This window comes from Triturus cristatus, chromosome 5_1 (assembly GCF_964204655.1).
Source record: "Triturus cristatus chromosome 5_1, aTriCri1.1, whole genome shotgun sequence".
Lineage (NCBI taxonomy): Eukaryota > Metazoa > Chordata > Amphibia > Caudata > Salamandridae > Triturus > Triturus cristatus.
Window position 1 is genome coordinate 491,221,721 of NC_140587.1, and position 144,179 is coordinate 491,365,899.

A 144,179-nucleotide genomic window follows, 5' to 3' on the forward strand; every position below is an offset into this window, starting at 1 on the left:
ACCTGGTGTTTCTTGGTACCAAGATTCTTACACAGTGAAACAATCCACTCTGCTTGCGATCTACTGTATCAGGACAAAAGAACAATAGGTGTACCAATGTTTCAGTCCCCCACCCACATGTCGGGCATTAGTCATCACCACCCTCATTTATCATACAAGCATCAATAGTCGGATGATAACCCCTCTCGGCGATACAGGTCTCTCTATCCATGCGAAAGCTCAGGGACCAAGAATCTTGATTTAAAGTAGCTTTTAATTGCTGCGGTGATAGAGAAAAGATCAAAAGAAGATCTAGTTGCAATAACTCTACAACCACAGCAAGATTCCTATAGATAAATGAATTCTCTTTTGGGCCATCTAATATTTCTTTTCTTAACCAGAACCTGAGTGTGCTATGATCGCTCTTTGTAAGACTCCCACCCAACATACTGCTGCTGAAAGGTCTTGCAAAAAAGCACTTCTCAGTCTAAATTCTAAACTTAAAGCAGCCACAGACAAAGCTGGATTAACTGAGCTCAAACTTCTAAGGACCCAAATATTTTATTGTATTTAGAAAACCCAATTTCGAAACATCAATCAATTCTATTGTTATATAATAGGAAAGCCAGAATTTGTCCACGCTAGACCTCCAGTAAAGGTGCAAAATGCCTGTAGAGGGACACTGTTACAACTGGGGGTCTCTAGTTGGCTGAGGTAGGTACCTTAATCCAAATAGGGACCCTTGCTTCTAAGTCAGGGAAAGGAAGTACACCTTCTCAGATAGCCCCTACTCACCCCCTCAGTAGCTTGGCACGAGCAGCCAGGCTTATCTCCAAGGCAAATGTGTAAAGCATTTGCAACCACGCTCTCAGTAACCCAGTGATGACACCACAAATAGACTCCACACGAGTTTCATAAAAAATCAATTATACGTTTATTAAAAAAAAAGATATACGATGAGACCACACGATACCAATCCAACATATGCGTATTTGTAATATTTCACCTTGCCGGTTAGTAGGCCAGCAAGCCCTTATAGGTTCTTGCAGTATTAATGAGCAATTCTCAATGATCCAATGCAGTCCTAATGCAATGCTATGCAGTTCGTAATGCAAGAATCAGGCACTTCGTAATGTAAAAATAATGCAGGTCATAATGCAACAATCAGGCAGTTTGTAATGCCAAAATAATGCCATTCATAATGCAACAATCAGGCAGTCTGTAATGCAAAAATAATGCAATTCGTAATGCAACTTATCAGGCAGTTCGTAATGCAAATATAATGCAATTCTTAAAGCAACAATCAGGCAGTTCGTAATGCAAAAATAATGCAACTATCAGGCAGTTCATAATGCAAAGATAAGGCACTCTGTAATTCAACAATCAGGCAGTTCGTAATGCAAAAATAAGGCACTCCGTAATGCAACAGTAATGTACTCCAGCACCGATCACGGTGCTCTGGACGGTCTCTATGCCACTCGTACTGACTCGCAGTCAGCTGCTGCCAAAATATGCCCCCAACACTGTTATGATGGAAAACAAGGTGCAGCTCCACACTCTGGCCCCGGTACTGCCACTGCTCGGCAACTACGGGCCGCGATACGGGCTTGAGTGGAGGCTCGCGCTGCAAAGAGGAGAAAGGCCAAGAGCGTTTCTCTTGTAGCCCGCACCTCGCCCCAGGTGGCAACACATGCACGCTCGCGGAGCGTTACCTGGGGGGTACGTTCTTACTCCCCTCTCCTCCCCTCGCGACTTGGGCCTCCAATGCGACTTTGTAGATCTTGGACAGTGGAACTCGTACCCCCGACGGTGATGGTTCAAGGTCTCTCTTTGGCACAGGCAGGCTCGGGCCGGCGGCTGTGAATTCCCATAGACCCTCTGGGGATGCCGGTCGGGGACGATGGCAATGACGATCGCAGCACTTCTGGTCACACCGTCAATCGAAACAGAGAACAAGACTGCTCCGGGAAACACAGTCACGGGGCAATTTCTCACGGCGGTCTCAGGCTGCAACAGGGCACATGCACACAGCGTCACTGAGACTCAATTGAGCTCCGGGTGCACACGATCACAGGACAATCCTCCCGAAGGTCTCAGGCTGCACGAAGCACACGCACACAGGGCCGCTGAGACTCCCTTGGACTCCAGATGCACACAATCACAGAACATTCCTCACAAAGGTCTCATGCTGCACAAAGCATACGCACACAGCATCACTGAGACTCTCTTGGACTCCGGGTGTGCACGATCACTGGACAGTTCTTACAAAGGTCTCTGGCTGCAAAAAGCACATGCACACAGCGTCGCTGTGACACACTTGTAAACTTTTATGTTCCTGAGTTTCCACAACAGGGAGCCAGCTCTCCTCGGGCCCTTGGGGACAAATTACTTCTGGACACAGTACACAGCAAAGTCCTTTCAAGCAGGGAAACATAGCACACAGCAAAGTCCCTTAGCGTCTCCTTAGTTAGATCAGAAAACTGCAGGCCTGCCCCAGAACACACAGCAAGGGTCAGTCCTTCTCTTCAGTCTCTTCAGCTGTTCTTCCTTTGGCAGAGGTTCCTCTTGACCACGAAGTCGTTTTCAATCCTTTTCAGTCTTGATCAGTCCAACGTTCAGGGGTTTTAGCTCTCATAGTTATACCCCTAAATGTCTTTGAAGTCTTTGTGTTCAGGGGGGCACTGACCCCTGTCCAAACCAGTTCTGGGTGTCTCCCAGCCAGTGACATCTTCTTCCTTTGATTAGTGGGGGTATGTATCCTCAATCACTCAGCAGGAGATGGGGCCATTGTTTTATGGAAGCAGTCCAGGCCTCTTCACCTCCAGGGGCTACTCCTCCTCCTATACTCCATATGCAGGTCAACCTGTTGATGTCTCACCTCCTCCCCTGGGTCAAGACATTCCCCAGATCCTATCACATTCAAATCCAGACAGTCAATCCACAACCAGGCAGAGACACACAGAATTTGTTAGAACAAAGAAACAAGCCACTTCTAAAAGTGTGGTTTCTATACACACAATTCAAAAACCACCTTCACAAAAACATGGGTTATTAAATTGTGAGTTCAGGCACACTAAACTTCACCTCTCCATCTTCAGCCTATGGAAAGATAGGCTGGAAGCATATTACACAGCCTCCCCCATTCTGTCCTCTGGGCAAGATGGCCTTGCAACAGTGAAAAACGAATTTGGCAGTTTTTCCCTGTCAGGACATGGTACACACCTTAGTACATGTCCTACCTTTCACATACACTGCACCCTGCCCAGGGGGGGTACCTTAGGCCTACCATAGGGGTGTCCGATGTGCATAAAAAGGGAAGGGTAAGGCCTGGCAAGTGGGTGCACTTGTCAGGACAACAAGGCAGTTTAACAAACCGCACACAGGCACTGCAGTGGCAGGCCTGAGTTCTCTCTTTAGGGCTACTTGTGTGGGTGGCACAATTAGTGCTGCAAGCCCACTAATAGCATTTGCATTACCAGCCCTGGCACACATAGTGCACTTTACTAGGGACTGTACTAGTTAGACAAACATACCAATCATGGACAACCAATTACCATTACACTTTACACAGGGAGCACTTGCACTTTGACACTGATCAGCAGTGGCAAAGTGCCCAAAGCATCTAAGTTGGCAACACCATGTCAGAAAAAAGGTCCAGGGGGAAGGCAAGAAGTTTAGGGAACTTTAGCCAAAAAGGGCCAAGTCCAACAGACACCAAACATTTAGCCTGGGAAATAACTTTGGGCATATTAGGCTCCATATGGGCTTTTCGCTTAAATTTCCACATACAATTTTTCCCAAGAAGGGAAAAGATTTTACAGCTTCCAATTTTTGACCACCTAGATGCCATATGAAATTGACTTACTGTGTTTTTTTTTCCAAGAACACACATAACTTAACTTTTGGATACATTGATCTTTAAATGATGAGCCCCTACAAATTGTTGAAGAGCCTGCAGGTGGCTATTTAAACTGTTCGGGTAAGATCAAAAATTATTATGTCATCTACATAAAGTAAGCACACAATATGCTTTCCACCAACTGGCGGGGCAATACCCCCACTCCGGGGAAGAAAATCCAGGAGATCAGAAATGTACAGGGGAAAAAAGGAGAGGCACAACCATACACCCTTGTTATAACCCATTTAAAGTAGCTTGAGACAACCCCCTAGCACCACCCAGGAGAACTCTGCACCAAGTATCGCTAAGATGGGCCGGAGCTAAGTCCAGAAGGGAACCCGGCATATCCAACCTTAAAAACTTACTCCACAGCAAAGGATGGTCTACTTTGTCAAATACCATGGAGAAGTCAATAAAAGCCATATATACCATACCCCCTCTGACATGAACATATTTTTCATTTCTTACCTGAAGGGCAGTCATGTTAGCAAGCATACACCCTTGCTTGAGCCATTTAAAGTAGTGATCGCTTGAGATAAGCCCCTATCACCACCCAGGAGAACTCTGCACCAAGCATCGCTATGAAGGACCCGGGCTAAGTCTAAACGGGTACCTGGCATACCCAAACTTAAAGGCTTACTCCACAGTAAAGGATGTTCTACTTTGTCAAATGCAGTGGAGAAGACAATAAAAGCCATATATACCATGCCCCCACTAACATGAACATATTTTTCATTTATTACAAGAAGGGCAGTCATGTTATCAGTTGTTCCATGCTTGTTCATGAGCCCAGTTTGCTCCATTGGGATAATATTATGACCTTCCGCCCATTCATTAATCTTGTTCAGCAAGCATTTAGCAACAACTTTGCCCACTGAATCAAGAAGGTCAATCTGCAGATAACTTTCCGGTAAATTACGGTCTCCCTTCTAAGAAAATAGGACTATTACACTACCCTTGCAGGAGGGGGTGACTAACAAGCTTTAAAAACCGGGTATAAAATTATGTTCCAGAGGGATCCAGTTTGTATTAAAATTGTAATTGGAATTTCATCAGGACCCATCGCAGCAGAGGAACGCATTTTCCTTATTACAAGTTCTATCTCCTTTTCTGATGGGAGGGCCATATGAGGAAAAATCTTCCCTTACTATAAACTTCTTTACAACACCCTAGCTTGCCAAGTAGAGACTCTAAATAAAGTTAACCCATGTCGATTCTTCAATGGCCACAAGAAAGGCTCTGGCTCTAGTTCTGCAGCCCTCTGCAACCAATGCCCAGAAGGTCTTTGATTGGCCTTTAAAGACCAATTCCAATACCTATCCTCCTCCTTTTTTCTTAAACAAGTCTTTAGCTGGCTCCTCCTTCTCCTTAATATCAGTACCCTAGTGTATCTTTCCGGAGCGTACTCCAGATATTGCTTCCTGACAAGGGCATTTATTTCATAATTTAACAGGAGGCAGAATGGAGATGCCTCTCAAATGTTACACTGGATTCACTTGTTTTACTGCTTTAACTAACTGCTGTATAGAAGTATTAACATTTTCTATTTCTTTACTAGCCCAACCAGATAATTTAACTACAGTAGCCTTAAACGTGCCTTTGATAACTGAGATTGCTTTATAATCCCAATTGGCTCTCCCTGTTTTCCGATTGAACCTGGAATATTGACCATCAAACTTCCATGAATCAGTAGAAGTATTCAAATATACAGAGAAGGTCAAGAGATTATGATTGCTAAGAGGGGAATCTATATCCTTTAGATCTCCCAGTAGGAAAAAGGAAGCACAATCTACCAGCATATAATCCAAGATTGACGCTCCCCCAGGAGCTTTATGTGTATATGCTGCGAGGGACTCAGAAGGTAACCTCCCATTCGCTATAACACTATCAGCTTTTTTTCAGCTGACCCTTGAAAATTCTCACTCTTCTATTAGTTTTTATTTTTGGCAGAAAAATGGCTGGGGGTATCTGCATAGCTTCTTCTTTTTCATTCTCCTGCAGCTGTTATAGGGCAAAATAAGATATTTTGCAATTCAAATCCTCAAACAGAATTATATTTGGGGACCTCCTTAGCAGACAGTTTCCTAACATAAGAAAAGACCTTATATACTAGAGGGCATCATAAAAAGACTAAGGGGGAATGTCAATATTTTTCAGTATTTGCGGTGGAGTTCTCTGGGGACTGCCATATTCTACAAAGTTACAGATAAGAAATAGTTACTTCAGTCTTTATAACATTCATAATTCCACATGTCCCCGCCTTGAAGTTATTGCTTTACAATTTAAGGTGATATATTCAACGCAAACCCATTCCTCTACACACCAAGTCTCATGAAGACAAACCACATCTGTTTCAAATAAAATTAAATATTAGAATTTCTCCCTACCATTCTTAATTCCTGTGGCAATCCAGGATATCATTTTAACTCATTGCTAATAGATTGTGCATTGCAGATAACTACTCTGAGACACACTAGATAGAGTACTGGGTAACCAATCCCATTTAGAGGGCTCATCTTTAGAAATTCCTAGGGTTGGGTGATTGGAAGTTTCTCAAACAGATACTTATCTGCCATATTTATGAAGATGGATTTTAATCACCTTTACATCAGTCATAGACCACCGACCAGAAGAGGGAGGAGAGTGTGGTGGAAACTTTTTAACCACTGCACACGATCCCGCCTCTTCTAGAATTGGGATAACATTAATCCTCCTACTTTGCAGACCTTCAGACAAGCTTAATATTAAGTTTGCAGTGAGTTTAGAATAAAAGAATACCCTTGATTTAAAACCAACTTCAAAGGGTAGAAGGGTGACCAAATCAATATCACTACCTTGGATAAACTTCAGATTCTCAGTCTCAGGAAAACATTTAAGCAACTTACACTGAGGGGCCTCCCTTTATACCAATATTTTGGAAGGGCAGACCCATTGAGTTCAACAGTGAGGGAATAAAAGAAGAATGCACCCCTTGTTCTTCTACTGTACCTTCTGCAGGCCCCGCAGCCAGTACATTTACAGGTGCACTATCTGGGACCATAACTTCATGAGACACTTGCCGGGGTCGAGTTGTACCCTCTGCACTAGACATAATATCCACAAACTCTCTATAACGTAATCTCCTTTGACTCCTTTTAGCAAATCTATGGATAGTTATTTTCTTCTTCATTCCCCTTCTCTTTTCTTCCCTCTCTACTGCTTTTATTGGTGGAGCATTTAAGACAGCATTGTTTACTTCCTGCTTAGGCTGGGGTTTAAAGATTGGAAATACATCTTGTTCAACAACCTAAGAGTTCCCTTCACAATTCTTTGTGTTAGAAAAAATAAACTATATAGATTCAACTCGGCTCTCAGGGAATAGTAGCTTTTTAGTATCAACCATGTTCTGGTCATTCACCCGATTAGGCATCAAAACCTCTTTTCTTTCCACTGGAAATCCAAGGTCAATATCCTTTTCCTTAATAATTTTGTCACTGTGTCAAGGACACAATCAGGGTCACCCACAAATCTTTCTAACAGCTTTAGAATAGAGGATAATAACCTTTCTAAGCACACTAAGGAAGCTGATACTTCTACCTCTTCATTAGGACAATGACAATATTGAATACCACTTACATCTAGATCAGGGGGTACAGATAAATGAGATAACAAGGAGGAATTGTTTGAAGGAGTACTACTAAAGAGTTTCAGACTCATAGGACCCACCACAGAGGGAGTACATACAGACTCCACAATCTTGCTATTATCTTACAGGCCATATCTCCCATATAGGTCTATGTCCAAGTCCGATAAGGTAAAATCTAATTGCCCCTGTTGGAGAACTGTTTTTTTAGGGATTGCCTGGGGGTCATTAGCTACTGCCCCAGAAGCATATACAGGGGGACCTGAGGTGGTCATGCTGGGAGATACACCAGTGGGGATTAACTTTGATAAATCCTCAGAACACTGTTTAGTGTCCTTTGAAGTAAACAGCTCTTCCCCCCCTTAACATCAGAGACCCCAGGTCCAATAATATCCGGTTTTAGTAGTTACATTTCTCTCCCCAATCGGATCCATGTATGCAATCGGTTTTACCTTATCCCACAATCAGAAGATCTGGTTCTTTCCTTTCAGAATCGATACAGAAGCATCTTTGTTCCAAAGAGGATTTGATTTGATCTTTGCACAAGCCCTACCCTGAATTAGGCAGCCCGATCTCCACTTTTTTGCAGTCATTCATAACTGTGAAATCTTTCAGAGCTTCACAAACAAGGGGCTCTGCATTTTTCTTAGCAATGTCTCCTTACAATTTGATACTGGAATCCTCCAGGTGTGACTCAAGGTCGCTAACGAAGCGAGTACAAGTTATCTACTGGAAGTTCACTAGAACAAAGTGTTTTTGGGGATATTTTCTTGGCTACAAAACCAATTTTTTAGATGGTCCGTTATCCCAAATGCTAACCAGGACTGCATTTGGGTGAAAACGAGCCAGTCGCTCCAACACGCCCACAAGCCGTACCTGGACCTATCCAGGCTGTCTCTGCAGAGACAAGCTTCTCCCCCTTGCCGCAGCTCAGAAAACTGAGCACTCATCTAGCCCTTATTGCAACCCTAATTTTTGCATACAAAGTACAGCGAGCAGACTTTGTCCCCCACTGACCGCACCACTGCCACTTGCCTTTCGATATTATTTTTGTTGCTCCTCCTCCTACTGCAGGTGGCCAAATTTCATCAAACTGCCGGCGTCCAGCAGCTGAGACTACGACAGGCTTCACCTCCGTATATCAAACAAGGGGCATCTATGAGGTAGGGTGATCTTCAGAAGATGTTTTCAAAATACAAGAAGAGGGATATAGGGCCAAATATTAGTGAAGGGAGTCAAACTCCGTGGCCCAACATATGGTTGTCGCTACAAATGACCTCACTGCTTCGAAGCCAAACAAGCTGTGCTTCACACCCCTGCACACCAGCATGACAGCCGGTGACGGCCGGCGTTTAGTAAGCTGGGGGAGCACTTCACGTTTCTCTAAAACACGTCTCTCCACCAACCCCCTGTAAAAACAGGCCACAGCCGCAAAAGAGCCATTGCACACAGCCAGCAGCAGTGACTTCCTCCTCGCGGTCTCCTTCACCATCCACCCTCCTCATGTGGTGAGTGATGGTCTCCACTCTGCTCTACTGGCAGGCTTTCCTCTGGCAGGTAGACCCCCTCCGCCAGAGCAAACTTCCCCGCTGCCAAGCCTCCCATAGCACCGTGGCTCCAGAAACACCGTGGCCACAGCTTTGTTCAGCTTTACTCGCTCCGAGCTGCTTGAGCTGCTCCGATCGAGAATCTTAGGGCTTCAACTTTCCAGCATCAGCACGCAACAGGAACAGGAAACTATGGTCTACCTGTAAGGGACACATTTGCCACATAATACATTATTTGCAGCATAATCTGCAGATTTTTACATAAAGGATTTTGTTTCTAACTCAAACGGTTCAACAGTGACTAAAAATGCAGAGTGACATTTTGCCGGACAGTGGAAGGCCCTTTGCAAAGCTGGACTGGTCACCTTTCTGTTGTTTATTGCTATATTTGGGTGCTAAACCAGTACTAATGAGGTGCAGCCAATGCTGAGAAAGTATTACCAAGTTTGAAAATAACACAAAAATGAAGTAATACTATTACGAAATGTGCCGCATTATACTGCATTTTTTGCCTTTTCTTGCCGCATAAATTACTTAACCCTCCCACAGAATTCCAGTGGCCCTGGGCATAGTTGATCTCAGGTGCACAGGGAACAATTGCATCCATTGGGGCGAAATCACGATGAATGAGATTTATTTGAAGCGAATGACAGTAGGAAAAAGTATAGTTACCTCGTGAGAGTGTATGTCCTTTAGGGAAGCAGGCAGGTTTATTTGTTGCTTGCCTTGTATTATGATTTTGCTTAGAGAAGACGTGCTGGAGAAAATTGTAAAGGAGGGTGAGCTGCTACAGAAAGCGAGATTGACATCACAGTCGTGCTGTGATTTGCTGGTTTGTGTAAAGTTACGCTGGGATTGGTAGATAGTTTCATCAGAGTTGTGCTGTTATTGGTTGAAATAGCTGAAAAGGTCAATTGTGGGAGAACATAATTTCCTGGATCTGGCGAAGACATTAGTGAATACAGAATTGAATTAGATTGAATTTTTTTTAAAGCATTGCAGAGAATGGTAAAGAAAAACTGGACTATATCAGTTAGAGCAAAGGTAGAAGCATCACCTGAGAGTATGCCAGGACACGCTATCATGATGGTGGATTGAGTATTGGCACAAACTTACTGGAGAAGATGAGTGTTTACAGTTTACTCACTTTGGTACATTCAATTTGAGAATTATTAAGAATTTAAGGAGGAAAATGCACAAAATGAAACCACCTCCTAGACATACCTTATTTGAAGCATTTAATACATGGGAACACATGGCACATCAGAAAGAGAAAGAGAAGTTTCGAGGGAGATATAGGAGAACTATGGTTTAATATGCAGAATCTAGATGGGATGCACAACAGAAAAGGTGGCGAGCAGACACTGTACATGGTACAAGATTATATCTAGGCCTGGGCTGAGTAGTTTACATGTTTTAGACATGAGATTTCTAACATGATTCAACAGCAGTTGCTTTGTTGGAAAAGTAAACCATTATACGAGATTTTGCGTTCTGCAAAATATTGTGGGGGTGAGATTGAAATGGAATACAAGAAGCTTAAGGAAACTTTGATGGTTGCTCAGGTAAGAGCAATGCAGAAAGGTCATAATCAGATGAGTTTTGACAATATTTCTCTGGTACAGGGAGGCTATTACAGGGAAACAAGTTCCGATAATGCAGGGTGGTAATGGTTTACAACAACAGAATTTTCAGCCCTAAGGTCGTGGTAATCCAATAAATCCAAGAACTGGTGTTGATGTGTCGTTTTTGAAGAAATTGAATCCATGTAATGAATGCGGAAACTCTGGGCATTGGAAATTCAAGTGTAAGTCAAATGTGAATAATGTAGGGAATTAGAAGTAGACATGACACATACTCAACAGGTGCAAAATTCTAATTCATCTCAGTCAATGCAAATGCCCCAAGCTCCGATAGTTAAAGAGAATGTTCATGTGCAAAGGTATAATTCAGATCCGAATCAACAGTTGAACAGAATGTATCACAACAGTATTTGATTAAGTTAGACAGTTTTCATCACGACCCGTCAAGCCTTACGGTGCCTGAGGAGGAATGAGGACCGTGCACTTTGCAGAGCCTTAGAGGCAGACCAGAGTGGTCCCTATGTGGATGGAGAAGTGAATGGGAATCATGTGTCATTTCTTGTCGACACTGGTGCCACCTGATCTTCTGTGATAACAGCATAGGTTCCTAAGCTACCCCTCTCGGGCGAAAGCATTCAAGTTGTTAGAGTTACAAACAAAACGTTGTTCCCCCAATTTCAGAACCTGTTTCAGAGAAATTAGGGCCTTTGAAGATTGACATTGATTTGTGGTGTGTGATACACGTCCAGTGAATTTGCTTGGACGTGTCTTATTGTGTAAATTAAATTGTTCCATTTACTGCACATCAAGCGGTATTGAGTTTGACACTAATGATGATGTTATTTTTTAAATTGGCTCAACAGAAAACTGATTTGGGAATGTATGCTCTCCTGGCGAGTGAAGATTTGCCCATTGAACTGAGAGACACCATATTACCTGAAGTATGGGACTTTACAGGTAAAGATATCGGACTAATCAAAGGTGTTGAACCAGAATTTCCAAGAATACCACAATACAATTTAACTCCAGATACTATTGCTCGAACTCAATGATTGAGCACCAGATTTTAAAGGAGATAATGGAAAGTCCATGTAACTCTACTATTATGAGCTTACAGAAGCCAAAGGGCAAATATTGTATTGTGCAGCATTTGCACAGGTTTAATTAGGCAGTTTTCTCATGAATCCAGCTGTGTCATTGCTCCAAATCCCAAGTGAAGCTGAATGGTTTTCCGTTATCCACTTATATCAAGCATTTTTATCATTTCCTTTGCATGAAGATAGACAGTATATTTTTGCTTTTTGTTTCAGCAGTCATATGCTGAGCTCCACAATGGTATATGGAAGGCCCCTCAATCTCTAACCAGATACTTAAAAAAGAATCTAGAGTCTCCGGTAATGCCAAATCATTCAGTGTTAGTGCAGTACATTGACGACCTTCTGATGGTGTCAAATACAAAAGAAGCTTGCAAGAGTGATACTATTGCACTTTTGAACCACTTAGCAGAGAACAGACATAACGTATCCCTGAACAAGTTACAGTTTGCAAAAGAGAAGTCTTGTACTAAGGACATCACATTGAGAAAAGAGAGAGAAAAGTGCCACAGGAAAGGAATGCAGCGATTCTTAACATGAATCCACCAACTACCCAAAAGCAAGACCGCATGTTCTTAGGAATGATGGGCTACTGTCGGCAATGGATTCCAATTTTGTTTTTACAGCAAAACCTCTACAGAGGGTGACACACAGAAATGTGTCTGATCCCGTACCTTGGGATGCCAGTTGCATGCAAAATGCCTTTGTAGGACACCAGCATTGGAATGCCTGATTACAATAAATGCTTTGTTTTGTTCTGCAGTGAAAAAGAAGGCTGCACTATTTCAGTGTTGACATAGATTTATGAAAGCAATCGCAGACCGATTTCCTATTTTACGGCGACTCGACCCTATTGCAGCTGCAATGCCTTGATGCTTGAAAGCCATTGCACCTGCATGTGTGAGTCTTGAACAGTGCAAAAGTATAGTCATAGGACATCCTCTGACTGTATCTGTACCTCATTCAGTGGAGATACTGTTGAGACATACACATACACAGTATCTGGCTAACAGCTGTTTGACTAAGTATGAACAGATCTTGCTTGGTGCAAATAAAGTGATGCTTAAAAGATGCATGATTTTGAATCCAGCTACTTTGATACCATTACCTGGAAATGATAACTTAACTGATGAAGTTGAACCTGATTGCTTGGATGTGACTGAATTATGTACCAAATCACATCTGGATATTCTGGATGAACCATTGCCTGAATTTGATCATGTGTTGTTTGTTGATGGATCCTGTTTGTGAGACAATGAAGGAAATCTGAAAGTTGCTTATGTTGCATGGACAGTTGAAGGAGTTGTGAAGCATCATGGTTGCAAGGTGTGTATTCCGCCCAGGTTGCGGAACTTCTTGCCTTGACACAGGCTTGCAGCATTTCAGAGCACCTCGGAATTACAATTTACACTGATAGTATGTCTTTGGAGTCATACATGACTTTGGGCAATAACGGTCACAGCCTGGGTTCATGACATTCTCTGGTTCACCAATCCGAAATGGAGAGTGCATGAAAAACTTTTTGCATTCCCTACAATTGCCTTCCCAAATTGCAGTTGGGAAGTGTGTTGCTCGTAGGCAGGGCATTGACTATGTTACCACTGGAAATCAATATGGTGATGAAATGGCAAAGTATTGTGCAACTATTGCTGATGAAAGAGATGTATTTGTGAGTTCATTGGCCAAAAGATTGATGACACTTGCCCTTGATATATACACATAACCGCAATTCGCGAGCTGGGGGTATTGCGGCTGCGGTCAAATCCTGTTATACATGCTTATGGACGCCCTTGGATATAGTTGGCTGCGAATGTGCCTATTTCCGTATTTCTGTCAGTCCGCATTTTACCTTTTCTGGACTACTCATTTACCGGCCACCAGGGCCTGATGCGGCATTTAGATCTGCCTTGCCTGAAGCCGTTAGCGCTCTAGCTTTAAAGGCTGCTAATTTTAGCATCATTGGGGATTTAAATCTCCATTTTGATGCTTTGCACTCTCCTGCGGCAGATAGTATCCTTGCTGACTTGGAAGCCCTTCAGCTATCTCAGTTGGTCAAACACTGTACTCATACTGGTGGGCACATTTTAGACCCTTTTTTTCACTAATCTATTGATGGTGAAAGTGCTACCCCCAAGGCCTATGGCCTGGACTGACCATTATCTTATAGAATTACACCTTTGGATTGAGGATTCTCCTCTTAGAGCAGCTGCGCCTGCGTCTTTTAAACGCCCATGGAAAAAGCTAAAGCTAGCAGATTTTCACCGGCTTCTTAGCTCACATCCTTTGGGTTCTTTTACGGATGTTGAGGCGGGCTATGATCATTTCTGTAACTGGCTGACGGGAGCCCTAGACTGTCTGATTCCTATGACTGAGAGTAAGCACCGTCGCGCCGGACCCAATCCCTGGTATGATGACTCACTTCGGCTTTAAAGGAAATCCTGCAAACAAGCGGAAAGAGCCTGGCGTAAGTCATACCTGTCTGATAAAAAACTTCTGTATCTTGCCAGGATAAAAACTTATCATAAGGCGGTCTGTAAAGCTCGTGCTGCCTATTTTTCTCGTGAAATTAATATTAGCACTAATCCCACTAAACTAATATTTAAGGTGCTTAAGGATTTGACAGCCAGTAGAGCCCCAGTCGCTGACATTTGTTCGGCCACTCATTGTGAGGGCTTGGCAACCTTTTTTGTAGAAAAGGTTTAGGCCATTTACTGCTCGTTCCCTGTTTCATCTGTATCTCTGGAGAAACTGGATTCTGGCCTGAAAACTACTCTGTCCTTACGCTCCTTTCCTGAGCTCTCGATGGAGGAATTTAATAAAATCGCAATGAAAGTTAAATCAGGTTCTCCTATGGATCCTTTACGACCTGTCCAATTTAGAGAATCTGCAACATTTTGCTTTCCTCCGTTACATGATCTGGTCAATCTATCTTTGATGTCTGGCTCCGTTCCTGACAGTTGGAAACAAGCGCAGGTGATGCCTATTCTAAAAAAACCTGCTCTGGATCCTCTAAAATTTGGGAATTATCGCCCCATCTCTCTCCTTCCTTGGGTGGCAAAACTGACTGAGGCTCATGTCAACACTACTCTCTGTAACCACATCCATTCTGCTAATATTTTAGATCCTTGCCAGAATGGCTTTCGACCTGGCCATAGTACTGAGACCGCGCTTCTTTCTATGGTTGAGTACCTACGAACTTTGGTGGACTCTGGTCAAACGGCAGCCCTTGTGCTCTTAGTGCCGCGTTCGACACCGTTTCGCACGCAATTCTACTACAGCGTTTGGTTGAGGTTGGTGTTGATCACGTGGCACTTGAATGGTTTCGATCATTTTTATCTGGTCGTACCTTCAGGGTTGCTACCCCTCCTTATCAGTCTAAACCCTATTCTATCACACAGGGTGTTCCGCAGGGGTCGGCTCTTAGCCCCACACTTTTCAATATCTATGTCCAGCCGCTGGCTGCGGTCGTCAAGCGTTGTAATCTGACCATGGTGTCCTATGCTGACGACACTCAGCTGGCGGTTGCCATAAGTGGGGCTTCTGACATAGAGGCCACAAAGTTTCGTGAGGGAATCAGGTCAGTGGCCTGTTGGTTGACAGACAATTGTTTGCAACTGAATGCAAAAAAAACTGAGGTGCTTATTATCGTCAATCAGAGCCATCTGTGGGGTGATCACTGGTGGCCTTCTGAGCTTGGCCCTACCCCTCTTCCTGTTACCGAGGTAAAGAATCTAGGCATTTGGCTAGATTCCAAACTTAGTTTTGTTTCTCATACCAAGAAAATCGCTGCCATGTGCTTCGGTATTCTCCGTAGGCTCAGACCTATTTTTAAATTTTTTGATGCTCCAACCAGACAGCTCATCGTACAGGCTACTATTCTGTCTCGGTTGGATTATGCGAACTCTCTTTTACTTGGAGTTAATCAGGCCGAACTTTGTAGACTCCAGCGAGTTCAAAACGCTGCCGCCAGGGCTCTGGTTGGCCTGCCGCGATTTTGCTCGGCCAAAAAAACCATCAATGGACTCCACTGGCTTCCTGTATCCCAGAGGATCAAGTTTAAATCTCTTTGCCTATCGTTCAAAATTCTGAAACACTCTTCCCCTCAGATTTTGGAACATCTTATTTTGCCGTATGCACCTTCGCGTACCTTAAGATCTTCAGGGCTTCATCTGGTTTCAGTCCCACGCTTTAAAAAGGTTAGGGCCGGTGGCCGCTCTTTTAGTGTGCTTGCTGCCAAGCTCTGGAATTCACTTCCTGTCCACATCCGGGCCATTGATGATCTCCTGACTTTCAGGAGGGCCATTAAGACCTTCCTGTTTTCCCTGAATGCTTAGCACTGTCATCGCCTGTTCACTGGGTTGCTTGTGTGCCGATTTCTTGTTCAAAGCGCCGGGATGCCCCTTTGCTGGGGCAGCTGTGCGCTATACAAATCCGGCTAACATAACATAACATAATGCCAGCATATTCGGAGGCAAGGGTCCAATGGAGAGCCAGACTTACGGGTACATAGAGCTGAGAGGGAACTTTTGAAGGAAATGGGATCAAACTTAGAAAGAGTTGCAGGGGGCATGTTTCCAAACAAAGTATTTTCCAGCTCCATACTAACGAGGAGACTTGCCTGGATATTTATAATCTTATTCTAGATGCAGTGTGCCAGCTGTTCACACTACTCCACTGTAGGCTCCTGGCACCTAGAGCTAGCCTCAGGGGACATAAAGGTTTGCCTTATTTTGAAACTTTCTCTGGATCTGTTTACAGCCTTTGCAAATCTATCTTCCAAGAAGGCTTTTTTAGCAATTGTAACCTCTCTAGTATTTTTAAGGCATCCTTGTACTTAGCTTTAGCAGTAGGGATATATAGTAACCTCCACTGTCTTCCCAGGAGCTTAGCCTCTTTCTTCCCCTCTTTGAGGGTGTCTGTTTAAAAGTCCCTTAAAGGCTTAACTCTATGGTCCGATCTAACTGTCCAGGAGGCCGGCATCAGATTCCATGTTACCCCAGAGAAAGAGCGCACTCTCCTCTAATGCTCTAACAAAACACTCTGGTTAGATTTTATGAAGATCACGACATACGAGAAGTAAGCACACCCTGTGATAGAGCTTTTCCTATAGATGCCCATTTAAATTTAATCAAATGGTGGTCGGACCAGACTTGTGGAATGGGGGTATTTACTTCCTCTGCCGTGTTAGAGAATATATGGTCTGCCACATGGCCTGCTTGGTGCGTGGGATTGAACACAAATTGAGAGATTGCCAATGAAGAAATTCTCTCAAGTAAGGAGACCACTTCATTCTCCTCCTTATTACACATGCGGAGATTAAAATCTCCCAGAGGTACAAAATGAGTTTACCTCAAGGCCAGATCTGCCAGGGCATTTAATAAGGAGTTTAGGAAAGGGACTCCTGGGCCCAGTGATCTGTAGACTAAGGTTCCAGCCAAGGATTGATGTGGTGAGAGGTCGAAGCAGAGGTCAAGTACCTCAGCTCATTCCATACCTACCACTGGGAAAGGAACACAATCAAAATTGTCTCTGTAAATCACAGCTACTCCCCTTCTCTAACACTCAAACAGTTCTTGTTAAATATTTTGTAGCCTTTTGGAATTGCCGAGTTAACTGCAGGGTTAGAACATTCGGATAGCTAAGTTTCAGTCACAAACAGCGCATCCGGAGATTCATCACATAAAAAATCGCAGAGGTTACCAGCGTGCTTTGACAAAGACTGACATTAATCAAGGCAGCAGAAAATCCAGAATATTTGGTAGTCTTATACATAGTTAGAAAAGTGTGTTTATTGATATGGGGTGTGAGATTAACATAAAACCACACTTTGAACGGGAATAATCAAAGCAGTAGGTGATAACGGCTTAGCTATGCAATTCAGAGCAGGAGCTAAGCTAACCAATTCTTCAGGGCTAAAGCATTATCGAAAATTACTTGCTAGGGTGTCCTGAGCATAATGTCTGGCGCGGGCTGCTTCTGGGATGCTGATGGGCGCAGGCGGACTTCCCTGTGGTGCGCCTTCCGCATGTCTGTTGCACGTATCTGCTGCACATTTGCACCGCATGCTCTCTTACATGTATATAGCCCACAGGAAGCCAGAGCGTGCACTAGCCAAATTGGCGGCTCTAGCAGTCCCACAGTGTGCAAAAAAGGTTTTAGCTGCTCCCTCCTCCTTCGAGGTTAGCCCTGTGTGCAAATTCCCGCAACTGTATCATCAGCAATTTGCGAGGAAGGGTTTAATTCAGACATTCAAAAGCAACTATGAATTCGGTCTCATTCCACCATCTTTAAGAATTAACTCTGCAAAATGTGTTATTGACAAATTCAAATTAAAAGTAAGTTCGGAGTTTAGCTTTTTGTTCTGAATTTTATTTGGCAAAGGAGTTATGTTTGCGGAGACTTAGACAAAGTAGTAATCAATTGAACGTAGGTAGTTAATGTATTGTCATCTACTGTTTAGGTGATTTTATGTTATATCATGTGTGATGAACCATAATGCTTTTCTAAATGCAAATTGATATTGTACCTATAGCCTTTGGCTGCGTTTTAAAAACATAAAGCATTTGATTTTACTGTTCGTGTATTTTAATTTGTATTGCTACGATGTATTTCAGATAATAATTTTCACTCTGCAAATAGCTTGTGGTGTACAATTTAAACGGACATGTGTTTGTTTGATAAACTATTTTACAGTAACTGAAAAAGAGATAGACATTTTTCGGGATTCTGATAGTTGTATGAGAACCGTGCAATGTGGTATACAAGTATAAAAGCAATTTCTGAACACCAGAAAACTAATTTTAAATTGCAATGGACATTTGAAACATTTGTGTACTTGATCTATGAACTGTTTATGTGATGTTGCAAAGTTCCGATTCAGTTCTTTCCAATATCATATCGTGAAAACAACAACGGCAACAAGAGATTTATTTATTGCTATTTTATTAGGCATGTGTGTAAAACACATTGAAAATACACTCATAAATTAATCTGACGTTCATTAAATGTAATTTAAATTAGTTACCCTATTACACATACTTTATAGTGCAAACAAAATGTACAGACAACAAATAATTTAAGACTTTAAAATGTGCAGAGTTCGCGATCTTCCATTATAATATAAATTTGTTATTTAAAACTAAACTTTAACATATGTATATTCTAGTATCTTAAAATATATTATTTTTAATCAATCATACAGAATGCATCCTATGTTGATAGAACGTGATCATGCGGATGCCCTTCACATTTGTAGGTCATGAAGCTGCTTGCATTGAGAAAGAAAAGCTTTGAGGTTCTCAGGATCATAAAAAGGTAAGCACTAACTGCAACTGCTGATTTAAAATGGCCTTGTGAGACAATCTAAATTAACGCTTTACACTTAGTGCTAGAGGAGCTGATTATCATGCATCGAAAGGAAGAGATTGCATAATTTAATCATAGAAACTGAGAGGGAACATTCAGGGATCCACTGAATGAGCAACAGCCAAGGGAAACCTTTGCCATGTGCTAAATGGCAGGTCTACAGTGCTTAAAATCAGCAAATCCAATGAACATCCCTGAGGACCTTAATGGAAAGAGGCTCGAACTTGTCGACTTTTGAGAGGCTGTGGTGGGCGGAAATTGTTGACCATGTGACAAGGAGCTTCATTCTCATCGCTGAAGTAGAGACTTCGCAGCTTCTCTATCTAAAAAAGTAAAAAGTCACCAGTGTCAGTTTGAAAAGCAAGGGTTTACTTTGTTGCAAAACATCAGTCAACCAATATTGTTCAAAAAGGCAAAATACAAAAAAAATGTATAGGACCGATTCAACATTTTGCATTGTCATCTAATAGGACTATATCCAGTGAACTGGATTCCATCAATGTTTTCACATTCTACTGTCTCTTTTCCAGAAGTTCTACCATTTACAAATAATCTTGACCTCACACCAAAAGGACGAATTGGAAATGGTTAATTTCCCCCAATTCTTTTTCCTCTTGCTGACATGTATAATCTCTATACCCATGAGTATAGAGATTATCCAGCCATTGCTCTCTGATTCATATTGATGATTTTCTATCATCTTCATCTGGGCAAGGAGAATAAAGCACAGTCATCCTACACAGACAGTCACACACACACACACACATAACAAACTTACTACCTATTTGGTTAAAAAAAAACAAATATATATATATACATATATATATATATATATATATGTACATATATGCATATATGTATGTACAATATTTCATTAAGAAGCTTCTCTTTACATTTGCTGGATGAATATTAATGATGTGAATTCAGGATGTTTTAACCTGCCTTTATGACTATGAAAAATGTAAATAGTGTATCAGAACAACGGTTGAGGTGGAATCCCCATTACCATAATCTTATTCTTTCTGTGATATAGGTGGTAAATTCCCCTGTCTTTATGCACTGGGTAAAGACACAACAAATAATGATCCCATCATAACTAATCTCAGACTCATCAGGAAAAGTAGTCAACTAGCTGCAGAGCCGGACGGCACAGGTAAGCGTGGTGAGGCGGTGGAGCGGGGCAGGGTGCGGCAGGTGGGGGAGCCGACAGACAAAAAAATAAGTGCTATTTATTTATTTTTACCTATTCTGTTGCCTGACAACTTTCCCCCGCTCCCACACTGCCCGTCCCCATTAAGCTTACCTGTGCTGGCTAGCTGCCAGTAAAACAGGAATGCAACACATTTCAAAAGCAAGTCACTTATTTAAAGTGGATTAAATGGATTACCAGTTTCGGTTTCGAATCCTGCAGGGCCAATGAGTGAGTATACATGTGTTGAAAAATCATCATGGGTATGTATGGTAACTATTTCACAAAAGTATTTTTGTTTCACTGGTGGTATCTCATGTGCACAAGTCCACATTTCTAGCTTATTAATGTCAGTGTAACTGATCGAGAATTGCTCATAGTAGAAGTTCTGTTTTTTCTGATCGTGGGCAGTGTATGGGGAAGTGCATCACACTCCCTAAAGACTCCCAAACCACCGGTTTGTTTTGCCAGTCCACCTTCAGTCTCTGGCGGTAAACAGCATTTACAACGCATGCGTAACAACGCATGCCATAACAACGCGGTTGTTACAATGACCGTGTTGTTATTCCGCATACCGTTACATCGCAAGTCAGAACAACGACTTGCATTGGAGGGCAGAAGGTTGGATTTAAAATCCAACACCATCTCTAGTGTCCCCACAGACTGGAGTTGGAATAGTAAATTAAGCGCTACTACCTTACTCTTGAAACCACCTATCCTTAATAAAAAAGGAACCTCTAACAGAGCCTTCTCTGGCACGGCTCCAAAGATATGGAACTCTCTTCCTCCAGAAATACCCAGAATCACCAGAACAACGGTGTTCAAACTGGAAGTCAAAATATTCCTGTTGAATAAACTCCTTCAGTAATTGGACTAACCCACTGGCCCGTTGACATTGTTCCTACTTCCTTGTCGTCACACTGTACTGTGTTTAACATATCTTCCATGTTAAGTCTCGTGCACTTTATGATTCTTTTGTGTATTTTTACTTGTGATTATTACTCTATTAGCCTTAAAGTTCTAGTGTGATTGTTAAGCGCTCTGATATCCCTTGGGATCTTGTTCGCGCTATTTAAAACTTTATAAATAAAAAATAAAAGATCCAGCGCCCCCTAAAGCAAGTCGTTGTTACGACTTGGCGTTGTAATGGTATGCGAAATGACAACACGGTCGTTTTAACGACCGCGTTGTTATGGCATGCGTTATAAACGCATGTGAAAAAACAGCACATATTCGTCTCTGGCATTTGATCGCTGGGCCTTCATTTGATCATCAATTGTCTGTGTCTGGGGTACTTGACTACAATTACATTTTCAACTGAAGTATAGCTTATATTTTGCTGTCTGTGACATGTCATCTTGCTATATGTCCCTGTCTGTTTTCCTGTGGTTTACTTATCTGTGCTCAGTTTCCTTTGCTTGCAGGATCAGGTGTGATTCTTGGTGTCTCTTGTTTGGTTTAATATTGTTGCATATTGAGGAAATGACTACATTGGGCCTTCATGGATTAGAATTGTATCACTTTCAACCATGCCCATTTAGAGGTGTACCTACATACTGGGTTCACTTACACTGCATTTTCATTTCTGTACTAAGTAATGCTCGTGATGTTTGCTCCAAAGTAAAGCGTGCAATTTTAAAAGGGTGGAGATAGCTGCATATGCTCTGTCTACATAGTCATATAGAAAAACAAGCATTGGCATAGCCTTTGGGACTTTATGTGTTTAGACAGAACTTTTGGCTATGTTGTAGAGCATTGTGGCTGCTGTGCATTATGTTGAAAAGTTATATTAAAAAGTGTGAAGCATTTTTGTTACCTTTATATAAACGAAGACGACATTATATACAACTGAAAAACCTGACAAGAAAAAGATTTTAACATAAAAAATGTCTTCTACTTTTTTTGTACTTGCACTGCTGGCAACTTCTTCCTGCACTGAGTGGTATTGTGTGGAGTGTATGTTGCATTCAGTAGAGGGTAATTATGTGGCGTGTAATTATGTGGCACTGAGTGGTATTATTTGGAGTGTATGTTGCATTGAGTGCAGTGTGATTATGCAGCACATAATTATGTTGCACTGTGTGGTATTATGTGGAGTGTATGTTGCATTGAGTAGAGTGTAAGTATGAGGCGTGTAATTATATGGCACTGTGTGGTATTATGTGGAGTGTATTTATGTTGCACTGAGTAGAGTGTAAGTATGAGGCGTGTAATTATATGGCACTGAGTGGTATTATGTGGATTGTATTTATGATGCATTGAGTAGAGTGTAAGTATGTGGCGTGTAATTATGTGGTACTCAGTGGTATTATGGGGAGTGTATGTTGTATTCAGTAGAGTGTAATTATGTGGCGTGTAATTATGTGGCACAGAGTGGTAGTAGGAGTGTATGTTGCATTGAGTGCAATGTAAGGAGTTAGTTGTCCTTCCTGTTACCATGGTGGAAAAGTGGAGTGAACACTTCCACATTGAATGATAGTGTGGGGGAAGAGGTTTCATCAAAGTGAAAATAATTTCTTTGTGGAGGAGGTAGAAAAAGTGATCTAAACATATGCACATCACGGCATGACGTACTCAGGGGTACATTTTGAGAAGCGGGAATACCCTAGAAATCTACAACTGTTGAACATTTTCAAGGCTACTACTGGGACTGTTGGGGATCCCCCAAAATTTCTCCAAACAAAGGAAGAATCCTACAGGAGTACATTTCTGATTTTGAAAGTTTGGGTGTGTGAATCAGGCCGAAAGTGATTTCCCCACAAGGACAGCTAACATTACACCCCAGATCTTTCATTTAACAATAATTTTCTTGATATATGGAGATTCATTCTACCTTTTCATTGCTTTGAAGGGCAGTAATTATGAGGTGTGTTATTAAGTAATAACTGAGTAATAACTCAGTTCAATGGTAGTCTATTTTGCAACCTCGGAAGGATGGCGGTCGAGTGGGTCCCTGCCAAGATTCGAACTCCGGACCTGCAGATCACCTTTTAGAGGTGAGCGTTTAACTCCCGGAGCAATCCCCGTCAGTATGTGAATTAACAGTCAATAATATAGTCTTTGGACCACAGCTTCATCGACGATCACAACTGCCCGCAGGGAAGACGCAAGCACTCAAACTAATAGGTGGGTGAGTACAAAGCACAGGCACTAGAGAACGGCTTCAGGGAGCGGCAAGTGACCCCTATAATAGCTCCTTTGGAAGGGCCCACCGAGGCTGCTGAAATGGCGGAACAGTGACTCTGCAGTACTTCGTAAAGAGTGGGAAACTAAGAGCCCCTTTGCAAGCTTGTACAGCCAGTTTCCTGTTGATAAAACGGAATGACCATTTCCTTTCTTAGACTTCCTTCAGTGAAGAAAAAGAAACGAAGGAAGTATTCTTCTCTCAGAAAGGCAGGAAGTTCACCACATTTACAATGCCAAGCACGCCAAAAGCTGCAGGCACTCACAGCAGTTTACGTTTGACTTTGAACAACATTTTTCAGTTTTGAAAAAACGCTGACACGTTCCTTTAACGATGGTCAAATATGTAGTCTCACTTTAAAATTATAAACGTGCAGGGTTTTACATAGCGTTGGAGGAAGATGGAAAAACCACTCGCCCAGCATCTTACAATGCCACCATGCAGAGAATACAGGAGCTGTTGGGCCTGTTCGAGTCAGAATCTTAAACTCCAGATGACATCTCCAATTCTGCTCAGCAAAATCAAAAATGTCCAGCTTAAGGGCCACTGTATGGAATGCGATATGGGTGTTCATTATGCGATTCATAAATCTGTCACAATTTTACAAGTGGTTGATGCATCTGTTGCCATGGTTACGGTATTGCAGTGCAACACTGGGTGATGCATAGATTGGTTTACAATACACCTGGCAGGAAGGCGCCCGCCTACTCCTGTGTTTATGAATGTGAACCACTTGCACACACTGCTCCCAAGTTTATGAATGAAACACTGAATTAATTGATACTGGGCAAAAGGCTGCTAGCCCCAGAGCATGGTGGCTCACCCTTTTTCAAATGATTTTTCGTCTCCCGGTTAAGAGCATTGTTCTTCGGACGTAAACAAGTCACTTAGCTACTTTTTACAGCCGAGCTGCATTTGGTAATAAGGCACAAGCCTTCGGCCAAAAGTGAAAGCAGCTGCAGCGGGAGTGGTGCGCGCTTGCTCGGCTCGACCTAAAAAAGGTGAGCACCATCTGTTTCAAATTACCGCCAAAGCGATAATTGAAAACAGATGGGATTAAAGCTCACTCCCGCGGACCCTAGGCCATGGAGCAAACAAGGCAGGACAATCACCCACCTTGCATCAATTGCGTGCTGCGTTTTTAAAAAAGACACATGCACAGGCCAATTGAGGGCTATTAAAAAAAAAGCACACACACAAGCATGTGTTCAGTGCTCAAAAGCTCTTACTTAATGCCTTGCAGAGCAGCGCATGCACGCTGGCTCAGGCAAGACCTAAAAAGCCAGTGTCTTGTAAAGTAAGAAACATCCCACTTTCACTCTCTGAAAGGCATCCTGACCAGCCCACGAAACAAAGAGAAAAATGACAACGGGGGTTGACCCCTAATGCCTCTCTAGAGCCTGGGCTACCAGCAAAAAACACCAAGCTAGCTCTGGCAGGATAGATCCAAATAACATCAGTCAGCAGCACCATGGACTGTTCTGTACATAAATATGTCTGGGCTTCACATGTTCAGTTTTGGTTGAATGTCTAATGAATTGACAAGGGGGGTACAATGCTAAAACATGTTCCCATTGTGACTCCTTATCAAAGGGACATTCTTGTGTATCATATTTTTTAGGAATTGCCTTGGTTGACTGAAAGTTCTGTCCCCAGAGGTGCTGTGCAGATGCAAACACTTTCCATTTCATGCAGAATGTGTCAGTGTCCAAGGGACATTCTACCATTTGTATCAAAATCTGTCGCCTGGAAAAAAACAATGCATGCTGCACAGATATACGGCACTTTGAGTATACCACCACACTCAAGGGTGGATTTATCAAAATGTCATGCAACACAGCGCAGTACAGCAAGACACCTTGGCAGGGAGAGGGCAGGAATGAGCCATATTCAACATTATAGAGTGCATTCCTGTTCTCTTCATGGCTGGCACACTATGTGTTGCCTAGCGCCAACGCAGGCACCCTTGCACTATGGTTCAAGGGTGCCTGTATTGCTGGCAAGATTGTTTTTGTGCAGGAAGTGACAAGAACAATCCTCTGGGGCTTTTTCTTTTTTCTATGTGTGCTGCACAATGCAGCACGCATAGAAAGAGGAAAAAAGAGGAGAAATAAACATATTTCTCCTTGTTACACGTCCCCTGGGAAGGCGGAGCATTTGATGCATTCCTAGGTCTACCAGTCATGGTGAATCTGGAAACACCCACGCTCCACCCATCGAACACCTCCCTGGCGCAGAGCAATGCAAGGCAGCGACTGACGGTGCCTCGCGTTAATCCAGGTTTACCAAGCCACGCAGGGCCACGCAAGGAGGCCTTGTGTTGCTTGGTAAATCTCACAGCAGGTTTTATAACGCCCTGCGTCCCCTTGCATGGCACAAGGGCAACGCAAAACCTTCAATAAATCTGCCCCTTAGCATGATGTGTTCCAGTGTATGATATGAGCATGTGGCAGAGGAAACAGCATGGAAGTGGGTACTGTGCATGTGGCCTTCAGGTGTGGCAGTATATATTTAGCAAGCTTCCATTGCAATGTTGCACATACTCAATGCAAAAATACCTGCCTTTGGTTTTTAGGTGGGAAATTTTAAATGTATAACTGTTTTTAATATACCTGTTCCTCACTGACACATATTGGCTCCCTCAGGACATGCCACAGGACGCATTCCAGAAGGGGAGGTGTAGTCAGCGATCCCTCGTAGGTCCAGAAGTCCAGTGATGTCGGCAGCAGCCCCGAAGGATCAAAGTCAGTGAACGTCGCCTTTTTGCCCTGTAAATGACCGACAGCAGACCAAAAGTTAGGAGTCTGAAATGCGACCTGGGCAGGAGTACATGGGTGTTTTTGTGTGCCAAAATGGTTGCATCTTGAGCTCCTTTTACACTGCAACAGGTGTTAGACACATTGTGGAAGACCATCTTTGTGCAGCACTTCGTGAGACTTGTTAGTTTAGTTTGTAATTCTTATGAATAGATGTACTCTGGTATATGATTTGTTATTTGCATCCCAGGTACGGCTGTTTTCCAAATTACATATTGACAAATAATTCTTCAGCGAAAAAGGACACTTTTGACAAGCATCAGGTGCACACGATTGAATAGTAAATTCGAATCTGCTAAGGGTGCCTTCTGACTTATACAGGACAAAAGAAAGCAAAAGCAAGATGCAACCCTGGCGTGATTAAATGCTCCAAAGGCACCTCTCTCATTTACCCCCAGGATTTGGGATAAAATAATTCTGGTCGTAATTAGCAAAGTCCTCATTACATTGTTGTTTGTTTTCCTTGGGACGCACATGCAGCTCCGAGGAAACAAAAAAAAAGTCTGACTATTTTAATCGTGATAAACCACTTAAAAAGCAAAATAAATATTGATTCCTTGTATAGAAGATATTTGATCCTCAAAAGGGAAGCTGGCTGTGGCAGACTTTAAAAAGGGTGCATTCGTGAAGTCAGCGAGTATAGGCGCGACTGAGCACTCGTGCATCTCAGCCCTTCCACAGAACACTGCGCGGCCATCCTAACGGGATACTATTGATGGGAGGTTGTACACAATGAATTGTTACCTTGGTTGGAATGAGATCCAGTGCTTCAATAATCTTTTGCATGTCAGGGTTTGCATGTCCTATCTGCAGGAGACACAATGAGGAAAAGTGAAGTATTTCTTGCAAACAACTATGTGGTGTGCTAAACAATGAAAGAGCATGTTATTTTACATCATCATGGCACGATGCTTTAGAGCACAGTGGAATCTTCTTGTTTCTTATTGGGAAAGCGAGTTGCTTAGGAATCAACTTAATCAACCTGTAGCAGAACATGTAAAAAAGAGTCATCTTCAACGGCAACCCCTCCTTCGGACGCTACATTGCCAAGAAGGCCCAGAGAGTCAGTTATCAGTCGCCCCTCCTCCACACAAAAGGCTGTATCTTCTCCAAGCAGACTGCAGAGCCGCGCACACCCTGGTCTGCCCCCACCTTGACAGTGGCAACAATCCTGCCCGCTGACATCCCCAACCTTTCATTGGTTGTACTGAAGTGCATCTTTCACGCAGCCACCTGGCACAGCAAAGATCCAGGGAAGTGTGACCACATCACATCTTCTGTCACAGAACTACACTGCTCCAGACTCTACACACACATCATCTGTAACACTTACTGTAGCATCTCCAAAACAGTAACAACCAATGACACCACCATCTCATAAGGCCAACGCCACCCACAACACCTTTACATCTAGCGGTACAAAAAGGAAAAGGGCAGAGACAAGCCTGCGCCCAGGATCTTCATGTACATGCCATGGGTCAGACTCGCTCCTTCTCTTCTCTACCTCACACTGACATTGAATTCCATCTCTTCAAGGGACATCTGGTCTACCATTGTTAAGGAACTTCCGGCACCTCGTTTCGCCTCTCCTGAATGTGAAGTGACCCTCACCTATGCTTTGAGACAACCCCTATCGTTTTTTAGTGTTTTGTTTCTTTCCAAAGAGATTTGCACTCTAACTGTCCCTATATAAAGAGGCGCACATAAATAGCTTTGTGGTGTCTATGACGGGCTGACTTGAGCTCAGGAATGGGCAGTATTTAGCAATCGCTCTACTGTCATATAGAATGGAAATGCCACCCTGACCCACCGTTGCCTGTCCACTAAAACGGATCTCGAAATTTAACCTGAAGATTATTCTCGTGAATCACTGAACTCCCCAAACTCAACAATGGAAATAGATGTAACCTAAATTACTGCTAAGGCTGTATAGGAAAACCAGCTCTCATAAATAGCCATAGAGACAGGACATATAACGGGTAAGTGTAATACCTGACTATGCTGTTTGGTTGTCTGTAATAAAAAGAATAGTAAGGATAAATGGTTTAATGGCTCGTGACAGTAAGAATGGGCGCGGCCATCTTGCACGTTTTAAACGCTGGATGACCTAAGGCGGTGTGGAGGAAGGGGGTAAAGCACATAGCAAGGTCTAGTTTCTGCCCTTGATGTGGAACTGAATCTGTATGTGATACTGGAGAGGACCCTTGGTCCTGATATTTCACATACTGTTAGTGCTATAGCTCTGTCCTACTTTACACACACTGCTGGATCCCAGCGCTAGAGGTGGCTGGTTGTGAATGCACGAGTATGCCCTCTGAGTGCCTGTAGGTGGGCAGCTGTGTATCATCACCTTTCAAGACAGGATTCGTTTTCGCAAGGGCTGTGGTGGTATGGTGTCATGAGTGTGTCCCTTTTCGAGGAGAAGTAAGTGTGGACATTTATAATGGGTGCCCTAGTGGAGTGTGTTTTACACAATGGGAGTTGCACAAATGAAGGAAGCTGTTTTATCCAGGTTTGCACGCCTTGTGCTATGCATACAGTAGCTGGAAATGCACTGCTGCTTCCTGCACAAGGGCTTCATTTTTGTCTAGGACTTCTTGCGCCACATACCAGCAATGGCATTGTCTCACTCTATAGCAGTGATGCTCAATGGCAGCTGCCTCTGTACAGGGACGAGGGCAGAAGGCAGGATAGAAACATAAAAAAGTAACATACCTTGTTCCCCGCTGCTGCACGTCTCTCCCTTAATCTTTGCAGAGCACCGGAAGCACCCATTCTCCCGGACTTACCAGCCAATTACAACACTGCAGGAGCAGCATTGTGATTATTCTGCGATGGCCGAAACGGCCGCTCAGGCAGTAACTGGGAGGCTGGGCATGTTCTCCATTAGGCTGTGCAACACTGCCCAGTGGAGAACATGCCAAGTGTGCATGACTGTTTGGACGGCCCCAGAGGGCCGACCAAGCCATCATGCGCACTTAGGGAGGGGGTGTAAACCACTCCTGCTCCCTTTGAAGTGGAGAAATCCAGCCCTGCCCCACCCGACCAGGCTAGAGTTTGAGTCCCGCAAAGAAAAAGAGAATGATAATAAATTCTTCTTATTATAATTGTATTTTTATTTTGCACTGCTCAACGACCAGTGGGGCGACGCTCTTCCACCTTAGGGTAGTCACTGGTGATACTCAAAGTACGGCCTGGGGGCCGCATGCAGCCCTCCTTAATTTTACATGCGGCCCCCTGGTTCAAAAAAGCACTGGGTTGCTGTTTATTTGTCTCCACTAAATAAATGGGCAAGCATTTCTTTAAATGTTAATTGAATCTTGCAGCAAACGTGTAAAATATGAGAAAGTAAATTAAAAAGTGTATTTCATTAACCTTCAGAACTATTTCACCTTAGTACATCAGGTTATACCAGTGCATTGAGAAGTATTTTTGAAACCCACCCTGACAACAATGCCAGAAGTGAACTAAGAGGCAAGTCAGTTATGTGCACCCTTTGGGCAGCCTGGGTTGCTACTATACAGAAATAGTATAGTTTATTAAATCAAACACAAAAGGTTTTGTACAGCACAAATCCTGAAGTCTTGTATTTGGTTGTCCTCTTATATGTGACAATGAAGTAAAAAGAGGGAAAATGAAATATAACAATTGCCTACGATCACAAAATTTGATCAGATGGGGAAGCCAGGATTGGTCCAGATTTTCTGGTTTGTGCAGTTCAGCCACTAGATGTACATACCTTGCCTCCCCTACCTCACCTTATCTCTCCCTGCCCCCTAAACAGCCACCCTTCTGGCTTAAATGTGGCCCTCAGTCACATCACAGACCAAAGTTTTTGGCCCCTGGGAAAACGTTTGCGAGTACCCATGCTCTATAGTAAATAGAGTGTGGCAAGGCGCTTTTCAAGCTGCTGCAATCTCTGTCCTGAAGCGATTTATTAATGATATCTGTTGCTGTAGTATCAGTTAAGACCATACTTTTTTACTTGACTTGGCAAAACAGTCCATCAAGGTCATGTAGAGGTCAATATGCCCGAAGAAGTTAAAGAGAGGGACAGCCTGCCTGGCCCAGCCGTCTCTCCTCCCTGGTTCAGGCATCCAGCATTTTGAGAGAGGCAGTAGGTGTCAGAGACAGCAAGGGGCAGTGAACATAGCAGTAAGAGAAAGGAGGTTTGACAGTGAGGGGCAGGACGCATCAATAATAACGCTGGACTGAGTGCGGGTAACACTAAGAGGCAGGAGGTGTGAGTAGCAGGAGCTGAATACAACTGTGGTGCAGTAATTGCGTGACAGGATGTGAGTGAATGTGAGGGGGGCAGGTGTGAATGACCCTAGGTGGGGAGATTAATGGCCTGTCTGAGTGTAATGTCACAATGAATTGTGGCCCAACTCCTGGGGGCCCGCAGCGCTCAGAATTCCCCCCACACCCACAGACCATGCACACAACCTTGGCATCATAATGGACTACTCTCTCTCAATGAACCACCAAATCAATGCTGTCTCATCCCTTCTGCTTGCACACGCTCCACCTCCTTCGTTGATCTTCAAGTGGATCCCCACCGAGTCCAGGAAAACGGTCACCCATGCACTCGTCCTCAGCAGACTTGACTACGGCAATGCACTCTATGCCGGCACCACCCAGAAGCGGCCCAAAAAAACTGCAGACCGTCAAGAATGCCTCCGCCAGACTCATCCTGAACATCTCATGCCACAACCACATTACCGGCCACCTGAGAGACCTTCACTGGCTTCCGGTCAACAAGAGAATCACCTTCAAGCTTCTCACCCATGCCTATAAAGTCTTCCACAACACCGGACCTGTGTACCTCAACCTCCGCCTCGCCTTCTACACTCCCACCAGACATGTCCACTCTGCCAAACTGGCCATGGCCAACGTCCCAAGGATCCACAATACCACAGCCAGAGAAAGATCCTTCTACCTCACTGCAAAGACCTGGAACTCACTGCCTCTGCACCTTAGGCAATCCCCATTGCTGCCGCAAATCAGGAACGACCTCAAGACCTGGCTCTTTGACTGAACCGCAGAACAAGCCCTCCCCTCCGCCCAGAACCTTGGGACCCTCATAGGTGAGTAGTTGTGCTTTATAAGACTCTGATTGATTGATTGATTGATTGATTGATTGATTGATTGCATTGTAAGGCGTGGTACAGAGGCTGCAAAGGCAGCATAGGCATGGACAGTTTGGGCACATTCACAATGCAAAGTGGGGCAATTCTGTGATTCTTAATCCGCTCACCTGCAGAAAAACGCCAACAACAGCCAGACCATCACAATGCCTTACAGCCTCACCAAACGAGCTATACTTTGTGTTCCAGTGCACCAAATGAAGCTGTGAAAAAAGAAATGTGGTTTCATTACACTGAATTCGATAAATAAACTGCAACTGTTTACATTGATCAAATCCTATATGACAAACACTAACTGTAGGCCACTGCTCTAGTTTTAACGACCTCTCAAAGTGTAATTTGATCTAAGTGTGTAAATTAACCTACCTGTACCTACCACAAATGCATGTGCCTTTGTTTAATATAGCTGGTGCTTCAGGTCGAGTTTGCGCTATATAAAACTGAAAAAAACATTTGTTTTTAATCACCTTTTCTAAAAGGCAAGGTGGGTTTGTTTTCATCTTTCTCATCAGTTGGCACTTTCTAATCTAAAGAAGAACAAGACCTCTTGAGAGCAGTGAAGTAACTTCCACAAACCTATGTATGAAGCTCTTAGGGTTTCCCTTTCAGAAGGCTCAGCAGTCGCGGCACGTCTATCGGGGCTGAGGGGCCTTGCCTCCTCACCTTTTGCACCTCAAGATGAGTGCCCATCAGGCTGAGCAAAAGTCAGCCTGACAGACACTCTTCATTTTCAGGTCAGGCAGAAAGGAGCTAGACATGCACTAAATGTGCAGGCTCCTGGCTGCCTGAGCTGAACCTTGCTGATCTGAGGATGTCACAGATCCTGTGGGCGTGATCTCCTCAGCTCACCTAAGGTCCCAGAGGCCCTCCCCCTTGTGACGAAGGAAGCTTTAAGCCCTGAAGTGCCCAGGGCCGGGTGTCAGTCAGTGACACCTCGTCACAGAGTGGGGTGAGTCATCAGTCACACTGATTCCATCTCACTCTGTGACAAGATTGGAGCTGCTGCCTTTTTTACTCTCATTGGCTGGTTTTGGGGCAGACAATGAGGGAAGACAGCAGTACCAACCCTTCTAGGGCCTCGAAGGCTTGGAACTGCTGCCTTCCCTCACTGGCTTGCCTAAGGTCAACCACTGAGGAAAGGCAGCAGTTTCAACCCTCCTGGGACTTCCGAGGCAGAACTGCAATTAAGAGTGATTTTTATTTTAAGTAATGTTTAGTGCGTGCGTGTGTGCGTGCGTGCGTGGGTGCATGTATGTATGTTTGAATATTTGGTAATGAGTGTTGTGAATGGATCTGTGTGCGTGTGACTGTGTGTGAATGCATGAGTGTGGATTAATGTGTCTGTGTGCGTGCGTGTGTGCTCTGTCTGTCCCCCCCCTCCTAAAATTACTGGCCACCAATGAGAGGCTGACTGCAGCATGTAATTTGTGTGGATTCAGTCTTTGGTGTCATGCACTGTGTTATATGCAGTATCCACAAGCCAAGCTCACTGCAAGGCTTTTTCTAGAGCAGATTGTGATTGCATCACTATGCAATAACAGGGACATGACGTCAAGATTCGGTCTAGTTCCAAACGTGAGTTTGACAAAGTATCAGCTTGCAAGGGTTGGAGATAGACATCAAATCTATCACAGAGTTAACTGACATTTTCCGAATGCTGCTTCTTATGAGCTAATTCAATTTAGCAGTGAAATGTATTCACCAGAAGTTTTTGCAGGGCCCTGGGCGAAGGAGCAGATACTTCCCTCTCCACCCAGATATTTGGGAGGACGGAAGCATGGATGTAATGACGAGGTATCTGCACGGCCACAGTGCTTGTCACCATGACCTCTGTGGCAAGGATAAGTTGCTCCTAGCAAGTAGATGAAGATGAACGCATAGAACACGCCACCCACTGCAGATATTGAGACTGCCCTTGCAACTCTGAGGGCTGCTTGTAGATTACCCATGTTGGTGGAGGAGGTGACCAGCGAAGAAGTGAGGCTCCATGAAGCGGCCTCATGAGGGTGTCTGTGGCAATATTAGCCATCTATATGTCACTCAGATGAGGTAGATGTGCCTCAGAACTCCTATCAGAGATGTTTTAAGGCATGGGCAAAGTAGGCAATGGGAGCAGTCCAGCCCGAACTGCCAGGCCAGATCCTGCCTGGACTGGAAACAAGCATCCTGGGACCAGTTTCGGGGCATCACCCCTCATCAGCCAGGCTAGCTTGACTCCAGTAGCATGGAAAGCCCTGGGGTGGGATGGTGAGCAAAGAACGATGGATTTAACCCAGATCTCTAGACTGGGGGTGAATGTTTGATTTGCTCTGCATTCCGTCCATCATCTTTGTGTCTTTTGCTTTCTCGCCCTAAGTGTGCCGTGTATGCCCAGACGTGGGTGTCGGGCTCACTGTGCCACTGGATTCAAGCTAGCCTGGCTGATCAGAGGTGATGCCCCGAAACCGGTCCCAGGATGCTTGTTTCCAGTCCAAGGAGGATCTGGCTTGGCAGTTCGGGCTGGACTGTTACAATGAGGAACAGGGTCAAGACTGATTTGCATAATGCTGGGTCTAAACTGGGGTGGCATGGTGAGCAAAAGAACAATGGATTTAACCCAGATCTCTTGACTGGGGGTGAATGTTTGATTTGCTCTGCATTCCGTTTATCATCTGTGTGTCTTTTGTTATTGATTTGCGTAAAGGCACCTGTCCACTGTGATTGTATAGCGGATAGGCCAAGAGGCAGACACTCAGGTGGCGGGGGGCAGATGAAAGTTTCTGTTTTTCTTGTTGCCTGCAGACGCTGTTACCAAGTCAATTGGCTTCTTGCTGCATGTGCAACAGAGAGGTTGCGCTCTATGGTATCAATTAACAGAAGGGGATGCATAGTCCTGGGAGCCATGGTTGCCCCAAGCCACTATCTGTCCCACAATGTAACGATCACCACCGGATGATGAAAACACTGGAGGACCACTTTTGTGCCAAGAATTGACTCATCCAAACAGCGTAATGTGACCAGGACAACATAGTGACAGTGAAATTTGAGATGCTGGCCAGTGTGAGGAACCAGCCTCCTGCTGTGAAAGGATCACCGCCCAAGGGCAACGACAGACCTACTGGTTGGAATTTAGTGTAAAAAGAAGATAGAAAAATAAAGCATGCACCCTTTCTTTTACATTTTTATTTCTTTAAAGCCTAAGTTTCTCCTAGATGGTCTCAGTATTTAATCATATAAAGCAGAAAAGTCATCCCATGTTTGCTGAAAGGTTTGTGTATCATGCATTTTTAATGAATATGTCCAGTAAGGCATATTATTAATGCATAATTGTATTGTATTCTTAGAGGTGTTAAAATCTGGTTTGCGATGTCAACATAATCGGCGCCATCTTGTCCCCTCCCAGGCTCGCACGCTCCCTCAAGCAGTAGCCATTTTCGAAAGCGCCATGGCCCCTCTGCCCCTCCCCTCCCCCGCCGACCACCAACGCGTTCCCTAGGCGCTGCAAAACATCCCCCACGCGCCGGTCGCCCCCGCTCCCTCATACATAGGCCATGAACCCTCTCCTTCTGCGCGACCCTGCCATGAAACCACATCCCGCACCTGGCCAACACCTCCTTTTATCCCTTACATGGTCATACATCCTTTCGGTAACCCCTTCCTCCACGCCTGATCGTCCGAACTGATCCCAGGCCATCACCTAGCCCTGCGGACGCAGTTTTATTACCCCTACTGTAAAGGAAACACCCCACATCAAAGGGATTACAGTAGATCAAGGCCCCCCACCCCCTGAGACCCGACCAGTCGCACACACCCCCGGGAATTGGCGGAATGTCCAGCTGTGTGATAGCCATCTCCTACTGTGTGTGGGGTGGGGACTTCCACTGTAGATATGTGTGGGAACGAGCTTGAAGTGGGGATTCTGAGGATGTTCTTTCATGTATCAAAGCAATCTCAAGAATGTGCCATGTATGATAAACCTGCAATAAAGTCATAAACCTGTGTATAAGAGGCCAGGCCTCAGAGATGTGGTTAGAGCACCTCGTGACGATACCTTACTGTCTGATCTGATGTGTTCTCCTCCGGAGAGAATAAACCTTGGTTTCCTGCCTTCCAGTCTCCGGCGCCTGCCTCTTTGTTGGTTAATTATCGAATGGTATAAGAGGCGATTACCGCCGGGCAATACTCAAAAGGTTATCGACTGCAACTGCCGCTACCATTTAACAATTGGCGTCCCAAGCGTGGGGCCCATCAGTGACACGTGGATCCAGTGGGAGAGGTCCCGACGACAGAGTGAACGACTGCAACGATCGGAAAGAGCTCCTGCCCGATAGACCCTCGTCTGGCAGCCGATCATCCGAACTTCACTGGTTCCGAACCGACCTCTCTCGAGTGATCTACGGTCCTGACTGGGAACCATCAGGAGTGCCGCGGCAAATACGGAGAGTAGAGGACGATCGGGCGCTGGAGGCGGAAGACGAGAAACTGTCCATGCGGTCCGGGTAAGGTCGTGAAACACGACAAATTGCGAAACGATTGATTGATTGATTGAAAATACTAGTATTGCTTATTGATTGTTCTCTTTGAGATATTCGCTGTCTACAAACGGGGAGGAGTAGAAACACTCTCTCTTCCTTTGCAGATAGTGAAGGGTAGGTAACGCAGACTTTTGTCCCCATTGTAACCCGTCGTGCCTATTTTTATCTCCCCACTGATTGATTGTCCGAATATTGATTGTTTTGAAGAATAGTGCTCTTTGAGATATTCTCTGTTTGCAAATAACGTAGAATAGAAATATTCTGTCTAGTCTTTGCAAATAGTGAAGGATAGGTAACGCAGACTTTTGTCCCCATTGTAACCCGTCGTGCCTATCTCTTTCTCACCATTGATTGATTGATTGTCTGAACACTGGTTGTTCGATATTGGTTCTTTGGAGGTATTCTCTGCTTACAAATAACGTGGAACAGAGATATTCTGTCTAGTCTTTGCAAGCAGTGAAAAGATAGGTAGTGCAGACTTTTGTCCCCGTTGTAACCCGTCATGCCTGTCTTCTCCCCACTGATTGGTAGTTGGTTCTGCCCGGACCGCTTATTAGAGGTGAACCATCCGGCTCCACTGGAAGGCACCCCTAATAAGGACATATTTACTAAATATGGATCAGTCGCTGTAGCCTACAACAAACTAGGGCATAAAAATCGCTATAGAGAAACAAAAATAATCGAGCGAGACCAGTAGACCACTGATGGGATCCTTTTTGACCCTACAAAAATAAGAAACACTAGGAAATAGCCCTTTGCGAAAAATATGAAACTAGGGGAAGGAGCCAAGCTCACGGTTGAGATGGCCACGAGGTAGCTCGGCTCCATCGCTCTCGCTGCCTAAACATGTCTGCCCTACCACCCACCCCGCCCAGTAAACACGACAAAATCATGCACAAATGGAAGTCTGCTAATACCCACCATCGACGTTACCGAACTGGGTTAGATCGCGCACACTTGGGCTAGGTCGTTTTCCGATTACGCAGTAACATCCTTGTGCTCGTTGCCAGATTGCAAATATGTACAACACTCCAACAAAGTAGTATGATTAAAACATTTTTAATAACTTATAGGTATAACAACATTCCGACAGGGTGAACACGTTAAAACATGTTTTTTAACAACTATTTACATGACAGCCTGCCGCAACCTCTATCCCAAAGCATTCACATCCACGTGACACAGTCCTCACCCTCCTTCCTCGAAGTAGCAACATTGGCTTGTTTTGGGCGGTCCTTTTAGTCGGCTTTGGGCTATAAAAGACATGCAAAATCCATCGGCCTGTAGGGCGGCATCAGTGACGGACGGTTGTGCGAATAGGCCGGAGGCTACACGCAGCGCTGGGACCCTGGCGGCGCCGAGGAGGAGTCTAGCGGGTTTTTGTACTGGTCTTGCCATTCTCTTCTGCTGCACAGATCGACAACGAAGGGTGCCCTGGCGGGGGGGAAGCGACGCGAACGGGCCTCCCCCGCCTCCCCAGGTGGAGGCTCACCAGCTGAGAAGGCACCCCTGCCGTTTCACTCGCCGTCCAGCTGAGTAGCCGCCCCTGCACTCACCAGCCAGCTGCAGCAGGGGAGCCATTTACGTCTCGCCTGCCGGACGACCACCCAGGCGCGGGCTCCTTTCTGCACCAAGATTGCCATTAGCGTTCGACGCAAGAAGTGGGCCCCCGCAGCCAAGTGGTCGGGGGGACCCACCCCAGTGGCTGTAACGAAGAGCTGCTGCTGCTGCTGCCACTGGACTCTCGAAATGGCGGTCGGCTCTTCAGATTCAGGCCTGGTCCACTAAAAGATGGCTCTGGGCTACCTTGGAACTCGGAAGCTTGCCTGCTCGGGCATGGGCCACACCCTTGAAAACGCCCTCTCAGCTTTGCAGATTCTGTGGGAGTCATTGGCCTTCGACTCCCGTGGACTTCCGGTGGGGGCAACCGCCGCTATTGCTTGATCATTCCACATTAACTTGTCTTTTCCCCGGGCGGCAGCCATCTTGCCTCCTTTTGGTGCCCTGAGAGAGACTGATTCAAGGCGTCGGCAGCGAGACCCGCCTGCTGTCCCGCCCTGAGAATGGATCATGGCATTGCTGCGAGACCGTGGTGACGCCATGCTGACGCAAGCTTCTGTTTGAATTATCAGGAGACACTGTAGCCTAGCCGCTCGGATCAGTTCCGGTGGAACCTCAACATGACCCGGTAGGAACAAAAACTGTGCTTCCCCACCCCCGAATCACGATTCATGCTGTCTGTTCTTTCCGTTGGCTCTAACGAAAGTTCTCGAACTGCCGAAAGGGATTCTGGTCTGGCAGCTAGTTAGTGGAAGGACTTAGACTGTACGCTGGACCCGCCCGACCTCGCCCCAAAATGGCGCCGATGTAGGAGGGGCCTACAACTCCTTATGGCGTTTCGGTTACTTGACATTTATGTTAAAAGGATATGTATGCGATGTTTTCACACATGATGGGCGGAGGGACGGGGAGGGTACTGATCGGGCATACGAACAACCTTATTGATGCTGGCCTTCCCACTTTTATTATCATTTTTATTTTTTTCGTGTTAAGGTAGTGTTGCTCATGATACTCGACGCCTCTCACACCGTGGCCGGCCTGTACGGTTGTAGGCCCGTATTTGTATACTGACATTGTTTTCAATAAAGGGTTTTTGAGGGAATTACGGAATCAGCGTCATAACAAATCATCTAGGTTGGTAAAGGTTTTGAATAATGACTGTTACTCTCAAGCAATAGAAAGCAGATAATGCAGACCCTTTTCTTTTCTTGCCTGAATTTTAGATTGATGAAATTTGTACCCATCACACCTGTCCTTTTCCAGAGTTGTTAGAGAATGGTTGACTATAGCTTAAGGTATCTGCCGAACGCAAGGTACGGTACCTTGCCCCATAATATGCGACCGATTGAGAAACAAATGCACGACGAAGGAACCCGAATTTAGGAGACGAATAAAATGGAGCATCCTTGTATAATCGAGAGGAAGGATATAGTAGGTCTGTGGTATTACCCGCTCCTGCAGCTAGCCTGGTACGTGGTAAGTAGAACTTTTTCGTGTCAACGCGCGCTAACGTACTTTGAATGCTGCACACCGACCCCCTTTTCTTTTTTTCTCTATAGGTCACATCGGAGTTCCGACTGAAGAATGGAGTGGACATGGACCGCACCGTGCTGAATGTAGGGAAAAACATAGACAAACGTTGTGGGATGGTGCGTGAAGTGCAGACCACCACTGAGAACGTGAAAAACTGTATGGTATGACTGTGCGTATGTGCCCTTATTGTACGGTACGAATGTGTATGCATTACATATGCTTGGGTCGCTGGAAGAGAACGTCATCGTATGACTGAAGTGCTTGTCTATCGATCAAAGGGAGGGGAGTAAAAAGTCCGACACCCCCCCCAAAATGAATTACGGAAAATACTGAAAATACTCAGCATGCATAGGAAAGAGGACAGGAAAGGAGAGGTCCCCATACTCAACGAAGCTCTGTGTCTTCGTCTTAAGTTTCTGCGCTTGATGTATGTACTGTTACGCCCTATCCGGTATTTGTGTGTACGTGAACGCCGAATTTATGTTTCTCCCCCGCTTGTGTTTTCCTACGTAGAACTGACCGGTGCTACTCCATGTTGTGTGTACACCAAGTAGCCTATTATCGTACACATGTCTCTCTCTCTCTCTCTTTTTATGTCGTACGTATACGAAATAGCCTACTTGATGCGCACGTCTCTCTCTCTCTCTCTCACTCTCTCTCTCTCTCCCTCTCTCTCTCTCTCTCTCTCTCTCTCCCTCGCTGAAGGCTCTCTTGCCCTCTTTCTTTTTGAATAAATTAACGACACTATACCTCCTCAGTATGTGTATAATTGGCCTAAAACACGACAGTGACCGAACAAATTGACAGAAGCAAAACGACCGTAATTTTACCACATTACTACCTCTCCTTTCTGTAAAATGTTGAACCTAACTGGCTGAGAAAGAAAGGACAGGTAAGACGACTGATGTCTCCCAATCTGGCCCTCATCACGGGGACTATATGTCAGTGGTTTTCGTTTTAGAGCTCTAACGACACCACCTCCACCGCTCAGAATCGCCCCGCCCAATTGCTCAGAACTGGAACGTCTAAGCACCCCGTCCTCCCAAAATAGCCCCAGTTCTGTACTAGCCGTCCCAGGGTATTTTGAACAATACAGCTGATGACTTTATTTTCTGAAGATACATCGCCTAAACTGATGAGGGTTACCTATTGTCTCCAGCAAGAAAAATGTTTAGCTTGTGTCCCTCCCCGAAATAGATATTTGTGAACCCATAACAGTAGCACCTCGCACTTTTTCATAAACTTAGCAGTCCTCGGAGAAAAATATGAATTAACAGAGCTTGTGTTAGAAGAACGAGTCTCTACCGGAGAAGCCGGTTCGAATTTTGATAGACCAGAAAGTTGACAGATGTCAGGCCTCCTGCCACGATTATAAGGTACAGGAATCGACACCTAGCAGGCCAGACGATGGAAATTTGCAGGAACACCCACAAAGCCTGCACCACAGCAAATGATTAATAAATTAGTAACATACACCGACATAAGAGTTAATAGACATCCATCATAGAGCGACCGATAAAAACCTTTTCCCCGACTACTCGGTGGTTGGGAGAGAGAATGAAGTGTGTAAATGTCTCCCCTGCCAGCTCTCTAAGATTTTGTTTCTTGTACTCATTCAAAGATAACATGCGGTCATCAGAAGAGAGGGGTCGGACGTGACGCACAGCCTGGCTGCGGATCATGGAACATCTATGGCATCGACCAAGGGGGAGCCACGAAGCAAAAGGATGCGGGACGAGGCACCATTCTCAGCATGGAGAGCGATAGAACGAAGGGCTATCCCGAAGCCCCCTGCTCGCTGATCAGCTCGTGCCTGAAGTCCCAACCCGTCGAGCGCGATTGATGGGCCCAGTGCTGAAAGATTCTGCTCCCCTTGGCCCACTTTTGATCCGATCCCACTCCACCCCCTCTTCCCTCGGCCTCCCAAAGCACCCCCATTTTTGAACTTGACTTGACAAAGAAGAATGAGAAGCGGGTACTCCGTCTCAAGGTACCTATGATAAGACCAGTCAAGGGACAGGACAGAACAGGACTGTGATCCAAGAGCAAAGAATGGTCACACCCTACAACGCGAAAGCCTGGATTTGAGCTGGACCTTAGCTCCACCGCCGGTGCTCAACAGTGCCAACGAAAGAAGAAACCCCCCCCTCCCTGACTGTAACTCATGTTGAGTTGTATTCCTCTCCCAACCACTTTTGAATTGTCTATCTTCCAATCAAGTTTCCAAGGTCCTTTATCGGTCACTTCCAACTACACACTAATATCTAAGAAACATTAGCTTGGTATAAAATGACAATTGTATAGCATCGGCCGTACACATGACTATGCTGATTAGTTTGATCCACACAAAATTCTAGACCTTGAGTAATGTGCGTAATATTCCTTGTCTTGCCGGACCACCTCTTACGGTATCGAATTTGTGTTCAAGCGAGCTTCCCTCCACCTATCTCCAGGTCTGACATATGACGCAGCTGATGTAATTTTGTATACGCTACCTCCTCGCCTGTCACATCAACCACATGTAACTATGTACAATTGTGTCAGATTGTTCCTGTCTGTCCTAAAACTCTGTACTTTTAAAACAGGAACGCATGAAAGCATTTACGACATTATGGCTAAGAAGTTAACGAAGGTGAATGTCGGCTAGACAAGCTGGCTAGATATGTTGAAAAGGGAGGACTGTTAAAATCTGGTTTGCGATGTCAACATAATCGGCGCCATCTTGTCCCCTCCCAGGCTCGCACGCTCCCTCAAGCAGTAGCCATTTTCGAAAGCGCCATGGCCCCTCTGCCCCTCCCCTCCCCCGCCGACCACCAACGCGTTCCCTAGGCGCTGCAAAACATCCCCCACGCGCCGGTCGCCCCCGCTCCCTCATACATAGGCCATGAACCCTCTCCTTCTGCGCGACCCTGCCATGAAACCACATCCCGCACCTGGCCAACACCTCCTTTTATCCCTTACATGGTCATACATCCTTTCGGTAACCCCTTCCTCCACGCCTGATCGTCCGAACTGATCCCAGGCCATCACCTAGCCCTGCGGACGCAGTTTTATTACCCCTACTGTAAAGGAAACACCCCACATCAAAGGGATTACAGTAGATCAAGGCCCCCCACCCCCTGAGACCCGACCAGTCGCACACACCCCCGGGAATTGGCGGAATGTCCAGCTGTGTGATAGCCATCTCCTACTGTGTGTGGGGTGGGGACTTCCACTGTAGATATGTGTGGGAACGAGCTTGAAGTGGGGATTCTGAGGATGTTCTTTCATGTATCAAAGCAATCTCAAGAATGTGCCATGTATGATAAACCTGCAATAAAGTCATAAACCTGTGTATAAGAGGCCAGGCCTCAGAGATGTGGTTAGAGCACCTCGTGACGATACCTTACTGTCTGATCTGATGTGTTCTCCTCCGGAGAGAATAAACCTTGGTTTCCTGCCTTCCAGTCTCCGGCGCCTGCCTCTTTGTTGGTTAATTATCGAATGGTATAAGAGGTGATTACCGCCGGGCAATACTCAAAAGGTTATCGACTGCAACTGCCGCTACCATTTAACAGAGGGGTGGATGGATTTCAACTCTTAAGCAATATATCATTATGAATCATTAGTCCTCTAAAAATACACACTCTTTGATACTTGCTTCGTGAAGGCATCATTGAACAGGATGACTGACTTTGATGCACAAATATCATGGGATGCTGTTACGTTTATCCTCTGCAACCTCAGCACATCAGTCTGTGATTTTTTCACGGTCCACATACATGGAAATTGGATTTGCATTTGGGCATTTACATCTCCAGCTTGACATTTCTGTGGTAGGATCTTGTTTTATCCTGTTTTATTCCTTTACAGGTTGCAGCAATTGTATTGTGCTCTCCCATATGATTTCTGGTGTTCATTAAAGGTTAGCGACTGTGAAAAGAGTTTACGGGGTACCTGCAATGTAGGTGCGATTGACCATTTACATTCGGGCCGAATTACATCTAATGTTTTGTCACCTACCTATTGGGTACAGGAATAAAAGGGTGTAGGTCCACCAGGAGGTACTTTTTGGCATGCTCTTTCCTCTGCTTTCATTTCATTATTGTAGGCACACCCACACCTACTATTATGAAGTACCTTCCCTCTACTAACAAACATCTCAAACGCTCCCCTCTGCGGAGGACTGTAACCCATACCATTATTTCATGGAATAGTGGTGTAAGAAGGGCCCTTTGATGAAGCATACTACCTAGAGGTGGATGAGAGCTATCGTCCTTTAATCTGATTGGATTTATACGATTTTTTTGCCTCCTTGGTCTTTCTCGCTTTAAAACATTGAACATTAGCACTGTTTGTGTTTATCGCAATTTAAATATTGTGTATTATTTGGGTGCAGGTGTTGCAACTGTATTTCATTTAATTAATTTTGAAATTTGTGTATTTTAAGATTTGGTCATTTTCTGTGATATTTATTATGTATTGTTGTTTTGTACAAAAAACAAGCACAAGCTGGACATTCCCATATTTACTGCTGTTATAATAACTAGGATGTAATGTGCATTGACACAAGCTTCACAACACCAGCTTGACATTGATTGTTCAAACAATCCACTTGAAGAGTCAAGGAGGCTTGAGAGGTCAATTTTCCTTCACAGACCAAGTGTACAGTGTCCTGGTTGGTGAGAAACACCTGCAATCTCACATTTGACATCTCTTGCCTGTTTTGTTATTGTCACTGCACAGATAAGGAAAAGGATTACCCAAACTGGCAGAGTAGGTAAAACTAACAGTGAATTCAAAATAACTTCACATTCTTTGGATCAGAAAAATAAATATGGCAGACCAAGATAATGATCTCTATTAAGGTATTGCACCTAAATCTCCCAGGAGTGGCTTCCAATAGTGGCAGCCATACTTGAAATGGCTGCTTTTATGAGTCCTGATCTCAATGTTTTTTTCCCTACACACCAAAGACATTCCAGGATCAATGATAGAACATGATAATTATTGTGATTCATGTTCCCCAATAAAGTCCTCAAGACGTTTGCAGGAACACTATGTTGGCACTGCACTTGGATGTGAAGAGTGTGAAGCAATGTCAAGATTTTGATCTAAGCCAAGAAACATCTTAGATTACTTAAGGTATCAAAAAGTTATGTTTAATAGGATAACCATCCCAGTAATTAATTTTAGGAAAAGATGAACGAAGGACCTAAAAAGCTGCGTTTACTAACAGTGCTAATTTATCCATTATTTTTTTATTAAAAGAAGAAATGCGGTCCAAATCAATTGTGTATTTTATGATTTTAAGCTTAAGAAACCTATTGTTGCTTTATTGAGAAGAGTAAATTTAAATAATAAATCGGTGCACTGTTAAAAGGAATGGTAGCTAGAGAAAGCTAACAAGCTTGAATGAATGCTTGTTAGGGGAAAAGGTGAAGACTTTAACTGCTGTAAAATTCCAAAGTGCAAGTTCCTTCTCCCATAATCATGAGTAAATGACTGCTGTGTGGTGCTATTAGTGCAGGGGATATCTTTCTGACACCTCCAAATACCATTTCACAATTATGAAAATGGAAAAACATGGCAAACGTTACTCAAACTAAAACCTCCAAATGCTGGTTTTGATGTGGGGGATTAGGGAGGGTAAGGTGGCTAGGTTAATATTATCAGAGTTGTAAACCTCTGGAATACTATGATTACTGGTCTATTCCTTGTTTTCTAAGACAAGACTGTGGCAGTAACCAGTATGAGACTATATGGAAGTGTATCATGCATGTAGAAACAATGTTAAGTAGGATTAGTTTCAAGTGAAAAAGTAATCATTCAAAGAAAAACCGTAAGGATTATAGGGTACCAGAAATCCTTGAAATATCATGACATAGAACCAAAGTGCTGGCTAATAAAGCACGAATGTTTGCAGTGCATTAAAGAGATTTAAAAGCATTTAGAGAAAGATAGGAGGAATTTAGGTTAGTTTAGACTCCTTAAATATTTCAACTAGCCTTGTATTGTTTTGTATGATAGGAAAATTATTCAAGGATAGGATATTATCCATGTCTAATGTAAATTTACTGATTTGATGTTGAATAGGAGGGCTATTACTAGCAATCATCTTTTTTTCATTGTTAATTTACTCATATTTAAAAGGGGGGTCACAGAGATGGCACACACTTTAGGTGTCACGTCACAGCGGCAGTAACACTGCCTTCATAGGCCCTGCAATGGCAGACGCCTGAGACAGGTTTGAAAGGCTACTTTGTTGGGTGGCGCAATCAGCGCTGCAAGCCCACCAGTAGCATTTAATTTACTGGCCCTGGGTATCTGAGATACCACTTTACAAGGGACTGACAGGTAAATTAAATATGCCAAACAGGTGTAGACCAATCTTACCATGTTTACCACAGAGAGCACACACACTTTACACTGGACAGTAGAGCTAAAGTGCCCAGAGTCCTAGAACCACCAACACCATGTCAGAAAAAAAGGCTAGGAGGAAGGCAAAAAGTTCAGGGATGACCCTGCAAAAAGGGCCAAGTCCAACAGGGGTTTTCCAAGGTGCATTTTTATTTATGGTGTTGGAAGTGTTTTCATTGTGTCTGCTTTACATGTTCTGTTCTCTACCTGTCCTCATTTTAACTCTTAAAACCAGTTCTTTATTGTATTACTGCTGATACTGCAAAGCCATTCTCTAAGAATAGAGGGCCTGATTTATACATAGCCGGATGGGATACTCCATCACAAACATTACAGATATCTTGTCTGCCATAATACAACTGGTATATGCAATATGGTGGATGAGATATCCATCACGTTTGTGACAGAGTATCCCATTTGCCAAAGTCTAAATCAGGTCCGGCGTTATAAATGGACTGGACTCCGTGCCACATCTGTGGACAATACAGTGTCTAACATTAATCCACCACACAACAATGAATATGGTTTGGATTTTTGTTAGCCAAAGAGCACATGGTTGTTCGCTCTCTGATCAGGCTATTCAAAAATTCATGCTATTCATCTCTTTTCTATGCATGACCAAGAATCCTTGGATCCAATTTGAAAGCTTCACAAACCCAGAAAAATAAGCATAAAAATAACATAACTTTGCGTAACATAGCATACCGTAGCAGAGTATATGTTTTCGTTATCATCTGTCAGCCACATCTAGGTATAGTCGTCATGCATTTTAGGGCTGGTAAGAACACAGGACATGCTTGCAGTTGTTGTGGATCACCAATAGAAATGGGCTCAGACAGTGTTTTTCAGAACAGTATTTTTCTTGATTTACATTGAGATTTCTAGTGGTTTTCAATAATGGAGAGCTGCGATGCTTACATCTTTCTGTCTTCCCTGAAATCTGCCCTACATGTCCTGCATCCTGTTTCGCTTTCTTCATTGTAGGGATAGTTGTGTAATGATATATCAAGTACATGCTTTGATGGTTCTTGCTTTACCTAACTAGAATCTGGTTATTTTTTATGCAACACTTTGGGTAGTCTTTACATTTTGGTTGAAATACTGGAACTATGCTACGTCTTACCAGTGGCACACCATCACTTTTAAACAAATGCCTTATGCTTTGCGTGCAACCCAAAAATGTACTGTAGTTAAAGAAGTAACTACTTTCGAAATTTGCATGATCATCACTGCCTAATTGTGGTGGGAGTTTGCGTAATTTCCATAGCCGTATGTTCACCATGAATGAGCAGACGTTGACACCCATAAAGGAGTGTGACAGGAGTGGTGAAAGAAATACAAATTATTTGTGTCGGAAGACACACCAAAAACAAACCCATTCTTGAGACATACCTGAATATTTGTTTTTGGGACAATATTTCATCATTTTCTATATATGATGTCAATGTGCTACAGCATCAAATGTTTTACCTAAGTTATGTTCCAACACATTAGTAGCATGTCCTGGTCCAGCTCCTTGTCGCTGCTTATGAATGTAAATCCCAAAAAAATCATAATCAATATCCTCGAAATTTCTTATTGCTGTTTTTGTTTCTACTTTGTTACTACGATAGGGTTTCAAGTATGTCCTCTTCTTAGAAGATCCTCTTTGTGGGGTAGGAAAGGACATCTACATATCTAAGGAACACTTTTTATGCCCCACATTTTTCTGTGTGTGTTTCGCAGTGCATTGTAACGAAGCATGATTATCATGTACCCTTTATCTGATTTGCTCCAGAATATTATCATTAACAAACTCATTCTGGCTTGGTTATGTATTTACTTCCATAAAGCTCACTGTATCACATTGCAATTTACTGCAACTCGTACCATCAACAGAGCATTTTATTTACATGTTTCTCTAATATCTTAGACAGAAGGATCGCCTATATTGTTCCTTTGTTTCAAGAGTGATCTATGTTCCATGGTATTTTGGTGAACTTAGAGCACCCAGACTTGAGTCTCCTGGTCCACAGCAACATTGAATAAACTACTCTGAAAATCTGCTTCATCTAGTCTAAGTGTGGCCCATGGTTTTTCATTGTTTTATTCTTGTACATTTTCCTGGTCTTTGATCTTAGTCAAGTGTTGTTAATATACATGAGGCCATTTTTTTTCTAAAATTGTAATGTGTTCCAAAACGCATTTATATACCTTGTAAAGTCAATGCATTATGACGTAAAACACAGTGCCACCTCTTCTATGCATAAGATAATGTAGACCACAGTGACGTACCTCTGCAGCATATTTGTGGCCATTAACAGTGTGTTCGGATCCATGGTTGTCACAGTTTCCCCAGTGAAAGTGAAATTGCTTCAGCCTGTACAGTCCAGAGAGTGCTCCACCGCTTATCACTGAAATTCAAATAAAATATATGTTTTAGTTTTGGATTATTTTTTTACATCTCTGCTAATCTATGCATTCAGCACAATTATTCCCTCATAAAAGTTATGTTATATTCAGGATGTTCTTTTGATGTAAAACTCTACATGAACAAGGCCCCTTGGCTGTGAACCAGAAAACCTAAGCGACCAAAACACCAGAGGCTACCCAACAATTGCAATTTTCATTCTCTAAATAGACAAGTGGAACACAAATACACAGATGGAACACATATTAAGTGGAGAACCTGAGGTCTTGCTACTAGCAATCAGCTAGAGTGTTGTGCAGTGTTCCACTATCACCACTTAGCAAACACAACAAGATGATGGGCTGAGTGCTGAAACTTTTCAACCACGTACCCCCGGTCAAGAGATCTGGGTTTAATCCATTGTTCTTTTGCTCTCTATCAACCGGTCCTACGATGCGTGTTTCCGGTCCATGGAGGCCTGGAAGTTCGACTAGACTGTTCCCATGAGAAGCAGGTTCAAGACTGATTTGCATATGGCTGGGTCGAAACGGGTGGTGAAGTGAGCAAAAGAACAACGATGGATTCAACCCAGATCTCTTGACTGGGGGTGAGAAGTTGAAAGGTTTCAGCACTCGTCCATAATCTTCTTGTGTTTGCCACTATCACCACTTGCCATGTGGTCTTGAAGAGCCAATGCCAAGCCAGTAGTACTGACCGCTTTCCAAAGTCAAGTCTCTGTTTTCAGCAGGTGTACTGTGAGCTGCTGTAAATACCAGGTGTAACTGAATTCGATTCATCGAGAAGCGAGAAAACTACTCTACAGAGTTCTACACAGAAACCGAACCAGTCTACTCAGAGTGAAACACTGGGGTCTAATAAGACCTTTGAAAAATTATCCATCCACAGGAAAAATTACATATTTACAAGTTCCAAAAGACAGTCTCATGACTGAACGAGGACCTCTCCTAAAAACGCAACAACTTATTTTTGAGTCACAACACCCTCAATCGTCCTCATTGTGGATACTTCCCAATTCTTCTTTGTCAGTTTATACAGCACGAACTTGACCCGAAAGGTATTGGAGCTTACATGAGCACCACATACATTACACAGGGACACACGTATTTTTTTGGGGCGGGGGGCGGGGTTTTAAGGGATGTGCTCGGAATCACAGGCTGCTGAGCTGACTTCGAGTCTCGATCCAGGTTCCTCCGTCCCAAAGTGGGCAGCTCTGGCCTTTAGCCACACCCTCTCCAATTGCTCGAAAGATATCTTACGTAGATCTTTGCGTAACATGTCAGGCCCTGAAATAGCCAGGATAGCTGTGTGGGAGGGCTTGTTTGTAGTAAAAGGAAATCAAACCTGTATTTGATTTCTGTTCATACAGGCATGGCAGAAGACATTCCATATGCATGGGATCACATCAAAACTGAGGTTGAAAGGAGGTTACTTTCATTCAGCCATTACGAAATAGAAATACTTGCACCCACGCCGTTCGCAGAGGCTGTGTAATGAGAATGTTGCCCGCGAACCGCGCTGAGGAAACTGGAGAGGGGTGAAAGGCGCTCGTGCTGTAGAGCATTTTCCAATTGCCAATCATATTTCGCCTTTTGTGACCTTGCATGACCAATCATTCAAGCAGCTTATCTGAACTGAGGAGCACGTGATACTGGCAGTGTGAGATGACCAAATGGCAACAACTCATTTAAACTGACATCTGTGACCTGCAGTGACTAGCTACAGAGCAAAAAAGCAATACATTCTGATTATTAATGTGTAGAGATGAAAAGTAATCAACTGTGAAATTACTCTGCCAGTGAAGATGATGCATTGTGTGCCCAGTGTGCAACACACTTAAACTGGTCTGAATTTGTGGTGCACTATGCCTTTGTTATGTTTCCAGTCGCAGAATATATGACGGTAAATACATTTATTTCAACTACCCCTGCACTTGAATACTACTGAAGAAATTAAGGCACATTCACTCAGAAGCAGTTTTATAAACATGAAAGACGATTGCTGTTTACTGAGGCCAACATTAAAGATCTATAGGAAATGCAGTTCTTAAAATGAGACATTCCTAGCACACGAGAGATGTCCGATGTACTGTCCTTTGCGTTACATGGAATGCATCCGTTTCTTGCACGCTTTTCACTCGGACTTGTCTACCCACTGCACCCCCGCCCTTGCAGCATGGCGTGCTAGTGCGCAAACAGCTTACACAAGTCAATGCCCCGAGTTACAAGTGCCGACTGGGCCCTGCTCTTCGCCGTGACAGCCACAGTGTAAGCTCGCGTGACGCAGCAGGCTTATACCTCAGGTGTAATTAAGACTGGCGTCTACTGACAGGCGGCTAACCCCCATTTTAGGCGTTTGGCTGCTCAGGAGCACGAGAGCGCCGTTCGAAGGGTGGGCGTGCGTGCTCGTAGACCTCAGTGCATTACGCCATGCCTATGACGTGTCCTTGTGTTGTGGCTCGCGCGCATGGCGCTACCACACAATAAAGGCGTTGCATTTGTGAAAGGCGCTGCTCGCTGCTTCAGACTGTAAACGTCACAGGGAGGGCTCGGCCCACGGTACCCCTCTGTGACTCAACGAAAACAGGTTTGGCGCGCGCCTTAGTGAATAGGCGCCCACGGCTTGTGCAGCACCCAGTGAGGGAGGATTTGCTCAACTGCAATGCTCACGGGGCAATACGTGTACAAGAAACCGCATGCTTTACCGTAAACTGAGATAATTACTGTAGGTAGAACAAGAGTGCACATAAATAGGACTTTATCACGTGAGAGGAGTGGGAAAGAGTATGTACAGTTGGAGCTACATTTCATTACTTGGGGGATGGGGCAGCACAAAGCATTTATGAGTACGGGAAATAGTACCGCAGGAGTACTCTTTTACTTATGCGCATTTGTGAATTGGCAGAGATGTAGCTAACTCACTGTTCGTAAAAGTGCACAGAGGGCACAGTCCTTTCTATTGGTGCTAATTGCATAGGAATATGACCTGAATAATCACATTTTAGATAATTTCAGTTGTAAATATTGATCAATCTTTCATTGACTTCAAAGCTCTTTCTTGAGAAGTTATCTACACTATGTTTACCTTTTTTTAACATTGATTTGAGTTCAGTTTTCCTGTGCCCAGCTTCAAACTATTTTTGGTCTGTGCATTTCACACCTATGTAGCACTTCTTCGGTAGAAAATATATAGAAAGCTGTATCATGTTTCATGAGCACTTTTCATTGAAAAGGCATTTTTTGATTTGCCTGTAAGCTTTGGCCCATTGGAAGGACTTTCATACAATTTGGCAAATCACTATCTTAATCAGCTGAAGTTCAGCACCATTATTTGTACAGATACAAGGAGGCGATAAGAGTTAAGAGGAGGTTAAAAAAAAAAAGTAATTTCTCATTGTAGCTCCCATAAGATAATTTGCTGTTGCCTACACCCAGAACCACTGCACGGATTTATTCCGAACATTGCATGAAAGTAGAACTTTGAACATAAAGTGTGGTTTTGTTCGATTAGTCTAAACGGTTGTTAGGGCGGTCACCTTCAGCACAAAAGGTATGGTGCAATCATGATCCTTGATGTTATCAGGATGTTTTGTTTGCCATTGTGAATAATATTATAAAATATATTTGAGAGAAGTTGGCCTGGCATATGCTGGTCACTAGTTATAGTGGCCACCTTGCACCAGTCCAATTCGACTCTTATGGTAGATAGGTTTAAGACAACCTTTTAAAGAAAGCTATCCTAGTGGTAGCTGTGGAGAACAGCCTTCAGGCTAAGTCTCAGAGGAATGTAAAGAAGCTTGTTTTACCTTTTAATCTCTTGAATTACCAAATGAAAGGACACCACACAGGTATATATATATCAAATATATATGTATTTATTACTAGACACACTCTACTAATCTCTTTATGAGATTAGAAGCCAGGTACACATTCAAATGTCAATGTTTCACAATAAATTAAGCACAAATATGGCTGGAGCCCTAGGGGCGTACCAGACCATATACTAAGAAAATGGTATAAGGATGTCGACTTGCAAAATGACAAGGCCTAGGGCCTGGGGAATCGCTGGGGCTTCACTACTGCAGTGTTTGATTTTTAAAGTTCTTGGGTACTTCGAGGAAGACTACAAGCAAGCCACTTACAAGGTAAGTACTTTGAGGGCCAACACACACACTAGGGCACCAGAGTGCACGAGTTACCTCACCCAGGGAAGCTGGGTGCATAGGTGTCTTTTGGTGTCGGGTCGCGTTGCTGTTTACGATGGAGACCAAAGAAGACTTGCTGCTTGCGTCGACTGAAGAAGTGTCCGGTGGGATCCAAGCCTGGATTCAAGATGGAGAAGACCTGAAAATTGAAGGGACAGTGTTCAAAGTCACTTGCCAGTGACCGGTGGCCAGGAAGATGGATGACCACGGATGTCGGGTGATTTCAGGTCATCGATGGTGTTTTGACTCTTTGCTCACGAGGTCCAGGAGAGTTCGACGATGACCAGCAGCTGGATTCGGAGTGTCCCACAACGTCTGCGGCTGATGGCGGTGTCGGCAACTGGATTGGAGCCAACAAGCCGTGGCAACTGCAAGTCTCATGTAGACTGGAGAAAGTCGATGGTGCAGACCAGCAAGGTCTGAGAGACTCACCCAGCATGGGTAAGTGAGGGCAGGCCTGGAGCAACCAGGAGAGCCCTTTGAGTTGTTGAGAAAGTCTTCAGGGGACCCATTAGCCAACGGGCAAGTGATGGCAAAGACGCCTCTTTAGGAAATGCTTCACAGGAGCCCACGGTCACTCAGGACGGGGTAGGCCTCTGATTTTCGCTGCAAAACCTGCTGGAGGCTTGGGCCACAAATGGTCCAATGCACAAGTTCGTAGAACGTTGTTTAGGGTTTGCACTCGACAATAGTGCACGGTCCCCGGGTATTGCTGTTCCTCGTCAATTGTGGGGTCCACTCGCCACAGCTTCGCTGGGGACTCATAATGGCCATCGAGAAGTCAGGAAATCCACTTTCGGGGTAGCAGGGACTTGGAACTCCGGCGGGAGCGGGAAAGTTTGCAACCGTTGATTAAGGTTTTTGGTGCCTGCCAAGCAGGGGAGTCACTCCTTGACTCCAAGGGAGATTCTTCTGTCTTCCAAAGGTAGTGGAACATCAAAGGACCAGGATTCTTCTTTGTAGAGCATCGTCCAGGGTTATCTGAATTGCAATGGCAATGCTTGCTATCTTATAGTGAAGATAGGGGAGGGACTAGCTCTATGACCACTCCTCTAGGAGGGTCATGGTAGGGGGTGGTTACACCCCCTTCCCTTTGTCCAGTTTCATGCCAGAGCAGGGACAGGTAGCCCCTGAACTGGTTTGAGCTGGCATATGCACAGAGGAGCCTACTGCTCCCCCAGTGCAGTACTTTAAAGCACTCTAAGAGTGCACCCTCCCAGCTCCAATACACTAAATCCTGCCTGGAAGGTGGTGACACCTCCCTGTGACAGGATGCCTTTGGTTGGGCTCCCTCCACTGCGAGCTTCAGTCAGCAGCAGGAGGGCAGCCCAGTGTCTGTGCTGGTGGCATCCATTTTGTGATGCCAGGGCTCTTTCAGATTTCTGTCGTTTAGAACAGTGGGTACATGTCATCTCCTCTAGAAGGGTGGGATCATACTCCCACACCAGTTACTGGTGTGGGGGTATGATTCCAAGTTGTTTGACACCAAACACGACATGTTTTGATGCAGTCATTCCAAAGTTAGCATTTACCGCAAGGTTATAATGCACTTAAGAGTATATGGTTTAACCGCATCCACAAGCAGCCATAGAGAATAGACTCTAGTAGCTGCAGAGGGGTCCTGCTCATGCAGAGGCACCCCCTCACATAGTAAACCAAGCACCCTGCCCTCAGGATTGATAGGGCCTGCCATAGGGGTGGCTGATAGGTTTATATGTGTGTGTACGGTGAGATATAGGAACCTATACCTCTGTGAGGAGTTCTAACACTACCTCTCACAGGCTGCAGTAGCAGGCCTGTGGTGTCAGATTGAGTCTGCTTCCCAGGGGTGGCATAATACATGCTGCAGCCCCTGGTAGGCCTGTGAAGTGCCAATGCCCTAGGTACCTAAGGTACCATATACAAGGGGCTTATAAGGTACCACAGTATCCAATCACTAGTGCCTCTAATATGCACACCAATGATTTAAGGGAGTAAGCAGATAGGCTGGGGTCCTGGATAGCAGGATCCCAGACAGACTAGTCAAAAACCATTCAAACACCAGGAAAAAAGTGGGGGCAACCATGTAGTCAGATTCCACCTTCCTACAATATTCAAAAACATCATTGCTAATTTTGAATTTGCTGATTTCTGTAAATTAATGTCAAATATTTTTTGTGATAAATAAAGCCTGATTTGTAGCCGCATATGAGTTGTGAGTGTATTCTTAGACAGGGATTGGGAGTGCAGCCTCGCCAGGTCTGCCCCCTAATAATCTGTGGTTTTATGCCAATGTCTCCGCAATTGACATTTAATTGCCTGGATGTCCGTGTGCAGTAGCAATATCTCAAACGATGCTGCTGACAGAATTACTTGCAAATCTTTGTTTGAAAATCCCATCTCTTTGTAGTTTTCCCCCCTCTATACTAAAGTAGTTATTTCTGGGCATGGCGCACCACCAACAGCACCTCATACACCAAACAACCAGCACCATCTTGAAAGCAACTACTGCTGACTTTATACCACACACTGTAAAATGTGCCACTGTCTGGAATTACTCTCAGTCCTGTTTATTGGTGAGCCAGCTCCATCTCCATTATCGACTGAATTATGACTTGATCCATTTAATAGACACAGTAGATATTGTCTACTCAAAACATTATCTTGCTGGCGTCAAAACAATGGTTTGAGGACAAGGATTTAATTCCAGTAGAAGAGGGAAGCTTCAGGGAGGGTTATGTGACCACCAATCACTGCTTCAGTGTATAGGTACAGCAAAAAAAGAAACTGAGGGTATGTGTTCTGCTGCTTTGTAGATTTTGGAGCAGCGACCAACTTGGTAAATTGGTAAACATTATGGGAAGAATTGAGTCATCTGGATCTCCTCAAAACTTTACTCTCAATATTAAGAAAATGAAATTACAGAAATTGGACAAGAGTGGAAATTGATGAAGAGGCCTCCCTCACAGAGTAAATCCCAATATATACCGGGCAATGTCTGAGACATGTACTGGCCACAATGCTGTTTGCCTTATTTTTGGCTGATGTTCTTTTGGTGCCACAATAAACCAACGTATGCTTTCAAAAGGCTCACGGGACTCATGTCCTTTGCTTATACACATGACTTAGTGATCATGGATGGTACGCAATTGTTCGTTAATGCATTAATGGTTCAAGCCATCAGGCTAGAATTTAATTTGATTGCTTAAGGTAGTTTGTGGCTTTACAGAGCTTCTGATATTGGAATAAATTGATAATTTCTTCAGAAAATAAGATGGCACTACTAAGAACGATTGAAAATTGAATTACGATGGGCAGAAAAAAAAGATGTTTGCCGTGAGAAGAAGTTACAGAGTGGAAAATAATAATCCAGGAATACTATGAAGTGTTCCAAATCAGATCTCAATAGAAAAATTATTTTTGTTTTGAAATTATGGCATTATCAATATGTCGAAGTAAACCAGTCAGTTGCCTTGCATAGCTACAAATGGATTGAGGGAGAGGAAAAAAATCCATGCATACCCAACCGAACAGATGCTTGTATTCGCTATAAAATATTTAAACTTTCAATGGGCCTCAATCAGTACTTTTCCACTCCATGTACAACTAATCTATTTCACAATAATTGAGGCTTCTGATGGTGCCTATTGGGAGGGATATACAATTGTTCATACTTTAATATATTGTGTTCGCTTAGTGAGCCTGTGTTGGTGTTTCTAAAGCCAGTCTTTGAATGTGGTCTGCGCTGTTGGTCATTTTCTAATCTAAGTACATCAACTGAAAATTGTTTTTAACCTTTGATGCTATATTACAGTATCGTTTTAGTAGTATTATACTATTTTGCATGTAATTAGTTTAAACAGACCAAGGTCTTAATAAACTCATTATTCATTCATTCATCCATTCTGCTCTGTTTCAGTGCCCGCTCTTTCCACACACTGTCTGAAAGAGCTACTACTCTTTCACAGATTGCAGGAGGTTGAACAAAAACAAGATTAGTGCCAGTAAAGGAAACTTTGCAGCCCCTTTATCCTCTGATTAATCAAGTGGCTCCAGAGAAAAAGCGGACAGGGCAATGGGAGGTTGTGTCTTTCAAACATGCTAGGACGCGGTTTCAAAATGATTTTTACTAATCATTTATAAATCATCATTTGTGGGTTGTGTTAGTTGTATGTTACTCTATGTGCTTGCTACTGTTTCTCTAAATATAAACCTTCAGATCTATCCTTGTGAGCTCTCTTCCTTTGGTTTTGCATGACCATTTCTTTTCCATCAGATGTTGGGCACCCAAATTAGTCTGAGCATTAGTATCCCGTTCTTCTGATGTGCGACTGGAGTTCTCACATTTATAGGGCATCGTAAGGTGCCAGCGCTGTAGCCTCTCTTAGCATCATGTACCGGCCTTTGATGGCTGTCAGTTGCAGGAGAGCTTCAGCTGTCCCGCTGTACTAACAGCCTGCATTGCCAACAGCCTGATTGGCTGTTCTGCTGTACGCAACACCATGAATGCGCTATGTTTGGATAGTCTACTTAAAATAAGGCAATCTTCTTCATTTACAGGAATGACTTAAGCATAAGAATAGCATCTACGAGAATAAACAGACTTCACTTTTGTCTAAAGTGGTTTATTACTTAAATTCAACATGAAATGGGCGAGTCATGGAACAGTTTGAGAAAGAGTGATCCACGTGTTTTTTCTCTTTTGAATCGGGCGCTGATGCTTCTGGAAAAGGACGTTTTATTTACATAAAAAATACTTTTCTTCTTGAGGATGCCTCCAGGAACATAAGCAAGAGCCCTTTTAACCCTATAAACATAATGCTGTTATGGAGCATACCATAGAAAACATGTACCGCTAGTGGGGGAGTACAGTCTAATGGTAGAAAAAATAATGTAAAAGCATTTCGTTCCAAAACCTTTCTGAGGTTTCTGTGTGAACCATAAAAGGACATCTGTAAGATCTCAAAGACCCAGATAGTGACTCAAGAGTGGATTATGGGAGAGGGGAAAGGTGGGTGTGGTGTGAAGCGATCCTAGCCAGTAACGAACCTCAAGGTGTTAAGACTAAAGAAGAAATGTACTGAATACTATGTCTCAGGTAAAGGAGCCCCAGGCCAGAACAAGCATTATTCCAAGCTTTGTGGAGGTCTTGTTTCACCTGCGGGTTAATTTACTTTTCGATCTGACAGAAAAGAAATTTTGCAATAAAAAATCACTGCAAAATTATCACAGCATATTATGAAATGGCACATTATTAGATCTTGTGGGCAACTGTCTTCTCTGCATTGTGAACACACACTAATCTGTGATCCAAATCAAATAATCTCTAAATAGTTTTGGAATATTGTCTAAAACTAAAAAGACAACAGAACAGAGAATGGTATAAAAACAATTATTTTTCATTCTGTTATTCCGAAATTTCCAGTTTTCATACTTCACGCAGTATTTTTCAGCATTCCGAAATAAATTTCTCTGTAAACCAAGAATAATGATACTATAATCAAATGTTCTTCTATGTTCACCTGTTGCAGAGCTTTCCTAAGCACTTCGGCACTATGGAGCAGGCAGAACAATTGTTTTATGCATAATTTACCATGTGCAGAACTACTTTGTTTAGTGTTTGATAAGACTATGTATGACACCTATTGCTGCAAAAAGGAACAGTGAGAACGCAAGAAACCTTGCAAATATCACAAAGCTGTGAAGTTTCCCTTAGACATTCATGAAGGATGGATAAAAAGCATAAAACCTTTTCACCCACCGCAGAAATAAGAACAATTAAAAGCACTGTTTAAGCTGAAACCTTCCAAAGTACAGTATCTTTCACTAATATTTAATTTACTAAATTTATCGCAAAACTAATTTACAGAAATTAAAGGTTTGTTGATCAAATAACAAATCTTCTGTATGCATACATGCACTAGTTATGTGTTTCTCGCATGCTAATATCTAAGCCTTAATTTAATGTTTGCAAACTAACTGAGAGTTATGGGGATTCTTGCGAGGCTCGGTACACATTTTGTGCTGCGCCTTCCTGCCTGCTTTGATAATGGTAACTCACAGAAATGCCTTGCATCCCATCATGTTGCTTTGTGTCCTGTGAAGTCCCACACCAAACCTAAGTGTATAACCCTCCATAGTTAAAAATAAGGGAGCGCACTGATAAACAATTCAGAAATTAATTTTTACATGCATCCGGAAGCTGACAAGACAAATTTCAGATTTCAAGACATCATACTGCTAAGATCGGAATTTGATGCAAGAACCGTGTATTTTGCTGTGTTCCATATGATGTTCATTTTGGTTCACAGAAGTGTAACTGTCTGTTGCAATGATACCTGTTACATTAAGCTTACAATGGTTGCAGTGAGTTACCTGTCACATTATCTGAGCACCATAACTATGGATGTGGACACATACCTTATCTACTTTCCTTTAGTAAATTTCTCAAAGGTACTTAGCCGCTTTCACAAAATTGCACCAAAGCCTCCACCATTAGCTACATTCACCAGCTCATAAGATACTATCAAACCACCAGAGAAAATTTGAATATGTTAAATGTTCAACTACAATGTCTCCAGTATGCAGCCACCAGGGTCCTAGACTTCAACCATGAACCCAACATTGGGGGTCATTGACTCCTGGTGAAACTGAGTTTTAATAGCAAGACATTCATTTTGATGTTTACTCATTGCTGGGAGACTTAAGGGCATATTTACAAGCTGGCGATAGAAAATTATCGCCGCTTTTGCGGCCGTTTTCGGCCGAAAAGCGGCGATAATTTTATTGCCTAATTAGCAAGGCCACGCTAACGCGTGAAACCTTGCTTTAGCATCAGGATTTCTAACGCCCAGCTTTGCATCTCTAATGAGATGCAAAGTGGGCGTTCCTGACCTAACATGACAGGAGAAATGTCGCTAAGCGACATTTCTCCTATCATCAAGCCCCACGCTATGAAGCATAGCGTCAGGAAAAGCAGCGATAACCCCTGTTATCGCTACTTTCCTTACGCCTGCTTCAGGACTGACTTAGCTATGATATCCTATGGAAGGTGGATATCATGGCTAAGTTTGTGAGTCCCTATCAGCAAGCTAACGCCACATTGCGTGAGATTATCGCTGGGTTTCCAGCGATAATCTCACGTTAGGCAGTTAGCGTGAGGATTTTTATCGCTGAGGAGATAAGCGTTGCTAATAGCACGCTATCTCAGCGATAAAAGTCCACGTTACCCGGCGATAATTATCCTCACGCTAAGAGTGCTGAGTGATAATTATCGCCGGTTGTTGCTGATATGCCCCACCGTACCTGAACCCTAAGGTTGTCTTCACTGTACATGGTGGAGTTGCTTGTACGTACACGGAGGCAACAGTGATAGCAAGAAAAGATACCCGCGGTAGGTGGTACATAGATTCAGATGTATCTCTCTAAAATGGAGGCCAATGAACTTCATGGACCCAGGTTCAGGAATATTCCCTCTCATGAAATCAAATGAATGCATCCCTGGTTGAACTCTTGAGGAAGGTACTAAAAACTGAACTGTTTGGAGAGGACTTTGCAGTAAATTCAATTATTGAGGTTCTGCAGCGGTCTGAAGTTTTAGTGCCTACTTGATGCAACAACTAAGCGCTCTGAGATTTTGGTGATGGATGCTATATTAATGATCGTAAATGAATATATGAATAACACTTTTGAAGACGCCTCTGCTATTACCATCCATATGCAGTCAACAATGCAAATTTTAAAATACATAGATGATGATGATGTGTTTACATGTGTCTCCTACCACAGATGCAGATAAGAACATGTATCATCGGACACAGAGCGTAAGCACTTGCCAAGACAAAAAATCATGAAGTGATCAACGCATCACTCATTATTAGTGCAACCATTAGCGCATACAGTAAAAACAAGAAGACCATTAAGCATGTATGTGTCATAGGATGATGTTGCTCAATTCAGTATCCCTTCTAAACTGAGAAAGCTACCGCCTTCTTGAGCGACGAACCGTGAACGTATTTCTGTGCACAGTCCTGGGTGCTTCTCTTCCTGACACTCTACTTTGAACACTCATCATTCTAGGGGATGAAAAGAAGTTGTGTGTCCTCCTTTGAGACATTTAGAGGATATGAGGCTACATCCTAAGGAACCTAAGTAGTCTGCCTTTCTTTTATTATAATGTGTCTTTGATTTCCAGTTTTCATATCTTTGCACACTAGTTAGCATTGAAGCTATCAACAAGGGGTCATAAAGAGGCAAGATGGCGGTCGTGTGAGACCGTAGTGCAGCCTGGCCGGTGCTTATGGAGGAAAATTGAGGAATTTTGAGGAAATTTGAGCCTAGCGAAGATGGACCCTAAATGCAATCGTTGATGGCTGATGGTGATGTGCCGATTTTGCGGGGGATATTGGGCTGAAAGTTGTGCTGAGACGTGCTGAGCCGAGTCAAGCTGAATTGAACTACAGTATACCAATGTAAAATGCTCGATGGGGAGATAACCGCTAAAGATAGAACACACGGCCGAATTTTAACACTGGCTACGGTGATCGGCTTCTCAATAATCCGCTATCTCTGTGCTATTGGTCAAAACTATAGGAATTGCTGCCGAACTCACCAGGGTGCCGCTTTGACGCAGGTGTACAACGAGATGGCGCCGAAGAACGCGGCTGCTGCTGCGGCTGCAATGAGAGCAAGAGAAGCCAGGGCGGCAAGACAGGCTACCCGGGTCGTGGATGTATCTGCAGGAGCACTGTGTGTCGCGACGGGATCAGCAGAGAAGGCTCTCTCTAGAGCCCCAAACGAAAATCAGTCTTCCCGGAAAAGTGGCCAAAACACTCCCTCTGTGGTGGAGCTCCTTCGCGGCGGCTCAGCGCGTCCTCTTCCAGGTCGGGGCGGGAGGAGCCAGCCGAGTCTACCAGGGTCTCAGAGTGCGCCTGCTTCTCAGGCTACAGATACTGCAACGCTGGTCGCTGCGGTCAGCGAGCCCCAGTCTGGAAGTACACGGGGCCAAGATGGTGTAATGACAGAAGGGATCTCTCCCCAGGTAAGAGGCAGCGGCCCCAAAGACCTAAAAAATGGGAGTGGACTTAATTTTCAGGCTCATGGTATGTCTGAACGGAAAGATATTGAAAACTCTCTTACAGTGTCTAATACCGATCCTGTTCTATATTAATCACCTACCAGCAGCCTCTATTTCCCTCGAGAGCTCGGAAATCCTAGTGAGTAATTTGGCAGCCCCTTTGGATGGTGCCCAGTCTGCCGAACTCAACCCTGAAAATCTTAGTGAAGACGATCCTGATAAGGATAGAGATAAAGATAGAGATCCTAGTGATTTCTACTCATTCTCAGATGAACTAGGCTGGTCAACTGACACTAATACAGACACAGCGTCCCACTCGAGCGAATCTAGTGAAGCAGGCAGCACCGTCAGAGCAAAAACAGCTCGGAAAAGGTCGCTCAAGTATAGAAAAGGCCATCGCGAATCGGCGGATTTGACTTGGGATTATGCACCTACTAGTAATCTACTTCCAGTGGCTACTCCTTCACAAACATATGGGCCAACTCCCGCTCAGCATCAGGAGCCTGGTAATCCTAAAGACACAACAGCACCAACGCTGGAAACTGTACTACTTGCTATTGCCGCACACAGGGAAGAGACATCCCTTGATGGTCGCAAAGCTCAAGCTGAGCTACGTAAGGTGCAGGGGGTGGTTCGTAAACTATCAAGAAAAATTGGCTCTTTCAATGACAGAATGACTGAAATGGAATCTAGAGTGCTGGTGAACGAGTCAGAGGCAGTCTTAAACCGTGAAAAGATTGACACGCATGAAAAAGAACTTTCTGATATGATGTGGAAGCTCGAGGACATGGAAAATCGGATGCGACGAAGCAATCTGCGTGTTTTGGGTATTCCTGAAGGAGCAGAAGCGGGGGATGCTCGCTCTTTTATGATTAAAGTATTTCAAGACTCTCTCCCAGAACTATCATCGTGGAATTGGGAGGTGGAGGTCCAGCGGGCACATCGCGTGCCCTTGACGTTGAAAAAGATACCTAAATCAGGAGAATATCCAAGGGCTATCTTGGTATATTTCGGGAACTTTCTCTTGAGACAGGCAGTCTGGGAAAAAGCGAGACCTGAGGCAAAAAAAACTAGCGGGCCTATAACCTACTTTGTGCGCCCTGACTTCTGTCACGCAACGGTTGAACGGAGGTGGCGTTTACGCCAACTCATTAAACCGCTCCAAGACAAGAAGCTTCAGGTTTTTTTGAACAACCCAGCTTGTCTAAAGTTTATTAATGGGGATCAGACAAAAAATTTTACCTCTGAAATCAAGGCCAAGGAGTACCTAGACAGCCTTTAGGGATCTTTTTCTTCTTTCCTATATAAAATGAGAGAATCAAAAAAAAAGAATAAAGGGGGAAGAAAGAGGGGGTGAAAAAAAAAAAGAAAAAGGGGGAAAAATAAAGTATAATGATTAATGGAATTAAAATTAAACAAATACATGTGAGGAGACATTGGAGCATCGGTCAGGCACTGCACGTCCATTGCTACAGACTCTAATGGAGTCTAATTGCCTCAAATATGGGGGGCTTGGGAGGGGGGTGGGGTGGATCCGGGGGGGGGGTCAGGGGTAGGGGGAAGGATAGGGGAAGAAAGCATATAAAAATGGCAACCGCAAGGCTGGGAATGTAAGTAGAACTGATAATGGCAAAGGAGAAGGAATTCACGAGACTGATACCGAGACTGATACTGAGTCTGAGTCTGATCACGGGGTTGAATTCGAGTCAAGAAGAAATACAGTAGAATATGGCTAGGCTAAAGCTGTGCTCCTGGAATATAGCAGGACTTAATGACAGGGGAAAGAGGGATCAAATGTTTGGAATGATTATTCAAAACTCTTTTGATATATTATGTCTCCGAGAGACTCATATACCATGGGCAGAAAGAGATGTACTGAGAATCCCCGGGTATAATTTATTGGTGAGTACCACCCACACCGCTAAAACACGAGGTGTAGCCATTTTGGCTAAATCCTTTTTGGGACAGCCTACACGGAAGGCAGTTGATCCTTTGGGTAGGTGGGCGATTGCCTATCTCAAAATTGGGATTACTATATGTTCAGTTTATGCTTCTAATTTGGACGACCCCTCTATTTTTATCGATCTTGAGATCGAGTTAGCATCATGGCCGCATACATTAATATTCTGTGGGGATTTTAACATATCACTGAAGCAAAAAGGGCAAGAACATAATCAAGATCAATCCAAATATATTGGTCGCAAACCAAAGGTATACAGAGCCATCACACAACTTAAAGAAAGCCTGGGTTTGGCGGATGTTTGGGATACAAAAAATTATCATGATCCGGGATATACGTATTTCTCCTACCCGCACAATAAATATGTGCGTATTGATTACATCTGGACGACTACTAACTTTTTCAACAAGACACAAATAAATAAACTACCAAAGACTATCTCGGACCACAATCCGTTAGTACTCACAGTTAGTATTGATAATTTTTTTAGACCTCAGTCAAGCTGGTCCTTTGATAGAAAACTCTTAGTTAACAACGAGTATATAGAATATATCAGGTTATGGGCACAGGGATTTATTGATTGTAATCGCTATAGTGCCTCTCGAGATATGGTCTGGGATTGTTTCAAGGCTTCACTTCGTGGGGAAACAATAAGCTTCGTGGCCAGACAGAGGAAGGAACTCGCCAGGGCCTACGAATTGCAACTTTTGGAACTAGCTGGCATAGAGGAGAAGCACACTGATATAATAATGCAAGGTGGCGATGGAGGGCCAACTCTCAGAAAGATGTTGATTTTGAAAATGAAGATAAATAGTAGGTTATCTCAGAGAGCGGCCGAGATCTATCAATCTCACCGAAATAAGATCTATGAGGCAGGTGAGAAAGTCGGTAGACAACTGGCGCGCCGCACTCGCCAAAAACAATCCCTTAGTTTAATCACTAACATTAAGGCTGATGGTCGAGAATATACAAAACCGAGACTATCGTGGAGGTCTTTAGAAAATATTATCAAAAGCTATATCAAAATGAGGACACTTTAGAACCGGTTATAATCAGAGATGAACTTGCCAGGTGGGCAACTGAGCAGGATACTAATTCTGGAATTGGGACCATTTCTAGACAAGACCTAGAAAGAGATATAACACAGTTGGAGGTACAAACGGCTCTTACAGAGCTTTCTTCAGGTAAAGCGGCTGGCCCGGACAAGATACCGTTGGAGCTGTATAAAATTTTGGGTAATATTATAACACCTTTATTACTTGATCTTTTTATAGGTATTCAAGCCCGTGGCCTTCCTCCAAGATCTTGGATGGAAACGAATATAATGATCTTTCTAAAGAAAGATAAGCCTTCTGACCTAACTTCATCATACCGTCCAATATCTCTTATAAATTCTGACTCGAAGCTCTATTCCAAGATTCTAGCTAATCGTCTCAGGGGGATCGTCGAGCGTCTGGTCTCCCCGTGGCAGCACGGATTCATCCCGGGCAAGGGTACCACGGATCATACCCGTCGTGCTATTGCTCTGTTTGACGCCGTGGGGGTCGGGGGGGATCAGATGTCGATGATCCTTCTGGATGCTGAAAAAGCTTTTGATAGGGTGTCGTGGGAGTTCTTGTGGGCGGTTCTTGAGCAAAATAACATCGGTCCGCGCTTTTTGAAGTCTATCAGGGCTATGTACTCCACACCTAAGGCGAGGGTTCTTGCTATGGGTCTGGAATCTAGCCTTTTTGATATATCTCGCGGAACTCGGCAGGGCTGCCCATGCTCCCCGATTCTCTTTGCCCTATACATAAATCCCCTAATTCTAAAACTTGCTATGGCATCAACAATTAAACCGGTTACAGTAGGTTCATTCGACACCAAAATTCTAGCCTATGCAGATGACGTGGCAGTAATAACATCTCATCCCACTGATGCAATCCATGAAATAGAACGAATTACACAACTCTTTGGTCGGATCTCTGGATACTCTCTAAATCGAGATAAAACAATGGTTTTATGCACCCACAATACTCAATTTCTAGATACAAGAAGGGTCGAAAGTGCAGTATATCTGGGAGTTCGCATATCGTCCAAGATTGAGGAAATTATTAAAATAAACTACGATCCTCTACTTCAAAAAATTAAGAACGATCTTAAAAGGGTAGATGGATTGCATCTCTCAATTATTGGAAGAGGGAATTTCCTTAAAATGAACATTTTACCCAGGGTCTTATATCTGTTCCGTGCGATTCCACTGTTAGTGGATGATAAAATTATTAAGGCCCTGGAATCCCAGATGGTTAAGTTCGTTTGGGGTTACGGAAAGATAAGGAGATCTATCCGATACCTCTCTCTGCCAGCTATAAGAGGGGGTTTGTCAATCCCCAATCTGGGATTTTACCTGTGGGCAACCATGATTCAACAGATGACTGTATTATTCTTTGTTAAAACACCTGAAGAAGTTGTAAGGGATAAGTATATACCTTCTATTTACGAATTGGTTATTGGGGATAAGGCTAATGGCCTCTTGGCAAAGCAACTGGAACCCTCATATTACAAGAAAGTTAAGTTCAAGATATTATCCAGTGCCTGGGCAATCTGGAGGAAAGCTATGAGACATCTAAATATTCCTAAATACAATAAATATACCTCGCTATGGCACTCTACAATACTACCAGTAGAAATGTATGATAAAATATCTAGAAGATGGGAATACTTGGGAGTATTAACGATAGGTGATTTTTTATTGCCTAGGAATGGGAATAGATTTCAAACCCTACAGAGTAAATTCTCAATCCCAGATAATGGGATATTTAAATTTATTCAGACCAACACGATCTTGAACTTAAAAAGAGCTGAGTATTCCCTGGATAATATTCCTTTATTGGATCGTATGGCCATATGCACGACCAGGATTGGGACTATATATGATATTCTAATTGAAAGCCAACGGGATGATCTTGAATATAGGGAAGAGAGGTGGTCAAACAAATTAAATAACCCCAATGTGGATATTTATATGTCTCTGGCTCTCGCAATGAAGGTGTTTGTTGCTTGTAATATGAAATCTCAGCTCTATAAGACCATATTTGATCTGTACTTTACACCTGCCAAACTTCACTCTTGGGGGAAGAGAGCAACCTCTGAATGTCCAAGATGTGGTAAAATCGGAGCACATCTACTACATATGCTTTATGAGTGCGACAAACTTATTGTGTTGAGAGGTATGATAGCAAGCTTCTGGCAGGAAGTCTTTGGGCACTCGATAGCTGAATCTCCCACACTATACATCTTGGGCTATGATAATACACTGAAACACACTAAGGAGGAAGAAACATGTCTTTTCTTGGGTACGGCGGTCTATAGGATAATCCTTACAGCTCGCTGGAAGGATATCGATGCCCCTTCCTTTCAGGTATTTCTAGGTCGGTTGTTGGGCATGTACAATCAAGAAAGTGCAATTTTTGCTTGTAAAGGAAAGGCGGCTAGGGCCTTGGGTAACAAGATATGGAAACCAATTGAGATCTGGACCAACAATAATAGATCTGTATAAATGAACCAGCGGTAACCCTCTTGAACTATGTTTACTGAATATTTAATGAATCACTCTCTTGAATCCTTCGATATTCTGTTTTACAATTTCTGATTCGGGATCATTACTAATGATGTATGATTTATGTTGTATGATTTTACAATTGGATGGAATTTCAATGTAATGCCTACGGTTGCAATAAATATATATAAAAAAAAAGAAGCTATCAACAAGGTGTCCTTGAATAAGTGTGCCACATTTATATGACTGCACAGAAATGTTTCAGATGGACAGAACATGGTTGTTACTGTATGCACGCTTTAGATCAGGAAAAGCAACAAGAAAATGCAATATTTATAAACTAGGCTAAAACAAATAACGTTTGTCTGTGATTTTTGCACACATATTAAATATAAAAAGCATTCTGTACTGACTAAATTAATTGTCTCCTTTGGAGGAATGGGATTAGCAGTGTCACAGGGTCCCAGGAGTTATTAGCATCTTGAGGTGATGGGAGTTAGAGAAAGATTTATTTGATATATGAAAAAGTCCAGAAGGCATTGCATGGCTGGCAACAATAGGTGCCAGGGGACTGTGGCGTTGCAGTGAGCCCAGAGCATGATCTGGGGCAGGAATAGTAAATACAGGCATTCTGCGTTCCAACAATACCTCTTCCGTGTCTGATATCTACCAGGAGTAAACACATGCAAACATACAGGCTGCCCCACTCTCAAGAGACTTGATTAGGTATCATTGGCAGAAGGGGCTGTATGCCGTCAAGAGGCACATGGGATGCATCCAAGCACCATGGTCAATTCAATATGGGATTCTGCACCAGCCCTGGAACTACGGGGGGTGAGGAAAGTGCAGGGTTTATTAAATAGGGCTCTGCTGCTGTCATCGCCCCTAGAAGAGCAGCAGCACTGGGCCCTCCTTCGCACCCGGAAGACCTTGCTAGCATGAGCAGCTAGCTATCGGTCACACCCAATGTTTAATGCTGGACATTTACTCTTGTAGCTGATGAGGGTAATAGCATGGGCATAGCTTCGAAGGGGTAGGGGACTTGGGTTTTACACCCCCTTATTGAATGTATTATTTAATGAATAGTTGGGTACAGGAGCTTTTACTTGGGTATGATAGCTGTCTCTCGGTGTTCATCTGGGATTTTTAAATATTCACTCAGACAAAAAAAACAAATACACTCTTTTCTCTGTCATGAAGATCTTAAAACATGTTTTTTGGTGTTGTTTTTTTTTACAAAATACTGGTTTTGAGTATCCCTCACATTCCGCACCCCTTTCCCTTTCCACTGGCCCTTAAGCCCCCTCTTGTGCTGCTTCTCACATAATATTAAGCATTATATGCCGGCGAGATTGTCAGAAAATCGGAAGCTAACACCCCCTTCAGTCTTACTGACCAAGCTACGCCCCTGGGTAATAGGTGCAAATGGAGATCACTGCCATACTGTTTGTAAACTGTTTATGGGTGGTCCTCAAAAAGGGCATGATATTGGCAAAAGTGTTCAAACTTTCAAAATTGACTCTTTTGCCCCAAGCGCTTTTCTCAAGTTCACTTTATAGTAAATGAACACATATGCTCAATTTGCTCATGTTCTTAAAATGGCAATGCTACTAAGCCCAGTATATTATATAGAAGGATAATGTTAGATGCAGTACGTACGCAGTGAAATTGAATTTTTTACAGAGCAGATAATGTTTAAATCTAAATGTGCATTAACTGAAATAATGCATAAATATTTCCTGTCTAATGCCTAGAAATATAATTTCTAACTGCATTAACAACACTTAAATGTCAATAATGTATATAGTTGCATATCTGACAAAAGCAGGGTTGATTTCCACAGGGGTGGGACAGTTAGGGTTCCGACAAAATATACAAAGAAAGCGAGGCTCAAGTTTACTTTGATATCACTTGATCCCCAAAGTGGAAATCACCCAGTTATAGATGGCTGACCTGCCCAATTCCCAGCGAGGGGGGAGACGCATAGGATTAAAGATGCCCCAGACACAAAATGGCTTTTCTGGGTCTTTTTTACTTCCCTCAGTCCTTCTATTTAAAAAAATATATCTAGTGCTTACCACCTCCCAGCATCCTAATGCAATGTGCCTACCACCTGCCACCGTACCCCATCTCCTATCGGCCTAACTTAACTCACAACCTACATTTTTAGTTCGGTTATAACTAGTATTCTGTTGTACCTGCTGCTCAGCCAGTGTGAGTGTGGTGTGGAATGTTGGAGTGGATGATGCTGTGGAATGTTGGATGAGCGGAGTTTGTCAGTTGGGAGAATGGGCTGAGCAGCAGGAAGGCTGCTCCTGGTGGGGCTCACTGTATTTTTATCTTGAACCTACTATCTTAATAAATACCGTCTTAAGTTTACCATGGGACTGGACTCTGTCATCATTACAACACATTCCCCCACCTTCCCTCACATTCCTCATCACTTTTCTCATTCAAGCTGAGAGCCACCGAAAGTACCGAGAGACACCACCGTGGCTAACGCCCTTCTGCACCCTGTCTAAATGTTTTGAACTACCCTATAATTTGAACCCTGATACTGTCACCAACCGACCCCTGGAACCGTGCTTAATTTGTGCTGGTGGTTGCCGGTGAGGACCACAGGCACTCATTTTTGGGGAGCAGATATTTACAGAGAACAAGAGAGGTCAAACACACAACAAGGAAAGAAGGAAGAGAAAGATCCGAGAGAAAGCAGGAACCTGCACGAGTGAGACAAAGAGGCAGGTAGTGTCTGGTGGTGCATTAAAGAGGCATGAGGTGGTTTTTAGAATACGCAGTCTTGGTATGGGCTTCTGAGCAGTGCTTTGGGCACCGACACTCATTCTTTTACAAAATAAGGACTACATTGGACAATCCCTCCCCTTTGCTGAGCTCTCATTTGTTGACGAGAGAGCTGAGTCCCAGTGCAATGCCGACAGAAACTCTACAGAGGGCTGTACCTCACATGGCGTGGGGATGTGGGGTAGTATGTGGTGGCACTCAGGCAACTTCCTCAGCTGAGTAGAGATCTCAAAAAGGCGTGGGATCATGGATGTGGGAGACTGCCACCACTGCTATCCACCACGTTGCAACCTACCTCAGGCTTATAGGAGATCAGCATTTACTCAAACACACGATTAGAAACGTGTTGCCACTGCTGTCATGTGATAGAAGTGAAAAATTAAACACTTCCCCTCTATGTGTGTCTCTCTCTCTCCCTTTACCCTGTCTCTCTCTGCCCCTCCTCTTACGCTCGCTCTGTTTCTTCCTCTCACCCTTTCCTCCACCTCTCCTCCCCCCTCCCATCACCTGGCAAACCATGTCCAGGACATTGAATACACAGCAAGTAATTACCCTTAACGGACCAATGACCCTCAAAGCTGTAACCACTTGAGAGAATACTGAAACATTCAACTCAGGGCTTTAATTGTTTAATTGAAATGTTATTGAGCATTTTCGACCCACTCACGCTCAGAAATCAAACATCTGCTACAAATACATCAGAACTGAAAAAGCCAAATTCAATCAAATCTGCTGGATAGAAAGAAAATGGCAGCCCCGGGTGTACATTGCAATACCCCTGCTTTGTAATTTCATTCTTGTCTTCAAAACGTTCCTTGAAATCGAGTCACAGATGCTCACACCCACAATCTAGAAACATATTTTTTCTTTGGAGAGGCTGTGCTTGGGCTTTGGCTGGTTACTTTTGTAATACTAAACTCTATTGTGTGCAAGAACAAAAGTTACGGCTGCCGTGGCCACAATGACTAATCACAGCCATGTGGTGCTAGCGGGTGCCAGCCTGCCGAGAGACACAACAGATCCATGTGTATGAATCAATGACGGGAGCCTCGGCAGTCTGCCATGCGCCAAGGAGGCACAGCAGGAGCAGAGCACGAGGCAGCTCACAGAGTCCGCAGCATGTAGCGCCTACCAGCAAGTGCCTGGGATGTGCTCGCGTGTATATCACAACTCGCTAAACGTTGTCCTCAGTCAAAGCAGTAACTTTAGATCCGGTTATCACGTGGACAGGGTCAAAAAACAAACTTAAAAAGCACAACCAATTAAAATGAAGCGCATAAAATAGTAACCAAAATCCGAGCATGTCAGAAGAGTCTCGTCTCGTGTCAGGCTCACATCTTTTCCGATCAGCCGAACGCGGCCTCCCTTGAAAACCTCAGCTCGAAAATCGATCATGTGAACTATGTCAAAGTTCGTGTAAGCCAGCAATTCAGCGCCATTCTGGAAAGGTGCACCGCTGTTAATAAATTATTACGAGCTCAAAAGAATCACTCCCAAACTGGAATATTTGAAGAAAAACGGTTGAAAAAGCATTACAGTGAAATCCAAACCTCCTCACACACGGAATCCCACCACCCTATGTAGTAGTGAACGGTAACACCGATAAAAAGGATGCTCTATTTTCAGGACCTAAGTGGGCTCATCATACTCTAAACAGGTATTGCAACTAGTGCACAGACTCAGAACTCCAAGGGGTACATTCACAAGAACGTGTGATAACTACCGAAAGAATAGCTTAACGCAACTCTCAACATCGCAGCCTATCGCGGGAAAATTATGCCGTGCCAACCAAGTATTCACAACGTAGCGGTAGCATGCGATAGTCACCAGATAACACGCCAAATGGCCGCGCAAAAATCAGTGCCACACCGCAAAAATTTGAATCACGAATGCATAAAAAGCTGCAATGAGGCCAATTGCGATACAAAAAGCAGCGAAAACCAGCGGAAGGCCAGCAAATCCCATGCGTCTGGTGGGAAAATGCACTATAAAAGCAACAAGAACAACACACCAGAAAGAATCCAAAGTGCGTAGTAGCAACATGGATGCACCCCAGGCGCGCAACACCCATTGAACTCAAAGGGCTTCAGCCCCCCCCCGTCGTGTGTGGCAGCCCGGGATGAGACCGCTTCCCGGGCAGACACAAAGCCGCGCCCGAGCACTTCACAGGTCTTTAAAAAGACCATTTGCATGTTAATGAGGCCTCGCTGTTGTTTCACCCCTTCTAAGAGCCCCTGCAGCTCCACTCTGCCTAGATTCAGCCCCCCCACCCCCGAAATCAGCGCAACTCTGCCTACTGTTTAAAGATTCGGCCCCCCCCAAAATTTTTGGTTAGCCCCCCCCGAAATTTGGCTCTAGTTGCGCCTCTGATGCACCCTGACCCATCACAGAGTCCGAAGCGAACCCCTCAAGCCCCACAGACCACCAGCAAGGAACAACAGGGTTGGGGAAGGCCAAGGAGAAGAGGGAGAGGAAGACGGGGTGCAGACCGCAGGAAAACAAGATCATCGTCAAGGAGGTGACAGAACACTACCAGCAACTGACCCACAATCAGACTATCTTGAATGCAGACGGAGTGTCGAGGAGGCCATTGGAGGAGGCCAAGAAGGGCTGGCATGACGTGGAAACCTAAACCAGGCACAAACCCACTGCCAACAGGAAGGCAGCAATGGCGACAGAAGGTGGGAGTCCTGCGCCACAGGAGGAGCTGGAGGAAATGGAGGCCAGTCATCAGTGTGGAGACGGTGCAAGGAGTTGAGAGTCCGGACACAGCTCGATAGGACCTGACTCAACAACAACAGGGTAGGGATCTAAAGTGACTGGGGATACGGGGGAGATGGGCACAATGGCACACATGCACAATGATGTGTAGCACACTGCACAACCACAAATACCCAGGGACATGTCCCCCATCCCCGTGGCACACTGCAGCACAGGCACATAGCAATCACAGCACATCCCATGACAATGTGGCACAAAGTGCAACACCGACACTGCAGAACAGGGGACACAACTGGGTCCGCCCATGCGCAGGAACAGGCCAATCACATTGGACAGAGCAGGGAACTGTGAGATGCATATGTACGGGTACAACCTCACATCAGTCATGTATTCCAAATGTCCACTGTCCCAACTCAAATTTCCAGCACCGACCAAACAGTCATGATGTACATTGTCACACAGTCTGCATGTCCACAAGAACAATGCGCCAACATAAATGTCAACACATTGTCAACATGCATCTCCCTTTCACATTGCAGAGGGACAAACAACACCTCCAGCAGGTCACACCAGACAACCCATCAGTGATGCCAGAGACGACCACCACACCTTCGACACCGACACCCTACAACAGCCCATGGACATCCCACACAACCCACTACCAGGACCAGGGCAGACAAGCCACTTAGAGGAGAATCCAGCCCCTGCAACAGACCACACAGCATGAAGCACCCGCAAGCACGGCTGGCACACAACACTTCTCCGACACAAACATGGCACACCAATGCCAGGTGTCAGAACGCCAAAAGGAGGTGGCCCAACAGGTGCGGTGTGGTCCGAACCCATTGAAGGCGTAACAGAACACATACGAGGGTGTCCATTACCCTTCAGGGACCACCTACACCCCACAAAGGAGACCCACACTGCCATAGAGGCACATGAAGATGCACATTCCCAGTACACAACCATGCCCAGGGGCACACACATATCAGTCACACACCCACATTGGCTCTGCGTACGACGGCACAGTCCACTTCCCTTATGAATTGAGTGGGTAACGACAAAGCTACATGTCCAAGCTCTAACCCGCTGCCTGCGGTGACATGTCTGCGTCCGCAGTACACAGCACAATGTAATGTTGTAGGGCCCAGGGCCCTCATGCATATAACAAGACCACAGGGACACACACAGATATGTCGAACTGGCTACGGGCACGTGCGCCTGGCCCCTTTATTGGCAGGGCCACATGTACAGTGATGCCTGTGCTGGATGTGTGTGGGGTGGGTGCAAGCCAGCCCTCAGGGAGTTGTTGGTGCTGGCAACAAATACAACAGTTAACACAATGAATACAGAAACAGACAACACCAGCATTACAGGGAGAACTGCGGAACATCATGGAGGTAGCCTGAGCAAGTCCAGAGGGCACACAATGAGCAGATGTGTCCGTGAGTTGTAGTGCGCTGACTCTGGGGCATCAGAGCTGAGCGCGCTCATGTGAGGAGAATGTCTAGGATTCCGTCCCTTCGGGACCTACATCATCTTCCTCATCGCCGTCCCAGATCTCCCAGACCGACTGCGGTGACATTGCTGCGTGAACCCACCACAGTACATAACCAAGACAGCAATGGACGATGATTCATGGTGCACTGAGTCAGTTGCACCTGGAGTTCTGAGCAGGGGATCAGGCAGAAGATGGCATCCACGACATGTGGAGGCAACTCCGTCAGTCTGCCAGTACGACCATTTCGACACAGACATTTTGCGGTTGGAGTCGGTCCTGGCGGTGGTGGCGTGTGCCTCCTGCGGTGATGCGACGTCCAGGCCGGTCAGGACTCGATTTGATGTGTGAGCCCTGGTGGGCCACAGTTGAGGCCGGAGGCTGCGGACAGCGCAGGGCCACAGACACATGGCATTGATGACCCCAAGGCCATCGCTTCAGAGGCCATCCAATATCTCAGAAGAAGGGGTCCCGGACATGACCAGCACAGAGTTAGTGTCCCCGGATGCACTGCGGCCAACACAGGCACCCAGCCACAGGACGGTGACTTGCGGTACAGTCAGATGGGCCATGCGACCTGAGCGGGTCCTCATCAATGTCCGAGGTGTATGTTGTGGAGGGTTACCGGGGACAGTGGAAGGTGTCCTCCAGGGCATGATGCAGAGGGTGGAAGCTGTCTGGAAGCAGCAAATGGAGGGGTGGAATGCCACGGCCTCATTTTCACCACATAGTCAGTATCCCCGCAATAGGAAGAGTTTTTTTGTTGTAAGAGGTCAACGGCGTTTCGATCTCAATTGTTCGAGATCATCATTAGGAAATATAGGGTGAGCAAACTGAATTAGTCCAGTAATTCGTGATGCGAAAGGAGAAGAATGATTCAATGTAATGTAATGGCTGTGGGTAGATGCGATCACCCAGGTAAAGCATACCCAATCGCTCTGTTCACGTATCAGTCGGCTTGGACAGCTGTGTAATAAGCGTACGAATCTCTGCCGGTGATAATGTACTTAAGTGGAAGCTCAAGTTCGGACCCAGTTCGTTATTTAAGAAATCAGGGATGAAGAGCTGAGCGCGTCTTGCTGCTCTGGCTGCCTGCCTTCAGTGCGAGATCGAAACGCCGTTGACCTCTTACAACAAAAAAACAGGCAACATTTCCGCGAACTCCCCCACAGGCTGGGGTGACATGGTTGCGTTCACTGTCCACTACACTCCATACACCAGCGGTGTATGTCGCCATGGATATGGGTGTGTTCTGCATACTGCAGTCTGTCCAGCACATCTCTGCCACTCTTGGAATAGTGTACTCTCCCAATCATGGTTCTCCTGCATCCTTCACACTTGTCAGGTTGCCACCTCTCCCCACATTCGGCTAGTGTGTGGCTGAGGTGCCATGCCGTTGATGGCTCATGTTCACGGCTTGCCCAGGTTACCATTGAGAGTTGTTCTGTCGTGTCTGGAGAGTGGGCATGTTGTTTTGCATGTTGTATGTGATTTTGTGACGTGTGCATTGCCAGAGTTGTGAGTTGCATGGTTGTGGAGTTGAGTGGGGTGTTCATTTGGAACTTGCCAAGGCACTGTGCATTTCCTTGGTGCCATCCTGGGAACGCTGGTTGCTGATGGACTGTTGGAGGATGAAGGAATCATGCACACTGGCTGGGTATTTGGAGGTGACATTGGTGGAGCTTCCACGGTGTTCGGATGTTGGCTGCACATTGATGTGAGACATGTGCTTTCTGTTGCGGTGATTATGTGCTGTGTCACCAGAGGGCACAGGTAGGACATGTGTGCTGTGAATTGCCCTCAACACGTGCGTGCATCCAGCTATGGCGTATGTTCCTTGCTTGGTCTCCAGCGTATCCTGCGCATTGTGTTGGACGTATAGGGACTGGGGTACCAGGCTGATGGTGATTTCCAGGACAGGTGTGAGGGACTTGGATGTGGCTGGCTGTCAGACTCCTCCTACTCTGGTGGGTGTTGGTTGGGGGGTACCAGGGGCCAATAGGTGCAGCACAGCCAGCAGATTTGTGTGGGATGTTGGTTGTCTGCTGTGTTGGTGCCGTCAGCCTGTTGGGCGATGATGGTCAGGATGAGTACGATGGTTGTCCTTTTGAGCCTGTAGTGGGCAATGACATTGTCAGGTGTTGGGTCTGTGAGGCTGGTATGTTTCCTGGGGGTCCGCTGTCTTTGTCTGCGCTGCCTCTGTGGTGGTCCGGAGGGGGGTTTCCGGGTGAAGGTTGGGGTCCTGGGGTGGTGGCGGTTGGTGTTGTGGCCCTCTTGGGTGTCCGGGCCGCATGACCAGTGGCTCCATGGCATCTGATGCCCTTCCGATGTGGCTATGGGCTGGACTCCCTTTTGTAGTGCAGGCTGTCATCCGACTTTGCACCAGGTCTGAGCAGGTGTTAATTTCCGGGTGCTAACGCGCCTTATCGCCTGTTTTGTGTTCTTATCGCCGATGTGGCTGGTCGTTGAAAATGTTGAGGTGTGCTGTAGTCGCGGCTTTTCGCACGGGAACGCCTACTCTGCATCTCATTAGCGATAGTTGCGGGGGTCATCTGTGGCGAAGTTTTTTGCGGCTGGTATCATTGGTAAACTGGTGCTGTGGGCTGTTAACATCAGCTTGTGATTGGGGCGATAAGTTTATCGCAACTTTGGCTGTGATAAAGTGCTGTTAACTCGGTGATAGATCCTTGTGAATATGCCCCCAAATGTTAATAGTGAAGAATAATTATAGGACACGATACCTGCATATCAAGTGCTTGATCAATGCATATTGAAAATTGATTGCAAATAGATTTTAATAACATTGTGTTGAATCATCAATTATAGAAAAGGTAGGGAAAAATGAATACAATTATACTCGGAACATGGGTAGTTAGAACAAAAACATAATGTGATACAAGAATGTATCATTAAAGAGAACATTGAGACATAATCTATTGATAAACTGTGAGAAGAAAAAGAATCTCACCCTCAGAACTTGGATGATGGAAAAAATGTGTCACCATTAATATATATATAATGAATGCACTACTACAGCCGAAAACAAGATATCTCTAATCTGTCATTTATTCCTGCTGGTTACAAATTGTTCAATAAGTTGTTCTAGTACGTGTACTTCTGTATCAGCCTTTTGCACTTAAATACAACTTATTGAATACAACTCGATGAATTTCTTTAGGGCTTTTTTTAGATTACTTAGCGGAGTGCAAATGGGGAAACATTTTCCGTTCTGTTTCACAACAAATACAACATATGGAGAGCTTGAAATACTGAAAAAACAAATGACTCATGCTTGAACCTGTAAGTCTAGCTTTCTTTAGAGGTTTTTTAACTACATAATGCTTTCCCCAGTGCATGCTTCTTTTGCATTAGGACTTATTTTGTAGATAAAATGTGAGGCTCTAAGAGATTTATGTGTTAACCTTTTTAAGATCCCTTCAAGAGGAGACTTCTTTGAGTCTGAGAGAAATGGCAAACGGCTGAAAAAAGTATTTCTTTCCCTTCTTGAGATTTCCTAAAGAACCTGGCTTCATACCAACAGGCTGGTTTAGGCATGTGCTGAATGGTAGTCGGGCACAGACAAATTGCACATTTTTTACAATGAAAATTCCTACACGCTCGATAGCTAGTTGCACGTGGTTATGATGTTCAGCAAAACCTAAGCCACAAGTTATTCCCCATTCTGACCTGTGAAACTCAGAATCAGAGGTAACATTGTGTGGGGTAATATCATGAACACGCAGTTACAGTTCTCCCCCCGGATAGTTTTAGCCTTCAATTCTCCCAAAGGACCCTAAGTGGACAAATTAACGGGAATAGTAGATAGTGAAGCCACTACTGAACCCAAGCAATGTATTTTTTGTGAAGTGTTTTTTTTCCCCGGAGAGAAAGCAGGTAGCAATTTATATTTCAAAAGGGCTACATTTAAAGGTATATTTAAATAAATAGATCTTATTTGATAATCCAGGGGAGTGAGTGGGTGGGGCTAGTTTAAGTAGCTTAGTCTTTCGGAGAAATAAATGAAAACAGGCAGCTAATCCGTAATCTAGTTTAGACATGGGCACTGTAGGACTATTTTAAGAAGATGGATTAATGCTGCTGTGGCTGAAGAAGAATGTTCTTCAGGCACGGAAGCTGATGACGTCAGAGAAGGTATTCTTGCAGAGCAGAAATTAAAAGTATTGCCAGTGAGAGCAGTAATTAGAGGATGTGTGTGTGCAAAATGGATTGGCTGATAATGTAGTGACTAAAGTGCACACCTACTCATGCTGGATGTGTACAACGGCCCGCACATGTCAAGGTCTTTGCTTAGATGTTGTTTGAGAAACATGATCGTTTTAACACATGCCCCCTTTCTCCTAACAGGTTGGAAACCTACATCAAGGACATTCAAGTCATTATCCCCTTTTCAAATACATGTTTTTAATTTTGAAATTGGTTCTTTAAGGGAGAGGTTCGCTAAGTTATTCGCCGCCTTCTTGTGCAGTCACTCCTCCAAGTTGTCACTTCTTCCAACCCCCTCGTTTGATGTTATACTTACCTGGGCAATGCCACCCTGTCTGCCAGGGTTCCAGAGTCTCACAGTGAGTCCCTCCTTTTATTATAAAGACAAATCCCAATTAAGCAAGTCTTTAAAACCCACTCCCATGGATTGCTCCTCCTTTCATCATTGGTCTGACACAGTTGTCTTAGATCAGCTGCAGGAGTCGCTTGTCTTTGGAAACAGATTATGCTGAACCATCCGTTTCTAATTCCTTCCTTCACCCACTTTCCAATGGCGCTTTTATATGGTCTGGCTTGACCTGTTGCAAGATAATTATGTGAGAAAGGACTAGAGAAGGGTGTGGCTGTGCCCACATGGTGGGAGTTAGGATTACAGGTTTTGATTGGGCAGGAGTTATGAGCTTACTCCGAAAAAAAGTGCTTCTTGCACCCTCATTGGCTCCTGAGGGGTTTCTCATTACACAAGATGGCCATAGCATGAAACGTAAATAAGGTAGAAGCATCTTGTTTTACTGTACCCACCTTCTCGTGTCACTCCTGCAAGAGGCCAACACGGAGCTCCACCCTGAGCTTGTATCCTTGGTGGTCACGTGCACACCCTCTGGCTCATCACCTTGGTTTCCCGCACACCCTCTGGCTCATCACCTTGGTTTCCCATCCTGTGCGCCCACAGCACACACTGAGGTCACAGCTTCTGGAACCAGGTCAGAATCTGAGCATTGGAGGAGGGGGGGGGGGCATTCCAAGATGGCACCGATTGCCAGCACATGTAACCTAACCACAGAGCTATTTTTAATAAAATGGAAACTGTATGAACAACTCGAAGACTGTGCCCAGGGCCGTCTTTAGGGCAGTGTGACTGATGCAGTAGCACTGGGCGCTGACCGGTGGAGGGGGGCGCTGTGACCTCAGGGGGGCTTCTACTATGCAGGTTTATGTGGGCTACAAGTACATTGACCATTTAAACCTTCCTCACCTGGATTCTTACAAAGGATGCCTCATCTCCCTATGAGATCGACTTCACAGATACTTGCAAGCTTGTGACCAACTAGAATGCAGTTGGGGTAGGCGGTAAACTCAGCTCCTCCGGCGGAGTTTGTGTAGTTTTGCCCACTCCGCACTTCACATGGAGCACAGCGTTTCAGAAAAGGCTGGTCCCTCAATCAGTAGAGATACAGAAACATGTCTTCAGTCTAGTATGTGGAGGCCCAGCAGTTTGTAAAGTGTGTTGAGGAAATCTACCCATTCACTTCCTCACAGGGTTAAACTGACCAGCCTCTATGCTGCACGATGAGGCTAAATTGGATAAAACACATCGAAAGTGACAAGCCACCAGTCCATCTGAAAACGTCTGTGCTACTGTAAAATAGTGCGCATTGCAGTATGTTGTATTTTCAATTTACAGCCAAGAATAGCTGATTGATGATGAGATATAATGTTTGTAACTGTTTTCTACCCGCTTACGATGCAGCAGCACTGTATAATCACTTAAACTGTCAACTTGATACGATACTGTATGTGACTTTTATGTTGGAATAATAAAAAGATTTATTTAAAAAAAATAAAAAAAATAGCTGATTGTTTGGGTCAGACTGCCAGCAGATGTAGGGAACTGTGTGCAAAGGCAGGGGTTTAATATGCAGCCACTCTCTACAAACATTTAAACCCAATCTTTTTCCAATGGAGTCTGCTGCAGTGGGTTTTGGGTGTTATCAGGACGAGGGAGTGTCTGAGCGCCAAAAAACAAGCTATTTTGTTAACTGTCTAGCGTTTTACATGCTGGACATAACACTAGACGGCAGATGCTTTTTTAGCAAATTATTAAAACAGAAAGGGACAAACATTTTACTTGTAACACTAATAAATATAAAAATATACAGATATTGGGACATGAAGAGAATGAATTTTGCTGTCAACGGGCGATGGCCTAAGTGCAATTACTCCAAGAGACCCATTAATCTACTCAACTTCGAACAGATTGACGCAAAAAAACTAAAATAAAAATATCACATGCCTCTTTGTGCATGCCTTTCAAGATATTTAGAGACAGTTTACCAACTCAAATACATACCGGACTCAAACTCAAAAACTTGGTTAATTCATTTTAACCGTTTACAAGACCTTTGCATTCAAACTTTAAGCCATTATACATATCACGACGGCCAAGTTATATTACAAAATGAACCCTGGATAGCATTTTTACACACTCGGTTAGATTTGTTTTTCTCATGTACACAGAAAGACATTGGAAACTTTGGAACTTCCTTTTGTAGGCTGCTGCAAGAGAAGTTATTTCAGAACAGAATGACTATGGGGCATATGTATCAAAAACCGTATTTGCGATTCTCAAATAGCGATTTTTTGAGAATCGCTATTTGAGAATTGCAAAACGGGATGTATTTAAAAATTCGCACATATTTTGCGAATTCTTAATATTCCTTAATTGTGATTAGCAAATTGCGAAATCGCAATTAAGGAATACCTTCCCATTCATTACTATGGGCCATGAGGCCAATGGGAATGAATGGGAAGTAATTCTCAAATTGCGAATTACAATTTGCTAATCGCAAATTGAGAATAATTTCAAAGGTGCAAGGGTGTCATGATGACACCCTGATGCACCCCTGAAATGAACATGTGTGCGCATATGGTGCACATACATGCCCTAAGGGCATGTATTTGCGCCACATGGCACTTTGAAAAATGCCAAAAATTGCATTTTTAAAAGAATTCGCAAATTACCAGCAACTTGAAGTTGGTGGTAATTTGCGATTTCTTAAGGAGAATTCGCACAAATTGGGTGCGTGTTACATAGTATTTAAGGAATCGCAATTTGCGATTCCTTAAATGCTTACGCAAAATTAAGGAATCGCAAAATTAGCGATTCCGTAATAATGCGATGCGAAAATGTCACATACATCGCGTTTTGCGATTTTGTATTCGCAAACGCTGTTTTTTTGCGATTCGCAGCGTTTGCGAATACAAAATCGTTTGATACATATGCCCCTATATGTATTAAAGCAAGACAGTCAGTGTCAACTAACTGTCAAATTAGGTTCCACTAACAACCTCTATGCACTTAGAACTAAAAGTAAGCATATGAATAATTTCCCTTTGTAGTAAATTGTGTTACTGGTTGAGGGGAGGGAAACCCTACTCAAGCAGCATCCAAAACTATTTGAGACAAAAATGACACAAATGCAATCAGTAGAATTGGAAATACACAATTACAAAAATTTAAAATAAATATAGTGCTTAAAAGCACTAAGGGACAACTGGGGTTATTTGATCTCGCCGGACCGGGACAAAGTCACAAGTTCAGGCTGATGTCCATGGTGCGCATGCTGGATACAGGAACCAAGTTAGGCCAGCTGAACAAAGTACCTTAAATCCTGGTTGAGGAGCATTGCTGGACCTCGCGTTGAGGATGCATCGTGCAACGATGGATCCGAGGACCTGCGTGGTGCAATGCAGAGTCCTGCATTGAGGATACATTGCACAGCAGTGCGTCAAGGATGCGTCGTGCAGCGGCAGTTCTGAGCAGCTGTGGGACTGTGATTCAAAGTCCTGCATCAAGGATGCGTCGCGCAGCGGCGGTTCCGAGGAGCTGCGATGCTAAGTCCTGCATCGAGGAGGCGTCACGAAGCAGCAGTTCCAAGGTTCTATGGAGGTCCTGCGTCGGGGATGCATTGCGCAGCGGATCTGATGTGGAGCTGCAAGGCAATGCGCCGTGATACGTCTGTTCTGCTAGGACCACAGCAGGCCTAGCAGAACTAAAACAAAAAACAAGATCAGCAAAAATGGAGGAATGAGGCAAAAAATCTGTGGAATACTGAATAAGGCTTTCAGGTGCAACACACTCCCAAGCAAAGAGATTGATGCAGTCAATAGAAAATGGGTTCCATCTGAACTATTTTCTTTAATTGAGAACAACTTTCCCATAAAGTTGCACCTTGGTGACTGCAGATCCCAGCTGTAGATATGTTTACAGGCTGCTGCAAGCACAATGAAAGGTTTGTATTCAAGCTAGAATTATTCAGACAGCAGCAGTGGCATGAAGACAGAGCCCGGTGATTGTAATCTAAATGAAATATCCTGAGGCCCCTTCGAGCGTCTGCTGATAACCCATGCTAGTGCCAGGATAGCAGAGAGTTCACAAACTTTCACCGGCCCCTGCAGGCCGCTGTCCCCCTACCTCCATGCCATCAGACCAAGCGCCATGTGTAAGCGCCTCTCACTTCACACTCCGTGACCTGCTACAGCCCCCAGAGGGCTGCGGAAGAAGAACAGTAACTTCCTGCGCGCACGCGGGTCGTCTTCCATGGTGATCTGTGCCTCTGCTCAGGCCTTGTACAGCTGCTTCTCATCTGACAAAGGGAGGGAATTAAAGACTGGGGCAGATTTCTACAGGAATCCAAATATGTTAATATTTTTGTTTATGGACAGGAACACTTTCCCATACATTTAATTTGGAAAAATGCAAATTTTTGTTTTATGGAAATTAACAACAGTGGTGGTTTGTAGATGCTGCATTTTAACAGGAACAGGCATTCTGCTACGCAGAGGTAAGTCCAGTGTGTGGGGGTATTGAGGATGTGAGGTCTGAGGCACACCACGACACAGACACCTCATCCACAGTAAAAGCAGCAGTCGAAGTGCATTAAAGAAAGTATGGGAACTGTGATGCTGTGCGCAAAGGGGGCGGGTTGAGGGAGCGTGGGGCAGTGTCAAAGGCATGGCTAAAAAAACAAACTATTCTTTACCTTAATTCGGTGTTTCAACTTCAGGCAACTACATATAAAGTGAGAAGCTTAAATGAAAAAATGAATGCAAGTTTAGTGAATCAGTGGGAAATTTACTACTGTACATTATGAAACCTCTATTAGTTAATGCACTGCAGAGGGCTTTGTCCAGGCCTGGGCGAGCTGGGGCCAGGCCCTGGGAGCCAATATTTAAAGGGGCTCACAGAGCTCTCTGCACTAAGGTCATGGGCACAGCGACATCCCTCTAGCATAACTACTGCAATTTAAAGTTTTTCTAATCATTTTTTTCATGTGTCACAATCTTTGCATCTAACCCCCTTTCCACCTCCTGCTAGGCCCTTCCGTCTACCTTTCACCCCCTGCTGCCATACGCCAACCCCCCCACCCCAATGAACAACGTGGCACCCGCGTGACGGAGCTGTGTAGACGCTTTAGGTGAGTTGGTGGAGGAGAAAGATGTTTGTAACCAGATCACTGCTTTTATGCAGCCAGTCAAGGACTGATCTGTGAAAGTGGCCCCCTGCTGCCTCATTTTATATCAACAGCAATGAGGACAGCAATTTCTTTCCACTCAGGGTGCACTCCAAGTGCTGGCTGTGCCTGTGACCAGAGAGTCACAGAACTGGATCCTGGTTGGTGCAGTGGAGAATAGTAACTTGTGTATGGTTAGTGCTATATGGTGTCAGAAAGCACTGTGAATATGCAAGTTATTATTTAAACTTGCATTACACACAGTATAAGACAGGTTGCTACAAAATGCGCAAAAAGGTTTAAGTTAAGAAACAGTGCTCCTAAATATAGATTTTAATAGTATAATATCCAGACTGTACCTAGTGCCATTTTTTTTTATAACTGTCCATCAAAAAGCACAGATGATAGGTCCTTTGTAATGTCACTCAAAAGAAATAAATATGTATCATCTGGAAGCTTCAAGGCATTTCATCAGTTAAAGCCAATACTAGCTTCCAAGCATCCTTTACATTTGCAGATTAACCAGTTGTACACATTTACATTTATTTCAGGGATGCAGGCACCCTGACGAGGCTTGTTTAGCTGGCTGGCCCTCCCTTGGTTTCACAGCACAGGAGACTTACACTTCAGTTGAATTATCTGTCCCGGCAAAGTTGTTCTTTCACAAAAAGCAGGGGAACTGGTTTTCCTAAATTAAAAATGTATGGGCACGTCGAGGCCCTCAGATCCTGCCCACTTCAACCATTAGGTAAAAGCTCATCAATAAACACAGGTAGCTTTCAGTGGCGGCCGGCGTGGCTCAAGAGTGGCAGGGCACGCAGGTCGTGCGGTGGGTTTCGCAGATTAAATTATTTTTTTAACGTACCTTTGCACCGGATCCCGCATCTCTGCTCCTGCAGTCCTCCCTCTCGGACGGTCTCAGCTCCTGCTCTCCTCCCTCTGGACGGAAGCACAGACAGGCCCCACTGACCAATCACAACGCCGCAATGCAGCGTTGTGATTGGTAGGCACCCAGGCTCCTCTGACCAATATGGTTATTTTTCCACTTTTTTTTTTATAGGAAAGACAGAATCTCCTCATGTTTCTATGCATTCTGAGCTACTATATTTTTTAAATCTGATATGCTAATCAGATTCTATTAGCTTTTTGCAAAAAACATCTGACTGCTTTTTAGTGTACTTCATTTTGCACTAGATGTTGTAATTTTTTCTTCACGTTCACAAACATCATATCTCTTTCAGAGCACCACACCAAGGGTATACGTGGTTGGTGGGAAGGGTTATGGTGGGACCGTGTATTATAATGAATACAGCCCCCTGCCTTGCATTATAAGGATATTGTAAATCACCCCGGAGTTCCATGACCTTATAAAGTAACCACTCTGTAGCTTGCAATACCCTTATAAAGTACCATGTATTATAAAGTACCCTTTGCCGTATACTATAAGGATATTGCATGTCCCTCTAGGGTTCCATGACCTTATTAAGTAACTTCTCTGTGGCTTGCAATACCCTTATAATGTACCATGTATTATAATGAATAAAGTACCCCCTGCTGTACATTATAAGGATATTGCATGTCACCCTGGAGTTCCATGACCTTATAAAGTAACTCCTCTGTGGCTTGCAATACCCTTATAATGTACCATGTATTATAATGAATAAAGCACCCCCTGCTGTACATTATAAGGATATTGCATGTCACCCTGGAGTTCCATGGCCTTATAAAGTAACTCCTCTGCGGCTTGCAATACCCTTATAATGTACCATGTATTATAATGAGTAAAGTACCCCCTGCCCTATATTATAAGGATACTGCATGTCACCCTGGAGTTCCAATACCTTATAAGTAACTCCTCTGTGACTTGAAATACCCTTATAATGCACTGTAGTGGGTACTTTATCCCATATGTAACTGAATGATGAAAACTTGAAAGTACAGGCATGAATGTTTTCATATTTGACCAGAAGCTATTAATATGGCTTCTTTTTGATCAGAGATCCGACTTAATAGTCGGATCTCTGATCAAAATGAAGCACGCTAGTCACAGGCCAGCCTGAAAGGAAGGTTCACAGTGGTTTGGTACCTGGGAGCTAAGAGTTGAAAATTATCCAGTTACGAAGGTATGTTGAGCAACGTAGAAAATACTTCACTAGGCCAGAGTTCAGTAAAACCGTGATATACAAAACAGTAGGCTCAGTGAGTAGTAATACATGTAGGATACATTTTGCGAGTTACAATTTTTGCTGTGGCTGGATAATAGAGAAAAGGGATGTGCAAAAACCTTATTAGCGGAGCATAATCGTGTGAAAACCCCGATTACCAAAATACCTGTATTTTGGATCATTTTACTATTCCTTACGCGTGTTCAGTTTTTTTTACCCAGGAGAGCCTTTGTTTCAGCAGTCTCGCGGGAAATGTGAAACCGGATTTGTGTCATGGCTGCATGTTCTGTGCTAGCAACATTCACTGTTTGACTTGAGAAACTATATCGGCAATGCATTTAGCTAGTATCGTGAGTACCTTTCGAACGCGATGGCATACCTAGCTGACAATTGTCATGCAGATGCCCACCCAAACGTAATAGGCACCACAGCCTTAGTTTTCATGAGTATTAACTTATGTTTGGGGGAAAAATCTGAATTATGAACATTGCTTGGAGAACATCGACTGTACAACCAGTACATTCCCACATTACCAGGACACTGAATTTGTGGTTAAAGATTTTGTTTGAGGGAGAGACTGATTTTAACTCCTCCCATTACAGGTTTGTCGTTCTCCTCTTCACGTGTCCTTTGGGCATGTGCCCCAGGTGACGCTGCTTAAACAATTCAGCGTTGGTGCCGGATCTCGCGAGACCACAAACTTGCGTCAGCGATTCTTCGAAAGCTAATGAGTGAAGTAATATTTCCGCGAAAACTGCCACGACACGCTATTGGGAGTTCTCTTCATTACCGTGCAGCGAGTATTGTGTTGATTTTCACGGATGTTTTTACATTACACGGGTAATCAATATTTTCCCTGGGTGTTTTTAACATTATAATGATTTGTTTGGGCTTTATTGTATTTTGTGAGCACTCCGCACTAATAAACAATGTGTAAAGTGCGCATATTTTTCCTTTTAAAATATCAAGCATTTGCATCCAAATCCTCTTATGAATGGCATGGACGTCTATGAACATAGGCAGGCTACATGTGAAATAAGTCTGATGTAGGTAGTAGTGTGGCATTTTATGGCATGCTGCTGTATTTTATAGTCTACTCTTGGTGGTCTGGTGTGCTGTAATTCATTACGTTGTATTATGTTACTGTAGGAACTGGCACTTTCTGGGTGGTTGAGGTGATACCCCAGTAAGGCAGAACTTACCACGCCGTCGTGGGCAGGTGATTACACACACTGTATAACCCGCGCTCACCCTTGGGTAGCTTGGCACTGAGCAGTCAGGCTTACCATGGAGGCAATGTGTAAACCATTGGCACAGCACTCACTCACAATGAATACCTTGAGGGACACAAGAGACTTCACATTTGATGTGTATAAATATTTTTTTTTATTCAACACATACAATAATCAACACAGCATGAACATATTTTATTTCTGGGCATTAATCACATTTGGAATTATTACTAGCAGTACTAGGCCCAGTCGTGTTCAAATTACATCAGCAATATACTCACTAGCGAAAAATCCTAATATTCACCCCCCAGCACCCTTATGCAATTCTTATACTTTAATACCCCACAGTTCAAGGGGGCACCCCGGGTCACAACGATATCAGAAAAATGTACATACACCAAATTATACCACTTTTTATCAGCACCGCGGGCAAAGGCTGCGCGGGGAAATCCAGTGTCAAACGTTATGCTTATCTGGCAAGAAATCAACATATCAGGCAAACTGCCATCCAGTATCATGAATCAGGGGCGGTTCTCTACAGTCTCTCCCACACACACACACTCACTCCACACCACTGCGTGGTGGCAAGGATATCAGACAAGTTCATATGGAAGCACTTGCACATATATGCACTCAGCACCTGAATGCAGTGCAACTGGTACCCGGCAGGTCAATCGGTTACACTCTGCATACCCGTGACCCCAAGCCTCCCTCTGCCCTCCAACTCACCCCAACTATCCCCAGATTGGAGACACCCCTGTCCTCCCCCGGGGCACTAGGCGCATGTGTCTTTAATAGTCTTATGCAGGGTCCCAGGAAGCAGGCGGGGGTAGGCAGCAAGGTCAATTAGGAGGCAGTTGGCAAGTGGGGTTTGACAGCCACTCGAGAAGCCTACCCACAGGATGCGGAGCAGACACAGGCCAAGGGCAATAGATGGTTACACCCCCCTAAGGCTCTCCAGCACCAGCCAAGTTCTGTAAAGCACGGGGGTCACACAGTCGCTTGAACCTCTTCTGATAGTTCTCTGAGGCGTTCCTCCAGCTCCGTCACTCACTCTCACCACTCAGGCCCGAGCCGGCAAAACTACCTGGCATCACAGTGCCGTCTGGGAAGGCTGGGTGAGGAGAGGGCAGTTGGTCCATCATGCTGAGGGCCACGTAAGGGAACAGTAAATGAATGGAGAATGAAGCAGGGGAGCCGCTCAGAAGGAGGAGGCGCACTGTCAGGTACACATCAGAGTGGCAACCAAGGAATCCAGGCAAAACGTCGGGTGTGTGAAGATAAGGGTTGCACCACATCATTCTGGTCACTCACACGATCGAAGAGTTGCAAATTCCGTACCTCCCTGGAAATTAGGCACAACGTCCGAGGCACGTTGATACTGGTCGCACCAGACAGTTCCGATTACATACAAAGGCGCAAGCTCAACAATGCCTCACGAGGTAGAATGAAGCACTAATATGGTTATGCCCCCACTTCCGAGGGTTGCAAACTTTGAATCGGACACCTCATGCAATGAGTATGCAGTCAGCATGTTGCACGAGAGAGATGCGGCACAATCGACAAAGCGGGCCACAAGGGTTTCCGCAACTGATGAATCCGCTTACCTCCATCTAGTCAGTTAAGCGTGCCAAGGTCCCTACGATGCTGGGGTCACACGCCTTAGATGCAGGCAAGACTTCGGGGCTCCGCACCAGATGATCCAGTCTCCAGGGACAATTCTTAGTTCCACACCCACCCCGCGCTACCAGCTGGAATACAGCAGACAATGTAGGCACTTGCGGGGGGGGCCACCGCACTTCAGGTGTCACAGGTAGCCGGTGTGGATCCCTCTTAAGAGATCTTTGATGTTCATGAGACCGCTGAGAGAACAGAGGGTAAGCTTGACAAACCCTTGGAGAGCACACTTCAGGGTGGCACACAGCAGCAGGTAGTTGGCCCAAGCCAGTCACTCTGCAGGAAGGGCATCTGGTCCCTTTTTATTGGCAGTGATCCTCCTTGTGCACAACAGAGTCCTCTGGCAATGTGCACCAAGCAGTTTCCCCAAAAGTGTATTTCACCTCTTTGCTGCGGATGGCACCAGTAGTTATACTGGAGTGTGCCTCTGAAGTTGGGGGTGGTTCAAAGGGTCTCCCTCTGAACCACAGATGTCTCCCCTAAATATCCATCCTGTCTGCCATGAGGCCATGAAATGCAGATCTTAATATTTAGTGGGGCCACGATCTGGCTCCGGAGGCCAAGTGGAACAAGCCTCCTCCTACAATCGCTGCAGCCGGGCCTGCAAATCACAGAGTTCAGTCATTCCAATTCAATGCCCAGTGTTTTATAGCTGTCACTGGGGAATGCCCAGATGTATTCCCCCAACCTCCAGTTTAGACTGGAGCCAAGCACCAAGGCAACGAAAGAGTTCAGAGCATAGAAATGCCCTGTTTCTAGTAGTGGCATTTCTACGTGAATCATGACAAAGCTACCTTGACCACTGGCAAGGGGTTGTCACTGTGAATCCAATGATAGGAAATATCATGAGGCTGCTCCACTACCATCCACTATTGCAGTCTGAAGTAATTGCAACCATTTGCCAATGTTAGCCTATGGGAAGAGCAAACCTAATTGGTAGAGAGAACAAAAATGGTTATTCCTCACTACCTGGGCAAGGGACACATATGTGTACCTGCCCTGCCTTTCCCCTCTCACTCACTACACCCCTTAGGGTGCAACTTTGGGGTACTCTGTGGAAGTAAAAGGTCTTCTCAGGATGGCTAGTGACTCACACAGGTCAGTCTGAGTAAATGCACAATTGCGAGTATCTTTCTGCAATGGCAGGTTGCCATTTTCCTGCATTAACCATTTAGTGCTTGCAGCCTTTCTCTGGGTCTCATAACTGGGTGTAGTTGGCAGTTGGGTTTTGTGAGTTCCTACTAGACAGCCACATAAGAGAGGGCTTAGGTGTGCCCGGATGGGCCATCACTGGCAGGATGGGAGGGTAGGGCTGTGCACAGCCCTGCTTACACTTGAATAGTTGTGTTATGCCTCCACACAAACAGCTGCATACCCCAGGGACTTAGTCTGGAGCCAAGTTAGGGAATGCCGGAAACCTGAGCACTTCAAAGGGAAATCTCTAGAAGCTTCTCCCACTTCAGAGGAGGCAACTGGTATAAATACTAGACCTCAGAAAACATAATTTCAGTACACTTCCGGACCTTGTGGAGAATCTGCCGGGAAGAAGGGCTGCTGTGTTGCTGCAAGGGCTGACACTCTACTCGACTGCTGCCCAGATGGACTACTGTCTTGATGGACTACTGCCTAGCTGGATTGCTGCCCTGCTGCCCTCCTGCCTGAGTCAAAGGGATTGGACCTGCACCTGAACCCAGGCCTCCTCGAGTGACTCCAAGGACTAGTCTGCTCACCTCCTGCTCAGAGCAGGAGGGACATAACAGGCACACAACCACCTGAACCAGCACCCAGATACAGCTAGAGTTCCCCCTGACCACCAAGTGGTGTCCCTCAGGTCTTGGATCCTTGATGTGGTCTCAGAGGGGCTGAATCGCAGTTCGTGGACACTTTGTGACTGCCAACGGGCCCATTGGCTGTCACTCGCACAGCCTGCCTACGCAAAGTTCAAACAACATGGCTTTTCATACTACAGCATTGACTGCTTGCAGAGGGCGCTACCGCAAAGCTCCTCCGCCCACTTGCGATAATAGGATCTTTGCTCTACAGCAATAACGGTCCATAATGCTAGGCCTGCTCTTCACTCAACATCAGTGACCATCTGTGACACTTCTCTGCTCCTCCATGGCAAACAGGACTTTTTGCGCTGGGCTGCACTCCATCTCAGTAAGCCTACACTTGTGACTTTCTCGTGGCCTCACACGACCAGATAGCAATGAGTGACGCTTTGGGATTTTTGTCGCTATTTTCACTTAAATCTTTAAAATTGAATATCTCCGGTTCTACTGATTTTTCTCCCTTTGGTCCTGAATTATTTATTTATTAAATTATGCCTTGATTTTCTAACCTTTTGTTGGATTTTTCTTGTGTTGTATTTTCACCTTATTCCTGTTTGAAGTACTTCATAAATACTTTGCACATTGCTTCTAAGTTGTCTCACTACGCTGTGCCAAGCTACCAGAGGGTTGACCACAGGTTAATTTGGGGTTAACTTGTGCCTCACCCTTACAAAGATTGTGTTTGCTGCATGAGTAGGGTTTCACCTCCCACAGCCAGTAACCCAATTCCTGACATACATTCTATCTCAACTGCAAATAACCTGCATCGTCATGCTTCTCTAGGAGTGCCCTTTTATGCTTCCGGTGCCCAAGTGCAAGTCAAGCCAAACTAGAATGTGATGCCCTGATGTGCAGTACTTAATATGTAGAAGAAGTAAGTGTCAGCACCCGAAGCTTTTCTTAAGCCCTCCGCTGGCACTGCTGAGTGTTCGGATTGCCAAATACCAAAGCTGTCTAGTCTTGATTCTGCTCATGCCTCTCTGATTCACCGCTGTACTCTTTGAGCCTCTTTATTTCACTCTTGCAGGTTGTTTTACCTGTGCTTTCCTATTTTGTCACTATTTTCACATCTTTCTCTTCACCCATTACCCATTTTCTGTGTTTCTCTCTCTTGCTTTGAGTCAAGATCTGTTAAAAAAAAAAGTCCCACTGGCAAAAAAATGTGTGCCAGTGGGCCCCACCTGCTACCACTTGCTTAAATTAAGCACTGTTAATAGAGTACCCTCAGGAAATCAAAGACCTGAAAAATAGTTTTGTTAAGTGCCAGTTCTTGAAAAATTGCCATAATCGCTCAAAGCTGATTTCGATAAATTACCAGTATTGTAATTCTTAGACCATCCTCTGGCTGCTTTTTTCAGGAGCATTTCTGCATTGTCTGCATTCCCAGCTGAGAGCAAGCTCTGTGACACTACCAACGATAACTTAAATCTGCTAAAATCTCTATTGTGACAGCAACGTTTAGCAATGAAATAATTGACCAATGTTATTGAACTTTCAGGTGGATCATTGCAAGTGTCATAGTATCTGCTGAAGAAGAGACTGGTCCAATTAGGCACTGCTAGGCATGAGACATCCTCCAGCTGTACAGCTGCCATGTGTCCCTATCTTAGGAAATGTAGTGTAGACCTCCATAATTTTTCTTCAATTTACAGTGATTTATCACAATGATATCAGCAAACTGGGGCTCCAAATCACAATCCCCTCATAACCACTGTTCTGCAAACTGCACAGGCAGAGCAACAGGTGTGACACCAAGGCAAGTGTTGACCCTCTTTAGACAATTCATATCTACAGCTCGATTTCATGCCATAGCCAAATCTTACCTATAAATGTGTATTTATTTTACCTTCTCTATGAAGAAACCATCTATGGTACACCCCACCTTCTTTCAAGAAAAATACCATTGATTTGCTCTTCTCACAATTCCTAGGCATTTTATTTATTTACTTTATTTAAAGAGTTTTATATAGCGCTGGCAAGAACCTGGGGAATCAGAGTGCTTTACAGACAGAGATAAAGACCATGTTACGTACAATATACATATTCATTGTGGGTCAGGTAACAGTAGTTTGTGTGTGGGGAGAGGCTAAGGTATGAGAGCAAAAAGTTCAAAGGAGGAATTAGGCGTTGAAGTCTGAAGGGTTGAAGTGTTGGTTGAGGAGAAGATCTTTTAGCTGCGTTTTGAAGCCCACATAGGAGGGGTTCGTCCTTAAATGAACATGGAGGGAGTTTCATATCTTGAGTGTGTGAGGACTTTTTGTTTGTGTTTTTTGGGTGTAATGAGGAGCAGAGTGTTGGTGCATCTTAGGTTGTGGGACTGGACGGCCTTAGAGAGTTTGCATGCAAGGTAAGCTGGTTTCCCGATGTGGAGGACTTTGTGGGTGAAGCAGGTTGTTTTGAAACCGCAGCAGGTTTCAACCACAAGCCAATTAGAAATTTTTAGTGAGAGGTAGATGTGATCATGGCTTTTTGCTCTGGTGAACATCCTTGCTGCTGCACTAAGTGTGACTCTTAGGGGGGCTAGCTGCGAATTCGCCGAGCCAGTGAGAGTGACATTCCTGTAGTCCAATCTAGACAGCATCATCGCTTGGACGGCTTTCTTTAGATCATTTGAGGGGAGGAAGAGTTCAATTTTGTGTAGGAGTTTCAGGTTTAAAAATGATCCTTTAGCTGTATTCTTTGTGTTGGTTCATGTTCAGGCTTGGATCGAGGGAGATCCCCAAGGTGTTGATGTATTCGGAAAGTGTCAGTTTGCAGTTCAACGCATCAATGGAGTCTATACAGTCTTGGGCCTGGAAGGTGAGACCATTGTCGAATAGGAGAAGGATTTCCTTCTTGTCTTGGTTGCGTTTCAGGTGGTTAAGTGAGAACCAGGTTTGACCTTTTTGAGAGTGGAGTTTAGTCTTTTAAAGTTTTCTAGTGAGAATATTTCTGGGTAGATCTGGGTGTCATCCACATAAAGGTATTAGAGGATGTTAGCTTGTTTGAGAATGGTGGTGAGGGGTTTAATGTACACATTGAAAAGTGTAGGAGAGAGGATTGAGCCTTGGGGACACCCCTGGTTATGATGGGTGTGTCTGAGGTAGAGTTGTTGTTTTTTATTAGCTAAGAGTGGTTATGGAGATAGGAGGCAAACCGTTTCAGGACCAGGCTGTCTACTCTGAGCCAAATTTGGAGCTATTCTGTAAGCAGTTTGTGATCAACTGTGTCAAAGGCCACTGATAGATCTAAGAGGAGGCAGCATCTGTCAGAGTCCAGTGTATGTCATACGCTATGCTTAGTAGGGCGGTTTCCGCGCTACATCCTTTTCTAAAGCCTGATTGGAGTGAGTTGAGAAGATTATTGGCTTCAATGTGTTGGGTGAGTTGGGAGAGAACGCATTTTTCAAGTATTTTGGCCATGAAAGAGAGGTTGGAGATAGACCTGAATTTGTTTAGGTTTCTCGGTGTGAACTTGGTTTCTTCAGCAGGGGAGAGACTTGTCGTAGTTTGAGGCAGTCAAGCATCATCCCATTACTCAGATAGCTGTTTATTATTTTAGTTCATGGAGGAGTTAGGACGTGGTTGAGACTTTTGTCAAGGATGCCGGAAGAGGATATATGAGGTGGGAGGAGGGCTTGGTATTCGCAATCCTCTTTGAGAAGACCTCCTCCAATGACCTCCATCTCTTGTGTGTTGCAGGCGTCTTGGGATTGTGTCACATCCAGACCGCTCAAGTTGAGAGGCCATCACTTGGTGAGTTCAGAGAGGGTGCAGTGCGTTGGGTTACTTCCTTCTGGTAGGAGGGTTACCGGAGGATGGCCAGTGTCAGTTGGTCTAGGATGGATGATATTGTTGAGTTATAATGGGAAGTGAGGTCCTCTGTAGAAAGCTTGTCAGTTGGCGGGGGGAATAGGGAAATCATTCTTTCTTCTAGGGTCTCCAATGGAATCTGATTTATGTTGGTGGACCATTGTATGTTTTTCTGAGTGCGAGTGGGGGGCTTCCATTTTGTTGATGTGAAACAGAATGATGTGGTGGTCCTATCAGTTGACTGGAATGATGTTGTCGATATTTATTGCTTCCTTGTGTGCTATGATGGCGTCTAGGGTCACGCCTCAGGTTTGAGTTTGCCTTTTGCAGAGCTGGATGAGGTTTTTGCTGAGAAGGAGATTGTTTAAGGATAGTTTTTGAGTATTATTCTCATCATTTCAGTGTAGGTTGATGTCACCTAGAAATAGGTTGCTGTTGTCTGAGAGTAAGCTGTGCATAATCCGTTTCAATAGGTATTCTCTGAAGGAGTATGTGTTGCCTGATGGGTGATAGAGTAGGTGGCATTTCGCAGTTTTGTTGGTCTTCATTTTTAAGTTTACACTGATATGTTCAAATGTGGGGTAGGAATAGGTGTCTGTTTCTGTCATGTAGATATTTGTCTAGTGGATAATAACTATGCCACCCCCAGTGCAATTCTCCCTTTCTTTCATGATGATGGAGAAGAAAGGGGGGACTCGTAGTTCAAGGATAGGATAGGAGAGTCATTTAGCCATGTTTCGGTGACAAATGCGATGCCAATGCCATGGTTTATGATGGCTTCAGCTACATCTATTGCATGTTTAGTGGGTGATCTTCAGTTTATGAGCATGCAGTTGATGTTATTGCTGCTGTTTGGCTTCTGGGGAGGGCAGCCATGAGGATCATGATGTGGTTGGTTGGGGGGACTTGCCATTTTTGGAGGGTTGGTGTTTCTCCCGATTCCAGTAATCACAGAAATCTTGGTGTGTGGTTTGGCTGGTTATGGGTCAAGTCATTGGTATTGGCTTAGGCCATCGCTTCTCTCATAGAAATTCCAGGGGGCGATCTTTTCAGCCTTGGAGCTAGGCTGGCGAGAGGGGATGTGAGTCAGCAGTAAGGGTGGATCCGGGGTAACCATGGGGCTTGTCTAGCGTAATGGGAGGAGGGGAGGTGTGGGTTGTGGGCCAATTCAGGTTGGGATTTAAGTGTCATCAGGACATAAGTAATGCCCTGCATTATTTCGTTGAGTTGCTTTTCCATGAGAGTTGGCCTTACCTTCAAGTCAGAGTTAGAGGGGTGCGAATTTTCTTGTGCGGGGCATTTTAGATATGGAAAGAATAAGGTTTGTGAAGGTGTAGGTAAAGTAGTTCTGGGTTTCTATCCTGGAGTGGACAGTGGAGTTGAAGAGGTGGTTCATGGAGTATCTCTGAAGTTTAGCCTGAGACGAGTTGCAATGGATAAGGAGCAGTTTAGGATTACCAGGAGTAGGTGTCTCTGAGACTGAGGTCCATTGGGGGAGGATGGAAGAGGGGGGGGCAGTGGGGGATAGGTTTGGGGCGTTGTTGGAAGGGTTGCTGTTGGGTTTCGGATATAGGTTGTTGAAGTTCAGGGCTGGACTGATCTCTGTAATAAGCTTAGCTGCGTGGACTACCGCTAAGGGGTGAAAGGATGTGGTGTAATCGCGAGGGGGTGGAGACAGGTTCTTAAGGCATAGCTGGGTTGACTACCGCTTGGGGGTGAAGGGCTGTAGTGTAATCACGAAAGGAGGAGGTGGCCTGTTTTGTGGGGGCAGTGGGGTGGGTGGAGCATGTGATGGCTGAGGGGCTGGAATAGGGGGGGATAGCAGGAGTCTAAAGTTTTTCATCTTTTGTTATAATCTGGGGTGGAGGGTGGGTAGGGGGTGGTTGTGGTTGTGGTGGACGGCATTCCGTAGTGTCGAGAAGATGTAGTCGAAGGTACAAAGGTTGAAATCATTGTCTTGAATCATGATATTTCTGTTCCTGTAGATGGTTATAGTGGCCGTGCCCTTGAAAGTTGGGGAGTTGGCTATCGACAGTTTTCAGCCGTAAAGGATGTTAGCGGATTTTGTGATGTTAAGGAGGTTGGCTAAGGTTGTGTGCCATTGCGCAAGGAGGGATTTGGGGAAGATGAGATTGGTTTTCTTAAGTCCTTTGGAGGAGATTAAGTAGATATATACGTTCTTAGAGTTTCAAGGTGTAGTTTGATCAGACTGTGTTTGAGGTTTATGGTGGCAATTGCTGAGAGGTCTCGGGGTAAGTTATGGAAAAGGAGTTTGGTCCATGGGGTTTCAAGTTGCTGGGAAGTGTGGAGGTGGGGGATGCTGTGGAGGTGTGCATATTTGAATGCAGATTTCAGTAAAGATAGATGAGTCTTCAAGGTGCTGCAGCGTGTGGTTGATTTCAAGATGGGGAGCCGGCAGGTAAGTTACCTGACTGGTATTGATTGTGGAAAGGCGAGGGGGAAGAAGTAATAGGGTTAAAATAACTGCTTTACTGAGAGAATTAGTTGGTAGGAGGGCAAAATGCCCAGTCCAAGAGGGCCACTGTTTTTGAATTGTAATTTTCTTACTGAGATGCCCAGTCCAGGCTTATTGCCCTTTCTTACTGAAGTAGTTAAAGCCTAATCCAAGATGGCCACTGGTTTTGCAATTCTTCTTTGCCCACAACTAAGATGGCCGCTATTTAGGCTTTTGAAGTCCTTCTTCTCTGTTTGAGAAGAAGGGATCTCTTATGTTGTTGGAGATTCTTCAAATGAGCAATAGAAAATGGTCGAAAAGAGGGGTGGGGGATTGGGACCCTGGGGAATAGAGACGGGCACGTCTCTACAGCTGAGACCACAATCTCTGGGACCAAGTTTGAGGGTTTGGCAGTTCAGAGATCAAAGAAACGCGGAACAAGTTCCATCTCAATGCTCGGCTCTAAAATCACAAGTAAGTTGTCTCCCAGTACCAAAATCTCACCTGTGACTCACCCACCATCAATAGCTATGCAGCCGAGAAAGCAGACGGCTGCAGCGCAGTTTTGAGGCTCTCTGCTTTCATAAGTTGTTTCAATTTGCTATGTAGGGACCACAGTGCAACTCCAATTGACGTCACCAGAGGGTCCCTGCATTTCTTCTTCCTGTTTCCCCAAGGGGGTGGGGGACCTCCGAAAAGGAGGATGCCCATGGGCCTCGGGAAGCTCTCTGAGCATCCCCAACCAAAGCTGGGGATTTGAGAAATGGAGCCAGCTCCCGCCTGGGATTGCGGCTCAAATTTAGGAGAAATTAGTACAGGAACCTTAGGGCGACTCTGGTCGTGGTGACCAGCAGGTCCGTGCACTTCTTTTGTATTGCTGGCCACGCTCTCGGTCCAGATTGGGTTCCAGGAGGGTGGGGGCCAACAGTACAGGTGCTCAGAGAAGAGACAAATACAGCATTTCAATCACCTGGTAATGTGCATTGGGCTCTCTGGTCTTCGGTAGTGATCCGTGAGGGTCGCCTGCACTAATCTCAAAAAGGGCAGTGGGCAGCAAAAATACCCTTGCATCAAGCAAATGGTTTATGGGGGTCTCTGCTCAGTGTGATTCCCCCCGTTTTAAGTGCCTTTTCTTACTGAGTTTATATCTGCATGGATGGTTTAATAATGGCCGCGGCATAATAAAGAAAGTATTAACCTTCTCTCTGAGGTCCTGGTCTAATGTGCTTCATCAGGACAGGGCAGGACTGGCCATTTGGCCCGCAAGTAAAACTCCTGTAAGGTTTCTTTTAAGGGTAGATTCCTCGACGATTGATCATCTATCCAGCCTGGTAGGTGTGTATAATTTAACTCACTGAACCCTCCAGACTGTCAGGCTCACTCGTGCTACATTCAACTGGTCTTCTCGTGGGCTGGCATGAACACATTTTCCATGGCTACTTTTAGTTCCCAGTCCACCACCGCAAAGGACACGTCACACGCGTACATGGACCTAGGGATGTACTCATGCCGGAAAGCCTGCAGAATAGTAACACAGCACTTTACAAGCTTCCGCGACAGGGAACTGCGATCAACTGAGATAACCTCATTTCACGGTGATTGGGGCACCTGCTATATGCAATGCAACGATGTGTAAAGAGGCCATTAAAAACGGGGCTCTGTGCACACTTGCTGTTTCCCTGCGAGGCGTCACTTGTTGCACGTTGACTCTTCTAAGGCTGCAAGGATGCTCATAGCACGCAGAACCGTCTCTCTCTGCCAATGGCGGGTGTTTTATTGCTCTGTTTAACTTGTTATGCCTCACATTTTCAGCACGGCCTTGTTAAAAATCACACCGTGGATAACTTTAATGGTGTTTGCACATGTTCTTCTCACCCGTGTACAGGCTGTCAGTGGCCCTCCCCTTTCACTCCATACTATTGGTCATTACTTTCTCCTTATGAACGCTAACCACAGCTTAGTGCATGCGTCGCTTGTAGTGTTTTATTTATCGGATTGGCACGAACAGCAGTTGGTTTCTATGGGTTTTTTGATTTCCCAGAAAAAAAGAGAGTGCCTAAAATGTGTCGAATGTAAGCTAAAATCTAAAAATGGTGCCCAAATATCAAGGAACGGGTGAAATGGAATTGTTATGGCGTGGTGTTAGAGTTCAAAGTGAGAGGTCGATTTATCTATGTTTATTGTTTTCCAATTGATGCAGGCAGGCAACTAGAGCCAAATTTCGGGGGGGGCTGAAAAAGATTTCGGGGGGGGCTAAGTCTTCCAGCCATAGGCAGAATGGCTGTAAGAAGGGGTGAAGACACAACAAAAGCCTCATTAACGAGATAATGGTCTTTTAAAGACCCGTGAAGTACTCTGGTGCGGCTGCAATTAGACGGACGCCAGCCTGCGAGGCTGTCTCGGCCGGGCTGTCACACACGACGGGGGGGGGGCTGAAGCCCGGTGAGCCCAATGGGTGTTGCGCGCCTGAATTGATGTAATCCCTTTATTGTACACTGCACTTACCATGATAGTGAAAGTATGTTTTAATGACGTGCAAGATGTACTCATGGATTCCTTTTTAGGGCAGCACTTAGGACCTCTTTGTTCTCAAGTGTCTGCAGCTACAGTCTAATCATGCCACACAATTTACACATAGATATCATTTATGAGTGAGTGAATAGTGTACGCTTCAAGTACTTTCTGTCTACATGTTAGGACACCCATAAAACGTCCTACCAGGGCTGTTTGCGAAAGTAGCCCTTTATCGTCTTTTAAGGTTATGTGGTGCTACGCAGAGGCAGGGTATGCAGAGCTGGCACTAAGCTTTGCTTGTGCCAAGGATTGTAGCTCCCCACCTGTTCCACTTTAGCTCCTCAGCTGCAACACATGTCAAGTAAATGTGTACACCTGTCTTTGGGAAATAGAAAAGATAAAACATACACTAAACCACTCAAATCTGATGTTAGAATTGATGCAACAGGAAGAAGATTATAAAGGGCAAATTAATCAAGCGCAAGTTTGAATCATCTTTGAGGACGAGTTTTTGCTAAAAATAATTTAGCGGGCTTTCCTGACACTTTGGGGGAAAAATGGCCACCATGAAGAGAGAATCAGAGACAGCCCTAGAGGGGATTTTGGGGACAATGTCAGTGAGAGTGGACAGAGTTCACTGCGGATATCTACAGATGTCTAATGGACAATGGATCAATTACATCCTTTCATGTTCCAATATACTGGTCAGTGATGGGCGTGAGCACATTTTTCTGCAGATCCGCACCTATCGGACTTGGAAGAGGTCAACTACATCGCAAGGGGCCGACAGACAGCTTCAAACATCTCCAGGTCAAGGCTAGTGGAAAAGAGGCAAGTGAGTACATTTAGGCTTATTTCTTTAGACATTGCTTGCCAGGAAGAGCTAAGAGCCTAGCAAGCAATATCATTTCTTCAAGACAAGGAGGGCTTCAAGTGTCAGTACCCTGGGGAACAGAGCCAGGCTGTTAGGCATGCTGAGCACAGGAAGCAGCTCACAGAAGGGCCAGTGGGAGAGGAGAAGCTTGGCAGAGAAACAACCAGACCAGTGTGCCAACCACAAGACTCTGTCTTTCTCTTTAAACACACTCCCCGACCCCTGCCCTCTCTCACCACTGTACGTGTCCTTTCATTATGCACCCCTTTTCAAGTCTTCTATTAATTCCACCCGGTAACAAGAGGGGCTGTGTGATGTTCGATGCAGGAATGATGACACTTTTTTAATAAGAATGCGGAGTGTACAAAGACAGGGTGATATTAACAATATCGGGGAGAGGATGTGGTCCGTGGACTAGACTGCCGACTTTGGTTCTGGAAACCAGGGTTCGAGCCTCGGGGTCGCGTCCACATCCTGTGATTCTGGGCAAATCACTTAATCTCCCCGTGCCTGAATGTGTAACGTAACCGGTGCTCATGTAAAGCGCTCCAATACCTTCGGGTTGAGTACGCGCTATATAAAATCTGCACACACAAAAAAAACAATAGACGGAGTTGTACCTCAGGGGAATAGAGATGTGTGGGGCTTCGGGCATGTAGAGACAGCACAGGCTGCCAGAAAGCCTTCGTTTGTCTTGGCGCTGTCAACTTTAGTAAAGCAATCAAAACCAGCCCCAAGATGCTGCCAAACTACCAAATGCTCATCATCAATGTACTATGGAGCTGCCCCATTAACTAGCACCGAGCTGAGTCAGAGAAGCAAGTGGCGCCCTCTGGGGGCCACTGAACAGTCACCTAATCCCCCAAGGTGACAAGGTCACATAGAGCAAATGGATTGCATGTCACTCTTGGAGTGCACCCATCATCAGACCGGCCAACCATGCGTGGAAAATCCACAAATGAGTCTCTTTGAGCTGCTAGAGGCAGCATTTCCACTACCGTAGTATGCTGTATTCATTTTCTTCCATACTGATTCGAATGTCTTTTTTGTATGCTTGCACCTTGTTCACAAAGCGCAAAACGAAAGAATGTGATAAGACACATTTTAAACAACTTGTGAAAATTGGAGGCATTTCATCTATAGACGTGCTGGTATGCATACCATAGACAGCTTTTTTCAACAGGCGCATTGTTAAAAAAGCTCGCCCACTTCAAGCCAGTGTGTCCATCCAATAGTTCCAAAGATAGAGTATACCAATATGTATACTTTATTTCAGCCATTCGACCATAAAAGATAGAGGTTTACATTTGCGACAGGTCCTTTGCCAATCAAACGCTAATAATGAGTATTAACACATGCAAAGAGCATTTCCTCCCATTGTGCGTGCATTACACCCATTCAACAAGTCTGGGATCTCTACTGCCAGCAACAATAAGCACTGGCAAAGCCAATAGGTTACACCGTTTGGACCTCTTGGCTTTGCCCGGGCTTTTTGCTAATGCTGTGCAGCATTAGCAAGAAATAAAAAGAGCATGATGACGTGTCCACACTATTGTGCATATATGTGTCAAGATGCAACAGTGACCCAGCATAATCACATATGCATGTATAAATCACCAGGCATGCGAACACATATGGCATGACACTGGAAGACAATTTATATAGTTTTTTCTTTAGCTGTTTCAATATTGTGAACGCCACTTCAAGTGGGAAATATAAAAAAAATGAATTTAAACATGCCTGAAAGTGAGTTGTAAAAACAGAGCAGCCTTACGGATAGTGGCAACTGCCAGCCAAAGCAAATAAAATGAAGAAAAAAAACTTTGATTTTTAAAAGACCTGTGATGGGGTGGGATGAGCGACAGAGGAGCAGATGGGGGTAGAGAGTGAGGTAAAAGGGAACTGGGGTTTATGGAGAGTAGGCAGAGCAGAAATGGAGAAGAAATACATTTTTAAAAATGAGTTGGGGACGCAATGGACCAGCTGGGAAGAGAGAGAAAGGTGAAGCTTAGGGGGGAAATTTTAGGGAGGAAGTAGCACACAAGGGAGAGACCAGGAAAACACATGCACTCCCATGGAGCACTGAAAGAAAAATAAAAAGTAATAAAGTAAATGTGATCAGAGGAAGGATACAGGCCATCCACATAAAAGGATGGGTAAGAAGCAACACTCAGGGAGCGAGATAAACAAGAGTAGAGGAAGAAATGTAATTTAATTAAAAGCAAGTATATGAGAGTGGCAAGAAACCAACCAAAGGTAAGCAATGGGCGGGCCCACATTGCACAGTAAGTTTTGGTATGGCCCACAAGAGGTCTTTTGACAACAAACAGCTAAAAGCTGTCAGTAGGAGAAACCTATAAATGAGCAAGTGAGATTAGCATTTAGCTGTAGAAAGGCATTAGTGCAACAAGCGCTGGCAATGCTAATAGGTCTTGCCTTTATAATGAGAGTGTCAGGCTATTTGATTTGCAAATGTTTGTTGGTAAAGCACTGCTTAAGAGAGGCAAAATAAACCTTGGATTCAATATTTATAAAGGATCTGCTTTATTTTTTAAATACTTTCACTAATGAAACTCTGAGCATAATTTAAAAAGAAAAAGGAAGTATCAGAATGTAAAGGAAAACATTTGCCAAGGCTTAATTTGCTTTCCACAAGACTCAGAACTGAAACATGCTTCAGCCATTTAGTCCTCTGCAGTAGTCCAGGTATCAGATGCATCAGCCTCCACGAGAAGAGACAGTTCCTTTTTCAGTCATGGTAGGTAAAACTTCTTCCTCGAATGCCAGCTGACTGAGGGGAGAATGTCTGCATTGTCAGCATTCCGTCCATCATTTGTTTGTTGTAACGCTTTTCGCCCTCAGTGGGATGGGTATTCCCAGACGTGGGACCCGTGCTCACTACGCCACTGGAGTCAAGCTATCCTGGCTGATGACGACTGATAGCCAGAAACCGGTCCTAGGATGCTTGATTCCGGTCCAGGGAAGACATGGCTTGGCAGTTCGGGCTGGACTGTTCCCATGAGGCACAGGGTCAAGACTGATTTGCATATGGCCATGTCTGAACTGGGGTGGCGTAGTGGGCAAAAGAACGATGGATTTAACCCAGATCTCTTGACTGGGAGAGAATGGCTGCATTGTCAGCATTCCGTCCATCATTTGTTTGTTGTAACGCTTTTCGCCCTAAGTGGGATGGGTATTCCCAGACGTGGGACCTGTGCTCACTACGCCACTGGAGTCAAGCTATCCTGGCTGATGACGGCTGATAGCCAGAAACCGGTCCTAGGATGCTTGATCCCGGTCCAGGGAAGACATGGCTTGGGAGTTCGGGCTGGACTGGTCCCATGAGGCACAGGGTCAAGACTGATTTGCATATGGCCATGTCTAAACTGGGTTGGCGTAGTGGGCAAAAGAACGATGGATTTAACCCAGATCTCTTGACTGGGGGAGAATGTCTGCATTGTCAGCATTCCGTCCATCATTTGTTTGTTGTAACGCTTTTCGCCCTAAGTGGGATGGGTATTCCCAGACGTGGAACCCGTGCTCACTACGCCACTGGAGTCAAGCTATCCTGGCTGATAACGGCTGATAGCCAGAAACCGGTCCTAGGATGCTTGATTCCGGTCCAGGGAAGACATGGCTTGGCAGTTCGGGCTGGACTGTTCCCATGAGGCACAGGGTCAAGACTGATTTGCATATGGCCATGTCTGAACTGGGGTGGCGTAGTGGGCAAAAGAACGATGGATTTAACCCAGATCTCTTGACTGGGGGAGAATGTCTGCATTGTCAGCATTCCGTCCATCATTTGTTTGTTGTAACGCTTTTCGCCCTAAGTGGGATGGGTATTCCCAGACGTGGGACCCGTGCTCACTACGCCACTGGAGTCAAGCTATCCTGGCTGATGACGGCTGATAGCCAGAAACCGGTCCTAGGATGCTTGATTCCGGTCCAGGGAAGACATGGCTTGGCAGTTCGGGCTGGACTGTTCCCATGAGGCACAGGGTCAAGACTGATTTGCATATGGCCATGTCTGAACTGGGGTGGCGTAGTGGGCAAAATAACGATGGATTTAACCCAGATCTCTTGACTGGGGGAGAATGTCTGCATTGTCAGCATTCCGTCCATCATTTGTTTGTTGTAACGCTTTTCGCCCTAAGTGGGATGGGTATTCCCAGAAGTGGGACCCGTGCTCACTACGCCACTGGAGTCAAGCTATCCTGGCTGATGACGGCTGATAGCCAGAAACCGGTCCTAGGATGCTTGATTCCGGTCCAGGGAAGACATGGCTTGGCAGTTCGGGCTGGACTGTTCCCATGAGGCACAGGGTCAAGACTGATTTGCATATGGCCATGTCTGAACTGGGGTGGCGTAGTGGGCAAAAGAACGATGGATTTAACCCAGATCTCTTGACTGGGGGAGAATGTCTGCATTGTCAGCATTCCGTCCATCATTTGTTTGTTGTAACGCTTTTCGCCCTAAGTGGGATGGGTATTCCCAGACGTGGGACCCGTGCTCACTACGCCACTGGAGTCAAGCTATCCTGGCTGATGACGGCTGATAGCCAGAAACCGGTCCTAGGATGCTTGATTCCGGTCCAGGGAAGACATGGCTTGGCAGTTCGGGCTGGACTGTTCCCATGAGGCACAGGGTCAAGACTGATTTGCATATGGCCATGTCTGAACTGGGGTGGCGTAGTGGGCAAAAGAACGATGGATTTAACCCAGATCTCTTGACTGGGGGAGAATGTCTGCATTGTCAGCATTCCGTCCATCATTTGTTTGTTGTAATGCTTTTCGCCCTAAGTGGGATGGGTATTCCCAGACGTGGGACCCGTGCTCACTACGCCACTGGAGTCAAGCTATCCTGGCTGATGACGGATGATAGCCAGAAACCGGTCCTAGGATGCTTGATTCCGGTCCAGGGAAGACATGGCTTGGCAGTTCGGGCTGGACTGTTCCCATGAGGCACAGGGTCAAGACTGATTTGCATATGGCCATGTCTGAACTGGGGTGGCGTAGTGGGCAAAAGAACGATGGATTTAACCCAGATCTCTTGACTGGGGGAGAATGTCTGCATTGTCAGCATTCCGTCCATCATTTGTTTGTTGTAACGCTTTTCGCCCTAAGTGGGATGGGTATTCCCAGACGTGGGACCTGTGCTCACTACGCCACTGGAGTCAAGCTATCCTGGCTGATGAGGGCTGATAGCCAGAAACCGGTCCTAGGATGCTTGATTCCGGTCCAGGGAAGACATGGCTTGGCAGTTCGGGCTGGACTGTTCCCATGAGGCACAGGGTCAAGACTGATTTGCATATGGCCATGTCTGAACTGGGGAGGCGTAGTGGGCAAAAGAACGATGGATTTAACCCAGATCTCTTGACTGGGGGAGAATGTCTGCATTGTCAGCATTCCGTCCATCATTTGTTTGTTGTAACGCTGAGTGCAGAACCAGCCTGTCTCCCAGCTCCATAAATATGCAATATGAGGAAAACAGAATAGATAATATATACAACCCCTACAGTTTTCTCTTCACTCATATCCTGACAAAATATAGCAGACAGGCTGGGGAGGCGGGGAGCAACACTGAGAGGATGGGACGGTTTGGGGGGGGAAGGATGGGCAGCACTCCACGAGGGAGAGAGCCAGGACACATTTGCACTTTCACGGAGAGCTGAATGAAAAAGAAACACATGAATCCCTGAAAGTGAGCAGTGGGAGGATACAAGTCATTCAGTCAAGAGGACGTTAAAGAGGCAGTGCTCCAGAAGAGGGGCCAATACAAACGCATAAGTAAAGCACTGAGTAAAAATAACCATATGATAGTGAGAAGAAAGCCAACCAATGGTAAGCAATGGGCAGGCTCCAAAACCACAATACGGTCATGGTACGGTCCACAAGAGGCTTTCCCTTATAGACAGCAAAACCTGTATGGTAGTCAAGACCCAAAAATAGGTGCAAACACCGTTTGTGCCCTTCTTGCTTCTTTCGGCCCAAGAGGCTGACTGACAAAACAAACTAATACAACTAATGTTTCTCCCACTGAAGGAGGAAATTATGAGAGCAAGAAAGAAAGAGCAAGAGTACGTGTGTGTGTGTGTGTGTGTGTGTGTGTGCACACATGCTTGAGTGTGTGTGAAAGGGCCTGCCTTACAAGAATGTGAGGGGGCCTGTATGAGTGTCTATGTGTATTACTGCATGTGTGTCTTTAAGTGGACTGCAAATGAGTATGTATGTGAGGTGCCCTTGTGAGATTGTGTGTGTGTCTGTGCTGCTCATCCCTTATGAGGGTCAATGTGCATGAGGGCATGCAGTCTCAAGCGTGTGTGTGTGTACATGTGTGTGAGAGAGAGTGTGGGTACTGTGTATATGTGTCATGAGTGCCAATTAGGAATATGTGGGAGACACTACTTAGTGTGCATACATGCTCCTGTGTGTGCACAATTGCGTGTGTCTGTGCGCAATAATGCATCGCTAGTAAAGAGAACACTAGTGCTTGATTTGTAAAATAATGAGTGCCAGGGCCCTTGCCAGGAGGCCACAGCAGCTTGAACCACCCATTGCCCCTCGCAGAGATGCCAATGAGCGTACCAACACAACTACTAACCATCACACCCCTACACGTGTGACAGTTCAGACTATTCCAGGCCCCTGAAGCTCAAAGAATGGTTTGGGCGGCAGGTAATAGTCATTTTTAATGTGTATTGAATTAGTAAACTATTGTTGTTGTGCTCATCTCTAAACTAGTCAAACAGCGCCACCATGTAGCAGAATGCCATAAGTGCGGGTGCCGAGCCCTGAAATCCACCGACTCAAATAAAGCATTGCAGAACACAGTTAACTTAGACACGATAAGAAACATTAGCATTCTCATCAAGAAACACGCGCGCTTTCCACCTTGAAGAAATTAATATTGAGAGTTCCCTTCGCACGGTTATGAAGAGCAATCAGACATAGAATTGGTTGGTCAATGCTGCCGGACATCTTCAGCTGAATAATGTATACACAGGGCCCTGTCTTTTTAGCACAGTGACAAAGTGAAATGAAATCCATCCCCAGGCTAGGCAGCGAGTGGCAGAGTCACTCGACAGTACTTAAGAGGCAGCAGGTGTTACCTGTCATTCATCAGATACAACGTCTCACGGAGGCCCCGCCCCTTGCCCACACACGTACGCATGGAGACGAGTTCATTAGGAATCCCGGGCTCGCCTCCTCCTCAGAACGCCGGCCCCTCCAGTAAGCCCTCGCGGCTGCTGTCGGGCACCACTCCTCCTCGCTCGCGCTTCCAAGCGGTGTGGTCTATTCACAAAGCGTTTCCGTGCTCTCTCTGCACCGGGGCAGGCACAGGTGACTCACAGTGGAACGGTGCGCCCGCTGCTTTCTATGTGCGTCTAGTGCACACTGCTTAAGGTTACAGAACGTAAGGAGTGAGCATTCCAAGGAAGGGGGGTTTGATCAGCGGCCAAGGGCATGCAAGGCAGGCGAGGCGAACCCTCGCGAAAGTACAACAGATTAGTAGCCCTGTCACGAACAACAGACCTCGTGCAACCATTGTCGTGTGCACTTCTGCACAGTTGCAGCCGCGTTGTCGTGCGCGCATTCATCCCCGTGCACACTTTGCGTTTATGCCAGATGTGCAAACTACATTTGGCATCTCTTGTTGCACGTTTTCAAAGTTCAAAGTTAAATTTGTTCTGTTAGATACTAAAAACCATAAGATTTACAATCAAAGAGTAAATAAATAGCAGTTACTTTCTAATTATTTTTTTTTAAATGCGCACTTTAACAAGTTGGTCCTTAATCAGAATATGGCAGAAAAACTGCTACACGCACGCACACACACACAGACGAGTTTTAATTTCTATGCGTTCCAGAGCACCTAACGTACGCCTTAGAGGAAAGGTCCTGTATTATATGAACATTGTGTATGTATGTTGTGCATGTGCAAACGACTATGCACGTCTTAGCAGTATATTTTGTGTCCTTCTATATCATGAAAACGCGTTTTGTCACAGTGTGCACATGTGGTAAAATGTGTTTATGATCGCTATACCACATTTAGTGGTACACCCATACGCATTATAGCAATATACATGTGCTAATATTTTTTGTGTATGTGCTTTTATATTTTGTACGAATGTGTAATCAAATTACATGGCACAGTTTACATAAAAAGGTACAGCGCAACAAAAAAAACACACTTTAAGCGCAGATTTCGGCAACAAAAAAGTGGTGAATTGCAAAAGCATCTTTGTACATGCACACCTTTCTATGATACGTTCGATACTGTAAAAATATAAGTAATGGTTGGAAATGCAATAAGGTTCCCCAACGCGCCATATCTGTAGAAGGTATGTGTGTGTGTACAGGAAGATATCAATAGACTTAAGCAATGCATCCATGGAATATAAAAAATGTAGAATTGGGTACTTATGCGTATATTTTCATTAGACATGAACCTTTCCTATATTATACACGCGTAAATCCTAGATTACTCGCTTGTATAGCTGCACATTGTGAATTGAATGCAGATGTGTAGCTTGTGTACTGCGCAATTGTCAAGTGCCTTTGTAAATGGCACCCTTGAGTACTTTTTTCCTTCATTTATTGCCTCCTGCGCCACCTCCACCCCCCTCCCCCCCGATATTACTTAATAGTGCCCCCTATTTTGCCCAAGTCAGATTTGTTGAGTCACGTATTGTGAGCAGGTGCCTACATTGAGCGCTACTGTATTTCATCTGCTTTGAGCCAAAGGAACTGTGCGATGGAGTGACGTATCAACAGTGACATCACCACTAGCTGTCGTCACACCAGCACAGTGGCGGGAGTCAGCGCCCCCGCAGCTCACCTGACTTGTCCTGCGAGTCCTCGAACTCCACGTTGAAGGAATGGCCGTTGTTGACGATGGTCTGCGTGGTTGTCGGGTTGTAGTTAATGCGCAAAGGCTCCAGCGAGTGGTCATACTTGGCCGCCTTGCTGCAGATGTCGATGGGGGACTGGTGCTCTCCCTCGGCTATGGGGAAGGATTCGTGCCAGTGGCTGGGGCCTGTGGGGAGAAGAGAACAGCCTTTGGTGTACAGAAGTCAGATGCGGACATCGCTCTGGCGGACAGCAAGCACCTCAAGCTGCTGGAACTTTCTGGGGCTCGCGGTCATGCGTCAGGTCAGGGGTGTGTGTTTTATGCAATGATGCATGCGTGCAGTGTGTGGGGGCATCGGGGGACGAAATGGTGGGAGACACGGCGTTTTCTTCCTTCTCTAAACAGCTCGTTCCTCTGAAGGTCACTTCCGAGGAAGCGTCAAGGAGAGTCAAAGGCATTCCAAGACTAGCAGGCGCAGCGAGGCGCGCGCTCGGCTGCCTGGCGCAGCACTGCAGCAGAGCCCTGGATAAGAGAACTTTGAAAGGTGTCAAATGTATCCTGGTATTTAGGAGACAGTGATGTCGAAGTCGTTGATGCACAAGTGCCTGCCTCACGCGTAAAGCGTGTCTGAAGAGTTCGAGACGAGCCAAAAGGAAGGACGATAGGGATATATCCCCGGTGGTATTCTGCGGTTACGCGACTGTCTGCAGTCGAAGCCATTGGTGTGTTTATTCCAGCCCCGTTTCGGGTGTGGTTACAGTTACCCTATGCAAAGCGCGGGAATGTAGCTAAGCACGAAACGCAGCAAGTTTGCTTGTTGTTTACCGCCGCATGGACCACGGGACAGGCAGTAAAGAAAAGCGCAAAATGATGTCTTCATTGTAAAATGCGGTTGTTTAAACCACTGGTCGTTTGAGCCATTAGGGACGATAGCTTCTCACTGCAGTGCTGGTGTTTGGAGGGCTCAAGGCACTGTCAGAATTATTAATACCTGCCTAGAGAGCTCTGCGCAGTGCCAGTCACCTCACCTGGCCCCCCATAGAACCTGTGCCCAAGGGGCAAGTAATTTCGCTGCACTGGAAGAAGCGAGGCTGGCACGTGCAGACACTACCGATAGCACCCATGCCTGTGCCAAGCAGCCAGCTTGATCCAATGGAAGAGGTTCTGGGATTGAGGATAGGGCTGGGACATGTAATGACCCCTCAGCACCTCTATTTGGCAGGTGTCACTCAAGAACAAGTGTTCCCTGTGAGCAGTGCTCGGGATAGGCAGAGGGAGTGGTGACCTCTTTTTTCCTCCGCACTAGATCACAAAAGTGCCACAAATCCCTGCCTGCACCCCGCGGACTCACCATTGTGTTTGTCATATCCCCAGTGATGTGCCATCGCTGCTGAGTGCGGCTAGTGCGTCCCCGCGCGTCTGCAGTACCGTCCCGGGCCTCTGGGCTGTCAGAGTGTCTCCGTCTGGCCTGGCGGTGGCGGATTTTATAGACTCCCATTGGCTTCATTGCCCTGCTCTCGAAGAAGCAGGTGGGCTTGGCTCCCGGAGCTCAGCCTATTCGGGGCGGAGAGAAAACACATAATCCTCTTTTAGCAATGTGGGAGACCAGCCCCTCCTTCTAATGTCCTGCTACCACATCCACGCCCCCCCCTCCTCCACAGCCGTCATTGAGACTCAGCATCGCAGCCACCGGGAGCGGTCACCGGGGCTCAGCACCAGTCAGGGGACACTACTATAGGACTGAGCGACCCCAGGACGGGGCAGATCCTCGGAGACACCCTAGGGGGTCACTAGCGGAGACTCAGGGACCCCAAGGGTCCTCAGCCAATGCCTGCTGGTAGGTAACTCCCAGAGCCCGCTGCGTTGTCCCACACACCCTAGACCCTCCACTGTACACCCCCCCCCCCACCCCAAGTCTCGTCATGGCATAACTGCTACATCCTAAGCGGGCCCTATGGTTTCCAGCCCTCCCAGCCCTCTCCCACAGAAAGCGCGCCCGAGGCTCGCAGATACAGCGCCCCCTCCAGCCACCCGAGAGTACAGCCTGGAATCCCCAACTCCACAAAGACCCCATCCCTCCCCCCACCCAAGTCTTGTCATGGTTGAAATGCTACACGCTGGGCAGACCCGCGGTCACAACCATCTCAGCCCCTCTTCAGGAGGGCGGACGCCTGTGTCTCTCAGGTGCAGACAGTACTTTAAATGGGAATATAGAACTTTAGGTACTCAATCTTTTGAGTACCTGTGGGCTCCTACGACGTGCCGGCAGAGAAGTGCAGGTACTCTCCATTTGAAATTAAAAAAGTGCAGGTACTCAGTCCCGGCCCATTTAAAGCACTGGATACAGAGCCCTACCAGCCACCCACCAGTCCAACCTATGACACCCAACTGCAAAGAGACACCCCAAAGTCTTGTGAAGATAGAACTGCAACACCCTAGGTGGACCTGCTTGGTCTCAACCCTCCCAGTCCCTTTCCCAGTGAAGAGCAGTCTGTGGTTCTAAGATACAGAGCCCTGGCAGCCACCCACCAGGACAGTCTGAACAGAGACACCAAACCTCCTCACGATAGAACTGCTACACCCTGGGTGGTAGGGCCAAGCTGGAAACCAAAATCTGCCCTTGCAAAGTTTTTCAAACCAGCCCCTCACTGCTGCAGGCCATGAATTGGGGGTTTCATTGCTGGATCATGGCAGCCGAAAGCAGCCCCCTAGCCCGCAGCTCACGTCGAAAGCGCAGAATGGCAATGGAGGCATGCTTTGGGGGGAACTTTGCAAAAAAGAGGCGTCTGTGCCTCTCCGACACAACACTGACCCGCCCGACAGCAGAGTTTGGAAGTCCGCCGAGGACAGGCTCAGAGCTTCCCGGCCCTACTCCTACTAAATCTTAGACAGAGCCACTGAAACCACAAACCGAAACCACTCGCGCCCCCAGGAGAGCCGTCTACGGCTCTCGATGTTGGCACACCCTACTACCACCCAAGATCTCAGCGCACAGCCATACAGTTGACAGACCGCTCACCCGCCCTCTCCTTAGTACAGGGAGGTGTGTGACCCTTGGCGTATCTCCGCAGCCCGCGAAGCCTCACCTGAGGAGAGCCGCGACTCCCTCCGGGGGCATAGCCGCCCTACGAGCCTCCCCAGAGTCCAGGGGCCTGCACCGGACCCCCTCCTCCGCTCTCCAGTGACACTCCTGCGCGAACCAGTAGGGGCAGCTGGAGCCGAGTCCCCGGACTTCCCCAGAGATCGTCCCGTGCCCGCAAGTGCTGAGCCCTCCGAGCTAATCGAAACCAGCGTCAACACACACAGAACCGCCCGAGCCTCGGAAGGAGCCGCCCGAGCGCGGAAGAAGTCGCCCCAGTGAAGGGAGTATCGCCTTATCCACCCACGGCTACTCCCCGGGCCGGAGCCAGCGCTGCAGATACCGGCAAGGTCCACCCAGAGAGGCAGGCCTCGCCGAGGAGCTCAAAGGAGGTCAGGGGCTGACTGACAGCGGAGACCGCCGTCGCCGCCGCTCTGGCCCTTCGCATCTTCATCTCTCCGCATCCAGCACCTCGCGCGGCGGAGAGCGCGCCTTCCACACACGCGCCTCAACGCATTCCTGCACAAGCCGCTCTAAGACGCACAGTACCTCAGCCATGCCTTCCCGCCTCCGAATCCACTCAATAATTTGTTTAATCCCATCCTGATAAATTATTGACCTTGTGCCGTGGATGAGCAGCTCCTCCTGCCTTCTCAGTTCAGTGATCTCGTTTCAATTAAAGGCTGTGCTAGAGAAGCACTTCTACGTTTGTCTGATGCTGCCCTCTTGTGGGAGAAACAAGAAAACAGATAATGAACTTTTAATGAGCCCTGATTATAGTTATGTTATATATAGGTTTTGTATTTTAAAACTCCTTTAAAATGTTTACTCTTTGAATTCTGCTGTGAACAACAAATCAGGGTATACATCATGGACTAAGGTGAGAACACCAAGGATAAGGGCTGTTGTGCACAAAACACCCGAGAGCACAGGGGGAAATAAAATGCCCCACGAAGAAGTGATCGCCTCTATTACAAACAAGACCCACAAAGGGTTTAAATAGGTTAGGACAATATTCGATTTTTTTCGAATTATGAATTCACCTATTCGAAAGCTAATGTGTTGACGTGTTCCTCTCAAGGCGGCAGCCCGAAGGACAGATGCTGACAAGGCATATTAGTAGACTCCAGGTAGCCGATGAGTCACCCGTGACTCTTATCTTGAATCTGCCACAATTAGAAATAGTAAAAGAAGGATCTCCAATATCAGCAGTGGGGATGGCTGTTCAAGCATTTCAGCATCTTTGGAGAAGTTGCTGGCAAATCACTTAGAGGCAGAGGCAGTAGGTTACCCTATTAAGATACAAGACCGGTGTTAACATTTGGATGAGGAAGCGTAGCCAAATCAAGTTATAAAATACATCGACAAAAGGAACAAGAGTAAAAACTAAAAAGAAGTAGTTTATTGTAATTAAAAGTAAAGTTTCACTGGGCAGCTGAGAGCTTCATTCATTCAGGCATTCATTCATTCACAGGACTCCGATGAGGTCTCCTGGGGGGGGGGGGGGGCATCAGTAGGCTGTTCACCCCCGGGCAGCTTCGGGTGGGTGGTGGATTCCGGACTGGATGGCTGCAATTGGCGGAGGCATGCTTGGGACGGGGTTTAGTCAGTTTTTAGTGGGGAAATAACATGTTGTGCAGAGGAAACAATCATGAATAAAGTACATTCTTTTGAATCATCACATACTCAAGAAGAGGAGTATAATGAGGTAGTAAATATAAATTAATTGGAAGAAAATGCAATAGTTATTCAATATGTAGAAGTTTTACAAAATAATGATGATGTGTGCAGTGAGGGTTTTGTAGACAATAAGGGACATAAAAAAGCCTTACAAGTAAGGAAATGGGTTTGGGTTCCCAGAGAGACATTTTTGTTTCAAGATGTAGTGTTGCAAAGAGGTCACGGAAGCACAGCAGCTGCAAGTTCTGGTGGCTTGCACAACATCGGCGGGAAATACTGCCCAAAAATACTAAGGGCAGTAAACAACTGCCGGTTGGGTCTTGAGCTCCTTTAGTGGATCGGCCTGAGGACAGGAAGAGGTCAGCGCAATCATCTAGACCTCGGGGGAAAAAAAGATTTCTAAAAAAATGTAAAAAATGGTGGATTGAAAAAAATATGATGGGGGAGTGAGCAATGGGGAATGTGCTCGTGTGAGCGCTGTAACGGATGATGGGGAGCAATGGGAATGCAAATTAGATTATGATGAAGATATGATGGGTTGGAAGAAGGGGAGATACCAGGTTGGGAACAATGTAAGAATGACAAAAAGGCTGAAGGGGAAGGACAAGGGGGGGAATACGAAGGAAAATTCTCAAATTCATATGTTACAGGAAAAAGATGACACAGCGAGTTAAATATACAGAAGTCGGATTACAAAGAAATTGCCAGAGAAATGCCATTGAAAACGGGGCTCACCAGAGACACTCAGCAACTTGAGAATAGGTGAGAACCAGTGGTGGGGCAATTGGGGAGGTGGTAGAGGGCAATGCAAAAAAGTAATGTCTCCCAGTGTAGCAGATAAAAGTGTAAGCAGTGATGAAAAGGGGGAAAAAAACGGGGGAGACAGGTAAGAAAAACCAGGGAAACATGGCAAGAGATGAAAACAAATGTAAAGGGGCTTTGGATGGGGTTGATCGGTTGAGTTTGAACAAAGTTGAAAAAGTAAAAGAAGAGTAAATCAGAAGGCCTAAAATGGTTGCTTTATATGGGATTATCAATGCCGCTGGGGGCTCATTTGAGTAATACAACGAAAGAAAACATTTGAAGAAGAATTTGTGGCTGTCTTTAAGCTACTTCATAGAGAAATACAATCAAAAGAATTGTCCAGGGAAGAAGCCTGGAAATAAGCAAAAAAAAGACCGAGGGTACCAACAACAATCGACTCCTCCTGTACACCGGCATTCTTAATATTGGCTAATGTCTTCTTCCTGACTGGGCAGTGTCTATATTTAAATATATTGACACCATTCGCAAGGCCCACATGGAATTTGGGGGTTTTGCATGGCTACATTACGATGAAGAGTTCAGGGCATGTATGGTCCTGATTCCTGAACACCTGTGGGGGGAAGAGGATAATGAATTATGGGTTCAATGGATGTATCCACACAGACCTCCACCCACCATGCACACAGCAAGTGGGTTAGTGGTTCCTCACCAGCCTTTTCTTGGCAAACCCCCCCGGGGGGGCGTAATGGAATAGAAGTACAAATCCTAATTCCGGCGCATGCTGGAATTTTAATAGGGGATATTGTCCACATAACCCATGCAGATACATACATGAATGTTCAAAATGTGGGGGAAAACATGCACGTCTACAATGTTGTGGGTATCAGACAAACTTTAGAGGTAGTGGTCAAGGCAGGGGTAGAGGGGGATCATTTCAATATAGTTACAAAGGCTTTTACACCAATTAATCTTGAGGAATTAAATTATTGGTTGAAAGTTTACCCTCACGGTGAGGATGCAAAAAGTTTGGAATGGGGCCACATGTCTGGTTTTTCTAGGCATCAAATTGGATACAAGAAATATATGGTTTACTGGAGGAAGCCAAGTTGTCACCTAAATTGAAATTGAAACAGATCCAATGCTTATTGGGGCATTTGAACTTCGTTTGTCGAGTAGTAAGGGCAGGATGAACTTTCTGTAGACAACTAGGTTTTGCAGTGTCTGCTGCTACCTGAAATATCTGAAATATTTAAGAAGTTAGGGGGCCGATATTATCTGTAACCTGAGAAATCTCAATCGAAGACTACACAGCCTGACTGTAGAACCTAACTTGAAAGTCTTGAAAGCAAAAGTAGTGCCCTCCCTTAACTACGGCCACCTAGCCTTCCCTGGTGCCCTCATTACATTCCTTATGATCCACCAAATCTCTGTATACAAGAAGGTACTAGGCATCCCACGACAGGCCAGGAAAGCAAGAGTAAGGTTAGAGCTGGGACTTACCCGTCCGGAGATTACCTGCTTAGGGGACATTTTAAAATATTACATTAGCACCTTGCGAGCTCCAGCAACATCTCTAAAAGTGCAAATTAAAACAATTTTTGAAGAAGGTGGATCCCCATGGCAAGTGCAGTTGACAGCAGCCACAAAATGGTTAGAAATAGATGTGCAAAATTTGCACAACCTAAACATTCCAGTTGCTGCATGGAAAAGATCAGTGAATAGACAAGCCAAGAAAATATCCCATGAAAGAGATCTGGACAGCTTACATCATCAATCAAATCTCTCATCACAGGACACCTCCTACATAGTGGGTAAACCACAGCCTTTTTTCAAGCATTGACAGTCCCGGCCCGGAAAAAAATCACCTACATGAGACTTCTTGCATTGCCCATTGTGGACTTTAACCAAGCCTGGGCCCAGCAGGACAATTTAGCCGCATGTCGACTTTGTAATTACCATCGTGAATCCTGGCTCCATCTGCTGTGCTGTTGCCCTAAGTTAGCCAGCGAGAGGCACCGACTAGTTCTCCCTATCTGCAGAGCCCATGGTCTTGTACGATGCAGAGAAGTCTCAGACTTGTGTTTCTCTGCTAAAACAGCTCAAACAGTCGCACGGCTGGGGAAATTTACAGAATTAATCCGAGCCGCACTGATGCAGAAAATAAGAGTTACAAAAAGAAACCAGTCGGCTAGCAAGCAAGAGAGACCTTGACAAAATGCTCCTCTAAGTCTAATGCATTTGCACTTTACAGTCAGTTTTGATATCAATTTTAAGGTTTTACGCCCTACCAGTTTGTAATAGCATGCGTAGGATTTTAACTCTGTTCTTTTTAATAATGATAGTATATTGTAACGATTTTAAGGAATTGAACAATAAAGCTTAATACACACAAAATACATTCTGGTTCTACCTTGCCACATCACAGCAGAATTTCTGCAACAATAAGGGCAGATCTGGAGGTATGGTTAATGTTCTCGAAGAGGTTCAATTGAGTCACCATGTGGTCATTGTATTTGGATTTTGTCTGGATGGTGCGAATATACTCAGATGCAGCTGATGGAAATTACTTTGGTTTATTTTGGGAAGGCAGCTGGTGTGCTGAACAGTGGCCAAAAAAGTGGATTTTTGAAAAGAGAAGCATTGCCTTTTTGGATTTTTTCCCCGCTATTGGTGGCACTGTCAGTTTTAGGTGCAAAACTAGCTAATAAAATTGTTACCTTTAACATTTACATTCAGACAGTTGTGGATTTGATTAACGGACAAAAAGTCAGCAAGGGACATTTGTTGAAGCTATTGCAGAGGTTTATGTTGGGATGCTTGATGTACAATATTGTCTTTAGAGCCTAACCTGTCCCAGGCATGGATAATAAAATAGCAGACGCATTATCTCGTTCTCAGTGGCAGAGATTCTGTGGTTTAGCGCCGGGAGCAGAGAGGCAGAAAACACCGGTGCCACAAGAGGTATGGGAGCTAGCGGAATGAGAATGCTGGAGTTGGTTGAAAAATCCCAAGCTGCGAGTACAAGGTCCGCATATGGAAGAGCCTCTGATCAATTTTTGGGGATAAATCCATCCCGTAGGTCTCCCAACGAGCAAGGATTATGGCTGCGCAGAGAGGATGTGCTTCGTTTCATTATGAGTAACATCAAGAAAAATGTGCCATCTATCACGATTGCTGGCAAATTAGCAGGCTTGAGCTTCTATGGACATTTTTTCTGGGGCTATGAACCCTCAGATGGTGAGATGGGGAAGCGCAGGTTACAAGGTTGGGCCACAAAAAAGGAGAGAGGTCAGTTGATTATGGATCCTGTTTCATTAAAATCGCTGGTTCGAATGGTTAAAAATCTTTAGTTGATATGTTACTCGGAAGTTGAGCACCTAATGTTCAAATTATGTTTGTGTTGGCTATTTTATGGGGCCTTTTGGATATCAGAATTATTTGCTAAGGACCAATCAAATGGGCTGGAAGTTGAACATGTGACTGCTATGGATGACAATATTCAAATATTTTAGAACGCTCAAAAACAGATCAAACAGGAAAAGGCACAAAAATTGATCTTGCAAAAATGATCCACATAAAATGCCCGGTAGCTGCTTGGCAAAATTTCCGGGCTGCAGGGGGAGCAAAGTCAGGATCAGTTTTCACACACCAAAATGGTACACAGCTGTTAGCTTCATGGGTGCTGGGAGTGATGAGAAAAGTTCACGGTGACATTTGGGAATATACTTCTCATTTTGGTACTCATTCCTTCAGAACTGGTGCTGCGTCTCATTCATCTAGGAGGAGTTTGAACGAGCGCAATGAGCCTCAGCTGCAGGAGGAGCAGTTTCGCTTTGTTTCGCTTCGTTCAGTGCTCGGTGCTTGGAGCCGCGGCTGGCTGGAGCCGTCAACGCCAACGCAGGAGACCGGGTTTTTGGAGACTGGGGCCAGACTGGTGAGATCGGCAGCCGGCAACCGGCAACCGGAGCAGGAGCCAGAGTTAGAGCGGGTCCGCCACTGAAGGCAAACGCTCGCTCACTCACACACTACACACCGCCGGCCCGCTTTCGCTGGGGAAGAAGCCCTAGAGCAAAGCAGAGCGGCCTGGTGCTGAGCCGTGATTGTTCCGAAGACCGGCAAATGGTTACTGGATACTGGATTCTGGATACTGGTGAGACTGACAACTGGCACCCAGTGCTTGAGCTTGAGCTAGAGCTCGAGCGAGACACACGATAGTAGGCAAACGCTTGCTCGCTCGTGCACATTTTCTTCACCTTTGCTTGTGCATTTGCTCCCTCCATCTCCCTTTTGCCCACAACAGTTACTACAGTTATTAACAGTTATTACAGAAGCCTGTTTTAGCCGCGTATGATTGCTTGAGTTATTTGCTGTCTCACGGCTGACTGTAGGCTCCCAGGGGCCTGGCAACTTTTTACAGCACCCTCACAGCACTTTTACAGGCACAGGCGCTGAAGTGGCAGAGGTTGCGAGGGGGTGAAGGGTGAGCGGCGGCTGATGTCAGAGGCTGACTGCATCACACATCACAGCACAACCTACCTGCATGTATGGGCACGTATGTGCTACGAGCATGGGACTTTGAGCCACTTGGAAATTTCAGGCAATTTGTGAGAGGTTAGCTGCATGACTATCTGTTGAAGCGGCAATTGGTTTGGAGGGCAATGTGAGCAGATTTGCAGGAAAAGGAAGAAAAGCACCCAGTATCAGCAGCAACTGATAGCAACAACTAGTGACTGATAGTGAACAGCCCTGAAAAGGGAGCTGCTAGGGTGCACGTAGCAGACAGCAGGAGAAAGAAAAGAGAGAGCAGTCTTCCTTAAGTGCCCAGTGAGTGCCGGGTGTGGATAGCTAATTAGTAGCGAACCCTGCTGTCACCCTTATCCCTCCTTCACTCCAGCGAGCTTGGTTCACCCGAAACTACTACGCTGCCTGCACAATCATCTAGAATGTCCAAGACGGGGCAATCTGCAATAAAACCGGACTAAGCAAAGGATGCGATCAGGAAAGCAGAGGAGCGCAGCCCCACAAAATAAAAAGAAATGGAGAGAAAAGCTAGAGACATCTAATGCTGCCATCGATTGGATACTTGACCAGTCGCCAAGTGCATCTGGAAGCACAACAGTTAGTGCTTCCCATTTACATTCACAGGAAGCTGGCTCTGTTGGCTACAAACCATCTGGTTCTCAACCAAAAATAACAACAAAATTTGTCTTTCTGAAAGACGCAGGGTCAGCTGTTTTCTCAAGTAACATGAAAATCATGGGGTTACCTATTCCTCTGAGTCCTATGGCAAACATCTGCAAGGACAGCTTAGGCGAGAACATAGAGATAAGTAAGCCACAAATCTATCAAGCTACAGACACCCGCAAGTTTGATGAGGCAGAACCATCACAGGGTGGAGGAGACCCTAAAATAACCATGCTGAGCAGTTTAGGGGTCCCACCTCTAGTCTTGGCTGCAGGGAGCATCCAAACTATGACCGCATTAACTCACCTAGAGTCAACGTGCGACTTCGCAGCCAAAAACACATCTTCTCCCCAGGTCAGTCTAGACCCCACGCCCAAGTACATCAAACTACCTATTAAGCCCGGCACAAAGGGCAGTACAACCGTCGTGACGGAACAGGGAGGGGACTCTTCTGCTATTATACCGTTGGCATCACGAGAGCATCCACCACACTGGGAGGAGGGCAGAAGAGACCTAGCCCAGTCCTCAAACCACGGGCAGAGCTGGTCTATACCTCTACCAGGCAATGAAGATGCTCATGCTGTGGAGAGAGATCTCTCCTTTTTAGAATCAAAAGAATAGGAAAATATGTTAACATCATATGGCAAAGACACTCCCGACTATCCAAGGCCATCACCCGTCCCAAATGAGAGGAAGAAGGAGGACTTCAAACAGGAGACAGCATGGGCCACAGCTTTGGACATCTTACAAAGGCCAGCCGATGCCATGACCTACCAAGCAAACAAAATGGACATTCAAATCAGCCTTCTGAACACACTGGCGGTGTATGTGACTAATAGACGACAAAATCACAAATCTAAACAACCTGATTAGACGGGCCCAAGCGGATGTACACCTCCCGCGACAAGGATGCAACTTCTCACAAATAATTGAAAAACTAAGCACGCTCCCAGAGATGATGGCAAAATTGTTGGTGGACATAAAAGAAATAACAAGTGTAAAGCCTCTCCCCTCAAGCAAAAGAGAAGACGTCATTTGCCCCGCAAACAAAGCCAAGGTGGTGGTTAACTTAGGGGCAAGAGGGGCTGCAGACAGGGCCACGTCACCATCTCTGGAAACTCAGGTCACCCGTAGCACAACAATCGATCAACAAAAATCCTCAGCCGCAGGCAAAGCAGAGCCCACCACACCATCTCACTCAGATCAAGATTTAGAAGATCTCAACGGCAAGGGGAAAAGACAAAGGAAGCGAAAAGGACGCAATAGGATTCGCAGGACCAGGCAAGATCAGAGTCTCTCCCTACCCACAGTTTAACACTCACAACCGAGCAGACACAACCGGGCAAAATGACCCAATAAGAATAGATGAGGTAATCAAGGAAACAGAGACCCCAACAACTTCATCCGATAGCGTCAAACAACATCAGACTGCCTCATTATCCCCTGAGAAGGAAAAGGAAACTGTAGGGGTAGACCAGGTGCACTTAAGAAAAGGGGGAAAAACTGAGCCAACTACCAACACCCAATTGGCATTCCCGGACCCCACGTCCTTGCAGAGGGAAGAAGGCCAAAGGTGTACCAGGATTATAAAGCTGCCTGGTAGCATTAAACCACTCAATCAGGCCCAAGCTAGTTGCCCGCACAGTGATCATCAGGGCAATCTTTCTATATCGGCGCAGGACAAAGGAGGCAAAGCGCAAATCGGATGTGGTGCAACCCAAAAGAGCCCTAGAGTATTGAACAGGTCGATTCTCACACCCGTGCACAAAGCAATGAAGGAGGAAATCCTTGGACTTTCGACAGGACCTGTCTTAACCCCCTGCGTGCTAAGAACTGAGTCATTATCCGGGGCTGATAAGGCCTCTTCTCATGGAGTTACAACATTCACGCTTTTCTATCCAGAGTACATTTGCGACATACTAAATCGTGGGAACATCATGAAATTGATAGAAGCCATTGGCCTGTCTAACGTTGTAACTTCACAAGACATCACCTCAATAGAATTCAAAGCACCAGGTCAGGGTCGAAAACAAATGAAGCCATGAAGGTCACCTGGCGCTCATAAGTCACAAAGAAACCTTCAACCAGTGGGGCATTACCTTACTCCCCGGCAGGGAGCCAGGATACCCTCATGTTCTGCAGAAAACCCGAGCCATTAAGTGCCCGCGAGCAGGACAGAGGAAGGTCTACTCGGTTCTGAGGCGTGCCCGGGATAAAACTCCCACCCCCGACTCGGAAAAATCAAAAGTAAGAGATGGCCAGCACACATTAAACAGGGGACTGGAACAGGCCTGTACATGGTCATGGTTGGCGGGTACATTAAATTCAACCCTGCTGCTACGCTGACAAAACAACAGTCAAAAGGCACAAGAAGCCTGCCCACTAATGATCTGTTCTTGGAACATCAATGGACTATCAAATAAATTGGGAGATGAAGCCATTATCTCTTATTTACGGTCATCTGAGATCATACTGTTACAAAAGACATGGCTCGTGGAGCCGCAGCACTTGGAAGGTTTCAAAACTCACCCACCCCAGCTATTAAAATGAAATCATCAGGACGAGGCTGCGGAGGCATAGCTATCTACATATCAACAAACAATTCAATTACCTCATGGGACCTCGCAAGCCCTTCCCATTCACTCCAGTCTGTGGGAATCTCTATCAGCACCCATCAAGGCCAGCCAAGGACCATAATCCTATTGAATGTGTACATTCGCCCAAATTCCAGGCAAACCCTCTCAGACGAGTTGTTAGCGACAGTGCTAAGAATGAGATCAGGACTCTCGAACGCAGACATCATACTATCTGGAGACTTTAACATGTGGCTAATGTTGGACCTACAAAAAAATGAGGTAACTAAATCACAGGAAAGTGTTTGGGTTATACCACCGCAGGATCGTCCCGGATGGCGCAAGGAGGACCAGAAAGGCCGTACCCTACAAGGAAACCTAGAGAGGACCAGAAAGGCCGTACCCTACAAGGAAACCTAGGCCTCAGAGCCCTAGATGGGCTCTTTTTCCTGACAAGTCACCTGACCTCTCATTCTTATCGAATACTGGCGCATCTTTAATTGACTACACCTTCGTCAACCTTTCTCTTTTGAATCAAGTAACCGCTTTCGGGTTTGGCAACTGACCAGAAAGCGATCACAGTCCTCAAGAAATTTTGCTCAGCACCAGATTGGTGCAACATGCTGAGGTGGGGTCACTAGCTTTTGAAAGCTTTATGATCAATTTAAAACGCATCAAGTGTTCGGTCAATAACCTACAGCACGTATCAATGGAAGCAAAACATTTGATAGAGAACACCAGCAGGACAACTGTAGATCAAATTGCAAATTGGACAAGCTTTGCAAACAAGCTGACAGCCAGACACTCAAAGCCAATAACGTACGCAAAAGCGACGGGGTCCCAACAGTCGATCTCTTGGGATCCGGTGATACGAACGGCAAAAAGAAGCATGAACCAGCCATGGAGGGAATTAAAAATAAAGCCAATGGATACATCAATCATAACCAAACTGAGAGAACTTCGCTGCCATCTAAAGAAAGCAAAAAGAGAACATTGAAGGGCTCACTGGAATTCCTTTTGGGCCAAATTATATCAAGATATAAGGTCAAACAACTCTGCGAGTTTCTGGCGCACCATAAATAGCCTTGGGGGTCATGTCCCGAAAGTTGCCTCGTCAAACATACTGGAGTCCGAGTGGTATTTCTTTCTGCACAGTCATTTTAACGACCGTCAAGAGCCCACCCCGAATCAGGTCATCGGCACAAAGGGCAGCAATGCTCCGACAGAGTTGAACTCACCTCCAGACTGCTTTTACATAGGGCCAACAACGGTAGAGCTTTTCCATAAAAGTCCAATAATTAAAAAGGAATTAGAGAGACAAAATCAGGATAACAGCACTGAGCATAGTACAGTCCCGGAGGACCAAATTGAAAGGCTGATAAAAAAGGGTCGGAAAGATGGGGCCCCAGGACCAGGAGGTAGTTCTCCAGCCTTGTTTAAGGAGGATCCGGCCTTCTGGGCCTGTAAGCTAGCCCCCCTTTTCACTTCCATCTTAGCAAAGGATCAATTCTTGTTCCAATCTTCAAAGGAGGGGACAAACAATCCCCAGGAAACTATCGGTTAGTCGCTCTCATCGATAATGAAGCAAAGTACTTTGCAAGGATTTTGCTGAACTCATTGCCGGAATGGGCCGAGGAACTTTCAATAATTCCTCCAAACCAAACTGGTTTCACAAGCGAAACTGGCACTGCGGTTAACCTTATGACTCTCTCGTGTCTGATAGGCCAGGCAGAGACCAGCACCAGACCGTTTTATATGGGATTTATAGACTACAGTTCGTCGTTCAACAAGGTTAACAGGGCCAAGCTATGGCAGAACTCTCCGCACTGAGCATCCTAAACAGTTTACTAAGAGCCCTACTGTTACTGCACCAGGACACATGGGTCAAGATAAAGATTGGCGACGGTTCCAGACTGTCATGACCAATTTTTACAACGAAAGGACTCAAACAAGGATGTGTCTAGGCCCCTACACTTTTCAATTTATTTTTATCAGATCTCCCGGAAGACCTAAACAAAGTCAACTCTCATTCTCACAAATTAGGCAGCCTACAGCTGTCAAACCTATTATACGCCAACGACGTGGTCCTCCTAAGTAACACAAAGATAGGTTTACAAAGGCTTATGGACGCAACTGCCGCTTACTCAAATAAGAACGAGGTCCAGATAAATAACAAGAAAACTAAAATCTTGGTGGTTCACCCGGAAAGGCCAAAGAAGTTGGCATATGACTTAAATTCGGAAAGTATCATAGAATCCAAATGCCTTAAGTACTTAGGAGTCTTCTTCAACCTCAATGGAAGATATAAAAGCCATCAGGGAGAGCAAAAAAAGAAAGGAACAGCGCTAGCATTTGCCCTCAGTTCTATCCATAAGAAATGACTTGGCCCAACATTCGCTCCAACACTTCAGGTGGCACAGGCAAAAGCCATCCCAACCTTAACATACAGAAGTGAGGTGCTAAAAGGACTGGACAGTGGCCAATTAGACAAAATCATAGCAAAAATCTTTAGAACAGTCTTCCAGCTACCATCTTTCATATCACCGGCACAAATCAGGCTGGAACTGGGTATTTGCAAACAATCGCTGGGTAGAATGAGGAATTTTCTAATTTGCTGCCACAAGCTGAGGACATCAAAAGAGGGCAGCCTAGCGGAACACCTATGGCTGAATCTGAATACAAAATGATGGCTAGCGGGGCATGGCTACTTGTCAAGCGGCCTAAATACCCTAGGTCTGAGCGAAGTTTGGGACCTACATGTTAGCCAAAACGAGTTCAAAAGGCTAGCAAAAACAAGTGCAAAACAGCTCTCCTCTATGGAAGACAAGGTGAGTCTTGCAAGAAGAAGCCATGGCTGGATGACCCTCATATCATATGATCAGCTGACACCTCAGAGTTACTTAACCTGTCCTTTCAACGCACGTACTTTCTTAAAACTAAGATTGGGGGTGATCAACCTGTCCTGCCATTTTCCCAAATGGAAAAGAGAACAAGCCCTGGAGCCATGTCGATTTTGTAGCAACCATAAGGAAGACATAATTCATGTTCTGTGCCTGTGACCAAGTCTCCTGAAAGAAAGAAGGACCCTATTACAGAGGGCCTGGAACAACAAGAAAGTCACATCGTGCAGATCTGCAGTATTGGCTTGCTTTGACCCACGGAATACATACTTAAACAGTGCACTGGTGAGGTTTATGGTCTGTGCAGCAAAAAAACTAGGGAGGGGAGATGTTGATCGCTACCTCAGCTAGAGGCACAGATCCATGGACCACTACAATAGTAGGAAACCTTTCCTTGCGGGCACCCAGACATACGTAACTTTCTGAAACACCAAAGCAAAATCGATACTAAAAAGGGACGGGCGTATAGGCTGGACAATTTTGGGACTCAAAACACAACCTTGGTCACGACCACAATTGCCTTGAAGGGATCGTCCTCATAGGCATTTGCGGTGCAGCGCACCTACAAGAGAGCGTGGACATGTGGGGGGGGCCGGATGTTTTTTACCACTGGAACCGGGGTTCTATTTTATCATATTTAATAAGTGTCATATTTTTATCAATTTAATAAGTGTCATAATTTTGTCTTTTGTATTTTGCAAAGGTTTCCTTTTAAATCATGCAATAAACATATAAACATTTGCTGATGTTAAACAACTAGGTTGATGGTCCTCAGATTGCTGATTGAGATACATCAGAAATGTTGAGAATGCTTAACCTTTATGGTTTCTTATACATGTTTCTTTTCCAGGTTGCATGGCAGGCCCTGCAGCTGCATTCTTTTCCATTTGGATAATTGGACACTTTTATTAAGAGCGCAGTGAAACAAGCAGAAAAGGGGCCTTTAGGAAAAAATCTGGGATTTCGCAGCAACAAAATCAAGATAGATTGGTGGGAAAGGGGGGGCATGAAATGGGGACAACTGTTGCCATGCTTATCTAATTTGGTTCCTGGGAGCAATTGCCCAGATGTGTTGCTGTTACATGTGTGTGAAAATGATTTAGTTTATAACTATCCGGCTTGAGTTTGATAAAATAAATGAAGAAGGATTTAGAAATCGTGGTTAAAATATGGGCAGGGACGAAAATAATATTGACTGCCTCAGTCTCCAGGAGGGTCTGGCGTGGTGCTAAAAAATTCACAGCAATTGAAAGGGCTATACGCAAAGTTAATGCATTGTTTTGTAGTATAAATAGTGTAGGACGGTAAGAACATAATGACATAAAAATAGAAGATTTAATTTTTTTCAGGCAAGATGGAGTTCACTTGTCATTTGTGGGTAATGAGCTGTATTTACTCAATATCAGGGAGAAATTAGCATTAACCTTGGCTCAGAGGTGGTGTTTATGTTATTTTATGTTATGAGTTTATAAAGCGCAACAGCTGCCCCAGCTAAGAGGCGTCTCGGCGCTAAACAGCAAGAGAATATCACACACAGAAGCACAGGGAGGCCTACAGAGAAGGAAAAATAAATGTTTTGATGGCTTTCCTAAAATGGAGATAGTTAGTGAGCCCTCGAATGTGGGCCGGCAAAGAATTCCAGAGAATGGCAGCTCTATTACGGAAAGAGCGGCCACTGGCACAAACCCTTCTCACGCGGGGGATCACTACCAGGCATTGTCCCATAGATCGAAGCGATCACGTGGGTGTATAGGGTAAGAGATGATCGGTCAATATTTGCGGGGATGCCAATTTCAGAATTTTGTGGGCTATACACAGTGCCTTAAACTCAATTAGCCTGGCCACAGGCAACCAGTGGAGGCGGTGGATGGCACTTGTCACTGAGCAGGCTCTGCGCAGGCCAAGGAGGGATCTTGCGGCCGCGTTCTGGACTCTTTGTAGCCTCTGTATTTCAGACTTGTTACAAATACAGATACAAAGAGCAGGCATAATCGAGCCTAGACAAGATCAAGGCCTGGATAATGATCTCCCTCGTCGGGGCATCAAAGAAGCCCAGGATAGGTTTAAGTCCACGCAGCAGACCAAGACAAGTTCCCGCCACCTTTTTGGTCTGAGTCTGAAAATTGAGTGATGTGTCCATCCAGACCCCTAGGTTCTTCACTACAGGCTTAGGGACAGGGGCCCTGCCTAAACTCTTTGGCCACCATAGCTCGTTCCAACAGTCATGGTTCCCTCCCACCAACAACACCTCTGACTTGTTGGCATTCAGTTAGAGAAAGTTGGTGGTCATGCAGTCGGCAACTGCCGAGAGGTCGCCCCGAAATCTCCTGGCGTCCTGCTCGGGGTCGCTCGAGAGAGCCACCACCAACTGTGTATCAACGGCATAAGAAACCATGGTCAGCTCTCTGCTCTTAGCTACTCCAGCCAGAGGTTGGACATAGAGATTGAAGAGCAGAGGGCTCATGGAAGAGCATTGTGGGACCCCTTGACCGATAGAAAAAGTACCAGAAGCGAAAGGGGAGGCAATCACCTGAAACGTCCTGTCTGCGAGGAAAGATGACAGCCACTTAAATGCTGAGCAAGTAACTCCAGCCTCTGATAGACGACTCAGCAAAATGGCATGAGACACCATGTCAAATGCGGCACTAAGATCCAAAAGGATCAGTGCCAACGTCTGCCCCGCATCTAAGGCTTTACAAAGATGTTCAGTCACTACCAAGAGCGCTGAGTCGGTGCTGTGGCCGGGTTAGAAACCATTTTGAGAGGTGTCAAGTCTGTGATTCGTAGTAAGATATTCTGTGAGAAGGGAATTGATGTAGGCCTCTTTGATCTTCGCAGTCCAATGTAACAGGGAGATAGGCCGAAAACTTTCAGGTTTTTTGGGGTATAAGGAAGGTATCTTGAGCAGCGGTATTACCCTGGCCTGTTTCCAAGCCTTGGGCATGACCGCTGCACTCAGGGACCCGTTAATCACCTGTTCCAATGAGTGTATGATGGTAGGTAGAATTTTTTGGAATTGGTCAGGCTTCAGGGGATCAGCAGGGAAGCCAGACTTAACTTTGCAACAAAGTGCACGTAAAACCTCTTGAGTAATGGGGGGAAAAACCTCAAGGATACCAATGGTGGAGTCGCAGGATGTCTCGGGGGGGGCCCATAAGGACCGTAGGGAAGCTTTTATAAATGTCCTCAACCTTCCTGACAAAGAAGGTTGTCAGTTCATTGCATTGCCAATCGGAGGTATTCAACTAACCTACGGCGTCTTTTTGGGTTTTAAGATCCAAGACTATCAAAAAAATGCTCTTAGCCGGATTAGTGCGCCTGCTGATTTGCTCTGCGTAGAACATTGCGCGCTCAACGTGGACGGCCCTATGGTATCGCTTAACGGCAGCGCGGTAGAGATCCTTGGATGTAGGGTCAAAGTCCCGTCGCCAAGTTCTCTCAAGCTTTTTCCAAATCTTACGTAAGTGAGCAATTTAATGTTGTACCAGGGGTTAGATTTAGTATGACGGTTCATGGACAACTTGGCTGGAATAAGGCCATCCAAAGGCTGAGTAATCCAATTGGAGAAGACCAAATTGGCCTCGTTAGGGTCAGCCGGAACAGCTGGAGAGGTGGCAGCAAGATGGATTTGAAATTGTTCCCAATTCAGTTTATGCCAGGGGCGCTTAAGAGAAAAAGTATTCACTAAGTTGTGCATTGGCATGATATCGTGAATCAACATGGGGACTAAATAATGATCAGACCAATCCATCGGAACAGGGGGTAAGACCACAAGGGAGGGTTTATTTGTAAAGACAGGGTCTAGTAGGTGGCCAGCCAAATGCGTGGGGCCTAGTACCCGTTGATCAAGCTGACACGCAGCGAGATCAGCCAGAAAAGTTGACACATCAGGATCAGAGAGATTGTCCAGGTGTAGATTAAGGTCCCCTATAACTGAGAAATTAGGGGCATTGACAGCCAGAGTGCTGACTGTCTCGGCGAGAGCATCTCTAAACCCTCTGGACGGACCTGGGGGTCGATAGATCAATAAATCTGACACAGTGTAGTTGGAATTGAGAGTGATTTAAAAAAAAAGGCACATTCACAATCGGTGACAGGCTGCTTAACGAAGGTGCAGGGTTACCCGGTTTTGAAGAATGACCGCCATGCCCCCACCTCTCATAGGTCTATTAAGAGTATGGATCGCATAGCCCTCCTGAAGAGCAAGTACTTGCTCCGTCACCATGTCCTCCGAGAGCCAGGTCTCAGTAAGGAATAAGATATCAGGGGACTGATAAGGTTTATGCTGTTTTGGTAACAGCCAAGTTTTTGTATAGGGGCGATAGTTCAGAGTTAGCTGTTTGGGCAACAGATACAGTTATTGCTTCCCTAAAAACGTTTGCTCCCCGTTTTTTCATTAAAAAGTGAGAGGAATTGAAGATTTTTGCTTATATGATATGAGAAGGGGCTGTTGAGGGGCAGGGGGATCAGGAAAAACATCTTGTCATGTTTTTTTCCTGGTGGCAGAAACTGAGGAGCTTGAGACAGGCCAGAAGGGTTGGGGGCATTGCAGAGTAGGTACGGGCAGAGGGAACACGGGAGCGATGGCTGCGGCATGTGTGAAGGTCAGTGGATGAAAGAAAGGGGATGGTGAGGATGGTATCTTTGAAGTATGGTTTGGGGTTTTTATTGTTGGGAAGGCTTAAGGGTGGAGGGGTTTAGGATACACTAGTGTATTAGTGATGTGATGAATTATATGTTGTATAATGTTGAACTGCATACCTGTCCTGAAAAAGCGGCCTTTTGCTCTCAATGGGTCTGGTTATTTACCATCCGGCCTGATGACGGCTGCTGGGGGTGACATCCGTAAGATGTCCAACCCTGGGCAGCTTCAAGCGGGTGGTGGATTCCAGGCCGGATGGTTGCAATTGGCCCAGGTGTGCCTGGGGTGAGGCTTAGACAGTCTTCCAGTGGAGGAAAGAGTAGTTGTGTTACTCTCCTCTGTTGTCCCAAGGTAGGGAGTCATTGTAGCTAGCCCTCCCTCCCCTCATTATTTAAATATTTATTTATTTATTCAGCAGTTGTTTGGGTGGTCTTATGGTAGGGATTCCTTAGACATAGCTTGGACAGGTGGCAGAAATTGAGAAGCTTGAGACAGGCCAGAAGGGTTGGGGGTATTGCAGAGTAGGTGCGGGCAGAGGAAACACAGGGGAGCGATGGCTGAGGCATGTGTGAAGGTCAGTGGATGAAAGAGAGGGGATGGTGGGGATGGTATCTTTGAAGTATGGTTTGGGGATTTTTTTGTTGGGAAGGCTTAAGGGTGGAGGGGTTTAGGATACACTAGTGTATTAGTGATGTGATGAATTATATGTTGTAAAATGTTGAACTGCATACCTGTCCTGAAAAAGCGGCCTTTTGCTCTCAATGGGTCTGGTTATTTACCATTCGGCCTGATGACGGCTGCTGGGGGTGACATCCGCAAGATGTTCAACCCTGAGCAGCTTCAGGCGGGTGGTGGATTCCAGGCCGGATGGTTGCAATTGGCCCAGGTGTGCCTGGGGTGAGGCTTAGACAGTTTTCCAGTGGAGGAAAGAGTAGTTGTGTTACTCGCCTCTGTTGTCCCGAGGTAGGGAGTCATTGTAGCTAGCCCTGCCTCCCCTCATTATTTAAATATTTATTTATTTATTCAGCAGTTGTTTGGGTGGTCTTATGGTAGGGATTCCTTAGACATAGCTTGGACAGGTGGCAGAAATTGAGAAGCTTGAGACTGGCCAGAAGGGTTGGGGGTATTGCAGAGTAGGTGCAGGCAGAGGAAACACAGGGGAGCGATGGCTGAGGCATGTGTGAAGGTCAGTGGATGAAAGAGAGGGGATGGTGGGGATGGTATCTTTGAAGTATGGTTTGGGGATTTTTTTGTTGGGAAGGCTTAAGGGTGGAGGGGTTTAGGATACACTAGTGTATTAGTGATGTGATGAATTATATGTTGTAAAATGTTGAACTGCATACCTGTCCTGAAAAAGCGGCCTTTTGCTCTCAATGGGTCTGGTTATTTACCATTCGGCCTGATGACGGCTGCTGGGGGTGACATCCGCAAGATGTCTAACCCTGAGCAGCTTCAGGCGGGTGGTGGATTCCAGGCCGGATGGTTGCAATTGGCCCAGGTGTGCCTGGGGTGAGGCTTAGACAGTTTTCCAGTGGAGGAAAGAGTAGTTGTGTTACTCGCCTCTGTTGTCCCGAGGTAGGGAGTCATTGTAGCTAGCCCTCCCTCCCCTCATTATTTAAATATTTATTTATTTATTCAGCAGTTGTTTGGGTGGTCTTATGGTAGGGATTCCTTAGACATAGCTTGGACAGGTGGCAGAAATTGAGAAGCTTGAGACTGGCCAGAAGGGTTGGGGGTATTGCAGAGTAGGTGCAGGCAGAGGAAACACAGGGGAGCGATGGCTGAGGCATGTGTGAAGGTCAGTGGATGAAATAGAAGGGATGGTGGGGATGGTATCTTTGAAGTATGGTTTGGGGATTTTTTTGTTGGGAAGGCTTAAGGGTGGGGAGGGGGGGTTTAAGATATACTATTGTATTAGTGAGGTGATGAATTATATGTTTTAAAATGTTGATCTGCATTCCTGTCCTAATAAAGCGGCATTTCGCTCTCAATGGGTCTGGTTATTTACCATCTCACCCGATGGAAAGGTTGTACCGAGGTCTCATGCATGGAGCACTAAAAGAAGAATTACAAAGACATGGGTTCAAGAGATCTATTTTCCCGAATCTACGTTTTTAAGTGAAGTAGAACCCACGGGAGACTTTGCACCCAAGCACGTTTGAATATGACTAGTAGTAGTCAGGATTTCTCTTTTACATACTCTGTGTGAGCATTCTCTCTTAATATTCCCCAAATAATCCAAGTTTAGATGTGCTGACTTCAATCCACAAAGGTGTGTAGGTTTGTAGAGTAAGCCAAAGACTACTACAAGCACACTACTGTACATATTGCAAAGTGCCTGTGATTTAGCCCCATAATCTTCCATGATTCTGTTAAACCAGCCTTTAACCTTTGGTACATACATGTAGGCATTAAATAGTGTCCCCAACACATTATATGGGTCCTGGGAGCATTGCAGGTAGCAATGAAATGCAAAGCACCTTGGTGCAACGAAGTCATAGCCTAATGTAACAGAAATACATCAAGCTACAGAAGGACACTAGTCACTGTTTTTAGAAGATATACTTCAGGTATGTTGTTGCTGTTCTGTTTGGTTTGCTGTAATGTTTGTGCTGTTATTGTCAGGTGTAGCTACTATACTGCATTGTTTTATTTTTTCATTAGGTTGTATTGTTTTGTTTACTGTAAGCTCCTTATGGACTTCAATAATTGCTGCTGATTTTCTGTCAAAAAGTCGCATTGTTTTAGCGTACCTATTTAACCCCTTCCATGCTCATGACGGAACGGTTCCGTCATGAGCATCGGTTGAGCTGTGCTCATGACGGAACCGTTCCGTCATGGCCCCGCCCGCGCTCGAACCCTTCAGCACCGCGGGGGAATCCGCGCAGCGCTGAAGGGGTTAAAAGAAGCAATCACTTCTTGCAAAGATGATGAATACAACAGCCTCAGTTCTACAGTGCATGGGGCTGTATTATGGTAAATACTTATTTTCATTGTTTGCTCCGGACGCACCTTTAAAATGGTGTGCCCGTCGCAAACAGTGCAAATGCGCCTTATTACCATGAATGCCTTGCCCTCAGGGAACTCATGGCTGCACTGGGGGCAGCTCATTCCTGTGAAAAAGTGAGTGGCTGCTTTACAGCAACCCACCTGCACTTTTGAAGGGGGTTTGAGATCCACTTGCCGGCGCGTGCAGCCAGTGACTGCACCCACTTTCAAGAGGATGTCTGGGGGGTCCATGGGACCCCATTTCCTCCCTCCAGAGGGCTGCCATCAGGGGGCCCACTAACAGTGTGCCACCTTTTAGATGGCACACTTTCAGTGCGTCTCCTGAGGACTTCTTTGCGTCTGCGCACGCGTCTGTAATACGGCACGGATGTAGAGGCAAAAGGACTCCCACATTTGCATGGGGCCTGCCCCATGTAAATGAGGGAACACCCCCTACAGATAGCGCTGATGCTTTATGTGCACCAGTGCTATAGGTAAGACAGAAGGGGACGTGCAGGAATCTGGCTCTGTATATACTATTGTCTATATATACACTATAGTCTATGGGAATCCCTAGAGGTATAGTAGGGGGAAATAAGGTAAGTACTAACAGCTTCCTTTGTGGTAGTGTGGGCGAGCAGTTAGGCTTATCCAGAGGGTGTGTTAAGAATTTATTGTATTCACTCACTCAAGGACTTATTACACACACTCAAAGACAGAACCTAGAACAATTGGGTAAGTATAAAATAGGTCTACTTTAATTTTATTTCTAGAACCAAGCAGGACATGGTACAGGTCGGTAAAATGTATTTTCAATTGTAAACCTTTACACAGAAATGCAATAGGGAATGGATTAGCAATTGTTACAGGTTGGTGTGGTTTCAAAAAGCAGGATAAATTACACAGTAATTACTTTTAGAATGCTTTTGATTACTTCGACTATGGGGGGGGGGTGGTATGCCTAGATACCACAGAGAGGGATCTCACAAACAAGGTAAGTAAGACTTTTCTAGGTTTAAGTTATAGTTACTTTTTCCTCCATATAAAAAAACAGTTCAACACTTAGAACATTTTAGACCCAAAATCTCATAACATGGGTTCCTCTGGGAAATAATTGTTATCACTTTTACAGGTAAGTAAAGGTCTTACGAGTGGGAGTTTTGGAGGTTAGGGCCAAGGTTCCTCGAAGTCTAGGTAGGAACTCAAGTTGCACTCCCAGCGGCACTGGGGTGGCCGGGTGCAGAGTACAGGGGCCCAATATTAGCCAATGAAGCTAAGGGGGCCTTCGGTCAGGGACTGCTTACGTGCAGGCCACTCCAGTGTGGAAGCAAAAGTACTGGGGTTAAGGTCAGCACTGCAGGGGCCAACAATCAGCACATGAGCTGCATCACCAGCGGCACAGGGGCGGCCTGGTGAAGGGTGCCAAAAAGATGTTGGGGGCCCTGTGGCTTCCAATGGAAACCTTCGGTTCGGCACAGTTGCTGCAGGCTCAGGCAGGGAAACTTCCTGGAGGCAGCCCCTGGCTGGAGTGGTAAGCAGGGATTTTGGGGGATGCCTGGACACCATCGGTTGGGCCACCCAAGGCCCTGAGGCATTGAGTGCAGGGGTGTCTTCTGGCGTTGGATTCTTCTGACCGGCTCCGGTTGTGATCAGGTTCTTCAGACCATTTCTGTCGCAGTCAGGGTCTTCTTACCGCCTTTGGTCGGGGTGGGGGAGCTTTAGGTTAAGGCTAAAGGTGTCAGCTTGAGGGAGGTCGGGGGTCACCGGTTCCCAAGTCAGGATCACCTGGGAGGGCTGCTCAGCTTGCTGGGTCACTTGAACTCGGGCTGTGGCAGCTAGGTACAGAGTGGTGCAGGACCGCAGAGCTGCCTGAATCAGGGTTCTGGTCTTAGAGTGTTCGGTTTGAGCAAATTTGGTGCTCATGGGAACAGAGTCTGTAAGATGGTTGCAGGGCAAATGCCTGCTGCAGCCACGGCCCACTTTCTATAATACAACCCAGGATGAATATGGCGCAGTCAATATCTGAGGCTACTAGTGCAGAGGCTGGAGTTTGGCAGGTTTCAAATGTGAGAAGCAAAAAACAAGTTATTAATAATGTAAATTACAACAATACTCATCAAGAACAGTTACAATGGATTACTGCTTGTTTACTTGTCAGTCGAGGAACGCATAAGAGGATAAATAATACTGTTTTATTACCTAATGGTGGCTTTAGACTTTATGTCTTGGGTGACAGGTTTTTATAAAAATAATTCAATGGGGCAATCTATCCTGTTTTTTTGATACCCAGATAATTTCGACAAGAAACATGGTTATAGATTGTTTCTGATGTACAAAGTTACCTGGTTTACAGTACTTTAGCAATTCTCCAAACTGAATGGAAGCTCTTGCATGAAAGGAACTTTAGTGACTAAGACTGCCCAGGAGCCACTAGATGGCCCGGACCAGCTGCCCAGAACAAAAACTCAGTATTTGGGAAGAGGCAGCATTATTGCCCCCAAGTATAGTGGAGGGTGTAACATTATCCTATCCAAAGGATCCCATGTGTAGTGCTCTCCCCAGCCCGGGAGCATGTAAAAGACCAGCTTTGGTTTGCACATCTTTCTTCTTCAGAGTGCAACCATTAACTGAAAGCACTGTGTCACAAACTATATTAAGCACACCTAGCCACGCCCATCAGAGGACGTAATACTTGCAAGGAGTCTGCTAAGGGCCACTAGAGTCTTCCTGGACACAAACACAAGACAACACCTCCCTCTTGGTTAAATAAAAAGTGCAAACAATTATATACACATATACACATCACAACTCCTCTATGGGTCATTGAGGTGCTTGCACCAGTCTTCCAGATCTGGTTGTGCGAGATAGAGGAAAAGCGCCTTCATTTGGCAATTTTGGAAGAGTCAGAAGCTTGTTTTGGGCACTCTGATGGACTTGCCTCACTTGAGAGGTCTGGAGCTGATGAATATCGATGCAATGGCTTAAAGTGTGATGAGTGCCTGGTTATGGATTTCCCAGGTCATTGGGCAGTTACCATATGTCTGAACAAGTATAGGCAGCAAGGGGACCCATTAGCCGCACCACAACGTGTATTATCAATGTTTTTTAGGACCGCAAACTATTGCCCTCCTCAAATGGCTAGCAACCACAATAAGTCATTCATAATTCTATTTGTACACACAGAGAGGCAACTTCAAGCAAAAAGAGTAAGAGCATATTGCTCAAGTCCATTTTGAACCTGAGGCCAAGTTCAGCTGTCAGGAAATGCGCATGTTTAGCGTTCTTCATAATCACGTCAAAACACCCTTGTTATTGGTGCCTCCTTAAATACCTAGGTGACAAGAGGATATGGAGAAAAACTAGACCGTCAACTAGTGAGCAGGGCCTCTGGTTCAAAGATGACTTGAGAATAATGAATTTCATCATGTAATGGACATATAAATTATGTGGCACATCTCTGAAAAACCTTTTTGAGATCTTTGCCCTCTGTGAATAATAGAGATGTGTGTTATTTAAGCCATGCACGGATCTGGAAAAATTGTGGAATGCCTTATGGAAATTGAGAATAAACAAATGAAAAGAATATTTTGGTCCTGAAGAAGCCCATAATTGGGTGAAACGCGTTAGCTGCGTGGATGTGTTACCTTACGGCCAAGAGGATCTTGAATAAAAGATTTACAACAATCAAAATACAGACTCTTGATTAATCTTTTCTTGTGATTAATGAAGCAATGTGCTCTTACTCTTTTTGCTTGAAGTTGTCTCTCAACCTTTGTGTGTACAAATAGAGTTACCATACGCCACAACTCTTAGCGTTTCAGCATCAAATGGAGCGTCCATCTTGCGTGTCCACTTTTGCTTAACAGAACTCAGTTTCCTTACTCGAAAACTGTGTCTTGAGTGTGTCGGCGCTTGTCTGCATAGGCCTTCATTTTGCATTTGTGAGAAGTGTTGGTGACACAAATCTCATCAGGGTCTTTTGACCGGCCAGTGGTCCCTTGCAGTATCTTCGTTCCGGGAGCTCTAAGGAACAGCAAGGTGGCAGGACTTTCTCCTGTCTTTGAATGAGTAGTGGATGGTAGACACAAAGGGCTGGGTGCAGAGCAGGCTTGAGGGCAATGCCCTCCTGTGCAGCATGTTGAATCACCCTTTTCAAAGTACTCTTTTTTTTAAATATAATTCTTTTTTATTGAAAGCAAGGCATGACATATGCGTAATCCAATTATACACAGATTGGCAGTACATTGGTACAATGCGAGTTGTACATTAGAGCATGATCATCTCCAAAACAAATGACGTTTTTCAATTGAACGTAGTTAGATCCCACTGAGAATATTTTCTCCTGATCTTGGAAGTTCACATATCTCTCCCCTGTGGACATTCCATTGCCCCCATATTTGCGTCCATTTATTCGGGCACTCCCTGGCTTCGTTTATGGACTTTTCTGTGACCATACACCAGTCCATATCTTTACCCCATTCTGCTATACTCTGTGGGCTCTCAGCCCTCCACACTCTCGCAACGTTTCTTTTTGCCACCATCAACCCCAAGGTAACCCATGTTCGCTCCCTGGAGTACAGGTCAGTAGGGCCCCACACATTCAGGAGGGCCAATTTAATATTGCAATCAATCTGCTGCCCCAACACCTCCTCCATGAGGTGCACCACTGCCTCCCAGTATCTCTGGATAACTGTGCACTTCCAAAGGGTGTGGATAAAGGTGCCCTCCAGCCCACATTGTCTCACACAGTCCCCATCTGAACAATATCCCAAGCTGACCATCAGGGGCCCAGACAGGTAGGATCTATGGAGAAGCTTTAACTGCACCAGGCGGAGTCTGGAGGAGATGGCCACCTCCCGAGGTGAGGCCACCGCATCCAGCCATTCCTCGCCATCCAATCCCGCCACATCGGGGTCCCATTTAACCCTCAAATGAATTAGGGGATCTGTCATGTTATTGATCATCTTTTTGTAAATAAGTGATATAGCGGTCGCCATCTAGAATTCTGTCTTTGAACGGGGAGGACTCGGGGAGTGCACTACCCTTAGGAAGAACCGCAAACAAGGCATATCTAATCTGAAGATACCTAAAGTGTTCAGACCGGTCTAGTTCATATTCTTGCTGCAGCCCTGAAAAGGGGACCACCTCACCCTCCTTCCACAAGTCTCCCACCTTGGATATACCTATGAGGTCCCAACGATCGAAGCCCTTGGAGCAAAACATTCTGCCCAGTTGCTCATTGTGCCAGAGTGGTGTGGCCTGTGTGAGTTTCCCCTCCCATCCCAAGCTCCTGGTAGCCACTTTCCACACATGCGCCGCATGCCCAGTTGGACCAGTCAGAGCAGGCTTCAACGACCACACATAGAGAGCCCCCTCAAAGCTGCCACCCGAGAGGAGCCATCTGTCGATCTGAAAGGCCGGGTCGCCCTGCGACCTGTACATGCATTGGTTGATTGCTACGAGGTGTGGTGCCCAGTAGTATTTCTTTAGATCTGGAAGTCCGATGTCCCCGTCAAACCACCCCAACGAGAGTTTGTGTGTTGCAATACAAGGTGGTTTACCCTCCCTCAGCAAGTCTCGTAAAATACAGTCGAGTTCATTAAAGTACGCGGAGCCAACTGGGTGTGGAGTGTTTTGTAGCTCATACAAGAACCAGGAAAGGGACAATGGAAGTAATTTCCAATGTAGGACATCTGATTTAAGATGCATGAGAGGCGGCTGGAGGTTGCGACTGTAAAATCTGGACAGGTCTTTAGAGACCCATATCCCTAGGTATTTGAAGTCATCAGTGGCTTCCGCCAATTGACAGCCCGAGGGAGTGAAAGCCGCCCGCCATAGAAGACATAAAGCACTGACTTGTTCCAGTTTGTAGTATAACCAGCAAATCTGCCAAACACCTGAAATATGTCCAGGACCACGTTGAGGGAAGCAGCCGGGGAGGCCAGATACAGCAGTATGTCATCTGCATATAATGATATTCGGTCCTCCCATCCAGACGTCTATTTGAGGCCCCTTATAGCGGGGTCCTGGCGGTCCCACGTTGCCAGAGGCTCAAGGGTCAAAGCAAAGAGGATCGGAGACAAGGCACAGCCCTGTCTGGTGCCCCTATCGAGATTGCAAGCAGCAGACTTCATATTGTTGAAAACTACCTGGGCGAGCGGTTGATGGTATAGAAGCCACACCCAACTGATAAATTTGGGGCCAGAACCCAATTTATGAAGGACTGCAAACATGTAGGGCCACTCGATGGTGTCAAATGCGGAGGCAGCATCAAGGGATACCATGACAACGTCTTCCCTTATTGTGTTGGCACGGCACAGCACTCCGTGGAGCCTGTGTTAGTTAATGGAGGTGTTTCTGGCAGGCATAAATCCTGATTGGTCCGTATGGACCTCACGGGTAAGAACCTTATTAATCGGGAGGCAAGAACCATTGCTAGGACTTTCGCTTCGCAATTAAGCAGCAAAACGGGTTTGTAGGATGAGCACTTATTGGCCGGCTTGGCCACTTTATGAATGACAACAATATTGGCGAGCCTCTGATCCTCGGGCAGGATACCCCACTCCCTACTTTTGCAGAACATATTGGTAAGATAGGGTGCTGTCCTGCCCGCTGTGAGCTTGAACAGCTCGATGGGCAAGCCGTTGGGGCCCGATGCTTTCCCCCATGTAAATCTTGGATGGCTTTTTCGACCTCCGCAGCTGTGATATGTAGCTCAAGATCAGAGTGCTCGTCTTCAGTGAGTGACGGCATTGAAATATCACGTAAGAGCGAGGAGGCCTCTTCCTCCGTATGCGGTGTGTGTGAGGTATAAAGAGTCCGATAATATTGACCGAATGCATCCGCGGTATCCTGGGGGACAGTGAGGCGGCAGTGGGAGTCTGGTTCTATCTCAACCATTACGAGGTGGGCCTGCTCCCTGCGATCGAGCCAAGCCAGCAATTTGCCTGCCTTTTCGCCAATGTCATAGATTCTGTGAAGCGTGGCTTTATAGTGCGTCTTGGCAGCCTTAGTAGCCAGATCGGTGAATTCTTTGATTTTAATAAGCAGTTGCTGTTTCATCTCCGCCGAGCCATGCACCCGAAAAGCGTTCTCTAAGTTTAAGATTTACCCCTCCAAGTGAATCATAACCGCACCTTTCTACTTACGTTGTCCCGCAATCTGGTCCAAAGCCACCCCCCGTATAACAACCTTGTAGACCTCCTAAAGCGTAACCATCGAGTCTACCAACCCTTCGTTCTCCTGGAACTAAAGGTCTGACTCGCTCAAGACCTTATCCCTGATTTTGGGAGTCGTGAGATACCAGGAGTTTACTGGGGCAGTGCGGCCAACCGAGGGCTCTCCCACCTCCAGGCGACACAGGATAGGTGAATGGTCGGAGATTCCCCTGACCAGGTGTTGTATTTCCTTTATGTTGTGGAGTTGATGTGCTAGTGTCAGCACATAGTCAATCCGGGACATACTCCGATGTGGGCCTGAGAAGAAAGTGTATTGCTGCTCGGTCGGGTGCAGTCATCTCCAGACATCCACCAAGCCCATCGCGCCCAGAAAACTGTGGACAGGGACCCTTTTGGGCCATCGGTCGAGGGAATCAGAGCCAATAGAGTTAAAGTCGCCCCCATCAAGACTCTGCCGTCCGGTAAATCTAAAAGGAGATCCCCAAGGTCAGTGCAGGCCTGTGTGTGTAGTCCTAGCGGTATGTAAACAGAGAGGAGGTTGAGAATGCGCCCCTCCCAGGTCCCAGAGGCAGCAACGAATCTACCTGGGCAACAGTGTGGTTCAAATCAATTGCCATGGGGAATGTTTTCCGGACCAGTATACTCACTCCCCGGGAGCCCAAACCAAACGCCAAGTGCGCCATCATCTGGAAACCCCATCGCGACAAGGCCTTGCAGGCATTTCCCAGCAAGTGCGTCTCCTGTAGTAGAACTACATCAGGGGAGTGCTGTTTTAAAAATTGGTGCACTATGCCCTGCTTGATCTTGTCTCCCAGCCCATTAACATTCCACGACAGCAACTTGAGCCCTTGTCTAGTCTGCTTACCCCTCACACCTTATTATGTGTTCACTCAGCCGCAGGGGGAACCACCCGCAAGCGCCCCCAGGAGGAGACACCCCAGTAGACCATTTCTCCTGTCCAATCAGAAATACCAAAAGCATGCCGCCAATTACCGCCCTTTCAGGGATCCAGTGATAATATGTCATGCCTGTGAAACAATAAAACAACAATACACATGAAAACTACCCTCCACCCAACCCTCGCAAAACCCTTAAACTGGACCCCCTCTCTGCCTCCCTTCCTCCCTGCATGGCGGTGTCAGAACCTCTCGCCCACCCGAACTTGCAGAGTGCCTATCGCCCACCCCGTAAACTTTATGGGTGCGTGTGACCAAACGGGCATCCGTCCCAGAGACTTTAATAACTGGCAGACCTATTAGTTAGACAAAAATATGCATTAGATTACAATTCAATGTCCATATCATATTGTGTTCATCGTGAAGGAGTTCCAGATCCCCAGGTCAAAAGCGGCTCAACTAGTAAGCAGGCTCGGACTGCATCTCAGTCTAGCGGCAAGTAGAAAGATCCCCAACCCACAAATAAAACAGCATACAGACCAGTCATTCAGACCCTCCCATCGCCGCTTCTCGCTCACCATGCAGGGTGCCTCCATCGTAGTCCTCAGTGCTCCTCTCGCCCCCCAGACGCGGTTGCTGTTCCAGCCTGCAGTGTGCTATCCGTCCAACCAGTCCCAGGCCTCCTTGGGGGTAACAAAGAACCAAGCTTTCCCATTCGATTCCACCCTCAGTTTGGCCGGGAAAAGCATGGAGTATTTCAGATCCTTCTCGCCAAGTGCCTTTTTTACGTAGAGGAAACTGCGTCGCTGCACTTTGAGGGTGAAGTCCGGGAAAAAGGTGATTTGACTGTTCTGGAATTTTAGCGGGGGCACAGATCTATCTAGCAGTCTGCAGGATGGTGTCCCTGTCCCTGAATTTGAAAATCCTAGCCAGTAAGGGCCGCAGAGGGGCCCCTGGCTTTGGTCTGCCACCTGGCACCGGGTGCGCCCTTTCCACGGAGAAGAAGTTGGCTAGTCCGCTGGGTTTGAGGTGAGTGGTGATCAGTTCCTCTACAAACAAGTCCGCCGCCAGTCCTTCCGCCCTCTCCAGAACCCCCAGTATGTGGAAATTATTTCGTCTTGAGTGCCCTTCATAATCATCCAGCTGCGCTTCTAGTTTGGTAGTGTGGGCTTGAAGGTCGTTCATCCTGTGCTGCAGTTCAGAGGTATATTCGACCAAGGAGATTGCTTTGATTTCTACGTCCTTAAGTCTTGTGTTGATGGAGCGCATATCCGCCCGAATAAGGGATACTTCAGTGGACACTGAGTCAATTTGTGACTCCAACGATGTGCGAACAGTTGTGATGGCTGTGAGACTATCTTGTAGCGTTGGTTCTCTCGACTCCTCTTCGGACTATAGCTTCTCCCGTTTTCGGGCTTGCCCCAGGGGCCTTATCCCATGCGAATTTGTTCAGCTTGGCCTGGACCGCCGTCTTGGTGCCGCTACCCCCACCCATATCTATGCCGCTTGGAACTTGTAAGATCTGGGGGTAAGGAGCAAATCAGGTCTGCGCAGTAGGTGGGCAATACCAGATGTCAATAGAGCTTTTCCTGCGGGGCTGTGCGCGGATCTATAGGCCGAGGGCTGCTGGAAAACAGACAGCAATAACCGGCCAAAATATTACACCTCCTGGGACCAGGTTTCAAATCCTCCTCCAATTAGCAGGCTATCACATCCTCCCTGTGTAAGGCACCAAGAAATATCGAGGACGGCCAGGCTGCACCTTCCGATGTCGCGTGCTGCAGCCCCTTTCACCTGCTGGGAGCACAATCCGTCCCCTAGGCCTCTCGTGGTTTCAAAGTACTCTTAAATCATTCAACAATGCTATTTGCCTGGGCCAGAGATGTGTACTTTTTGGATGTTTGATGTTCAAATGATTAAGAAAGTCTCTGAACTCTGAACTTTGCGAATAGAAGGAACACTTTGAGAATAGAGGGAACACCACATGTTCTGAAAATGTCATCCAGCCTTTCAATGACTCTGTCGTGTGTGGTTTATGATAAGTCTTCCACTGGAGAACTCATTGCCAACTACCATGAGATGATGTCCTTTGTAGAGAAGCCTGAAGAAATCAACAGCAATCGTCTCCAAGCTTGCTAAGGTAGATAAGGCATGTTCTATGGATGCTAAGTCATTTTGGGAGACAGGCAGTTGCATAGATGACAAGCTTTAAACTCCCTTTCAACTCGTTCGTCAAGATGTGGGAACAAAACTCAAACCCTGAGGGCTCTTTCAGGTGCAGCAATGCCACAATGTCCTTTGTTTGCCAGTTCAATACCTTGGTGCCTCAGGCTTTCAGGGATAACAATTCTTGCCCCTTGCAGTATGGCACACATTCAACTTGTAGTTAATAGGAGTCCGTCCCATGTCAGCAGCAGTGGCAAAACTCAATATGCATGCACTCGCCAGAGTACTTGGTAGTACATGGATTGGTGCTTGCACTGTCATTTTCTTGTTCCTCATGATTGCCACAAAGGATCTCTTACTCTGCAAGGGTGAAGAAGCTGCCCAGTATACACCTTGGGTCTTGACAGTGTGAGACATGATATTGAAGACAGTTCTTTTGTACTTTTCAGCTGGCATGATGCATATCAATGCACCACTGTCTATAATGAAAGTTGTCACATGTCTTAATGACAATGTTCAAAGGAACTTTGTTCCTTCATGAGGTAAATCTTTTCAGACACATGTTTTTCTTGCAAGAGACCAATCCTACATGCGCATGTTGATCTGTGACTGACATCAGATGGTGATAAATTTGATAACAATCAACTTAGTTTTGTTTCAACTTGCCTTAGTCGATGTTGTCCTTTGGCCTTGTGGGAGTGACTAGAATGCTTCTGGAACTTTCTGGCATCCATCTTCTCATCTCTTCATGATGCACTTAGTTTTTCTTTCTATTTGCAAACCGTTATGAAATGGTTTCCTTCCCACAGCCTTTGCATTTTTGTCCGATAGCAGGACATTTACCTTCATGTGGAAAGGAGAATCCACAATGGAAACACAATTTCCTTTTCGTCTGCAACATTACACGGTGGTCTTCTGCCTTGTGTTTCTATTTACTTTTCATACTCAATGCTGATTCATTTTGGGTTGTTCCAGCTCCCTTATCAGCAGCTTGTCTAATGGCATGTTCCTCCACTCTTGCAGTCATGAGCACTTTCCCCAAACTGAGTGTTTTTCTCAGCACGCGTCTTCAGAATGAGTCGGCAAAGCAACCATCAGTAAATATAAGACTCATGGCCCCTTCATCATTGAATTCACCGTATTTTTATAAGCGTATCAAGTCTATCAACAAACGCATCCATCGTCACACAGGGTTGCTGTCTTGCTTAGTTGAAAATGTACCTTTCACATTCTGCATTGGCGTGAGCTTGATTCCTAATGTCACCTTAATCTGAACGTAAGATGTTTCTTTAGTTTGTGGTATTTTTTTATCACTTCTTTCACACCATCACCTGCAAGGTTCTTCCAGTATTTGATGATCTTTTATCATTTGTTTCTTCTATT

General features: G+C 45.4%; 1 protein-coding gene across 2 annotated transcripts; it reads right to left on the reverse strand.

Moving 5' to 3' along the window:
• Positions 1–18,648: 18,648 nt before the first annotated feature.
• On the reverse strand, positions 18,649–112,409 carry LOC146831106 (carbonic anhydrase 2-like). Of its 2 annotated transcripts, none has more exons than XM_085605339.1 (8): positions 112,374–112,409; positions 110,097–110,299; positions 108,734–108,931; positions 47,705–47,823; positions 31,535–31,627; positions 27,022–27,084; positions 26,074–26,229; positions 18,649–19,411 (listed from the first exon to the last, which is right to left on the reverse strand). In XM_085605339.1, exons 2-8 carry the CDS (start codon positions 110,128–110,130, stop codon positions 19,292–19,294), a joined length of 783 nt encoding a protein of 260 aa, XP_085461465.1. In that variant the 5' UTR covers positions 110,131–110,299; positions 112,374–112,409; the 3' UTR covers positions 18,649–19,291. The 2 variants fall into 2 exon arrangements, with proteins under 2 accessions (XP_085461465.1, XP_085461464.1); XM_085605338.1 differs by lacking the exon at positions 112,374–112,409 and adding an exon at positions 111,832–112,279.
• Between the last annotated feature and the right edge of the window lie 31,770 nt (positions 112,410–144,179).

What these genes read in the sequence shown, in the direction of transcription:
- LOC146831106 (XM_085605339.1), bottom strand. Translation starts at nt 110,130, where the DNA reads ATGGCACATCACTGGGGATATGACAAACACAATG. An exon ending in GCCACAAATATGCTGCAGAG is followed by an intron (nt 31,628 to 47,704) that starts GTACGTCACTGT and finishes CTTTTTTCACAG; the next exon opens with CTTCATTTGGTGCACTGGAA. An exon ending in TATGTGTCAGTGAGGAACAG is followed by an intron (nt 19,412 to 26,073) that starts GTATATTAAAAA and finishes TTACTTTTTTAG; the next exon opens with ATAGAGAAGCTGCGAAGTCT.